Source organism: Heloderma suspectum, chromosome 1 (assembly GCF_057233095.1).
Source record: "Heloderma suspectum isolate Gila_16-S chromosome 1, 16-S_ref, whole genome shotgun sequence".
Taxonomy (NCBI): domain Eukaryota; kingdom Metazoa; phylum Chordata; class Lepidosauria; order Squamata; family Helodermatidae; genus Heloderma; species Heloderma suspectum.
The window spans coordinates 182761730-182866126 of record NC_139458.1 but is presented as its reverse complement, the minus strand read 5'-3'; the positions used below and the strand labels follow the sequence as shown (position 1 = coordinate 182866126).

At 42.0% G+C, this 104397-nt stretch overlaps 1 protein-coding gene across 3 annotated transcripts; it reads left to right on the top strand.

Moving 5' to 3' along the window:
- Positions 1–3934: 3934 nt before the first annotated feature.
- On the top strand, positions 3935–96282 carry LOC146358470 (sodium channel protein type 2 subunit alpha-like). Of its 3 annotated transcripts, XM_084811901.1 has the most exons (27): positions 3935–4201; positions 7882–8000; positions 12074–12163; positions 16495–16623; positions 17301–17392; positions 18333–18581; positions 23054–23117; positions 28666–28807; positions 29055–29261; positions 30993–31265; positions 34629–34919; positions 43945–43953; positions 44010–44142; positions 46767–47005; positions 50739–50912; positions 52935–53291; positions 54446–54931; positions 68425–68545; positions 69858–70012; positions 70398–70571; positions 81086–81208; positions 83965–84246; positions 86695–86748; positions 87693–87830; positions 92159–92263; positions 92705–92975; positions 95090–96282. In XM_084811901.1, exons 1-27 carry the CDS (start codon positions 3935–3937, stop codon positions 96280–96282), a joined length of 5937 nt encoding a protein of 1978 aa, XP_084668027.1. The 3 variants fall into 3 exon arrangements, with proteins under 3 accessions (XP_084668027.1, XP_084668025.1, XP_084668020.1); XM_084811899.1 differs by lacking the exon at positions 43945–43953 and having other exon boundaries at positions 34629–34970; XM_084811894.1 differs by lacking the exons at positions 17301–17392; positions 43945–43953 and adding an exon at positions 17107–17198 and having other exon boundaries at positions 7882–8030; positions 12083–12163; positions 34629–34970.
- Positions 96283–104397: the final 8115 nt, after the last annotated feature.

Here is a 104397-nt window from a genome sequence, read left to right as displayed (position 1 = left end):
CCGGGGTATATCCCTCCCCCTCTTTATGGGGTCTATTTAAACAACCACAACAACAACCAGGAAGAATGAAAGCAAGTGAATTTCCAAAATTTAAGCCAAAGTTTTGTGTTCAAGCTTAGCATTGTTATATTAAATTAATATTAATATTAATTTATTATTTATTATGTATTAACATTAAATAGATCCCAGCATGCCATGTTGTCCGTCTCCCAGTAGGCAGTAGGAGGGAGTAGTTCCAGGGATAACTGTTCCAAAAACCCTTCTGCCCTGAACTCCTTTAAGAGATTTGTGGGAAAGGAGCACTGTCTGGTATGTTTCAGGAGAATGGGAAAAGAGGATAGCCTACTTTTCATAATTATCTTGTCACTGAGGGCACATTGTATTATTCTTTTAACAGGTACTTATTATAGCCCTGTGTTTATATGCTGTTTAAATCACGAGAATTTGAAGCACATGCAACCTTTTTTTCCCTCAGGGAGCTACACTACCACCCATTTGGTCTTACCTATTTTAGGTTGCTCTGCCCTGTTAGAACATGGTATGTCAACAGTTTTAATAGCTTCACAACTCTGCTTTTCATATGTTAAATAAAACTGGAGTTTTCCAGAAAACAGAATAGTCTGCCACCTGAGTTTATATCCTTCTTGTTCAGGAACAGGAAATAAAATAATAAAGACAAGGTTGAGAGAAGAAAGAAAACAACGGGAAATAAATATCACACCGAGTGAGATTAACTACTGTAGGAACAGTTCAGTGCAAGCAGCAGCACCCGATTAATCTCATGGAGTAAGTAGACAGTTTTATGATTTAAATTATATTTATTGGAGAGTTTTCTTGGCTGTAGAGATAAGGGATCTCTGATCACAGACCAACATTATTGACAAGAATGCCTACCGTATGAAGTGTTTAATATATATAATTAAATCAATATTTCTGGAACACATAAAGCACATTGGGAGCTGAATATTGACGTAAGAAGGTCTTTGCCTACCATATGAAGTGTTTAATGTATATAATTAAATCAATATTTCTGGAACACATAAAGCACATTGGGAGTTGAATATTGATGTAAGAACGTCTTCAGATTCTGTGTAGGCTTTATGCAAGCCAAACATTGTGAACTTTCAGATGTCATCAAAATAGCCCATCGTCTATATTGCGAGACAAGGAATTTGACGGAAGTGATGGTGAATCTTCTGACAGTGATTGACTGACCAGGTCTAATGTCTCAGAAGGGGAGGTAGATGAGGGCATCCAGCTGCCATTGGCTGAGTTGCTCAAATCCTAGAGAAGGGCAGGCAGGCAGAAGGATCAATGTAGGGAACAAAGCAGGAGCGTGAGAAGTCACCAGGTTTATGGAAGCTGTAGTATCTCAGAAAGAAGTGTAGAAACAGGGAGTGTTCCTGAGGAATGGGGGTAGGAGGAGAAGGCCTGTATGGGAAGGCAAACTGGGAAAGAGAATGGATAAAAGGAGACGTGCACATGAACAGGAGCTGCAAAAGTGAGGGAGGCTTAAAGTTCACATGTTGATTTGAAGTAGCTCTTTGAGTGCAGGCCACTATTAATACCACAATTTTTATTTTCTTTTGCATTGAGGTGTCTCATTAAGGTGTGTTACAACTCATGTTTGCTGAGGGATTCAAGATTTATTTATTTTAATCCCACTTTTCCATCTATAGAAGGACACCCCCCAATAAAACTTGGCAGCTAACATCATAAAAATATCTCCCACCCCCAAAAAATTAAAGCCCCCCCCAAGCAGCAAAACAGTAAAGCTGTGACAACTAGAAGAGAGATAAAACATCAGCAGTAGTAATAATTTTTTTAAAAGTACAGAACAATGAACAGCAGGTGCAATTCCATTGCCCTCCAGATGCTTACCGAAATAGCATCTTCAGCAAATGTCTAAGAACAAGCAGAATGGAGGCTAAATGTGACTCCTGAGGAAGAGAGTTCTAAAGCATTACCCCAGAAACCACACCACCAATGATCCCAGGGCACTCCTATATTGGGTTGTGATTCTGAAAGTGTCTTTAGAGCATATAAAGCCTTCAGTAAACTGGTTATCTCAAACTTAATGAGATCTTCCAGCAATTTGTGTCAGTGTGGCATTTGATGCCATACGTCGTAATCAGTCTGGAAGCCAGAAACCCATTTTGTTGTTGCTGTTTACCTTGTCTGTGTGTGCCACCATGACCAGAAACTTCTGACAGGAGAAGCATTCGGTTTCCACCAGTGTTAAAGATGGGACGTCTTGCATTCATTTTATCTCTTGAGAAAAAGAAGATTTTGTAGTCCACAGCCTTGGCATATTCCACCCAAAGAAATATATATGCAACTCCACTGGCTCAGTTTCAAGATCTGACATTACCCAGAAATAAAAAGGTAGGATACATTTTTTACTCTCAGCTATTCAGTTGCATTCATTTTTGTCTTGGGGAGTTTCCTCCACTTCCCCCATCCCCACATCTACACAAGCCATTTGGTACTTGTTGGATTTCTTGGTTCCCCACCCATCTCGGTACACCAGACAGTTCATATCTTGAGGCCACTTAAAGCTGATATCTGGTCTGAATTCCTCACACACCTCCTGCTTCCTCTTGGATCTCTTTCCTATTAACTGGCTTTTCCTTCTCTCTCTTACAGTTTCCAGTTCATTGTCTTCCCTACCCTCAGTAGAGGTTAATGCCTTCTGTCTTTCCTTCTTACTGTGGCCTTCCTGAGCAGCAAAACCACTTGCACCAAAGTGGTCTGTGAAAGGAAGACCCTCCTTCTGTTTCCCTATCAAGGGCCAGGCACCTAGTGGTAATGCCAGGACTGTCCATGCTGAAACACAATAACCCATAGTTTGTTGCCCTACCCAGGGTTTGTCTGGCAGGCGATCAAACAAACCATGGCTTGTTTTCTCAATCCTTTGGTTGGTTGTTTCCCTCCTCCTTCACCCGCTCCCTCCCTGTATCTCAAATGCCTTTGTGGCTCTGTAATACTGGAGCAGCCAGGTTTTTTTTTTTTTACCACTCTTGCCTGCCACCTCTGTAGCCTAGCTACAACCCATGGTTCTGGGTTCGCACGTAATCACAACCCATGGTTTAAACAACCCAGAGTTTTCAAGGCAACAACAAACCATGGGTTCTCTTTATGGGTTGTTCATGGTTAACAAACCATGGTTTGTTAGCCTGGCCAGGTTTGCACATCACAATAACCCTGAATTCAACAACCCATGACATGGGTTAGTGTTATGTGCAAACCAGGCCAGTAAGACTCCAGATGTGGCCAGGTGGAACAGAAACATGGTCATGGTAGAATATTCCCTTACATTTTGTCACATTTTGGAATCTATCCAGGGCTAGCAAGGCCATAACTGGCACATGGCACACCCTCAGAGACTTATGGATTGTCTTGGTTTTCAGAATCTCTTTGTGGGACTTATTAATTGATGTCAGTGGCTGCTCTGCAGATGACCTGCTGCTGAACCTCTGAAATAGGAGACTGGCCATTTTAGCTCCTAGGCATCATCTTCCCTTCCCCCGTTTCTTAATCAGATCTCTACTTTGTATGAATTAAACTCTAGGAAAAGCTGATCACCTTAAGAAAAACAAAGCACATTCCACAGTACAGGGCTGGGGAATGTGTGGCCCTCCAGACGTTGTTGGACTGCAAGTCCCATCAGCCCTAGCCAGCATAGCCAATGGTGAGAGATGATGAGAGTTGCAGTCCAAGAACATCTGGAGGGCCACATATTCCCCATACCTGCCGCAGTTACTGCCTGATTTTGGTATATTTTTAAACAGGCTATCTTTTAGGCTTGTAGAAGTTGATGACGGAGGCATTAATACTGAATGCTTTCCTAACTTTTTCTTACTCTTCTTTTTTTTTTTGGCAGGTCATTCTTATGCAATAGGCTAAAAGTAATTTAAATGTGCAGGATGAAAAAATGGCACAGGCACGGCTGGTACCACCAGGACCTGACAGCTTCCGCTATTTTACTAGAGAATCTCTTGCAGCTATTGAAAAACGTTGTGCAGAGGAGAAAGTTAAAAAGCCCAAACAAGATCATTCAGATGCTGATGATGAAAACAGGCCAAAGCCAAATAGTGACTTGGAAGCAGGAAAAACACTTCCATTTATATATGGAGACATTCCTTCAGGAATGGCATCTGAACCTTTGGAGGACCTCGACCCGTATTATAGCAATAAAAAAGTGAGTTTAAGACTGGCTGGATTTTAGCTGCCTCTCTTAGTTTTTTGCAATTGTCTGCTATTGCATTAATCTCTGATGTTTTCTCACTGTTTGCTGACTTCCGCATTCCTCTCTCTGTTCACACTTGAAAACCACCTTGAAAACATTTGGAGTTTCACAAAGATTAGCACAAAGACATTTCACTGTTGGCACCATCCCTTTACTGACAACACTCCTGAGCTTCCTGTTGTCTATTCATGCTGGTATGGCTTCAGGGATTAGATCAGGAATGCAGAACCTCAGGCCGGGGGCCCAAACCTGGCCCTCCTGGGGTTCGAATCCAGGCCCTTGGGATCCCCCAGATGGCCATGCCTCTTTCCCCTGGCTCCACCCTGACCACTGATCATTTGATGGTTTCCTGGCTTTTGTGCAGTTTCCCCCCTCTTTCTGAAAGGTTGAAATGCTTTTCCTAAGGCTTAGTTACTCACAGTAAAAGCTATAAGCTACAATATGCTGGCAGCTTTGGCCCCACCTGTTTGGTCTTTGGCTCTGCCTCCTTTGCATTAGGCTCCGCCCTCTGCTAGAATGCAGCCCCCAAGAGCTTCTCCGGAATGGAATTCGGCCTTAGGGATGAAAGAGGTTCGACACCCCTGCATAAGAAAAAAGCTGGACACCTGCCAGTCCCCTGCAGGGTCCCACCACTAAGAGCTCCCTATTCGCTGCTGCTTGCCACTGCTGCTTGTCTGCTCAGTTGCTCTTTCCCACATGAGTGGTCAATAGTGGTGAGAAGGAGGAGGGACTGCCTGTCCAGTCCCCTGCCAAGGTTTCTTCTTGGCAAGCAGACTGGCAACATTGGTGAGGAGAAGCAACAACAATAGCCAGCAGCTATGGCGGTGAGGTGGAGGTAGGACCACTGAGGGAAGAGGATCCTAGGACTGTCTTGCTGAGAGCCTGCAGCCAGCACTGTATTCATAGCTGAGCACCTAGCTATCTATATTGTAACACAGTAGGGGGTTCTGTGGTGACGATTGCCTCAGCAGCCTGTGTTTGACATACAGGCTGGGCAGCCAGGACACTTCTGGCTGCCATTGGGTGAGCTGCTCTATCCCTGAGGGTTGCTACTTGCTATTGGATGAGCTGCCCTCATTTAAGAATATCTGCTTGCCATTGGCTGAGGGTAGAGCAGGGCAGAAAGACTGAGGAAAGAGGTGTAGATTTGAGAGTTGCCTGAGCAGACCAATGGGGTGGGAAAGTAGGATTCCAGCAGGAAGTGGTGCAAAACAATGAAAGAAAGAGGAGGAAGCTAGACAGCTAGAGAGTGGAAAAGGGGAGGAAACCTGAGGCAGAGAACAGGCAGAGTCTACAGAGGGAAGGCTGAAATCCATACATACATTTGAAACAACCAATTCAGTCTTTTGGTTCCTTCTAGTATTTCTACACTGATCTCTGCTGCATGTAGGAATCTGAGGGATGTCTAGTGATGCCACATTCCAGTACTGGAGTTAAATGCTTGGATTCAGCATCTGCAGGTGAGGCAGGGTTGTATCCAGCTGGACAAAAGAGCAGGTTCGATGATAAAGCTGCTTCAACTGCAGGGGAGCTGGCCAGCCAGGTAGCTACAGCTTGAGGTCAGAAATAAACTGCTGATCAGAGTGGATGTTGCACCAGCAAGATCCAGGCAGCAACTCAAGGGCTTTAAAGCTGGCCCTGCGTTTCTTTCTCCTCCTGGTGCACTCATGGGGCCAATCCTGGTCCAGCTGAGATCAAGGGTCTTTCCTTGGAAATAGTGCTTGCAATAGAAAGACCCCACGCTGCTCAGTGCGGAAGACATGCTGCCTTCTAACACTGCTTTTACTTGGGCTTGTTAGTGTCACTGTTTCTGGGGCCCAAAGAAGTGGTCCTGTATTGGGGTACAAACTGAAGCACAATGTAGCAAGCACACACAGCTGGTTCCCAGGATTCAGCAGGGCCCAAGAACGTCTTCTAGGGTTGGGATCCCAAATTCTGCATCAGGGCAGTGCCAACTCTGCCTGGCTCCTGCATGTATTGGGGCCTGCAGTGGAATCCTTCTCCTCAGCTGAGACTACAGAATCTATGCTAGGATGCTTCAAGGTTCCCAGTTGCTCAGCCTCCTCCTGCAAGGATAGCTATTCTGAGTAATAGGTCTGGGTGTTGGTGGTGTAAAGGGAAAACTAGAGGCTAAAATTTCAGGGTCCCTGGTATTGGATACCTAGGCACACTTACTTTAAACAGCCTCAGCTTTGCCCTGATGTTGTAGGCGAAGTTTCTTCCAGGACTGAGAGTGTTCACATTCGCTTAGATTTACTTACATTCTACAAATGAGGACTAAAACAATGGCATAAGCTAAATGTATTTATTAAAGAAAAATAAGGAAAGATAAAGTTTAACAAGCACACAAACCTTCCACTCAGCAACAAAGCAAAGATAAGGCATACTCACACATCCTGCAGCTTTATGCCTATCACTCATACCTCTCCTTTACCAGCAAGGGTAAAGGGACACTCTCCTTCTCCAAGCATGAGCAAAGAGTCACTGAGGCCTAAGTGATTGGCTTAGAGCAATGTCTCAGGTTCAGGGTGAAAGAAGAAAGACAGACCCAGATCTCTTCCATGTATCAACTTAAATACCCTCCCAAATTGGTAACCGCCTTCTTATTACATATTCTAAAATCTTTACCACCTATTGGTCCATGTCACGTTATAGGTCATTCTATTCCCAGAAAATCCAACCTTTTGTCCCCAAAATCACCTCTCTCCTTGATGTAAAGTGTTGACTCCAAACAGGCCTAAGTTCTTCTTTTATGTGGTCAACAGCTCCTTTTTTCTTCCCTTTATTTCTAGACAGAGGAATCCCAAACCAGAACGTGTTCTTTTCTATGACCCCTTACCTTTTACCTAGTTTCCTTATAAAGAAGAGACAGGTGGTAACCTTCCAACTGACGAGACATCTCTTATCAATTTAGATATGGCATCTAGCAAGCTTCTAGTACAATAAATTTTGCTCCCCCATGTGGCCCGTTACCTGTTAGCTTTAACCCCTACTTATAAACACCTCTCTTACCCCTTTAAACTCCCCATACCCATATTGTACCCAAATGTAAATTGCAAGGCCCAAGAAAAATCCTTACAGTGGGACATGACATTTGAACTTACACTATTGAATTGCCATGGCCTATGTCCTTTGTAGGGTTGTCACTATGTGTCAGTTCACAAGTCTATAGCGGTGGGTCAGAAACGGAATTTCTGTGTTTGTTTAGAGCTTCACCATGCTCAAGATCATGGGTCCTCGTATCTTCATTGAGTTCACTTTAGGAAAATGTGTGAGAACAAAATTATCTATATGAGAGTAGTTATATATGCATATATCCCACTAACCTTCCTAGCTGTCTTCAAATATTTTAGGGTGAGATGCTCTTACAATTCAAGTCCCATTGACAAAAACACTAACTTCAAGTGCTATTACCATTAATGATACAGTGGCAATTACATTAACAACAACTAATAGTATTACGTTAATTTGAATGGGCCATATTTGAATCCAGTTTCTAAAGCTACAGTACCACAGGTCAGCAAGAGCCTACATCTTCCTCTGAAGTCAGTAAAACAACAAAATGTATTAAGTAATTATTTGTGTGTAAATAGGTAGCACTTTTTCATTGTACATTCTTTATTGTTTTCCAGACCTTCATAGTATTGAATAGAGGGAAGGCAATTTTCCGATTCAGTGCCACATCTGCCTTGTACATTTTAACTCCTTTCAATCCCCTCAGAAAAGTTGCTATTAAAATTTTGGTACATTCATATCCTTTTCAAGAAATTGTTTTTTATATGTTGGAAATAGAATGTGAAGTATTTTTCCAATGTTGTTTTGAAAAATTACTGCCATGTTTACAAATACATTTATAAATAAAAACTGTGAAGAGTCTTGTGGCACCTTAAAAACTGACACATTTATTTTGGCAAAAGCTTATGTGGACTATAGTACACTTACTCAGATGTCCATTAAGTGGACTCTAGTGCATGGAAGCTTATTCCAGAATAAATCTGTTAGTCTTTAAGATGCCACAAGATTCCTTGTTTGTGTTGTAATATACTAACCCACCGAGGTATCAAAGGTCTTGATCAAAGAATTTTTACTGAATCTCTCAATATTGTCAAATTGTCATTCTGTTGTTGTTCAACCGTTAAGTCATGCCTGGCTCTTCGTGACCCCATTGGCCATAGCACGCCAGGCCTTCCTGTCCTCCGCTCTTACCTGGAGTGTGCTCAAGTTCATATTCATTGCATCGGTGACGCTATCTAGCCATCTCATCAGTGATGCTATCTAGCCATCTGCCATCCCCTTCTCCTTTTGCCTTCAATCTTTCCCAGCATCAGGGTCTTTTCCAGTGAGTTTTCTCTTCGCATTAGGTGGCCAAAATATTTGAGCTTCAGCTTCAGTATCTGTCCTTCCAATGAGCAGTCAGGGTTGATTTCCTTTAGGATGGACTGATTTGAACTCCCTGCAGTCCAGGGGACCCGTAAGAGTCCCAAGGAGCAAGCTTCTTTTAATTTCATGGCTACAGTCACCGTCTGTGGTGATCTTGGAGCCCAAGAAAATAAAATCTGTCACTGCTTCCATTTCTTCCCCTTCTATATGCCGGGAAGTGATGGGGCCAGATGCCATGATCTTAGTTTTTTTAATGTTGAGTTTCAAACCAGCTTTTGCACTCTCCACTTTCACCCTCAACAAGAGGCTCTTTAGATCCTCTTCGCTTTCTGCCATTAGGGTGGTATCGTCTGCGTATCTGAGGTTGTTGATAATTCTCCCAGCAATCTTAATTCCGACCTGTGATTCATCCAACCTGGCGTTTCTCATGATGTTCTCTGCATATAAATTAAATAAACAGGGCGACAATATGCAGCCTTGTCGTACTCCTTTCCCAATTTGGAACCAATCGGTTGTTCCATGTCCGGTTCTTACTGTTGCTTCTTGACCCTCGTAAAGGTTTCTCAGGAGACAGGTAAGGTGGTCTGGTACCCCCATCTCTTTAAGAATTTGCCACAGTTTGTTGTGATTCACACAATCAAAGGCTTTAGCGTAGTCAATGAAGCAGAAATAGACGTTTTTTCTGGAATTCTCTTACTTTCTCCATGATGCAGCAAATGTTGGCGATTTGATCTCTAGTTCCTCTGCCTCTTCGAAACCCAGCTTGTGCTTCTGGTAGTTCTCGGTTCACATACTGCTGAAGCCTGGCTTGTAGGATTTTGAGCATAACCTTGCTGGCATGTGAAATGAGCGCAATTGTACGGTAGTTTGAACACTCTTTGGCGTTGCCCTTCTTTGGAATTGGAATGTAAACTGACATTTTCCAGTCTTGTGGCCACTGTTGAGTGTTCCAAATTTTTTGGCATATTGAGTGCAGCATTTTAACAGCATCATCGTTTAGGATCTTAAATAGCTCAGCTGGAATACTGTCATCTCCGCTAGCTTTGTTGTTAGTAATGCTTCCTAAGGCCCACTTGACTTCACTCTCTAGGATGTCCAGCTCAAGTTCAGTGACTACACTATCATGGCTATCAGGGACATTAAGATCTTTCTGTATAGTTCTTCCGTGTATTCTTTCCACCTCTTCTTAATCTCATCTGCTTCTGTTAGGTCCCTGCCTTCTTTGTCCTTTATCATGCCCGTCTTTGCACAAAATGTTCCCTTGATATCTCCGATTTTCTTGAAGAGATCTCTAGTCTTTCCCATTCTATTGTTTTCCTTGATGTCTTTGCATTGTTCATTTAAGAAGGCCTTCTTGTCTCTCCTTGCTATTCTCTGGAACTCTGCATTCAGTTGGATATATCTTCCCCTTTCTCCCTTCCTTTTCACTTCCCTTCTTTCTTCAGCTACTTGTAAAGCCTCATCAGATAGCCACTTATCTTTCTTGCATTTCTTTTTCTTTAGGATGGATTGAGTTGCTGCCTCCTGAACAATGTTACGGACCTCCGTCCATAGTTCCTAAGGCACTCTGTCTATCAGGTCTAATCCCTTAAATCTATTCCTCACCTCCACTGTATATTCATAAGGGATATGATTTAGGTCATACCTGAACGGTTTAGTGTTTTTCCCTACGTTCTTCAATTTAAGCCGAAATTTTGCCAGAAGCAGCTCATGATCTGAGCCACAGTCAGCTCCAGGTCTTGTTTTCACTGACTGTATAGAGCTTCTCCATCTTTGGCTGCAAAGGACATAATCAATCTGATTTCGATATTGACCATCTGGTAATGTCCATGTGTAGAGTCACCTCTTGTGCTGTTGGAAAAGAGTGTTTGCTATGATCAGCGTGTTCTCTTGGCAAAACCCGATTAGCCTTTGTCCTGCTTCATTTTGTACACCAAGGCCATGCTTACCTGTTATCCCAGTGATTTCTTGACTTCCTACTTTAGTATTCCAATCCTCTATGATGAAGAGGACATCTTTTTTTGGTGTTAGTTCTAGAAGGTGTTGTAGGTCTTCATAGAACCAATCAACCTCAGCTTCTTCGGCCTCAGTGGTTGGGGCATAGACTTGAATTACTGTGATGTTGAATGGTTTGCCTTGGATTCATACTGAGATCATTCTATCGTTTTTGAGATTGTACCCCAGTACTGCTTTTCCCACCTTTTGTTGACTATGAGTGCTACTCCATTTCTTCTAAGGGATTCTTGCCCACAGTAGTAGATATAATGGTCACCTGAATTAAATTCGCCCATGCTTGTCCATTTTAGTTCTCTGATTCCCAAGATGTCGATGTTCAGTCTTGCCATCTCATGTTTGACTACCTCCAGCTTACCTTGATTCATTGATCTTACATTCCAGGTTCCTAAACAATATTGTTCTTTACAGCATCAGATTTTCTTTTCGCCACCAGACACATCCACAGCTGAGTGTCCTTTCGGCTTTGGCCCAGCAGCGTCACTCTTTCTGGCGCTATTTGGAAATTCCCTCTGCTCTTCCCCAGTAGTATATTGGACACCTTCCGACCTGAGGGGCTCATCTTCCGGCATCATCTCTTTTAGCCTTGTGATATGTTCCATGGGGTTTTCTTGGCAAGAATACTGGAGTGGGTTGCCATTTCCTTCTCCAGTGGACCACATTTTGTCAGAACTCTCCGCCATGACCTGTCCATCTTGGGTGGCCCTGCATGGCATAGCTTATGGCTTCACTGAGTTACACAAGCCCCTTCACCACAACAAGGCAGTGATCCATGAAGGGGAATTGTCATTCTAGAATGTAGTTATTACTTGGATCTTTTAGAAGAGAAGAATCAACCTGATGTCCATTAATAAAAATAGGTGGGTTTCTTTTTTCTGATTAGTAGTACTATTAAGTTCTGAACTTGATTGTTCATGCCTTTAAAGCAGAAATTGGGAATGTGTGGCCTCTAGATGTGTTGGAATGCATCTCTCATCAGCATGGCCAATGCTCAGGGATGATGGGAGTTGTAGTCCACACATTCCCCACCCCTGCTTGAAAGTAGAGGTTACTGGAATGAGTAAAGAGTTACCTAATAAGTACCTGGATGGCAATAAGACAGCTAGTATACTCTGCAAGGGGTGGCAGCAGCGGGCAGGGAAATTACACGTGAGAGGGGAATGGAGACTTGAAAAAGGGAAAGTGCTCGGGGGTGTTGGAACTCTAACTCATATGGATTCACTGCTTCCACTGAAAGTGATGTTTTAAGTGGGTGCTGTCATTAAGGGTGCACTACTGTGCAAGTTTAGACAGAAAGAAGTCATACAACTCCCAGTATGGGCATGCTGGGAACTGTAGGACTTCTTTCTGTCTGAATGTGCATAGGATTGCACCCTAAGTTTATTTTCTAATATCTGATTTAATGGCTGACATTCCTTAACGGTACTTTACATTATTCAGCATGCTTATTATGTGCACTATTTTGACCAACTGTGTATTTATGACCATGAGTAACCCCCCGGAATGGACAAAGAATGTGGAGTAAGTCAAAACCTTTTTGGAAACCTGTAATCCGTTTTGGTTTGATGTTATTTCAGTTGTGAATGTCTCTTTTCTCCAAAGCTTTGAAGATGATCATAAATGAAAGCGTAAATGTATGTATTTATTTGTGTGTTTTCATTTTATGTCCTTACTTTCTTCTATGGAACTCAAAACCACCTGTGTAGGTTTACCCAGCAGTTTCCTATCCAGGTACTGACTAGAGTCAGAGCCAACCTAGATGAGATGACATTCGTGCATTTATCAATTGTGCAAATGGCTTTGTAAAACTAAATTGCAGAGGGGATGAACTGATCTGGATTGGGACCCTGGCATGGGAGGGCTGGGGGGTCTTTAACAACTTACTCCCTGCTGCAGTCCCAGTCCCGTCCCCCCACCCCGCGCCTGCTATTTGCATTGTGGATAAAAGCTCCCATTGGAGTGAATGAGAGCTTTTCTCCAAATACAAATAGCAAGTACAGGCAGCCTGATCAGGACCACAGCAGGGAACAAAGAGTTAAAGACCACCCCCCAACCCTGCTGCCAGGATCCCAGTCTGGATCACCCTCATGCCTGCAGTTTACTTCTAAAAAAACATTCACATAAATGCTAATTGTACGAATAGTGTCATATCTAGTTTGACCTCAGACTTGCTTAGCTCCAACAAGGTTGCTATATCACAGCCATCCCCAATCTGGTGCCCTCCAGATGTTTTGGACTACAACTCCCAAGATTCTTGACCATTGGCTATGCTGGCTAGGAATGATGGGAGTTGAAGTCCAAAACATCTGGAGGGCACCAGGTTGGGAAAGGCATCTGTCACAACCTCTCACTGAATGGGATCCTGGGGCCTCAGTGCTCATATGGATGACTAAACAAGAGCACAGAATGAAAGACACAGCTAAAGCAAGAGAACAGATGTGGCTTAAAGGAATTTTCTCAGAGGCCTCCAAGCAACACTGCCCATTTCACCCAGTCCCAGATGGTGACGATCTCGCCATCTTTTTTTTTTTTTAAATCTTGATGTGTAGGAGGTGGTATGGTACATGGCACAGTTATATAGTCTTCCTCTTTGCGTTTCTACTGCTATGTGCCACTGTTGCATACCTAGATATACTGTTGATATGTACATGAGTTAATAAATGCTTTAGTCCATCCAAGGAGTTGGTCCCAGTAATATATCATTAGTATAAGGTTATGGAGATTGAAAGGAAAGAGTAATCGTCTTAATATTCTGTTTCTTTATCTTATGTTATTGTCTATGTCTTATAAGAAACAACCTTGTTCCTTATTAAAGTCCATATTCCCAGCTGCACAAAAACTTGATTTCAGCTGCAGAATCCCCCCCCCCCAGCTGGACTAAATGTGTCCAGCTGCACATTAGAATAAACCCTGGGAAGGCTGCTATGTCATGCGCCTTCAGATCATAACCTGGGATTATTTATCATCAAGTGGCAGAGTTTAATGGTTTCGTTATTTAAATCTTCACCACTAGTGTAAAGCCCATGTTGCCATGGATGCTAGTAGTCTGAGGACTAAACATACTGTTCCTTGACTCCTGCTATGTCAGTCCTCCAGAAGCTGTATGGAGGTTACTTTCCTTCAATGCAACTGAGGACTTTTGGCCCTTGCTTCCTCACACCCATTGCTGCTGAACGACATTTGCTTCTTCGCCTCAGGCCTCAAGCCCACCTCTTTCCCTCTTCCCCCACATTTTAAAACCTGGCTTTTCCTAGGGTCACTTCTTTTCCTCCACACCACCACCTCAGAGCGTTCACCACCGCCTGCACCACCATCCTTGTTGCTAATATGGCCACTCCAAGAGCGGGCTCAACTCGCAAAGCCCGAGGCCCTCCCTCCAACCCTGCCTTTGTGTTTTTCTCCCTGCATGCCTGCACGGTGCAGAGCTATGTGGGAGCTGTACTTCCCTGACTGCCTCAGGCTCCTGGCCAGGGCACAGAAAATACTGTTTGGCAATTAAAGCTTGAGCTTTGAATTTTTTCAAACTTTCAAAATTTTCTGCATGTCTACACTGCTCAAGATTCATTTTTTTAAAAATGAGCAAAATTGGCCTGGAGGTTCTCTAGTAATAAGCATTACACTAACGTTAATGTATTCTTATACAGATACTTTGGTCAGGAGGAGGAGGTATCTTTCAGGATTAGATTCACTTATGTCATAGGGATTTATCAGTTTCCTCCTTCCTGATACGGTGTACAGCAGTGGTCTTCAACTTGTCCAGACCTGAGACCCACCTCTGAGACCCAACTTGCAACATGGGACCCACTTTCACATTTTCACTTTTTGTTTATACAGGGAGTGGGGTGGGGAATCCATACAGCCACAGAAAAGTACTTCTTTGGACCCACATTCTCCAGTGTGTGTGTGGGAAAATATGCACAGCCACACAAATGATGATGACAAAGGTATCCTCAAAGCCACACAGAAAAGCAGTCTTTGGAACCCAGCACCAAGTTGTAAGAGCATCAAAAATCCACCCCTGTGCATCTTGAATAATAATTATGTTAATAATAATAGTAATAATAATATCCTCAGAGGAACTACACAGAAAAGCAATCTTTGGGACCCAGTAGCAACGATTGTAAAAGGACACATTGAGAGATGATAATAATAACATATTATTTTTTACATAACGCTACTAGATGCAGCAGAAGGTACTAATGCATCAACCTGGTTGAAGCTAAACAGGTCTTGGTATGATGGGAGACTGCTTAGGAACATCCCAGATTCACCACTTTGAATTATATGGATGAAAGGCAAGGGATATAAATGTAGCCATTTAAAAAAAAAAATACTAAGCACTACAAATGTGAACGGGGCTCACAGACCCTCAGAAGTACAGAACAGATTGTGCAAGTTATTTGTTCCCTTATGAGAGGAGTCTTATGTTCTACATGAGATGGATAAGGCAGACGGTGAAATGAGCTGATAAATCAATAGAGGAAAAGGGTAATGGAGAGTCTGGTAGTAATGGGGGTATAGTGAAGCTGAGACTACTATGTCTTGTGTAAGGATTCTCTTTTTGAAGGAGAAGAAATGGGTGATAAGGAAGTACTCAGTGCAGGGTAGGGAAGCAGTTTGAGAAGCAGACAACAGGCATGCTGGATGGCAGAGAAGACATGAACGTGGGAGTGAGAGAAAAAGGGAACAAGTATGAAGATCGTGAGAACAAATGGAACCTTGCAGTCTGGATTGTTCCTGTTCAGGATTCAAGCCAGCCAGCTATGCCCTTTTTAGGATACTCCATTACATTCCCCCTCCCCACTGGTTTCCCACCCCCCTCCCCACCAGCAACAGTCACCGTTCCATGCCCTCTGAGCATACTCAGTCCTCGTTGGGCTGTTTCAGATGGGGTTTTCTAAAAATAATTTTTGTACTTCTTCAAACATTGCGGTTTCCCCAAGCCTGCTGATACAGCTTCTGGTGCATGGATGGTGCTGTTGTGGCTACACAAAGACCAGCACTTAGACTCTAAGTCTTAGAGAATGAATTTGCTGTTCGTATATGGGATGGGGAGCAAGAAGATTGATTTTATGATATGTGAAAAGTACCCTATTTGATTACTTATGACTGCTTTGCATGTATCATTTTCCTACAAAATTAAATTGATAAATTGATTGTAGGAATGGGGCCGGCGTGTTCAGGACTGAAGAACTTGTGTGTTTTGCTGCCAGTATGCTTGCTGAGAGGCTGATTTTACACAATCCCAATTTTGTTATGGCAATGCAGAAAATTGGTGATAAAGTACATTATGTCACACAACTTCGGCTGCTGTCTTGATGATTTCTGTGACTAATAAATGGCTCATATATTTTTTGAATATGAGGCAAATGAAGCACCTTTGGGCTAAAGGTATCCATTTAAGGTACAGGAATTCAAAATTAAGTGTTCTGTATAAGCAGAGCTGCTAATAAAATGTTGGTTAATTTAGGGCACAATCCTATGCATGTTTAGACAGAAGAAAGTCCTACATCTTACAGTATTCCCCAGCCAGCTATGCTGGGCATGCTGGGAGTTGTAGGACTTATTTTCTGTCTAAACACACATAGGATTGCGCTCTTAATACTTTATCTTATGCTTATTTGAAGAACACTTATATCTATTTGAACAACATATACACTTCACTGTATATGGCATTTAGTGCAATGTGAGATCAGTTACCCTTTCAAAAGATGCATTTGTTGTTATATATTGGGGGAGAACTATATATGTTATATATTGGGGGAGAACTATATATGTTATATATGTGGGGGAGAACTATATACTAAGCGTCTAAAAAGTAGGTGTGCTTAACTCTATTTGCATGATTTTAGGTACACATTCACTGGAATTTATACCTTTGAATCACTTATAAAAATTCTTGCAAGGGGCTTTTGTTTAGAAGGTTTCACTTTTCTTCGAGACCCATGGAACTGGCTCGACTTCAATGTCATTTTGATGGCGTAAGTGCTTCAACTATTTCAATTTGTTTTACAAGGGCATGAAATTAGTGTCAGTGTGTACCATATTAGGAAGCATGCATTAATTAAAATTGGCAAAAGAATTGCAAGCAGTGAAGTTGCTTTGTTAACACACTTTCCAGTTCTCTATATACAAAAATGCAGAAGTGTATATAATATATTATTTACTTGTTTGTTTACATTTTAGGGATGCTAATTCCATGTCCTGCATTCTTTATATGTACTAGAATGGAAACCATTAGATTTCATGCTACAGTATCCAATTATTGTAGCTCAGCTTTTCAGATCAAAAGTGTGAGTTTCACTTCAATGAAACTTTAACTGCAGGTGGCAATTAGTAAATGTGAATCTATGTTGGTATATTATTGTGAAAGGTGAAATCAGCAAAGTGGTCTTGATGAAAGACCCCAAGTAATTACCTTCAGCTCTGCCTCAATTCTGAATAACTGTGATTTAATTCTACAGGTATGTAACAGAATTTGTAAACCTAGGCAATGTTTCAGCTCTTCGAACTTTCAGAGTATTGAGAGCTTTGAAAACTATTTCTGTAATCCCAGGTAAGAAGCGGAGCGGTTTGACAAAGTGCCAGGCCCCTTGTGTATCTCCAACGGTTTTTTGTGTGTTGTCATTGTGTTTGTGTGTGAACTCCCCTATTACAGATATGTGACAGAGTTTGTGGACCTGGGCAATGTCTCAGCGTTGAGAACATTCAGAGTTCTCCGGGCATTGAAAACAATATCAGTCATTCCAGGTGAGAGCTAGGTTAAACACGGAGGCTGACTTCTTAGTTCCACTGAAGTCAAATTCACATTTTTCTAGCATAAGTCTCACTAATCACTGCTCATGTTACTAAAAGGCAGGAATCAGAAGATCCCTTGTCTTTTCAAATGTAACATTTCTTTTAATTTGCAAAATCAGCCTTTGAGTTTAATGAACAATTGCATGAGACATCTATAGAATACATAGCCTATGCGTTACATTTTGTTTTGAGGTTTGCTTTTTATTGTTGCTCCATTTAAAAATGACAAGTTTTTCCCCCTTTCCACACTGAATAGCTTTAATACTATGGCTTTTGTATTGCCATATATTTTAGCATTTATTGTGTCAAGCTGTAATCTTAAACATACTTACTAGAGAGTAAGCTCCATTGAACATAGTGAGACTTACTAGCAGGTAAACATGCATAGGATTTCACTGCATGGTCAGATCTGAATTAAGTTTTGAAAGCTATTTTTTAAATTAATTGTTTAAATAGACAAAGCAGGGCATCACTTGGGAGCATATTAGTAAATGTCAAACATAGCCTGGGATTTTATTAGCTACCTATTTTTCTTTGGGTTTTTTTAATATGTTTTAAAATGGATTGCGATAGATGAAAATGCAGTTTTTAAGGGGAGAAAAAATAGCGTAAGGGCATTTTTTTCTAAATGCTGTTGTTACATGCAAGCAGTCCATGACTGATAAAACTTCCTGTTTTGCAATAAAATGTGTACATTTAATGAAATGTACACAGTGCATTCATGAACAGACAGTTTTTGCTCTTCATACATTTTCACAAGTGCTGGTGCTGTTCATGAAGCTTTACTGTTTTGCAAACAAGACATTGTTTGCTTTTCTGCATGGCATCTTAGATATTATGGAAGAATGCGTGATACGTCTTAATATGTCCTTCAATCCCTTTCTCCTTGCAGGCCTGAAGACGATTGTGGGAGCCCTCATTCAATCAGTGAAGAAGCTCTCGGATGTCATGATCCTGACTGTGTTTTGTCTGAGTGTATTTGCCCTAATAGGGCTCCAGCTTTTCATGGGGAACTTGAGGCATAAATGCCTCATATGGCCACCAGACAATGTTACTTCTGAGATAAACATAATTTCCTACTTCAACAGCACACTGGGAGCAAATGGTACCTTTGACTGGGAGGAGTACATTGATAATGAAAGTAAGAATGATTGGTACAGCTTGTGTCTGGGTGTGGGTGTGTGTATAATATATTATGAGTTGTATCCAGTTAGTGTCCCTCTACTGATGAAAGGGTCTTTGATGCAGTGGAGGCTTCCATCAGAGGGGGGGGGGGTCTGCAGCTCCCCTACCCCTTGCTGCCCTTGCCTCTACCAATCTGCTCCATAGCATTGGGGAACCCTTTGGAACAGTATGGGAGGTAGTGTGGGGCTATAGAAAGGAGGAATCACCCCAAATTGCCTTCCTCCCCTTTCCTCTGACATCGGCAGAAGTACACCAATTGCATAAGTACACCTTATGCAATTACCAATAAAGCTAAATGGTTTTGTCCAGTGTTAGTCTAACTTAAATCCCATTCATTTCAATGGGTCAACTGTAAATAGGACTAACATTGGATACAACCCAAAATATATAAAGTGCCCTAGTAGTATGCCTGTAAGGGAAATGAAAAAAAATTATAATTCTGTGGGATTAAAGAAAATATTTAATAAAAACAAATAAAGCTAAAATGTTAAATTAGGGATGCACTGTTTAGTGGAGTATGTGGTTACAGTGCAGTCCTATGAATGTCTTCTCAGAAGTAAGTCCCATTTAGTTCAATGGTGCTTATCACAGGTATTTGGTTATAGGTTTGCAGCTGTAGTTTACCTGATTAAAAGCCTTTTGATCAATTTAAAAAAAGCTTATTTCCCATTAATCAGGCTGCAAGTTTCTTTTTACAAAATTTAATTATTATTTTTAAATACAAGTCCTTATAAAAGCTCCTTCTCTCAAGCACAGGAGGGAATGCATCTTCTAAGATGATGCCTGCTGTAATCTAGATGTATCGTCTAAACACAAAAAGTATTTTTCATCTTCAGAACTCTTGTTTTTATTCACAAGCAAACCTAATCAGAGTAATCAATTAACAGCGCAATGCTATTCATGTCTTGTTGTTGTTGTTGTTCAGTCGTTCAGTCGTGTCCGACTCTTCGTGACCCCATGGACCATAGCACGCCAGGCCTTCCTGTCCTGCGCTCTCTCCCGGAGCGTGCTCAAGTTCATATTCATTGCATCTGTGATGCTATCTAGCCATCTCATCCTCTGCCGTCCCCTTCTCCTTTTGCCTTCAGTCTTTCCCAGCGTCAGGGTCTTTTCCAGGGAGTTTTCTCTTCGCATTAGGTGGCCAAAATATTGGAGCTTCAGCTTCATTATCTGTCCTTCCAAAGAGCAGTCAGGGTTGATTTCCTTTAGGATGGACTGATTTGACCTCCTTGCAGTCCAGGGGACTCGTAAGAGTCTTCTCCAGCACCACAGTTCGAAAGCATCAATTCTTCGGCGCTCAGCCTCCCTTATAGTCCAGCTCTCACAGCCATACATTACTACTGGGAAAACCATAGCTTTGATTAGACGGACCTTTGTCGGCAAGGTGATGTCTCTGCTTCTTACTATGCTGTCTAGGTTGGCCATAGCTTTCCTCCCAAGGAGCAAGCGTCTTTTAATTTCATGGCTACAGTCACCGTCTGCGGTGATCTTGGAGCCCAAGAAAGTAAAATCTGTCACTGCTTCCATTTCTTCCCCTTCTATATGCCAGGAAGTGATAGGGGCAGATGCCATGATCTTAGTTTTTTTAATGTTGAGTTTCAAACCAGCTTTTGCACTCTCCTCTTTCACCCTCAACAAGAGGCTCTTGAGATCCTCTTCGCTTTCTGCCATTAGGGTGGTATCGTCTGCATATTGGAGGTTGTTGATAATTCTCCCGGCAATCTTAATTCCGATCTCTGATTCATCCAACCCGGCATTTCTCATTATGTACTCTGCATATAAGTTAAATAAGCAGGGTGACAATATGCAGCCTTGTCGTACTCCTTTCCCAATTTTGAACCAATCGGTTGTTCCATCTCTGGTTCTGACTGTTGCTTCTTGACCCTCGTACAGGTTTCTCAGGAGACAGGTAAGGTGGTCTGGGACTCCCATCACTTTAAGAATTTGCCACAGTTTGTTGTGATCCACACAATCAAAGGCTTTAGCGTAGTCAATGAAGCAGAAATAGACGTTTTTCTGGAATTCTCTTGCTTTCTCCATGATGCAGCGAATGTTGGCGATTTGATCTCTAGTTCCTCTGCCTCTTCTAAACCCAGCTTGTACTTCCGGTAGTTCTCGGTTCGCATACTGCTGAAGCCTAGCTTGTAGGATTTTGAGCATAACCTTGCTGGCATGTGAAATGAGCGCAATTGTGCGGTAGTTTGAACACTCTTTGGCATTGCCCTTCTTTGGAATTGGAATGTAAACTGACCTTTTCCAGTCTTGTGGCCACTGTTGAGTGTTCCAGATTTGTTGGCATATTGAATGCAGCACTTTAACAGCATCATCTTTTAGGATTTTAAATAGCTCGGCTGGAATACTGTCATCTCCGCTAGCTTTGTTGTTACTAATGCTTCCTAAGGCCCACTTGACTTCACTCTCTAGGATGTCCGGCTCAAGTTCAGTGACCGCACTATTATGGCTATCAGGGACATTCAAATCTTTCCTGTATAGTTCTTCTGTGTATTCTTGCCACCTCTTCTTAATCTCATCTGCTTCTGTTAGGTCCCTGCCTTCTTTGTCCTTTATCATGCCCGTCTTTGCACAAAACGTTCCCTTGAGATCTCCAATTTTCTTGAAGAGATCTCTAGTCTTTCCCATTCTGTTGTTTTCCTCGATTTCTTTGCATTGTTCATTGAAGAAGGCCTTCTTGTCTCTCCTTGCTATTCTCTGGAACTCTGCATTCAGTTGGGTATATCTTCCCCTTTCTCCCTTGCTTTTCGCTTCCCTTCTTTCGTGAGCTACTTGTAAAGCCTCATCAGACAGCCACTTGGCTTTCTTGCATTTCTTTTTCTTTGGGACGGATTTCGTTGCTGCCTCCTGAACAATGTTACGGACCTCCGTCCATAGTTCCTCAGGCACTCTGTCTATCAGGTCTAATCCCTGAAATCTATTCCTCACCTCCACTGTATATTCATCAGGGATATGATTTAGGTCATACCTGAAAGGTTTAGTGGTTTTCCCTATGTTCTTCAATTTAAGCCGAAATTTTGCAAGAAGCAGCTCATGATCTGAGCCACAGTCAGCTCCAGGTCTTGTTTTTACTGACTGTATGGAGCTTCTCCATCTTTGGCTGCAAAGGACATAATCAATCTGATTTCGATATTGACCATCTGGTGACGTCCATGTGTACAGTCGCCTCTTGTGCAGTTGGAAAAGAGTGTTTGCTATGATCAGCATGTTCTCTTGGCAAAACTCGATTAGCTTTTGTCCTGCTTCATTTTGTACACCAAGGCCATGCCTGCCTGTTATCCCGGTGATTTCTTGACTTCCTACTTTAGCATTCCAATCCCCTATGATGAAGAGGACATCTTTTTTTGGTGTTAGTTCTAGAAGGTGTTGTAGGTCTTCATAGAACCGATCAACCTCAGCTTCTTCAGCCTCAGTGGTTGGGGCATAGACTTGAATTACTGTGATGTTGAATGGTTTGCCTTGGATTCGTACTGAGATCATTCTGTCATTTTTAAGATTGTACCCCAGTACTGCTTTTCCCACCCTTTTGTTGACTATGAGTGCTACTCCATTTCTTCTAAGGGATTCTTGCCCACAATAGTAGATATGATGGTCACCTGAATTAAATTCGCCCATGCCTGTCCATTTGAGTTCGCTGACTCCCAAGATGTCGATGTTCAATCTTGCCATCTCATGTTTGACCACCTCCAGCTTACCTTGATTCATTGATCTTACATTCCAGGTTCCTAAACAATATTGTTCTTTACAGCATCGGATTTTCTTTTTACCGCCAGACACATCCACAGCTGAGTGTCCTTTCGGGTTTGGCCCAGCCGCTTCACTCTTTCTGGCGCTACTTGGAAATACCCTCTGCTCTTCCCCAGTAGCATATTGGACACCTTCCGACCTGAGGGGCTCATCTTCCGGCGTCATCTCTTTTAGCCTTGTGATACGTTCCATGGGGTTTTCTTGGCAAGAATACTGGAGTGGGTTGCCATTTCCTTCTCCAGTGGACCACATTTTGTCAGAACTCTCTGCTATGACCTGTCCGTCTTGGGTGGCCCTGCACGGCATAGCTTATGGCTTCACTGAGTTACGCAAGCCCCTTCCCCCATTGAGTTCAGTGGGGTTTACTCCCAGAAAACTGGGCATAGGATTGCATCCTAAGATTGAATTGTGTGGCAGTCCTAATGAATATATTACTCTCAATTAATGGAGTACTTCTAACCACTGAGAGCCCAGGTAAATGTGATTTGGATAAACAAGAGATCCGTAGCCATGTGCTTTTTAAAAATAAAATGTTGGATATGTCCGTGTGATTTTTTAAAATGTAATCCTTTGCCTTAATATTCCTTGTTTATAGTTGTATATGGATCTATGTTTAATACCAGCAATGATAGAAAAATAACTTATTTATTCTCTCCCCCCCCCAATCAGATAACTTTTATACTTTGGAAGGACAAAGAGATCCCCTTCTTTGTGGTAACAGCTCAGATGCTGGGTAAGAACTTTAAATAATCCATTGAATTCTCTACAGATGCAGTGAAACTAGAGAACACCAAACCTTTGATCCAGAGCTCCATAAACTCTCCAGCATTCACAACAAGCTTCACACACACATCACTTTGCATGAGTTTTATGAAGTCCTGGCAGTCATGGACGTTCAGTGTGCACATTGGAATGAATGTCCATGCTCTCAAAGTACTGCTAGGCTAGCTAATATCCTCCCAAAATAAATAAGGCATATGCCACTATTTATTACCCTATATTTAAGACAGTGGGTTGGATTCTGACAACTCTGGGCAGTATCCAACGGGGCACTAATGCCCCCACCAATTCCCTTCCGCCCCGCCAATTCCCTTCTGCGAGCAGTGGGTCCCTCCGATTCCGGTGTGCAAGTGGGACCCATTACTCATACAGTGGAGATTTAGCACTTCCTAGAGGAAGCCCCGAAACGAGCGGAAATGGATTGGAACAGGTCGGCGGAGTCCCTTATGTAAGCTCTGCCGACCTGCCCCGTTCCAGAAACGAGTGTTGCCACTTGTTTAAGGTTGCCCCTGGAAGCGCTAAATTGCTGTTGCGCAAGCAGTGGCGTCACTTGCACAATGGAATTGACTGGGGCATAAGCGCACCATTGGATACTGCCCTCTGCTCACCAAATGGAGTAGAACTAGAATCCGGGTCCCCGAAATCCCAGTCCAATTATGACACCACACTGATTCTCACATTTTGCATATTTGTTGTCCTTGCATGTTGCCACTTTCAGCATGGGATGTGGCATGGAGAGCTTCATCTCGAAGAGGAGGAAATGCACCAGGGTCCTTTTGGATTCAACCCATTTAGAATATTATTTCTAGGTTTTATGTATTAGATTAGTGCTGTGCCGAAACCCCATCTGCCCTTTTGCAACCTCTTTGTTTCCCTGCAAAAGAGGTAGTTGTTTTTCTGCCACTTTTGTTGGGATGTTGAGAATTTCGGAGAAATTTCTCAAGGTGCAGGGCTTGAGTGCTTACCTTCCTGGAAGGAGGTGGCAGAGGGCTTTGCATGTGCTCTTTCTTTTACTATCCCCAGCCCCCATTCTGTCCTTGCAGAGCTGAGAGAGGAGTTGTTGTTATTCTTGTTGTTGTTGTTATTGTTATTAAAAGGACTTTAAAGCAAATATTTTAAAGCAAAATAAAAAATGCCCCTCTTGGCTTTCAGGCCCTCAGCAGGCAGCAGCACTGGAAAGCCCTATGGGAGGAAGTCCTGGCTAAGTCCTCCAGGGGGCTTTCCAAGAAGCTCAAGCAGCCAGAGAGGCTGCAAGGCCCGGCGGGGGTGGAGGGAGGTGTGGATAGTAAAAGAAGGCACACACACACCCCTTGGCCACCTCCTGACGATAAGGTAAGCACTCAAGTCCTGCACCCTGAGAAATTTCTCTGAAATTCTCACCCCTTCCCACAATTTTGGGGGGGATTTCTTTTCGCCACTCCTCTCTCCCCAAGGAATGGTCGAAAATAAATAGGTAAAAAAAAAATGGTCACAGTGCTATATCAGATGTTTGATTTTGTATTTAACTTCCTTGATTAATTCACTGAAGGTTGTTGATAGTAGCTGGTGCAAAACTCTGACAAAAGACTCTCACAAAACAAAAAGGCTATTTATGTATATCTCATTTTGGAGGTATATATTGTACAGACAAGTAACTTGGAATTAAGAATATGGACAGACAAGACTAAAAAGGAACAACAATTACCAAGCAATTCCATTGGGGAAGCATGTCTCTACTGCATTTTGATCCTATTAAATTCCCCTTTCATTTTGTGCCAAGTCATCGCTTGAGCAAAATGTTTGCTCAAGAGTCAATTAGAAATAATAAAATAATTGTGCTACAGTAAGTAGGGCTTGCCCTCCAACAGATATTTGCATAGTATTTAATTATTGCGTGAGTATTTTGCCTTGGAAATAATCATGAATGTCCATTATTAATCCAGACGTGTAGCTGTGGCAGTCTGTTGCATAAAAAATGACCAAGACTCGTATAGTAACTTAAAGTCTAACAAATATTATCAGCTGCCTCTGGGGACATAAGGCTTACAACAGAAATAGTCTTACAAAACAAATTTTGCTCTTATTTGTAGGTGCACAACCTCCTTTTAGAGTTAGTCATACTTAGGTCTCATTGAAATCAATGGGACTTAACCTTCTGTCAGCAGGTGGGGTCAAATGCTAAAACAAAATCATGAAAGTTTGGTGCCAGGCCTGCACAATTACTTGTTCCAGGTAGCCCTCAACCATAATGAGGTATGAATAGCCATGTGGTGTTACAGCCCCTCCCCCTAATTTAGTGAAAATTCAATGTCCTTACTTTTATGGTTTGGGGGGTCAATTCTACTGTTGAATTTTATTGTGTAAACTGTTTTTATTGTTGTACATCGCCCAGAGTGGCTGGGTGACCGGCCAGATGGGCGATTAATAAATTTAATAAATAAATAAATAATAAATAAAATACCCCTACTGGAATTACTGGGGCAACTGAAAAACTGTAACATAAGGTGTTAGGGGTCACAGTGACCCCAGCAGATGCTGCTTAGAGTTATTAGTTACGCATTATGTCTACAAATGCTCATCACAGAACCTGTTCTATTCATTTTGTATGAGAAAGGAGTGTAGAGGGTAAGAAACCAGTATTTTGTCTATCCTCATAATAGATAAATTACTCACTTTCCTTAATATTGCCACAAATGGTATCGGGGTCCATAGTGCCGCACACATTTACAGAACCCTTTTACAAATTTGAATTTTTCAAACATTCCCTCACCCCATTGGATTATTCCTTGTGATCCAAGAAAACATTTTTTTAAACTCACACCTGTTATTTTGTGCAAAAAGCAAAATCAGGCTTTGGGGGTCATTTTGGCCCCAACTGCAGGACCTTCCCAGAATACTTCTTACTATATAAAAGTGGTATAATTGAAGAACAATTTCTACCATTCATTGAACGGTGTCCATTAAGGCAGGATATGTCATCCAAACCCACAAAGTATGACATAAAATTTTGGCTGTGTTCCATCTCCAAAACTTCACATACTTATCATGCTAACTTATATAAGGGTGCCCTAATATATACAAGGGTGCCCCAGCACGGTGGCTGATAACCTAAATATATGTATAGCTTAACTATAACAACTGATAACTTTTTCACTGATATGCCACTAGCCAGGGCATCCAAGAAAAACCTTGCTCGGGTTGACACATAATAAAGAGCTTTTCTAGACAAGGCTTTTATTGTGCACTTGTCATTCCTCACTCACAGTTGTTTATGGGTGCTTTAAATGATGTCACTGTCCCATTTCAAGGGGAGCAAGGAAAATCCAGTATTTTTTGCCAAAGCGAAACAAAGCACAAATCCCCATTAGTGTAATTGCACTGTTACGCTATACCACAGCACAACCTAGAGGTTATGTAGCGGAAAGTACGGAAAAGCAGGAAAGAAAAATAACTTCATGTAGAGCTCCGATCTTAATTCTGCAACAAAACTAGAAGTAGAAACAGAGGGTTAAACAGCCTCATCGAGAAAAGTTCAAAAGGATTTGACACTTGTTACATACCAAAGAAATGACAATTATTCTCCTTTCTTCTGTGCCTAAAGATGTAGCAGGCTGAATCTACACATAGAAGTTATACTGTTATCATACCGTTATCATAACTATTGGTACGCATAACACCAATGGGCACCAGTAGTTATGATAACGGTATGATAACAGTATAACTGCTATGTGGAGATTCAGCCGCAATCTCAGATAACAAATCCAATCCTAAGATCATTATTTTAATAGGACTAAAATAGGGTGCAGACATCTGTGACAAGATGGTCTCTGCATACACTTTCAAATGCATTTATTTATTTACAACACTGTTCTGGTATGTCACCTGAACAGAAAGTTCTTTGAGTAAACATAAAAAAAACAAACAGTGGCCAATTTTTTAAATATACCAGGCATTACCTTTTTAAGTGCCTACAATGTATGGAAGCTGAACAACGCACCATGGTCTGAACTTTCCAAAAGATGTCTCTTCCTAGTAGATTTGTGTCTAGTGTTATTCACACCCTGGATGGGGTCTAGGGACCTAGGCAGCTTGCAAGGGACATCGAGAGAGGCAAAATCAGAATGGGTAGGGTCTTCCAGGAGAGGCACCAAGAGAAGGAACAGGTGTCATCTCTGCAGTCAACACCATGACATAAAATTGCAGCGATTATGAGCTTTGTGTAACTGTTTTGTCTGCCTGCTCATGCAGTTGTGAAATGTGGTGACTACGCATACGTCCCCTCAAGTAGGGTATGCTATGGTTGCAAGGGTATTGTAGAGTGTGAAAAAGTACAGAAAAGGGCAATTAAAATGATCAAGGGTGTTGGAGCAACTCCCCTGTGAGGAAAGGTTGCAACGTCTGGGACTGTTTAGCTAGAAAAAAGGCAAGTAAAGGGAAATATGGTAAAGGTGTACAAAATTATGCATAGTGTGGAAGGGGTGGGGAGAGATATATTTTTCTCCCTCTCATAATACTAGAACCTGGGGTCATCCCATGAAGCTGCTTTGTGGGAGATTCAGGACAGATAAAATGAAATACTCCTTCACAGAGTGTGTAGCTGAACTATCTAATTAAAAGATGTAGTGATGGCCACCAATTTGGATGGCTTTAAAAGGGGATTAGGCAGGTTCATGGAGGATAAGGTTATTAATGGCTACTAGTCATAATGGATGTATATTACTGGGGAACATGAGCGGGACGGTGCTGTGGCGCTCATGCCCTGCTTGTGGGTTTCCCACAGGCAGCTGGTGAGCCACTGTGTGAACAGAATGCTGGACAAGATGGACCTTTGGTCTGATCCAGCAGGGCTCTTCTTATGTTCTTATTGGTGGTTGTTGCTACCAGTAATTCATAACTCATGACTGTCGCACTGTTACACTTGTGCAACTGCCATTTTTGGTGGGAAGGCATGATATACGTATATTAAATAAATAAATAAACAAACAAACAAACGAGCTGTTATAATTATGTGACATGTATGTTAGAGGCACAATGTGTTGTTTTTAGTTTTAAAAACTCTGGGGCCAGACTCCACGTACCATTTGTGTAAGCTTTTGTACTTTACATTGTGGGGTATTATTGACCCAATGACTAACGTGAAACTATGTTGTTCTATTGGAAAAGGGAAGGTCTCAATAAAAGCGTGATTTTTTAAACTTGCAAATGGTATCATACTTAATAACACCCATGAGGTATTTTGTGTGTATGGTTTTTTGGGGATACGTTTGACCCCAATCCCAGATTTTTTTTTCTATTGATGGAGGTTTAAGTTAGTAATGACTCACATTTTTCATTGATTTCAGTGGGACCTAAGTCCGACTAACTTGGTAGGGACCCAGCTCTGTAACTTTATTGCACAATGAGAATAATTGCTTAGAAAATCAAACAGTTTGGATTAGAATAAAAATGTAACTTTGGAAATATCACAAAATGCAAGTGGAAGAAATGTTACATCATGTCTAATATGATTTACTTTTTCATAGCCAATGTCCGGAAGGATATATGTGTGTCAAAGCTGGTAGAAATCCCAACTATGGCTACACAAGCTTTGATACCTTCAGCTGGGCCTTCTTGTCACTCTTTCGGCTGATGACTCAGGACTACTGGGAAAATCTTTACCAACTGGTGAGAATTGTCATGAAACAAGCTTAGTATGTGTGATAATAAAACAGAGATGTGATTTTTGCTGGCCATCTGATTACTATGATTTTTTAATCCAGCCAGCAACTTTAAACTATTATTCATGCATCTTTGGTATGTCACTACATTTTTAAGATGATGAATAGGCAAGGCAATATTGTTAGTAAATGCTAAGAAAATCAAATGGATGAGACTTTTTTTTCCCCTTCCCCCTGCCCCCCCAACCCCCTAGACATTACGAGCGGCTGGCAAAACGTACATGATCTTTTTTGTTCTGGTGATTTTCCTGGGCTCTTTCTACCTGATCAACCTGATCCTGGCTGTTGTCGCCATGGCCTACGAAGAGCAGAATCAAGCCACCATGGAAGAGGCGGAGCAGAAAGAGGCGGAGTTTCAGCAGATGCTGGAACAGCTGAAAAAACAACAAGAAGAAGCTCAGGTAGCTTTCTTTTGGAAAATGTACTTCTAAGTCTGCTGAAATGCACTGCCATAAATCATATCGATGTTCCAGTATGTGATGCACAAAATACAGCACCAAGGTCAGGTTGGCACTGTTGGGCCAAAAAGGGGGGCTCACTGCTGACTCCCAGAGCTCTTTGGCCTCCTGCTTTTCTTGCCTTTGCCACCCACTGGCCTGCTCTCTCTCTTTTTCTGTCTCATTGAGGGGGATAGCAAGAGCAACTGACGGCAGCAGGGAGGAAAAGCAGAAAGTGCCGCTGCCAACTCACAAGCCTGCCCTTTCCCTCTGGGTCGCAGAGGGAAAGCAAGTAGGTGATGGTTACAGGGGAGAAGGAGGGGGCCCACAGGGGACATCTTGCCCCCAAATATGGAGCTGCCACTGATAACAACCTCTGTAAAGGTCACAGAGTAACAGTTCTACTACTACTACCTGCTGCTGCTGTTAAAATATTTATTTAGCATCACGTGTATACCTAGCATTGAGGCTTTATTCCAAAACGCATCTTTTCTCTATGACTCCTCTCCTAAAATCTGACTGCCTCATGCCCCTCACCAAGGCAACCTTTTAAGAGGATTCCACTGGTCCGGACAGTCCTCCCAAGAGTAGTGGAGCCTGCATAGTCTGGCTGGAGTACATCCACCTGCCTTCCCAACTTTCAAAGCTAAGCCCTATTCTCATTGCGCATGCGCGCGCGCGCACACACACACATATTTCTGTGTATGTGTGTTCTCATTGTATATCACATGTGGAAGAGGAGTGGGATTGTACCCACTGAGCCTGCTCTCGGCTTCTGTATATCTGCTACGCTGATCCCCGGCGTTTCCGTACTTGGTGGAAGGTGAGAATGGGCTCCATATGGATCCAAGTGTACGTATGATGGGTAACGCTGATGTGATTAGGGTTCCTGAGGTCGCGCACAGAGCCTGGTCTCACCTTCCACCAGGTGTGTGGAGGGCAGCCTGGCACTAGCGTACATGCAGCAGTTGAAGGCAGGGCAAGCAGGTGTGATCCCGCTTCTTCTCCTTGCATTCAGAGAATGCGTGGAAATGCAGGTGAGAATAGTCTGCCGAAGGGTCCTGGGAGCCTGCAGTGGCACTCCTGAAGCCCTAAAATTATCCCATGTTCTCCCTCCTACCTCACTGAACATCACCCCACAATATGAAAGGAGGCCTACAAGAGGAGAACGCTTATGATTAGGATCCATTGGCCCTCAGAATGTTGCACTAGTGATTTTTAAAATTGTTCTTCTTAAGGTGCCATCTCCTATCGGAGTTAGCTATCGTTACAGCTATTTTTGTTTTTGATGGCGCTGCTCTGAATAATTGTATAGAAGATTTTTTTAAATAGTAGGATGGAATTGGCTGGTGAATTGCAGAAACCTTCTGCATGGGCTGATGGCTAATGCCTCACAAGGTGAACGGGGGTTAGCGGCCTCTAGGTCAGAATATAGGAAGTGCAGCAGGCAGGCAAAATTCCATTGAATGCAACCGTATTAAAAACTTTACAGACAGCTGAGGTCTACCACATTTTCCGAGAACTGCACTCCCTTCTTTTTTAATTTAATTTCAGATGAGGGGGCACTAATGATTGGCATTAGTACTTAATTGCTTTGTGACTGTGTACCCTTGGACAAAATAATGAATTTCTCTACGATTATGATTAATGTGGTAATCCAACTAATGTTAATTACCTGACACTGTAACACAACAGACAACAGCAGCTGTGGCAGCAGCATCAGTTGCATCAAGAGATTTCAGCGGCGTGGGTGGACTGGGGGAGCTCTTGGAAAGTTCTTCAGAGGCATCTAAATTAAGCTCAAAGAGTGCTAAAGAAAGAAGAAACAAACGTAAAAAAAGAAGACAGAAGGAGCTTTCAGAAGCAGAAGACAGGGGGGAAGAGGAACAATTTCCTAAATCTGAATCAGAAGACAGCATCAGGAGAGGAGGTCACTTGTCCTATGAAAAGAGGACTTTGACTCACCAGGTACTCTGCAACTTGAATGTAAACTTTGTGATTCCAGTTTCAAGGTAGATTTTTCATGTATATTCCAAGAAACTAAGAACAGAGAATGATTGTTATATGGAATGGAGCAGAGTCTTTTTCATGGCGGCACCACCACATCTGTGGAATCTCTTTTATCAGGGTATGCAAATAGGGATTGTTTTTTTCACAGTGGCTCCCATTGAATTCTATGTGACAAAATAAAAAAGACTGCAAGCTGGGAAACAGTTGAGGGGCATAAAGCCTTAAGATACTGGAATCACCAAAGGCAGGGTGAGGGGGAAGGTTTGGCCCTTACCTCAGTGATGTCCCAGAGTACATATTTTTACTCTGTCCCAGAATGGTGCCACTTGGGGGCATATGTGTGCTGGAGTCGAAGCCTTTTCCAAAAGTGAAAATGACCCCATTGGGGGAGTGCTGCCTCTCCTCTCACTCCTAAATGCAGCGGCAGGGTTACAGGGAGGGGGCAATATGCTTCTGATAATCCCCCAGCCAGAATTCAAAAAGCCTCTTTAATGAAAATAGAAACATACATCTCTGCAGGTGTGTTTGAAGTATAGGGGGGAGAGAGTTTAGGAGACAGGCATCTGGTGTATATGGATTTATTTTATTTGTTATTTACATAAATGGATAAAATGGAGAGGAGGGAATGATGTAAGCCTCCTTGGGTTCCTTGCAAGAGGAAGAAAAGGTGGGATAGAAACGTAACAGTAAATAATATTTTTACCCTGCCTTTTGGGGATAACTCATATTTGAAATATCTTGTTCTCAATAAAACATACTTTTCTGTACCGGCAGGTGTCCTTCCGTACCTGCAATTGGCTTCTTCCCACTTTTTCTTCCTCACCTTTCAGTCCAGACACCCCCCAAGGCAGTTTACTATGATTAAAAACCACCACTGCATCCAAGAGCCAGTCCTGGTCAAGCACGGTGATGCCTGACTCAGATGTAACAGAGAAATAGAGCTAGGTGCAGTCCCATGCATACTGATGACACCTTGGCCAGCATCTTCATAGAGATGTTTAAAAGTGCTGGTGACAGGAGTGTGCCCTGTGGCACTCTACACCACAATTGCCAGGGGGACAAGACACAATCCCTCAATGCCACTCTCTGGGACCAACCCTGCAGGTAGCCTTCCAGGAGAATACTATAGTCAATGGAATCAAAAGTCACTGAGAGATCAAGGAGAAGAGGGTCACAGTCCCCCTGTCCCTCTCCCAAGTAAGGTCATCCATCAGGCCGATTCCATCCCCAAACCAGGTCTGAACCCAGATTGAAATATATTCTCTTTAGTGATATAAAACCATAGAGATGTAAACAGTATTTTTCATACAAATGTGGGAATAGCATAAATGGACATGTTCAACTGCAGTTAGCAGCACCAGGCCCAGCCTATCTCAAGGAGTGCCTCCAGCAACACCAGACAGGCCGCTTAACAAGATCAGCCTTGGATGGCCTTCTCTCTATCCCATCAGCCAGGACAGCTAGACTGGTGGGGATGAGGGAGAGGGCCTTTTCTGTGGTGGCCCCCACTCTGTGGAACTCCCTCCCTAAGGAACTCCATCATGCCCCCTCTTTAATGAGCTTCTGCCGTGCATTAAAAACGTGGTTGTTCAGGCAGGCATTTGGGGTGGGTTAGGGTATTTTAGAAAATGTTTTTATTGTAGAATTGTATTGTTTTACACTGTTTTATTATATGTTGTACATCGCCCAGAGTGGCTGGGTGACCAGCCAGATGGGTGATTAATACATTTAATAAATAAATAAAGTGAAATTCTTTAAAGCCAAAGCTTAAATATTTACATGAAACAAACACGGTATGTTATGGGTAGATGCAATGAAAGTAGGTAAAGTCTAGGAGATAGTTGTCCATCATAATTTGTCAGTATTTATTAGAATGACAGAAAAAAACTGCCTCTCCTTTATGAACCATTATTTACTTATTTGAGAAATTTATGTCCCACCTTTCTTATAAACAAGCACTCAAAGTTGAGGGCATGTGCTATTATTGACCTACATGTCAAAATGACATTGTTAAGCAATGATCTTTAAAGCATATATTTCAGGGTACCCTTTGAACCAACAGGAAAGCCCATCCAACTAGTCCAGAGTTTAAAGTTACCAGATCTGAAAGCAGGAGTAATAAATCTTTACATAGGGATTGGGTTTGTTTTTTCGGCACTGGTGATGGCTTTATTCATTCATGAGTGCTGCTAATGAAATATGCAGTGAGGGAGCAAAAGATTCCATTAAGGAGTTTCTTTAATGCAATTAAATAAAAGGACGGCCAGCAAAAATTGATTTTTCCTGTCCTCAGTGGCAAAGTCACCATCATCAGGACTCCTGTGACTGCTGAACATCACTGAAAGCATTAATTGATGAGGCAGCATGATTAATAAATGGTGGATTAATTGCAGAGCTCTGGTTAAATGGATCTAGTTATTGGGCTTCCACCATGACTGTAGGCTCCGGCTCATGCTTGGAATGCCCCTCTTGAGAATATTGCTGGGTGGGTCATGACTATGGATCAGAAAGTGGTTGAGGGAATTTTGCAACAGCATGGTTTGTTGCCGACTAATGTCGTATTGTATGATGGGTCAGAGAAGAGCTGAGTCATCCTGGGTTGTGAGAAATTGTGTCAAAAGTGTAATAAGGAGCTCGTAGCATAATAATATGCAGACTATATATACCCTGCCTTCCTTTCCCAGTGGAAACTGTTGGAGAAACAATGATGTTAGGAAGCATTGTAGGAACACAGGATATACCAGAGCAAACTATTTTCCCATCGAGCCTAGTATCATCTTCTCTGACTGACAGTGGCACTTCAGTGTCTCGGGCAGAGAAGGGTCTTTCACATTGCTTGCTACCTGCTCCATTTAGCTGGGAACACTGGGGATTGAACCTGGGACATGCAAAGCAAGTGCTCTACTGCTGAGCTGCAGTCTCTCCCCAGGCCAGAGGAAGTCTGGGTCTGTGGGACAAACTGAAAAGATGTACTGCTACTAAATCTAATACACTCCTGATACTGCATGCTTGTGAACAATCCTACAGAAGATCTGTTAGTAAATGGTTTACAGCTCACACTTCTAATTCATGAAGGGTGCAATCCTATGCATCTTTAGATAGAAAAAGGCCTGCAGCTCCCAGCATTCCCCGCCCAGCCATGCTGGGAACTGTGGGATTTTTTTTTCTATTTAAACATGCATAAAATTGCACCCTAAACTGTTGTGGTTGGACAAAAGCACCCTTAAATATTAAATAGGGCGATAAGTCAATGCCCCTGCCCTTTAAAGGCATGAATAGGTTCAAATGCTAACTGTGTTCTTGTATTTTATCCCCCTACAGTCTTTGTTGAGCCTTCGTGGCTCCTTGTTTTCTCCAAGGCGCAATAGCAGAACGAGTATTTTCAGCTTCAGAGGTCGAGCAAAAGATATAGGATCGGAAAACGACTTTGCTGATGATGAGCACAGCACTCTTGAAGACAATGAGAGCAGAAGAGATTCCCTTTTTGTTCCAAACAGACACAACAGCGAACGCCGCAACAGTAACACCAGTCAAGCAAGTCTGTCATCAAAGATGGTGCCCCCACTTCCAGCAAATGGGAAGATGCATAGCACAGTGGATTGCAATGGTGTCGTTTCCTTAATGGGAGGACTCCCTTCACCCACTGGACAGCTTCTGCCAGAGGTGAGAAATAATCATTTTGAGTTCTAGCCTCGCTTATTCCAAGTTAAAATGTTTAACATAATGAGTCACCTTTTCTATTACAGCACAGTTCCAACACCCATGACATTGTTTAGGTTACCTTCAGGTATTTTAAAAATACACCTTTTATTTAAAAAAAAAAATAAAGTGTGAATATGGCAAAATCTCTGACATACTTGCCAGAGAGCCATTATTGGCTACAGCTTCCTGTGTAGTGCACACTGTATTGGAAGCATCATGTTTGAAATGGCCCTACGTCTTCTTTTGGGGGGATTCTCTTGTTATCAAGAGAATAACTAGCATCTGACTAGCTAGTAATTTTTTTCCCAGTAGACACTGCCCGGGTCCCAAAGCATCTCGCAACTAACTTTGTGTGCCTAAGGGGACTTTGGGCTTTTTGTATGTCAAACAGCATCCACCCACTCTACACAGCAAGCTACTTCTGAAACTGCAGGGACTTTCAAAAGCATTGACTCATCAGCTTTAAAATTAACAAATGCTTAGCAAATCCTCCCAAACCAAACAGTAAAGTAAAATGTGCTAATGGCAAACTCATTGTCTGAGTGCTGAACCTTATGTAGCTGAAAAGGCACCATCCACGCACAAGAAGTAAGTATCAGCATGTTTGGGGGAATCATAGAATCATAGAATAGTAGGGTTGGAAGGGGCCTACAAGGCCATCAAGTCCAACCCCCTGCTCAGTGCAGGAATCCAAGTCAGAGCATCCCTGACAGATGGCTGTCCAGCCTCGTCTTGAAGGCCTCCAGTGTGGGAGAGCCCACCACCTCCCCAGGTAATTGGTTCCATTGTCGTATTGCTCTTACAGTCAGGAAGTTTTTCCTGATGTTCAGCCGGAACCTGGCTTCCTGTAACTTGAGCCCATTATTCTGTGTCCTGCATTCTGGGATGATCAAGAAGAGATCCTGGCCTTCTTCTCTGTGACAACCTTTCAAGTACTTGAAGAGTGCTATCATAACTCCCCTCAGTCTTCTCTTCTCAAGGCTAAACATGCCCAGTTCTTTCAGTCTCTCTTCATAGGGCTTTGTTTCCAGTCCCCTGATCATCTTTGTTGCCCTCCTCTGAACCCTCTCCAGCTTGTCTGCATCCTTTTTAAAGTGTGGTGCCCAGAACTGGACACAGTCCTCCAGATGAGGCCTAACCAGTGTTGAGTAGAGGGGAACTAGTACTTCCCGGGATTTGGAAGCTATGCTTCTATGAATGCAGCCCAAAATAGCATTTGCCTTTTTTGCAGCCACATCACATGGTTGGCTCATATTCAGCTTGTGATCGACAACAATTCCAAGATCCTTCTCGCTTGTAGTGTGGTTGAGCCACGTATCCCCCATCTTGTAACTGTGCATTTGGTTTCTTTTTCCTAGGTGCAGAACTTGGCATTTATCCCTAGTAAATGTCATTCTGTTGTTTTCTGCCCAGCGCTCCAATCTATCCAGATCACTTTGAATTTTGTTTCTGTCTTCCAAAGTATTAGCTATCCCGCCCAATTTTGTGTCATCTGCAAATTTGATCAGCATTCCCTGCACCTCCTCCTCCAAGTCATTAATAAAAATGTTGACGAGCACTAGGCCCAGGACTGAGCCCTGCGGTACTCTACTCGTTACCTCTCCCCAGTTTGAGAAGGTCCCATTGATAAGCACTCTTTGAGTCCGATTCTGTAGCCAACTGTGGATCTACTGGATCATTGTTTCATCTAGCCCACTTTGAGCTAGTTCGCTGATCAGGATACCATGGGGCACTTTGTTGAAAGCTTTGTTGAAGTCGAGGTATATGATGTCTACAGCATTCCTACTGTTGCAGAACCCAGAGTCAGAGAGACCACGGAGTGAAGGAAAAAGAGATTCTTTATTTAACGCGCGGGCTTAAGGCTGGAATCGTTTCCAAAGAGCCAGAAGCCCCGATTTACATTAGCACATTGGTTTTATAGACATTGTGACACATATGAAACGGCTCCTCCTCCCCCTCCCGCATGGGGTTGCAATCCTCAACATTTTTTCTCTTAGCACTATTGTTTATAATACAAGAACTGGGTTATAGGGTAGCCATGATAAGGAGAGAACAGCAGAGAACAAGATACACAATTGTATGACCTTTGACAAGATAAGGAATTCCTGTGTCTCGTCAGCTTACAACAATATATTCAAGGGAGAAAGAGCTCAGCAAGAACATGAAGCATGAGACTGCATGAGGCTACTTAGTCTGACCCCCGATATGGCTGCTACATTCCCCCCTTAAATGCATAATTTCATTACAATTATAGCATTTCTGATAACTATACAAAGCTTTTTGTGACATACATATTACTTAGCCTCTTGTTGGGCTATTAGAGCATAGAGGGCAGCAGTTTTACTAGCTGAGACATAAAACAGATTGGTTAAACAGCGCATAAGACAAGGAACGCAGAGACATAACAGAACTTTTATGAACAATACTGGTAGAATTAGGATGAACAATGCTTTTAAGCCAGCTAAGATCTGGAAGCCAAGGGGTTAACTAATTGAGCTAATTGTTTTGTCTTATTGTTTTGTTAGCTACTATATTGTGCAGCTTGTTGATCTGTTCATCTACAGCATTGCCATTATTAGTTAAGTTAAAACAACAGAGCTTTTGGTGTGTCTCACAACTTAAATGATGAAGAAGGAAGAGGTAATCTATACCAGCTCTATTTTCTAGAACTGCACCTCTTAGATCACGCAACTCTTTATTTAACAATGACAATGCTCGTGAGGTGGCATTTATGCTTTTGGCTAAGCTGCAAGCTAACCAGTTGTTCTTTAGACCATTAGCCAAGGCTAAACCTGGAACCCCAACTAGTGACATTGCTAAGGCCAATTTTTCTGAGTCAGAATATAACTGCACATGACTATTACAATTTTTAGTTAGTTGGAGTGCTCGAGGCTGCCGTTGACGGATTTTCTCGGGCTACAGGGGAAGAATTGGCACCAGTTCAATTGGCGGCTGAGGCAACATGGGTGGTTATCAGACAAGTTGGCAGGAATGAATGACCAAGTGCGGGAATTACATGTCTAAAACTATCCATGAGGCAAAAGTATGTGGGCATCATTAAAAGATATGTTTTGAATTTTATTTCAGTGGAAGGGGGCCAGGGATAGCTTTATATTTTCTGGAAAATTTTTGACAATTAAGCATTCGTGCACACGTAGCATTTGTTTCAGCAATGATGGGGGTGCGTAGAGTGAACTCTGTAGGGGGTAGGATCTTTGCAACTACGCCCCAATTAGCATTTTGGGAATAAGTTAAACTTACACCATAAACTCTTAACATGGTATCTTTTTGAATGTTCCCAGGATGTCTACAGACAGGTATTAGGCAAGAGCTAATAAGCCTGTTTGCAGGTATACCTCTTGGCAAACAAAAATGTTTTACTCTCGTGATGTTAGCCAGGTGAAGCCAGTAATTATCAGCAAATCACTGGGACAAACTTCTTTTTCCAGGGGCAGACCCCCCTTTTTGCACCTTATTAAGGAAACACAATGCAACACTACTAACACTACAACACGCATGTTTGATCTTCTTTGGGATCTGACCGTACGCTGGGCAGCTATTCACCTGGCAAGCTGCAGTAGGGTCTAGTCCCCTTCTTCAATTCTCCAGTTGCAGGTCTGACCGTACGCAGGGGGACAGTTTCCCGGTGTGTCCACAGTAAGGTCTAGCCTGAGTCTTCTTACTGCTTTTTCAGAATGATTTTTAAAGGATTTTCAGGATTTCTGTTTACAGTCTACTCTCCCCCTCTCGCTCTCTTGACTCGTGTCCAATGTATCTAGGGTTTAACTCTAGCTGCTTTCATAGCTGCGGGGGTGGAAAGTATGACAGTTCTGAGTTCTTTCCATCTGGGAGTCAAAGGGTTATTTTTCCCTCTTTAACTCATACTTTAACTCTTGGTTGGAAAGGATGAACTTCTGTGATGGGAATGGCTTATTTTTTTAAGACAAAGCGACGCTGGGCTTGAAGAACTTTGCTCAGTGTTTGAACTTCTTGTTTAAGGCTAACGTTTGCTTGCTTTTGATGCCACTCCAGTGTCAATCATGAAGTCAATGTCACTGCCTCTCACAGTCAATGTCACGGCCCCTCTCAAGCTGTCTCCCTCTTCGCCCATTCTGGCCCCTTTGGTTTTCTCCTTTGTGTATTTGATTTATTTTATTTGGGCATTCATGCCACTAATGTCCATCTTGTCCACACTGGGCACACTGGTTCTTTTTTTAAGAATCTTCTGCCTCTGCTGGGTCTTCTTTTCTTCTTTCATCCATGTCTTCTTGGGCCTCTGGGTTGAGGGAGGTATACTGGCGATAGGCATTTGAAAGACGCTCCAAGTACGCTCTGGGGCCTCGGTGGCACCTTGCAGCACTTTAGACACTTTGGTCATATTAACTGACTTCTTCATACCTGCTTTCATGGCTTCTAACAGCAGGGTTTGATACTGGGTGAGGCGCTCTAGCCCCACTTGTGTTTTGGGATTCCAGCGGGGGGGGGGGTACTTACAAGGAGAATTTATTGGGTAACTTACAGCACACAGGCGTACTTAATGGTTGGATCAGACAGCTTCTCTGAACCACGAGCTATTGGGCTAAATGGGTTTTATACCATACATGTTACCCATGAGGCAGCACAACACTAGCAAGCATTTTCAGCATAGGCTAGAAGTGTTTGGTTCTCAGGCACAGCTTCCTGTAAACAATTTCGCTTCTCAGAGTGCTTGATAACACTTTTATTTATTAGTATGGGAAGACAAATTTTTTCTCTTTTTTTTGCTTTCTTTTTCTTTGCTGATCTGCCTGTATTGCAGATCATGTTTCAAACTTTTTACACAAAACTTTCTGCTCCATGCACCAGCCTTGTCTCTTTATTTGTCTTTTTCAAGTTAAACTTACTTAAACCTTTCTGCCTTACACTAGTCCCAATGACACACATTTGGGATAGGCTCTTCTTCTCCTTCTAGTTACATTTTCTTTATCTTAAAGAACTATTACATTATTGTGGCTACTTTATTCCAGGTAATAAGCTCCAGGCACAATCAGCTGCTTTTAATTTACCCTGGGGGCAACTATGGCCACGCTTCTTTTTTACAAATGTTTTTTCTTTGCCTTTTGCCTTTTCTTTTTCTCTCTTCTCTATCTGTCTTCTACTTTCTCTATTTTTTCTTTTCTACTTGCTTTTGTCTTTTCTCTTCGTCATCCATTGGGAACTACACTTAGTATCATTTGGAGTTGCAACTAACACTAATTTGCAAATATCACATATATTTCATGATATTTAAGAAATCATAAAATATACACAACAAACTTTTTCTGCAATTTAACACAATGAATGGAAAACACTTTTTGCATGGTAAGGCATGATGGAGCAGATCCAGCAATTATACTGCTCTTCTGGCTGAAAGCTCAGGGCTCATCAAAATCAAGGGAAAGGCATACCCACACACACAAAGAGTTCTAGGTCACCATTTTTGCATCAGCAACTCTATGCTGCATAAGTTTTAGCAGAAGGAAATTTAAAAGTTATAAATCAAACTTAGCCTGCTGTACACTGAGCTGACTACAAACATAGACACATGGTCCACAGCGATGAGAGTTCAAGTTTATCAAAAGCTTCACAGCACTGTCCATGGCAAGTCTTTGACAATTTAAAATTTTAGTTCATGTGCAGAGTGTCTCTAAAAAGCCCAGATGATGATGGAGGCAAACAGTGAAGGCTCTGGGCAATGAAGATGCGATGTTTCCAGCAAAGGCTCTCTACTTTTGCATGAGTTTAAAAAGGGAAAGTGTGGCCCTACACCCCTTTTGACAGACAAGGGCCTTTAACTTTTTAGCAAGGCCTCTGTCTAAACAGAGCGGCACAGCTCAGCTCTCTAGCCGTGACACTTTAACCTGGGCAACTCCTCTGTAAATTTTATTTTACTTCTGTCAGGTTCTCTCACAGACATTTTAAAAACTTACTCTTTTTTTTTTTTCTTCTAACCTGGTACACGAAAGCACTGAAACACTGAGTGCCGAAACTCAGGACGCTGGGGGGTGATGGGCATCGCTTTATACTTGCATTTTTCAGGCAGCCATTAATCTTCGGGAAGGCGGTGGGGTGATTTGCAGGACTTCAAAGGCAAGCTTCTCAGTTTGTTTGTATTTGTAAATCCCAAGCTCAAAACAGGACACGAGGTACAGGGCCACCAAATTCTTGCTTTGGCACGGGCAACAAATAACTCGGGTTAGCTTTCTTCGCTGGGGTCTCAAACAGGAAAACAGTCTTAAAGTTGTAACATCACTGACAGCGTCAGCCAGCCAGCTACACAGATCTCATTGTTTTTCAAGACAGTTGCTCCAATATCTTCTTTTCTTCTCAATCAGGTTGGGTCTCCCAGCTTACACAGTTTATTGCAGCTTCCAGGAGCATGGCAGTAGCGTGATTTTGGCTTGGCCAGGAACATGCTGTCTGGTTTCTCGGTCTCTTTAGCACACACACTTAGGCAGTGTAACACTGGACACTCAAATCAGTGAGATTTCTTCATTGCAGGGAATCCCACGGCAAAAGCTTAATGGTTACGCTCTTCAGAAATCATATAGCTGATGGTCAGTAGCTACAGGCTCTATGCAATTCTAACACAGTTCAAAGCTAAACACGGTTACCTTGACAGAGATCTTCAACATGGTCTTTCCGCTTCATTCTGCTTTGGGACAGTCTTATGGCACACTTTTCACTCGAAGAGGGGTCTAGCCTGTGCTCTGGGGGCTGATTCTTCACCTTTATTTTCTATTTTGCCTTCATCTTCTGGGTCTTCATTTTCAGTTTCCATTTCTTAGGGATTTTATCTCAATTAGGCGAGGTGATGATGTTGCACAACTCAGAACGTTGTGGGCAATTTTCCTGCCCCCCCTCTCTCGGCGCGCTAGGCTAACAGCTACTTCTTTGGCCTTACACTCTCACGCTCCCACGCTTTGTTAAAAGCCAGACTGTCCTGCAACATTTTTCTAATTAACAGCCTCAGATCTTGTTTTTTTTCCTCTCAGCTCGACCTTGAGCTTTTTGCTGTTTTCTCTCTTTATTCTGAATCTTTTTAAAAAAACCTTTTTCCTTCTTTGTTTGACATACATCTCAAGGGGGTGCAAGGTTTGCTTCCCCCACCACCCATAGCCTCCCTCCTAAATTGAAGACAGACACAATTAGGGAATGGGAATTGGTCAGTGAGTAAGGGGTCTCACTGGCCGACACAAGAGGATTTTTCACACCACGCACTTTGCTACTGGCCTGGGCACCCGGACGGTCAACGGTATGCGTCAGAAACCGCAGTAGCCACTCACACAATCATCAATCTCTCCACTACATCCATATGTCCCTGCCACCCACTTTTCCCACTTTTTACCAGAGCGGAAAACGGCTTCCCCAGCTTCCTCAGCTTCCTACTGAGTACTGGCGTGCTAGGTACTGGCGCCCACTCGGGGGTGTGATCAGGCCCCCCTTCTACCCGCAAGGAGTAGGTTCTTTTGTATACGTATACCACCAACACTGACCTTCTTCATAAGGCGGGGCCCTCTTTTTTTCTGCCCAGTGGCCTTTCTCCCTAAAGGCGGGGCCCTCTTTTTCCCATATACTTGCCTTTCTCCTGAAGGCTTCCAATGTGGGTTTCAACTCAATTGCAGCTGCGATACAGGCAGGGCTCAAGTTCCTTCCTCCGCTTCCCAAGGTTCTCTTGCTGCTCGCTGCCGTTTGGGCGATCCCGGTGCAGGCTTTCTCCCATTCACTCGACAAAAAGGTCGGTGGCGCCAAGAAAGGGAGGCATGCGCCGAGCTCGTCCTCCTGGTGCGGCGATCAAGAGCAGGCAACTGCCACCTGTCTGGCTCAGAGCCTGCCACATCCGAGTCACGGCACCATTTATGTTGCAGAACCCAGAGTCAGAGAGACCACGGAGTGAAGGAAAAAGAGATTCTTTATTTAACGCGCGGGCTTAAGGCTGGAATCGTTTCCAAAGAGCCAGAAGCCCCGATTTACATTAGCACATTGGTTTTATAGACATTGTGACACATATGAAACGGCTCCTCCTCCCCCTCCCGCATGGGGTTGCAATCCTCAACATTTTTTCTCTTAGCACTATTGTTTATAATACAAGAACTGGGTTATAGGGTAGCCATGATAAGGAGAGAACAGCAGAGAACAGCAGAGAACAAGATACACAATTGTATGACCTTTGACAAGATAAGGAATTCCTGTGTCTCGTCAGCTTACAACAATATATTCAAGGGAGAAAGAGCTCAGCAAGAACATGAAGCATGAGACTGCATGAGGCTACTTAGTCTGACCCCCGATATGGCTGCTACACTACGGTCTACAAGGGAGGTTACTTGATCAAAAAATGAGATCAGATTTGTCTGGCAGGACTTGTTTTTGACAAATCCATGTTGGCTTCGAGTAATCACAGCATTGTTGTCAAGGTGCTTCCAGATGGATTCCTTTATCATCTGCTCCAGAATTTTCCCAGGCATTGATGTCAGACTGTTCTGTAGTTCCCAGGTTCCTCCTTTTTACCCTTTTTGAAGATAGGGACAACATTAGCCCTCCTCCAGTCATCTGGCACTTCCCCTGTCCTCCATGATTTCTCAGAGAGAATAGACAACGGTTCTGAGAGTTCTTCTGCCAGTTCCTTTATTACTCTAGGATGCAGTTCATCTGGCCCTGGAGATTTGAACTCATTCAAAGTAATTAGGTGTTCCTTGTAATTAGGAACCCCAAGGTTTGTAGAAGTTCAGAAAACTTTAGAGAAATACCCTAAGGGGGACCCATTCCCCAAAACAGGCATGTGAGGACTTAGCATGCTCAGTGGCCATTGAATACTAACTAGCCTTTGAAGGGACAACATGGAAAACTGGGGTGGGAATGGAATGGAATGGCTAGAAACCAGAAAAGAAGCACTCTTCACTGCAACATTTTGTTGCAGGTCTCACTTGTAGAGTTTATTGCTTGAGCTCCAGGAATTAACTGTTGATAATGTTGTATTTTCAGGGTACCACTACTGAAACAGAAATAAGAAAAAGAAGATTAAGCTCTTATCAGATTTCTATGGAACTGATGGAAGAATCTGCAGCAAGACAAAGAGCCATGAGTATAGCCAGCATACTCACAAATACCATGGAAGGTATGGTAGGACATGTTTCATCATATACTGTACTGAGAATACACTCTAATTCTTAGAGTCAAAGACAAAACATGGTTGAAATGAACCATGGTCCATTGAAATTGAAGTTTCAATGGAAAATAAGCATTCTTAGTGCTGAAGTCTTAGGCGCTCATTAAAGGTTTCCATTATTCTGAGTGGGGTTTTCCCCCTCATGAAATCTCCAAATACAGCTGATCCAAATCTTGTCAAATTCCCACATTTTATTGCTGCTTTACTTGTTCAGCAATTTTCAGGTGGATCATTATTTTAATTTCTGTACTGTCCCATAGCCAAAGCTGTCTGGGTAGTTTATAAAAATGCACCAGCTTTACAAAAACATATAATAAAAGCAGTCTAAAATTTTTAACACAGAAAAATTAAAACAATGTAAACAATGAAAAACAATTTAAGTAAACAATATTTTCCTAATAGACCTGTTCAGAAATAGCAGATATATGTGGATCTTTATGTCATCGCTAATGATGGCATTCCTAGCTCTCCTGAGTAGTGGATGTTTCTGATGCACTGGAGGAAGAGGTTTCTTCCCAATCTTAGCTACGTGGGAAGCAAAAATCTGAAGCAAACACTAGGGCTGTGCACCGCTTCGGCCCAAGGCCTGAACACCGAGTCGAAGCAGGCTGCTTTGGGTCACTTTGAGCCCCTTCTGAAGTGAAGCGGAGGGGGCACGAGGCAGCCTGGAGCGGGTCGAGCGCTCTCCAAAGCACTCAGTGTGTTTCGGAGCTTCAGCACCCCCGGCCCAGCCGTGCCAGGTCCTCAGCTTACCTCAGCTGCCACCTCCACCTCTGTCACTGCCGCCGCCATCGCTGTCCTTGCTGCCGCCGCTGTCTTCACCACCAGAGTCCTCCGTGCTGCTTCTGTCCTTGCTGCCTTTGCTGCCGCCGCCATCATTGCCACTTGGAAGTTGCCATTTTAAAAACGGCGACTCCTTAAAATAAGGGTCGGCGTACATGTCCAGGCCTCAGGAGTTGGTGGCAGCAAGGACAGTGGTGGAGAAGGTGGCAAGGACAGTGGCAGTGATGGCGGCGGTGGCGGAGACGAGGACAGCGGCAGTGATGGCAGCGAGGACAGCTGTGGAAGTGGTGGTGAAGACGGCAGTGGCAGCAGCAAGGACGGCGGTGGTGGCAGCAAGGTAAGGGGGTTTGCGCGGGGGTGTCAGGGGGGACCCGAAGTGGGGTTCAACATCCGAATCCCACTTCAGGTTCAAGGCTGAGTTGGGTTGGGCCCCCCCGGAATCTGCCCAAGCCGAATCGGGCCCGCATCCGAAGCCACGAAGCGGCTTCTGAGTCAGATTGGGGGGTCCCTGCACAGTCCTAGCAAGTACCTAAATCATCAAAGTGCTAATTACTCAAAATGTCAGGTCCTGGTGGCTTGGGAAGGACAATACAAGCCTCCTTTTAATAATAAAAGAAGAAATGTGTCTGTCTGTCCATCCGACTGTCAGTACTATGGCGCCAAGACCATGAAACCTAGACACCTGAAACATGGCATGCATACTAAGGGATCCTAGACGTGTGCACCTTCGGGTTATTTTGTTTTTAAAATGCATTCATTTAAATTAATTTTAATGTAGGTTAATTTTAATGTATACATGTGATTGAAGCCTGCAGTAACATCTTCAGCCACTAGGGATAGACTTTCCTAACCAGCACATGGCTTTTGCAGTTTGAAGCCGGAGGAGATTAGTGGGCCGAGGGACAGAGTTATACTCCTGCCTGCTCCCTTCTGTTGTGGGGCAGCTCCCACCTCAAGGGATTGGAGTAGATAGACTCCTTTCCTCGGGGGAGCAGTAGAGGGGTGCTTCATGGCAGGGACCATCCCTAGGGGTGCCAGAGGGCGTGGCTTCACTTAGACAGGGCGGGCCCAATGTGTCCAGCTCTGACAGGTGTGCAAGTTTGCTTGAAAACTTCACTGTATCAAACTAAGGGCTGTTCCATCCCATGTGAATAATGCAAATGTCAGGAAGGCTGCCTGTCAAAAGAGGTAGAACATGATGGCTATTGTTTACGCTCCCAGAACTGAAGTAGCTACATAGAATCAAACTGCTACTTAAAGATAACAGACACAAAGATAAAATGTTTCAAAAAGAGTAGGGCTGTCTTAAGCAACGAGAAGCAGTGCATGGGATCAGTGTGCTGTTTCTCCTGCCTTCCATTCTAGAGTGGGATTCCCCCCCCCCACTGTGCCTAACCATTGTTAACTGTTATGACAGAAGGAATGTAAACTGTAATTAGGACCGAAGGGGGTGGAGTTGGCAATTGGCAGTGTTAAGTCCCTCACTGGCCCAACTGTTTTGACTAAAATTTATCCTGTCAAAATAAATGCCGCAGTATGTCATTTTGCATGAACAGTATATTTGGTAATGACAGCAAACATGTTTCTGTTAGCAATGTTAATAAATTAATAATAATAAGCATACCCAACAGTGAAGAGAATTATCATGCTTATGCATAAATTGCTGATTTTTAAAATATTGTGTGTACATATACCTGTGTAGCATATTTCTCCAGATCACCGCAGAATACTTAATATGTTTTTTTTCACAAAGATAATGCATATAAAACCATGCTTTCATTTCCCCCCAGAACTTGAAGAATCCAGACAGAAATGCCCCCCATGCTGGTATAGATTTGCAAATGTTTTCTTAATCTGGGATTGCTGGAGTCCTTGGTTAAAAGTAAAACACATTGTGAACTTGATAGTGATGGATCCCTTTGTTGATCTTGCTATTACTATCTGCATTGTTTTGAATACACTGTTTATGGCCATGGAGCATTACCCGATGACTCCCTATTTCAACCACGTGCTTTTGGTGGGAAACCTGGTATGTATATGGATAAGTAAGAATTTACTTTTCAAATACATTATCTTTTTATAGGAATCCTTGTTGTTGTTGTTCAGTCGTTCAGTCGTGTCCAACTCTTCGTGACCCCATGGACCATAGGGCAATGTATAATACAATGTGCAGTGATTTGAAAATGTAAAACAATAAAAATAGAAGCCAACACAACAAGCAGCAATGCAATATACAAAAATCCAGATACCACAGTGCCATTTTAAATATTTACAAATGCTTGAGTAAACAGGAAGGATTTCACTGCCATCTAAAAGTAATTAATCAGTGATGAGACTCATTGGGCTTCTCTGGCATGTATCACAATTAGGCTACCTGGCCCCTCAGGCAATTCAACATGAGAGCCCTTTTTTGCATTCAGGCTTTTATTTCTATAGATCAGGCTACACAGATACCCATTCCAAAGACTTGTGAAACAGCTTGCAGCACTTAAACTCTACATGACAAAATTCTTCTTCACAGTAGGGGCTCTCATCTTGGCTCCTGGAAGACAATCTTAAGTTAAAATCCTTTCAGTATACCAGCAAAAGTTTGACATACTGTCAGGGTGGAAACTGAGCCAATAGAACCCCAGAGCAGTTCTGATTCTGAGGAGGAACAGCAATCCATGGGAGAGGAGCACGCTCATCTCTCACAGGCACAGCAGCTGGCAGAGATTCCTCCTGCCAGCATTCCTGAGATAGATAGTGACCCTGGCAGTGAGAGAGTGCTGGAGGGGGGCTTGCTGGACGCTCGACGCCGACGCTGGGAGCGACGACAGTTGGAGGGCGCAGAAAGGAGGCTTAGCGCTCGTTTGGCACGCAAGCAACGGTCGTGTCCCGAGGACCCAAGGGAAAGAGGGAGGATCTCTTCCTAGCCCATAAGTTCAGGGTCTTCCCGTGATTCTCCTTCAAATGGGGACCAACTGCCTAACATGGAGCATAGGCTACTCCGCTATCTTCTCCCCAGTGCTGTTCCTTGCTTAGTCGCTGGTGATTAGCATCTAAAAGAGTCATTAAGTTGTAAAAGTATTAAAGCCTTGAAAAGAATCCTTTTGTCTGTGTCTTGAGTTAGCTATTGGAGTAGACTGAAAGAGGCCTCTAGAGCGCTCCTGACACATACATAAACTCAATACCAAATTATCATAAACAGGAATACAGCCGGTATGGTCTAGTGGCTAGAGTGCTGGACTGGGAGTCGGGAGATCGAGGTTCTAGTCCCCACTCAGCCATGGAAGCTCACTGGGTCACTTTGGGCCAGTCACAGACTCAGCCCAACCTGCCTCACAGGGTTGTTGTTGTGAGGATAAAATGGAGAGGAGGATAATGTATGCTGCCTTGAGTTCCTTGGAGGAAAAAAGGCGGGATATAAATGTAATAAATAAATAAATAAAATACATAGCGTTACTAAGATAATTCAGACCTGGTAGATATCCAAGCATTAAAGAGGTTGATCTCCATGAGATATCATAGTTTAGGGCTTACTTTAAATACCAGGATAGGCCTAACTAATGCCCTTCTTCTGACCACCATTCCTGACCTGAATCTTTACCCCATAAACACAGAGAATGCCACAGGGGGCGTAGTTGCTCCTCCCTCTTGATTTGACATCTCACCCTGGGTGACATACCCAATTCCCCCTCCTCCTCAGAATCCTCTTCTTCTCCAGTTCCCACCCTCTCAGGCAATACATCAGGTGTGTGACATGAGGTGGGCCTGATCTGAAGTTACACTCCCATTGTCATCTAATCAGTTGCAGAGTCAGGCTGTGCCAGGTTCCCAGACCTTGAGGTTTCCACTACAATACTAGAGTCTAACTCATCCCTCCAATTTGGAATCAGACTCAGACTCTTCAGTGTGTTAAAGCCCTCTGTGATGCTTGGGCCAGTCCACACAGCAAGAGTGGTTTACAGCTGCAGCACCACAACTAAAAAGGCCCTGCTCCAAGCTTACCAGGTTTAAATTAAATTTCTCAAAAAGAAGGGCTCAATTGCTTAGACCACTCTTGATGACTTCAAGGACTAGGGACCATCATCTGGGAGATATGATAACCAGCTCCTTACATTGTTTCTGGAAAACATACTATCCGACAATATATTTTTCAATATTTATCTTGGGGTTAGACTCTGCCTTATGAAAGTATATGGTTGTATCCAGTGGCTGCATGAGCAGAAGGCAGCCTATGTAACTAATCTTTTCTCATTCCCTCCTCCCCCTCTGTAGCCTCTACACCCTCCCCTCAAGGCTCTGCTTGTACAGGGTTCCTTGGCTTGCTTTCATGTAATTCTCACTCCCTCCTCAAGCCCCATACAAAACACAGCTCACACTGTTAAAGGGTGGGGGCACTCACTGGAGAGCCTTTGGGGTGGGGAGGATGCAGGGGATGCAGAGGATGCAGAGGGAGAAGAGAGGAAGTGAAAGATTTATTGTACAAGCGACTTCTACTCACACAACCACTGGATGCAACTTAGAATTTCCAACAATTTGCTCAAGTTTTGACAAGTGTGTTTGAGAATAGTTTAATGCGACTACCAAATAGCGGGTTGGGACACTATTGAGGAGATGTAATAATGGATTATTGGCAGCGTGACAGTTGATGCTAAGGAGAATGTAGAAGTATAGTCTAGAGCTAAGGAGTGGCTTTCTCTGTAAGAGGTGAGGTCACTATTTGGATCCTGAAAGATTACATTCCATTGGTGGGTGTCCTTAGTAATGCTGTCAGGAGGACCAGTGGGAAATGACTGTACAAAATTCTTAAAGAGATGATTCTCCTTGGATTAGGGTCACTATTACCTTCACCTCTTTAGGCTCTCATTAGTGGAAATGCGATTACAAATGTTATTTGGCAATATTATAGAATCTTAAATGTAGCTAAACTACTTAATAGAGATCAGTTGGAGCAACACTTATGCTTAGCCTATATAAATTTATAGAAGCTGATTAAGTAGTGCGATCTTTGTTCCAATGCAGAATTGTCTCTACTGCTAGAAAGTTTCTTAGGCTGCAATCCTGTACTCACTTTCCTGGAAGTAAGCCCCACTGAACACAAAAGGATTTATTTCTGAGTAGACATACATGGAATTGCGCTATAAATCACTTTGTCATCTCAACACCTCATTGAATGAACTTGGCTTAAATTTACTTGAGAATATAAGTGCTTTAAAAAACAAACAAACACAAAATTGGTCATCAACAGAACATGGTAAAACTTAATATTTGTGATACCAATCACTTGTTTTAAAACATGTGTAAAAAACAGGTACGTGCTGCAGGGTATTTTCAAGGGGTTGTAGCTCCCTTCCCTGTGTACTTGCATAGGACAGCACATTGTTTTTTACCCAGGATAATGTGTGAAGTAGTTGTCATACTATATTAACTTTAATTAGGGGTGAGTGCTGGCTTATAATGTCCTCCCTTTAATTTAAAATTTCTAATTTAAAATTTTAGGTCTTTTACCCTCTTAATATGTTAACCTCATTTTATTGGTTTCCATCCAAAGAAAATTAATTTACTATTTTTGTGACCTGTTTTGTACCTTGGCAATTTATTATAATCTGCCAAGGAATGCCTTATTTAATCAAAGAAAATTATGATAAAAAGTCATGATTAAGTCTACATAGTTTACAATCAGAGATATGGGATACCTTGGGTAAAACATTACTCAGATGCTTTAATATAAAATAACCCAAATAAAATTTAAACTAAATCATTATATGTGCATTTAGGTGTTCACTGGCATCTTCACTGCAGAAATGGTCCTTAAGATAATAGCCATGGATCCTTATTATTATTTCCAAGAAGGCTGGAATATTTTTGATGGCATCATTGTCAGCCTGAGTTTGATGGAGCTGGGTCTTGCCAATGTGGAAGGACTGTCAGTCCTAAGATCCTTCAGATTGGTAAATATGTTAATAAATAGAACACCCGTTTTCACAGAATTTTCAGTGTTTATAGGCAGAATTTTATTTTTTTATTAAGTTGAATGCAGCATCAGCACAACATGATGAGCTAAAGGAGAATGGTTGAATAGCATAATTAATATTAATTTTGTACAACTGTTGTTTTTTAAAAATTTTATGACTCTCTAGATGTGTGAGTGAATTCTGAATGAACAGTTCCTTTATTATCTGGGCCATGTAAGCAACATCTCACACATGTGCATAGAAATCATTGTGGGATGTTCTTGTGACTGAAAAAAACATAGTGCTCCTGAGTCAAATGTGCATCTGTTCAGAACCCAAAACAACAAGCTTCTAGCCCTTAATGATACAGAACACGGGTCCCTAATATGGTGTGTGTGTGTGTGTGTGTGTGTGTGTATGCATGTGTGCCCACATTTTTTAAATATATGTACATGGATTTGTATGAAATGAATACAGCTTTCTGGCAATTGTACATATACTTCAGCAAAAGTGGACCAAATATCCAAATAAGTATCCATTTGAAGGTGGCGTCTATATGACACCTGCTCAAATATTGAAAGCCTTGTAAGGTCCTCAGTCCATTGTATTATAGGAGGTGAATATTTACCCTTCCAATGTTGTAATATTAGTCTTTTGGCTGTCAAAAGGGCACAGAGAACCCATTGGCACTGACCATTTGTTAATTTCCATGAAGCAGGTAACTAATTTAAAAGAACATGTATATCAGTGAATATTAAAGACTGTTCCAGTACAAAAGTTATCAGTGTAATAACCTCTCTCCAAAAGAAGCAACTATTGGACATTGCCAAAATGTATGTTTAAAAGAGGCATTAGCTGTATTGTACCTCCAGCAATTAGTTGAATTAGATAATTCCTTATTAAAGAGACATTACAGTGTCCAATAGACATAAAACAAACATTTTTACTGAGCAAGATGCAGCGTAAGATCCACAGACATGACAGATAGATGCCAAAGCAGTGATCCACTGATTAGGCACTTTGTAGTGGTGCCCACAGCACGGTCTCAAATTCCCAAATGTGCTCATGGGTTCAAAAAGGTTGCGGACCCATGATATAGAGGGCAACCTGGCAAAACAATTATTAAAATACATGCAATAGTAGTAATAATTGCATTGTTGAGCTATAAGGCATAACAAAAACAGAAGGCACATATTAAAATCAATGAGGTTTTAAATATTCAGAATCAGTTCATTTGTATGCCACTTTCCCACATAAGACTGTGCTCAAAGCAGCTCAAAGCAATGTCAGAATAGCATAACAATGGTTTCGGTACAACATACTTTAAATTGGCATCTGTATATGACAGACTGTGTGAAACTGAGAGGAAACTTTTCCACTGCTTTAACTTTAATAAGTATTACTTGAGAAATTGATTAACTGATTAGTAACTCCACAGTGTTCTGAGAATTTATGTTTCCATCTAGGCACATATCAGAAATGTCATTAAAAAAGAAGTTTGACACAGATATGATGTGGTGGCCACCATACAAATGTTAATTGTACTAAAAATAACGTGAATTATGCTTACTGTATGATTTGCATGTAAATGAAAATGTGGCTCTTAAACCTCATTAAGTTCCTTGTTGCTGGTCTACATTGTATATTCCACTGAAGGTATGGAAGTACCTCGTTCCTTCCTCCTTTAAAATGTGAACTCATTGTATTGGGCAGTATCTGAACCGCTGCTGTGCTTTCACTCATTCTGTTGTGCCAGAGGGACCCACCTCTAGCACAATGGGGAGGTAGTGCTCCCTTCTGCGAGTTCTGCTGACCTGTCCCATTCTGGAAATGACTGTTTCCGCTAGTTTCCTGTTGCTTTAAGAACCGCTAGCTCCATATTGTGCTAGCAGTGCTTCCTGCTGGCACCTGGGCAGCACAGAATACTGCCCATTACATATGCATTTTCTAAACTAAAACACAAAACACACCAAAAATAATTTTGAATAGTAATAATGTCTCCTTGCTCTTGTTTTCCAGCTCCGGGTTTTCAAATTGGCGAAATCCTGGCCGACGCTCAATATGCTGATCAAAATTATTGGCAACTCCGTGGGTGCTTTGGGAAATCTGACCTTGGTCCTGGCCATCATTGTCTTCATTTTTGCTGTGGTTGGTATGCAGCTGTTTGGTAAAAGCTACAAGGAATGTGTGTGCAAGATTGCAGAAGACTGTGACCTTCCACGCTGGCACATGAATGACTTTTTCCACTCTTTCCTGATCGTGTTCAGAGTACTTTGTGGAGAATGGATAGAAACCATGTGGGACTGTATGGAGGTTGCAGGCCAAACCATGTGCCTTATTGTTTTCATGTTGGTCATGGTGATTGGAAACTTAGTGGTATGTAATCAGTCTTTTGAAAAATAAATGACAGTATTATAGTGTCCAATAAATGTGTTTAAATTATTACTTGGTAGAAAAAGTGCTTTGGCTGAAGTTTGACTTAGAAGCCTTATGAGACTTTGCACAATCTTATGTGGATGGCTTTTATGTGCTTGGTCCTTGGAAAAAGAAGTTAGCCACTGAGAAGGGATGATGTTTTATTTGCCATGAGAAAAATAACCTGACTCAGAAGTGCTTCTTTGGTCTCTCTTTATATGAGCATTCCTTTATTGAGTATCAGAGGGTCAGGGGCACAGCCACCCTTTGCTGCTCTCAGCTCTCCATGCTGCTGTTCCTGGACAGAAAGGAACAACTGATTCAGTGCAATGCTGGCTTCATCTCTATCCAGTGTCTTCCTGAACCTGCTATCTCTACCAGATTAAAAGGGTCCAGATTCCTGGTTAAGAGAGATCGTTCATGGTGATGAACTCTGAATTGTGCCAGTTCATGTTACATTCTGTCCAGGGAGAGAAAGAGTAGAAGATTTGGCTCCAAAGCTCAGTCCCCTCTGACAAGGAATAAAGAAATGCTTATACTTGACAGTATTTCGTGGGGTCACTTGTGAAGTTACTCGTGCAACCTATGGTGCAACCTCCATTACTCACAGTTGCACCTCAAGGAACAGCCCTGGGAAAGATTCCACTCATATGTTTGATTCTGGTTTGGAAAATATAATTGTCTGACGCATTGGACACAGCAATCCTACGGTCTCTGGAAGAGTGTCCCAGAGATTATGGGATATGGCAGATTGCCTCTTTCAAGGCCGTAGACACTGCTGCAAGCTCAGGAGGGTGAATCCAAGATCAGACCGTTCCCTCCACCCCACCCCCTTGCAGCTGCCATGGAAAACAGTGAGGTGGCTGCCCTTCTGAGGTCACAACATTGGAAGAGCTCAGGGAGAGGGAAAAGGGGGCAGGATGGTGGACAGTTTACAATGGTGGAATTGTAGTCCAACAACAGCTGGGGACCCTAGGTTGGGAAAGCCAATCACTGGTTAGTTGGGGCTGATATGGCAAGGTTATTTTATGTGTCCAATTGTTATTTTTGTTACTCTTTCTTCTCCATATAAAGGAAACCTGCATTATTTTGTTCTTGTGTTTCCCATCTTTTAGGTACTGAACCTGTTTCTAGCCTTGCTGCTGAGCTCCTTCAGTTCAGATAACCTTGCTGCTACAGATGACGATAATGAAATGAACAATCTCCAAATCGCTGTGGCAAGGATTCAGAAGGGAATAGATTATGTTAAGAAAAAATTACGAGAAGTTGTCCAAAAAAGCTTTGTTAGAAAGCAGGAAGCTGTAGAGGATATCAAAGTACTTGAAGAACTAAACAACAAGAAAGATGTCTACATTTCCAATCATACCATGGTTGAAATAAGTAGAGACGTTAATTATCTGAGAGATGGGAATGGAACCACAAGTGGTGTAGGCACAGGCAGCAGTGTGGAAAAATACATTATTGATGAAAATGATTACATGTCATTTATAAATAATCCGGGCCTTACTGTGACAGTACCAATCGCAGTTGGAGAATCAGATTTTGAAAACATCAACACAGAGGAGTTTAGCAGTGAATCTGATCTTGAAGAAAGCAAAGAGGTAAGACTTTATGTGTATATCACATATATAAAAGCCGAACACTAAAGAAAACTATGATTTTGAATGTATTACATGGAAATTGTCGTATTTATGGATCTGCATGTGTAACGGTACTGGGGAGATTACATAGGTATTTTTATAGCAAGCTTCTTAGTGCTGATTAGTTCCTTTTGCTATTGTAAATGTGGTTTTTTAAATTTATAATGGTGACATTTCCTTCTCTGATAAATTTTGGAAGGGTGAGTGATAAAAATCTTCCATTCATAGCTCAGTAGTGAACCACCTGCTTTGCACACAGAAGGTCCCAGGTTCAGTCTTTGGCATCTCCAGGTAACTCTGGGAAAGACCTCTGCCTGAAACCCTGGAGAGCCGCTGCCAGTCACGGTAGACAATGCTGAGCTAGATGGACACATGGTCTGACTTGATATATGGCAGTTTTTTGTATTCCCATGTTCCCTTGCATATGTAAGTCTTCCAACCAACCCTGCATTTGGCTGTGCCATAGCAGCAGGAGTTAGGACTGGATTGTCAACTTTCCCCAGTGGTACAAGGGCTGACTTCATCTGGTGCAGTCATTCAGGAAAGGACTCTGCAGTAGTGGGGAAGGGTTGGGGCCAGTGATGGCCCCCAAAGCTCTCTCACAACATTTGCCTAGAAGCTGGTAAAAAAAAAATGCTGAACTAAAGGGTGTGTGTGTGTGTGTGAGCTCAGGTGCAAGAACAGCTCTGCCCGGCTTTCTTCAAATAAACACTGTAGGTAAGAGAAAAGGATTGGGCTGAATATCGTTGAAGTATAAACAAAATTCTTAAGTGTTTTGAAGGAAATTAGCATTACTCAGTGACCTACTGAAACATTGGCCACAAGCCAAATCTTCCTATATGTGAACGAAAGTAAGTCTGACCCACCACATGCATGGGTGTGTATATACACATGTATGATATTTTCTTCTGGTAGAAGCCGCATGTACCTTATGTGGAGCCACTCTAGAGGGTCCTCAAACTTGGGGGCTTTTCAGAAAGATCAGGAGGGAGCTGCCACTGGAAGTGGGTGGGTGGGGAGTAAAAAAGGCCCCTTAAGAAATAGAAACTGCATAAGGCATGTTGCATCCCAGCCATTATGAATATTCCTTAACAAATTTTAATTAATAGAACATTACCTAAACATAAAGGGTAAAATCCAACATAAGCCCTACTTTGACGAGGACCATTGAAAAGAATGGGACTTAAATTGGATTACATTGGATTCAAGTTAATCAGTATTGTTTAGTCATGTCTGTGAATACTTGAGAAAGATGTATTCCCAAATACATTTTTTATGCTTTGTGGAAGAAAAAGGTGGTGGTGGGGAGACATACATTCAGGAAAACTCAAGTCTGGAGAATATATCTATTTAGGATCTGAGGATATAGGAAATGTATGATTTTCATAAGGTTTACTAGGAAAGTGCTAAACGGTATACTTCAAAGTTTTGCTTTTTGTATTTTGGATGAAGTCTTTATGTCATTGCAGTTTATTGTCAATCTGATTCTTCCTGTGCACAAGATCTGTGGTGTTTGGTTTTTTGTGTTTTTGTTTAACTACTGAGTGATTAAATACTTGGTTGTTCAATGACTCACACAGTTACTGACAGATATTTATTTGAATGGCATAAGAATTACTGTATTCAGCGGGTCATCTTGACATCAAACACTTTCTTTAAGATTCTGCCATGATTCAGAAGGGCCAAAGAAATGACTGACTTAAAATTATCAGAAACTCAGTGAGTGATATTACTGAATAGAGAACATGAATGAAACCTAGCCAAACCTTACTACTTTTTGCTAGATGTTCCTGAACCTTTCAATGTTCTGGAAGCATTTTACATCTTTTTAAAGGGAGTTGTTTTTGAAAGAATCAAAGTTAAAATGTTTCTCTGCATTTGTATGCTGCATAATTTAGTCTCTCAGCACTCATTTTTTCTTATCTAGGAAGGTTGTAGTATTTTCATCGGTTATATGGCATTTATAAGAAGTGCATCTCTAGTTCCTTCCTCTGGAATCTATGGAATATTCTCACCTTCATTCCTGTTCTGATTGTTATGCACATTAAGACTTCTGGTATTGGAGTCATAATCTTTATTAGAAGTTGTTGATGACCTCACTGATGGGTAGGGTGGCCATGTATGCATCGCCAAAAAAAGAGGCAATTCATCGCCATAAAAGAGGATATAGATTTGGAAAACTTTGCATATACTATTGTAAAACTGTAGATGCAAATTTAGAAATAATGACTGTAAGTTTAATAGAAATACAGTACATCTTGCCATAATGGAGAAGACTGTGACCAGGTGACCTGTGTGCCTCTTCAGTATGCTCTCCAGGTGCTAATAATTGATGGGCAACTTCAAGGTCCCTGCTTTCCCTTCTGATGGTTCTCTGTGTTTAAACTGGAATGGGATTGGACAGTCCTTCAAATAGAGGACTGTCCTCTTGATGGCCCCATAAGTAGAGGACTGTCTTCTGTAAAGCACAAAACATGGCAATCCTAATAATTAGTTGAGTGTTGGTTTCATTTACTTAGCCAGTGACACATCAAGCCAGTTCAAACTTATCATATCCCAGCTTAATAAGGTGAGAAATGAACAGTCCTTTTGCCCATACAAAGAGCCCCTTTGTTCCTCCCTTCACAGCACAAGCAGTCAAAAAGGAAACTTGTAATTAACCATAGTTTCCCCATTTTGTCCAAACTGGGAAACTTTGGTTACCAGCTTTGGAGCAAGCCAGGATATTACTCTCAGCTTCAAACTGTGGTTTAATATCCTGTCTTGTTCTGATGCTAGTAACCATAGCTTCCTGGTTTGGACAAAATGGGAAACTATGGTTAATTAAAGGCTTCCTGGCTTGTTTGAACGTGACCATTATCTATTGTTATGCTTTAGTGATACCGATGTTTTAAAAATCTGTCTCCTAGTATCTGCCTGAGAACATATTCTGTACTGTTTATCATATTTATCTGCAAACTGATGTTTAATTTACAAATAGACTTATTCTAAATCTGAATATAACTGTGTCCAAAGCTAACAACAACGTTTCTCTTTTACAGAAGTAACTGTTGCTTCCTTTTGTTTGTGTCTTTAAGAGCCAAACTGTGATGCTAAATGTGTCTTTTTAACTTGCATGAATTTTTTTAGAGATGAATATAGCAGCCACGGGGGGAGGAGGCGTGACGCTTGGGACTTAGGGGAGGAGTTTAACTTCAAAGATTCACATAACATAACGAGATGCATTTAGCTTCATGTATCGTTTGGCTCTCTGACAGCAGATTGTTTTCTCTAAATCACTGCTGTGTTAATTATGTTTTTAACCATTTTTAACCAGAAGAGATACATCTCTCTAAGCAAAGATATTTTATCTAGAATGCTGTTTGGAAACTAAAACTAGCACCGGTTTGCCATTAAATTATAAAACTGTTCATGGGCAAATAAAGTTGCCTCTGGGCAAGCAGGGACACTTCATGTTGTGCTTTTAGGCTGCAATCCTATACACACTTCTCTGAGTTCAATGAGACTTTCTTCTTAGTATAGGATTGCGCTGTTGAACATTTCTATCCCTGTAGATCCAGATACTCATCTGCCGTACCTTCTATCTGTGTGTGTCACATTCTCCCCTCGAGTTGTGATAGTTAAGATTTTTATAAAGCCTATCTGGAACCCCAATTTCTCCAGCATATCTGTACAGAAAAACCCAGACAATTGAACAAGGTATATACCTTGCAGGAGTGAGGGAATAGCACAAAAATAGTGTACATCAGAAACAACACAGCCTTGTGGTACCTTAAAGACCAATACATTTATGATGGCATATGTTTTCATGGACTAAAGTCCATTTCAGCAAATCCATGATGTGCTATCTTGATCATCGCAATACTGTGCATGTTTGCTGTCAAGCAGGTCGCACAGTGTTCAGTGGGACTTAGCTCTGAGATAAGTGTGCAGAAGATTGTACCCTTCATGTTTTTATGTAATGGATAGCTTAATAAGGGCGCAAAGTTAGATTTTTCACTGAGTTGAAAAAAAGAGCACATGGATTTGCTTGACTCTTGTTTCATTTGTATATAATCAGAAAGATGTGACAGTGAGGAAAATCATCTTGCAGAGCTGTTTAATTTTGCCTGAAGTTCTGTTGTTCTGCAGATAATGGGAAGCCTTTTATTCCAAACTGGATTTTGCACAGGTTTTTGCATTGTTTTGTACATTAAAGTTTTGTCTTCTAAAAGAAATAGTAGCCCCTTTCCTCCAAAAAGCCATAATAAAGGTTTCGGTTATAAACTCCTTTCTATTTCCCGCTTTCTGTCTTCAGTTCATCAGATGCTTTTGCACATCGCTGAGTGCGGTGCAAAATGCAGTTTAGTAAAAGGCCTCTCAACAGAATCAGGGTGAGGGGAGGAACAGGGTGAGGGGAGGAATCATCAAATTTTTGGAGTCTTTTCTCTTACTTATTTTAAATAATAAATTAATTTAGTCTGCAGTCAAAGTGACTACTGGTAGTAAATACATTATTTACCAAGGGACATGAAGGCATTTTTTCATTTAAAAAGAAATCCTAAGAAAGGCGACATGTTGAAGGCTGAGAATCCCATTGCAAGGAAAGGAGCTTTGCCAGATTAGAACAAACAAACAAAAACACTTAAATAGGGGACATTCTAGAGACGTGGCTCTTGCTGTAACAGAGCAATAGAGATCTAGGGATTCCCCCTCTGCCCTGAAATTCAAGTTGCCTCTCACATAAAGAAATAGCTGCAATCCTCTGCATGTTTCCTTGGGAGTAAATCCCATTTAACTCAGTAGAACCTAATTCTGAACAAACATACATGGGGAGATCTTTAGTGGACCCCCTTTTCTCCAGCCACTGCTTCCCCTCCTTGCCTGAGTCTCCTCTCCCTTCCTGGCAGCACCAACATTGGTGTTGCCACCACTGGGGGAAAGGACAGAATAAACCCCAGTTAACGAACCCCGGCCTCAGGGTGGAGAAGTAGACCTGGCACCCACAGTTGGTTCAGGGAGTCCAATCAGAATGCGTCACCTGCCATTTCTGGGGCAGGCTGCAGCAGTGCCAGCTGTGGATGTGCAAGTTCATGCTTTGGAAGGAAAGAGGGGGGAAGTTTCCAGGGTCCCCTCCTGATTGCTTAACCATGGTTAAAGCATTGGCAGCATTACATCAACAGTATGTAAAAAAAAGGAAGTTGTTGCGTGTCACGGACCCAAAGATAATTAACCCTGGTTCATGATGGTTCCTGTTATTTTGATTATGCAGACATAGACCATGTAGAAGCTAGTTAGGGATGTGAGTTGAATTCTGTAATCAACCAGCATGTCCCTTTTTGCTAGTTGGTAATTATATCTTCTTCTTTTTCCTGAAAAATGTTCTGAAACCGTGTTTGGATGTCAGTCTCCAAAGAGCAAAAGACTGGGGGTACCATGTCATGAACTTCATTGCCTGCCATTCTTACTTCTCACAGGGGTAAACTCAAGCTGGAGCAATCAAGAATGCAGCTCTGGTGCTTTTTAACCAGGTAGATTCAACGTATCACCATTCTTACACAGGTTACCTAAGCAAGTTATACATATATAATCACTTTCTGGTGAATATTGACTGGCCTGCATGTTATTTAGCTATGTTTCCTTCCCTGTCCATTGCAAGATAGTCCAGACATGCACAGCTGCTCTCTGCTGAGTCGTGTGACTCACATGGTCACAGCATGGTCAGGCAAGATTGGCAATCCCAACGTAAGAGTTTGATCCTGCTAATGACTTTTTTAGATACATTTTTATTATCAACTCCTTTGAATAGCTACTGCATGACCTATAGGTTTTGTAAGATGGATCATGTACTGACGGGAATGTTGAACTCTCCAAAAGTCAAGGGGGAAAAAAGGGAGCATGCATCGTTTTTAAAAACAATAAAAACAACCCCTTTTTGATTCAGCCCTTATAAATGAGGCATTCAGTTATTTATATAATTAATATAATTATAAATGTGGCATTCAGTTATTTATATAATATAATTAACACTGGGTGGGGTTTTTTTTGAGGGAATTTTAAAGAAAGACTATTTCAAATTTAAATAATTTCCTATGTTTATCTGTTGATCTACATATATATTTTTATATTGTTCAGTATTCTTTCAAGGTGTTGTCATGCAGCAAGGTTCTCTACACCCAATGCCATTCTTTCAATATTTGTTTGAGGACTAGGTATTTTGGATTTTAATATATGTTATAAATTGATAGATATTTTAGGCCAAAAGAGAGAAAGAGACTTCCTTCTTTTATTAGTGCAATTGAAATACTTTATCAAATAATGTGCTCAAAACAAAGAGAAAGTGAAAAGAAGAAATTGTTTTTGATAAATAAGTGGATTTTGGCATTGATACACATGTTACTGATTGTAAATTGCAATAAATGCCAAATTCCAAACAATAATTTATATTTCTAATAAATGCACTGTAGTCGACTTTATTGTAAACATTTCCAATATATTTATTTTCATTTAACCAAAGGAGCAATACTTGTACAACCTGAGTAATGTTTGCTGTTCCGTCTCAGACATTTCACTGCTGAAGAGAGACGTCAGTGTGCTGTTCAGTTTTACAACTGATGGCACTTTTCTCTCTGGAAGTGGCAACTGCTAGGCATACAACAAGTGAAGAAATAGCTCTGTGCCTGTTTCTCTAAAAGCTGTGGGGCAGTATCCAGTGCTGCCCTCATGCTAGCAAGACCCACTGGTAGCTCAACAGGAAGCTAGCTGTAAGCGGCTGTAAACACATAGAAATGCTTCTTTCAAGAATGGGGCAGATGAGCAGAGCTTGCAGAAGGGAGCTCTGCTGACCCATTCCAAACATGAGCATTTCCTCTCATTTCTAGTGTTGCTCCAGGAACTGCTAGCTTCCCTTTGCGCCAGCCATGGGTCTTGTGGGCACAGCAGAACATGCAACCATGTAGCAGCAGTATCGGATAATGCCCATGGTAAAGAAATGACAAGATGTCATAACATTTGGAAATGTGTACTATTCAACTCTTGTTTACAGCTATTCACGATTGCGTTACAAGTCTAAACGCAAAACTTGGGTTGTTCAGTTTTTATTCCTGTCTAATCTGAAAATTGAAGTGGGTAATACCCACTTTAAAATACTCAATTGAAGTCCAAATAAAATGACTAAATCCAGTACTGGCTTAATGCTGTTCACCAACAAGCCAGCTCAAATAACCCTCAAACAACCTCTGCCACCTGGGTTCACACAACACAACAAGCTACGGGAAGTCTAGAGCCCATGGGCGCCATGCAAAAATGGTGCCTGCAGGCGCCCAGCACAACATGACATTGCCCCTTGGGTAAATTTAGTTACAGTGGGATGTCATGTCATGTGAACCAGTGTGCTCCACTGATGTTTCATCTGCCACAGGAATCTGCATCCCCATGGTAACGTTCCCATCCTCTGGCCATATCCTCTACGGTGTGGCTATTGTTTAGCAAGTTTCCCCTGGTCCACCATTAATGTAGATCATGGGTAGAGAAACTAATTACAGAATGGTTTTGATTCATGGAAGTTCTATAGATGATACAGCAGAGGGTGGGGGAATTTCATCATGGAGATAGCCTATGGTGAATGCAATGTCTAGACCAGCTCTTAGTGCACAATTGGTAAACTCAAGAAAGTCACTCAGGCAAGTATTACATTGTTAATAGCTATTTTGTTTTAAAGCATTAGCTTAAACTGTATGGATTTAAGCAAATTCAGTGATTGAGAGCTGCTATCTTTTCAGACTTGGAGTATAAATATACATATAAACATAAATGTCATCAGGCTAAAAATTGAGAAATGTTCTAGCTAGTCCAAAAGATCAGAAAAAGGCTATAACAGGGAGAGTAAGAAACATTTTTGTTTTGCTCTGTATGCAGTTAAAACCTTTTAAAAAAAATCAGCAATGTGGCTGAAATGTGAAGGTAATTGGTAATTGCTTATCTCAGATTTGTCAAGTCATGAAGCAATTTAGAATGCTCAAACAGTATCTCAAGCTGACCTAATCCCAATAATTTATAATGGCTGAATCCCTTTGTTTATTTTAACGTCACCTGAATCATGAAGCGGTTTGTAAAGCTTTAACATGTGAATAAGTGGCCTGCTCCTGCTCCCATTGAAACAACATGAAGCAAAATCAAATGAGGGCAAGACTGGGCCTCAAGTGAATGCTGTAACAATGGAAATGGGCCCCATTAACATGTTATTGGGCAAAGCTTGTGTTGATTATTATTGTGTGGGGCAAAAATCAAGAGATTCATTAAAATCCAAAAGAGACTACTCAGGTGGTTGCCCTATTGCCATCTACGCCCATTCAGATGAAACAATGTACTATCCAATGTTTGTAATTTAAATTATTTTTACAGATAATCTTTTCTAAAAAGAAAAAAAAAAGACGTTGGGTTTCTTTTTCTTTTTCTTTCTTGGTGCAGTTTCACTAGTATTGCACAGGCTTCTGCTCTAGTCAAGCATGTTGTTTTGCCGATTCAGGCCTTGGGAATGCTGCATCATCAACAAATGCTTTCTAGTGTGTTCCTTGTAGATGATAAGATGTTCCCTCCCCATGAGTGCACAGTGGTCTCTAAGAGAAAATCGTCTCATCACCTTTGTCAAACTGTTCATTTTTATGTAAAAATTATTGTGTACATCATATAATAATAGACTGTCATTATTTTCTGTGGCTTAGAACTACAGTTTTCTAATTTTAAGAAAAATTATGATATTGAGGTGTGTTTTTTTTAAAGGTACAGCTGTATACTTGGTTAGAATCAGCAGAGATATTAAAAAATTGGGTCTGATTCTGCAACTGTTTAAGGATGCACTTTTATTGCATCCCACTGGAGCCAATAAAAATGCTCACATTGGCCTGGTTCAGACATAACAGGGAATCGTGGGTTTTTTTACTACATGAACAAGTTGCAGCAAACCTCAGGCTTGTGCATATTTCACTCCCTAAAAGAAGAAATCAAAAGCATTCGCTTCCAGTTTTAAACAAACCACCATTTCCTATGACATCCAATCTCAGGGAAATATGTTTTGTTTCAACTATGGTTTCAGAACAAATCAGGATCTGAAAGCATTGTTTGACCTTGGCTTGTTCTCACTAACTACAATTTAAACAAACCACAGTTCCCTGAGTTTGGATGTCATTGGGAACTGTGGTTTGTTTAAAACTGAAAGTAAAAGCTTCTGATCTCACTGGTGCAAAAGAGCAGGAGAAAGGGAGGAGGAATGAATGAATGAGACGGAGGGTCACCTCAACTCAATCATGTAGCAGGAAATCCTAATTTCCTGTTACATCTGTATAAAGATGTTGCATTTTAGTGGTTGTAGATTTTGCCCTAAGCCCATGGTTTAAATGTTGATTGATTTTAATGGTGTAAGCTTGCCCAGCGCAATGAAACACGTAACATCTTCCTCACTGTGTGCTGGAGAAATCTCTTCACTATGTTCAGCTGCAAATTGTTCTTTGGACTAGCAGCTCAACATTGCAGTGGCAGGAAGGAAGGAATCTTTAAAAATGTTAATTGGTTAAGAAATACAGTAAAATAAGAAATGATCTCTCAAGACTTACTTCCTTGTGTAAACTAGGCTCAGTATGCTTGCAGTCAAGGTATGTTTTCTTTTATCTGTTAGGAAATAATATTACCTCTAATATTACCTATTACCTATTCAAACACTTGAAAGGTTGTCACAGAGAGGAAGGCCAGGATCTCTTCTTGATCATCCCAGAGTGCAGGACACAGAATAATGGGCTCAAGTTACAGGAAGCCAGATTCCGGCTGAACATCAGGAGAAACTTCCTGACTGTTAGAGCAGTATGACAATGGAACCAATTACGTAGGGAGGTGGTGGGCTCTCCCACACTGGAGACATTCAAGATGAAGCTGGACAGCCATCTGTCAGGGATGCTCCAACTTGGATTCCTGCATTGAGCGGGGGGTTGGACTCGATGGCCTTGTAGGCCCCTTCCAACCCTACTATGCTATGATTTTACCTTGTGCTGCTGCTGCTGCATTTCACTGTTGAAAAGATGTGAATTTCATTAAGCACCATCCAGCTAGGGATGGAGAGGAGGAAAGAGGGCTCCACTGAGTCATAAGCCAATCCCCCTTACATACATAGCTGTGCCTGCAGAAGCCAGACTAGAGAGGATGGTCTGGGCCCATAATATTAAGAAAAGTTAATACAACTGAAACTACCTGGAACCTCTCCGGTAGCAAAATTTAAAGTAATGCTTATGCATATGTATATATTACACAAATTATATACTCTGGGTTGGATCTAGAATTAGGCATACTTAAGAGTAGACTCATTTAAATCAATGGGATTTAAGGTAGTCATGACTTACTTGCTGCACTGATTACAGTGGGTGTACTCTAAGTATGCAGTCTGGATTCAACACATTATAAAGATTATACTGCTGTAATTCTAATTCAGAGCTCAGTTTATATGATATAAGTATGTGTCAAGGGCTCCTTGGAGGCCTTTCTCAGTCTAATCCAGTAGCCAAGTCCAGACACAGACAAAGGGATTCTTTTCAAAGCTTTATTCTTCTTTTACAACTTAACAACTCTACTGTTAGCAACTAGATATGAGCAGCAGAGTACCTGTGCCCTAAGTTGGAACAGTTGGTCCCCGTTTGAAGGAGAATCACTGGCAGACCCTGAACTTATGGGCTAGGGAGAGTCCCTCCCCTTTTCCCTTGGATCCTCTGGGCGCAACCGTTGTTTGCGCACCAACCGGGCACTACGCCTCCTTTCCACGCCCTCCATTTGGCGCCGCTCCCTGCGTCGGCGTCGCGTGTCCAGCAAATCTGCTTCCTGTGCTCTCTCACTCCCAGGACTGCTATCTATGCCAGGAATGCCGGTGGGAGGAATCCCTGCCAGCTGTTGGCCCTGGGAAGGATGAGCGTGCTCCTCTCCCAGGAGCAGCTGCTCTTCCTCAGAATCAGAACTACTCTGGGATTCTATGGGCTTAGTGTCCACCCTGACAATATGTATAGGCATAAATGTTCTTGTACGTTTAAACAAGTGGTGGTGTTTCTGTCATGATTGCAGATATCAGATTGATTCTAGAATGGAAAAATATGGATCTTAGTGCCCATTTCCCCAACCTTTGGTTAAAGTAAGCAGTTGGGTTTGGTCAATAATACCAAAATGATTGTCCAAAAATTACAAAAACAGTATAAAACCTACCTGTATTAAACTTTCTCTATTGGTTTCTCAAAAATGACTTCAGTAAGGTGACTGGAGCAGTGTCCCCAGTCCATATAACTTGATCAACTTGAGTTCAAGTTTAATTCTGTTCAGTGAAATGTTTAATAAAAGACTTATAGCTATGATCCAGATGTCTACAGTGCAGGTGCTCAAAATATAAGACAACCTGACAAACATTTTATTACTTGCGTTATTCAGACCTAAAACCAAATGCATGGAGATTGGACACATCTGATCCTGCTTCCCTGACTCATTTCCCACAGTCATATAATATCTGAAACAGGACGCGGTCCATAATGTTCAAACCCAGTGCCTGAATTTAAGCTGTATGATACTGAAATAACTGTGAGATATGAATATGCACACAGATTTTGACTAATTTAGGTGTTCATTTTAATACATAATCCATCATGTTGCTTCCCATGTTATTCATTCTAATATTTTATATTTATTTGTTTCAACAAGCTAACTACTGGAGATATTATTTATTTTATTAGCCTAACAGCAAATGTATGAAGGTTAATAAAAATGTTAAGTTCAAATTCTCAGATGATGTAATTCAGCAAAAGCTCAGGTTTTAGTCAGTTTCTCCATATCACAAAATCTCTCTTAACTCTCTTAATTATCACCCAAGGAAATGAGCTACCTGTCTCTAAGCACCTTTGAGAAGAACATGAATAATTATTTCATATAGTCACATAGATTTCCATTTCAAATAATGCCTTTGTCTATATGTTAATATGACTGAGAAAAATATTATTTATTTATTTTTATTTGTGACACTTATATACTGCCAAATATAATAAAATCCCTCAGCAGTGAATATGAATAATTCTCCTCTGTCGTGTCAGCCATCAGTGCTATCGCCCTAAATAATGCATTGCTTTCACAGACTTATATCAACTTCTATTTAATTGGTAAATATTAAATAATTATAATATATGTCAAGGTTTCTAGCACTAATGCTAACTGTATGGCAAATAACATTAACAGTTTGCAATTGTGGTCATTAATTTTATTTTTTGCATGATCTTTCGTAACATTTTTAAGGATGGTAAATTGAATTTAACATCTATTTAAAGCTGAAGAGTAAATCCGTAATGAAAGTGTTTCAGAACATAAGTAAAATGTTTAACATTTAAAAAGCTATCACAAATACAATACATGAGGACTTTTCATGCCCAATGTTTTAAAAAATAAATGTTATTTAAATGCCGAACGTGTCAGAATAAATCTCCTGTTGGACCAATTCACAAGTTCTCCATCAAGTATTGATCTAGTAGTGAAAGATCTGCCTTTGTAAGGTTAGTTTAACCACATCTGAAGTTACAGTTGCCAATATTTTATTAAGTTGTGGCTCTTTGGACTGAATGAGCATGTGTAGAGTCCTCCCCCTCCCTCCCCCAAGAAGAACAGATTGCTTTGTTGCAGCATGGTGTATGTGCATCTGCATTAAATGCATCCTCAGGTGGTTCCAGACCACAAATGCCAGACCTCCACTCCCACATACATATAATGCCCATGCACTCCGACAGCTCACCCGGGCACCATAACTTGGCAAGATCTTTTGTGTGAATTGAGCTCTTCAATGCTGGCAACTAGGCTTGAGGATCAAATTCAGGTTGGGTTTGCACACTTGTTCTGGCACAACTGCAGCCGGCATTATTTGAGAATATCTGGGTTCATATGGTACATTATAGGGCTGTTTTAAAATTAATTTGCTAAGTTATTCCTTATGAAATTGACAAGGAACATTTGGACAACAGGCCATTTCTCTCTCCAGATTCCCATATAACCTTTAGCAGTCATGAAGATAGCCATGAAGTCTGCATTTTTCATTTGGAAAGGAATAACAGTTACTGTTACCTTTAATATAAGACAGCTTTGGCTATTTGGCAGTATGGAAATGTAATAAATAAATAAATAATACAATGAAAGACCTTACAGATACTGAATCCAATCTCTATCTCTTTCCCCCCATCCCCAAACACACATACTATATTTCAGGATTTGAGTTTCTACAGTATTTGTTACAAGAAAATATTCAGGTCTCTTGTGAGTGAACAAAAATACAGTGGCAGTTTTAATGCTATGCTTTTATTCGTGTTAAACAACTTACTGCTCTATACTACCAATGTGCTGACGTACATCCATACCTCCTTTTGAGTGTGGCATAGACTTACGGGGGGGAAAACTTTTCTGTGGGATTTTATTTTCAGAAGCTAAATGCTACCAGCTCATCTGAAGGCAGCACAGTTGACATTGCCCCACCCGGAGAGGGCGAACAGGCAGAGATTGAACCTGAAGAGGCTCTTGAACCTGAAGCCTGTTTTACAGAAGGTAACAGGGACAGAAAAGATCTGCATTTGACAAATGATCTGTATTTGACTCCCTGACTCAGCTTCCCAGGACATTGCCATTCCACTGGTTTTGTTAATTGCAATGCCCATACAAGCTGTGCCATGTCCAAAAGCACTAGCAGTGAAATATCATCTTTATGATTAGATAGATAGACAGACAGACAGACAGACAGACAGACAGAGTGTTTTCAGATGTCAAGAAAAAATTAGCCCAGTTTAGGGCAAAATTGCATGCTACATGCAATTGGCACGGGCAGGTTCCCTGACTTTCTGAAAAACTGAAATGCAGCCTTAGAAGCTGCCATTGGAAGTGAAAGAATTGGCAGAATTAAGGCCGGCTGCTTAATGCTTTCCCTTCCTGCCCTTTGTCTGCTCACAAGCTGTTCCCACCCATCCAGCTGTTTTCTCACCTATAGAGAAAGCCCTTTTTCCATGGTTGAGAGAAAGTAGCTTGAGAGAGGAGCTGAGTGGGTAAATGCCAGAAAGGGAAAGAGTTAAGCAGCCTCCTTCCTATCCCCCCCAGTGTTCTTCCACTCTCAATAGCATCTTCCAATATTGCTTTTCAGGAAGAAAAAAACACACCCAACTCTATCAGGAGAAAGAAACACACAACAGTAACTTATAGTTTCACCCTTAGGGTGGATTCACACAAGACAAGGATGTGGCTCCAAAGACACACCCAAAGATTTGAACACACCCACAAAAACACTTTTTTCCCCTTCGCAGACTTTCCTGTCATATCACCATCTGCTTCTGAAAGTCACCTCAGTTTCAGAAGCAGTATGCTATGTGCATTTGAGGCCACTCTTTGAGAAACATAATCCCAAAGTCCCCTTGGCTATGTGGAACTAATTGTCTGGTTCTTTGGATCCTGACTGAAATGTGCTACATGGGAATTACTTCTAGGAAGGAAATTACATGTATCCTGTCACATAAGTTTTACCCCACGTGACAAATGCACAAATGACAGACAGCTGCCACCAGTTATTTTCCTTCCATAGGAAAATGGAAATACAAATGTGCTTAGAAATGTTTTATTTGCCACTGCAGCGTAATTGATAGCCTTAAAATTCCATATTTCATTCAGTACTTCATAGATTGTGGATGTGGCTATTAAAATTAAGCTGTAAGAGCAGCTATCCTCTTGCCTTACAGAGTTATTGTGAAGATAAAGTAGGAAAACCCCATCTTTATAGACCTGAAGTCCTTGGAGCAAAGTCAGGATTAAAAAATTATCAAAAATCAAATCAAATTTATTCAAATATTTAACAGTTTAATATTGTTGTAAACAGGCTGCGTCAAGAAGTTCCCATGTTGTCAAGTGAGTATAGAAGATGGGAAAGGAAAAATCTGGTGGAATTTTAGGAAAACCTGCTACAGCATAGTTGAACACAACTGGTTTGAGTCATTCATTGTATTTATGATTCTCCTCAGCAGTGGTGCTCTGGTGAGCAAAAAATAAAATCTAACGTTTTCCTCAAAATGTTTATAGTATCAAAGATTTTAAAATGGACATTATGGCATGTATATTGGCAAGCACGTAATATATTATATGAAAATGTTTGGTAAAAATAGCCACACATGGATAGTCTTGAATTTTAAAAATAATTTTAATATAATTATAACTCATAATTGAGTTATGTACTCAAAAAATAAAACAAAAGAAAAGAAAAATGAAATAAAAACTGTTTGCCCTCTTTGTAATTCTTTGATAATACCTTTGTAGAAAATGAAGCAGAAGTGAATTTTTTCCCACCTCCCTGCATTTTTAAAATATGCCTTACTTCTGTGAAAGATAAAGCAACAATTCCACCCTACTCCCCTGCCCCCAGGCCTTTGAAGACATATATATTGAGCAGCGCAAGACAATCAAGACCATGCTGGAATATGCTGACAAGGTCTTCACGTACATTTTCATTCTGGAAATGCTACTGAAGTGGGTGGCTTATGGCTTTCAGATGTATTTCACCAATGCCTGGTGCTGGCTGGATTTCCTCATTGTTGATGTAAGTACTTGAAACCCATGGCTTGCTTTGCTCCTGCGTACATTTAGCAAGGTAGAAATGTTGCTATTACTTAACATCTTTCTAAGAGGAATGGCCTTATAAAATAAAACAAATTGTAAATAGAATAGAAAACTGCTATTCCACAAATGACAGTCCTTCTTGTGTTAATACTTGTGTATTAACTATCATAATGCTAATTTGGGGGGGAATTTGGAACTGAACTTTGGAACTGGAACTGAATAAGGTTCCAGAATTACCCTGTTAACAGTCATCAGTTATATATACATGACATGATACTGTGGTCATCACACCATTGTGCCTTTCAGAGTATTGTAGTCTTTTTATCCTTAGTCTAGTCAGTAAAAGTCAAGATTAGTTAGAAAGGGAGGGGGAGACTATGTATGTATGTGGAAACCCATTGCCTCTGGGAAGCCCTCTGTGTATTTTCCAGTATTTTTACTTTCAGAGAGGACATTGGAGGTGATGCTCTAGGGGTGTGTGAGTGTATCACTGCACAGCCTTCTGCTCCGTTATCCTATGATTCCCCACCTCAGACCTGCACAGTTCATGACCTGCCAAGCAAAGTACAACCCATCAGCTGTGTACTGCATGGCGTCCCATCCAGCAAGTTGAGAAAGCTCCTGATTTTGCTGCTTGCCTGTGACTTCAGAAATATGGAGGCTGTCAAGCACCTGACAGGTCATTGCCCATGACAGGTGAAGGATACAGGAACATAGGAAGCTGCCTTATATTGAGTCAGACCATTGTCAGCACTGACCAGCAGTGGCTGTTTCAGGAAGGAGTTTTCCCTGCCCTACCTGGAGATGCCAGGGATTGAACCTGGGACCTTCTGCATGCAAAGCAGCTGCTCTACCACTGAGCCACGGCCCTTTCCTTAAGATATGGACCCTCCATGGCTGATGGGCTGTATTCCGCTGGGTGGGTCACAGGATGTGCGGACTAGCTCTTCCTCTGCTTTCAGGGTGACACAGGGCTTCCATGTGGGAATGCTTGTTTTTGCCCTGCTGTGGAGGCAATGTGTCATGTGAGATCGTAGTTGCTGGTATCTCTTTACTCATCCTTTGCAGACTTGCTGTTGTCATAGAGATGCGTTGGGCAATACGTATGTCTCTTATTTTAAAGGTCTTGTGTTTGAGCCGTACAGGCCACCTCTCACACGCCTTTTGTGACAGGTCATGAGGGTGGCCAAAGGCCACTGGCCGAAGGAGTGGAATTGCAAGGTGGGCAGAGTGGTCAGGACCACAGGAGTCTTTCACTTCCTAAAGGAAGAAGACTGAAGTATCAACTAAAATATGGTTTGCAGGTTTAACATAACTTTGCAGAGATTATTGCAGGGGAAAAACCTAAGAACTTTGTAATGGACAGCCAGTGCTGTTTCTTTTGTGGGGGATGCAGGCTGAGAGGCACCCTGCATATTATTTACACACAAATATCATCCACCGGCATGTCACCATCTCCTAAAATTGGACATGTGGAATCCAGATCTGTGGATTCTTTCAGGAGAATACCTGAGTTCACTCTCAGTCCTAATAATTTAAGCAGTGTTTAGGTAGAGCACACAGTTGTGGGGTTCAACCATCCAAGTAAAAAAAAGCTCCTTGATCAACCTCAAAGGCTGGATCCAGACTTAGACATACTTAGAGTAGACCCATTGAAATCAATAGGACTTAAGGTTGTCATGATTAACTCAAGTCCCATTGGTTTCAGTGAGTTTACTCTGGGTATGAGTACATCTGGATCCAATGCCAGCTTTCTAGTTGCAAATATTTGCTCACTTCAAAGAATAGGAGATAGCAAGAAAATTACTGTGTATGTTGTTTTCATACTATTTGCTAACACAATCTGAGGCAATTCAGCACCTACGAAGAATGAACAGTGTCCTTCATGTGCATCAGTACATGAGACTCCTCTGGATGCAGAAGCCAGCATGCAATGTTTTTCAGGACAAGTGGAGACAGCATACCTAAGAACCACTCCATTTTATGGTATTTTCCAGAACTGCTATGATTGACAGATGGAGGGTGGCATCCAGCTAATCAGAAGATGCTCAGAGATGCGAAAAGTGTTTGTTTGTAGGCTGGGTATCTCAGGGACAAAACAGACATTACTTTAAAACTGTGTTTAGCAGCTGTGTCTTTCCCACTTTTACCTTTAGAGTAGGTACAGGAGTCCCAATCCAGACCCTAGTATGGTGGGTAGGGGGCTTTTGAGATCCAGATCGGCGCACACACACCACCCCCCACTGCCTACTCTAGACATAAAATGGAAAAAAAAGGAAAAAAAAGACATAGCAGCTAGACACAGATTTAAAGTAATGTTGATTTTGGCCCTCAGGAAATGGGTGTTTATCAAGGAAGGGATGTTTGCACCTGTATCTCCCAGAGTAAAGAGAAAAGACACCAGTTCCTTGGGTTTTTAAAAAGTGACAACTAAGTTTTATTTAACTTATGTTAAGGCAAATTGCCTTAACATAAATAACTCCCTTCCTCCTGTGTGGGTACCCTATCAGATTATGTTAAAGGAGCTTTCCTTCTACCTCAGTGTTATTGGGTGAGCTTTGCAGGCTCGGAATCATTGGGTAGCCTTCCATCTACTCAAGACCCCTCACAGACCACACCTTAACTGCAGAGGGGGGCCTGTTTGCTCCACCCCCCGGGCCTTGTGGCTTTGTGTGGGTGAATCAGGCAAACCCCAAGTGGAGGACCTGTTCCCACCTTCTCTAGCCACGCAGTCTTGAGATGGGCAGATCTGAGGAATCCTCCCTTCATCTTAAAAAGCTAACTCGGAGCTCACCAAATGGTTAATTTAGATTTTTCTGCCCATAAACCCACACTGCATTTGCCAACCTGTTCTGCAGTGATGCCCACCCTGCAAGCAGCATCACTGACAGGTCAGTGTGGCCTTGGTGAAAAGAAACCCTGCCAGCCACTCTGCCAGTCCGGGCTGGGAAGGTAAAAAATTCTTAAGTGCCTCCAAAAAGCCAGAAACTGGTGTAAACTCACCTTGCGCACTGGGGTGGGCGGGCAAGTGGCGAGATGCAAGGGGGAAAGAGGAGGCAACAGAGGAGGGGCTGCACTTTGAACACTGAAATGAATGGGACTTAAGAAATGAATGGGACTTAAGTTAGTCATGACTAACTTAAGTTGGATTCTACCCAGAAGTGAACAAACCCATTTCTGTCACAAAGTGGTTCATTCACAGTTTTCACAATGTAATTAAAACATAAACTAACACACACATTCTAGGTGTTTACTTACTTCTCTGTGGCTCCTTCTGTGGTTACACTTTGTGTACCCCTATCTATGCATCTGCACAAAGAAAATCGTTAATATTTACAGTTTGAGCATGGTTAGGAGAAGTCTGTAAAGCTCATATAGGAATTCACAGTGTTTATTCAGCATGACCACAGACCCTTCTAAAACCACAGTGAAGCAAGCCATTTTGCAACATGTGGGAGTGTGGATTCTTATGCCAACAGGGCTGTATCACACTCTGGGCATGTTTCTCACATGACATTTGAGGCATGGTTGCTGCTGCGAGTTGTGTGGAGTCTAAATGGCAATTAGGAGCTGGGTGTGCGAAGTAGCTTCAGCATGGAGGAAAATTTGAACGATGTCAATGAAGCCAATGAATTTTGTCAGGCAGTATAGCAGTTACTGCTGCCATGTGGAGGCCTCTTCAAGTTCCTTCATGCTCTGGCAATTATCATATACTAAGACATTTGTGTACATTAGTTCACCATGCAGTTGGTATGATGTTCTTCCCATCAGTACAAACTGTTCAAAAAGAAAGATTTGTGCTGATATGGAGAAAAAATTCTTCAACCACCTAGCACTCCGAGCATTGAAATGTTTTACCACATAGTAACAGCCATCATAGCACAAGAGGCGACTCTACACATGGACATCACCAGATGGTCAATATTGAAATCAGACTGATTATGTACTTTGCAACCAAAGATGGAGAAGCTCTATACAGTCAGTAAAAACAAGACCTGGAGCTGACTGTGGCTCAGATCATGAGTTTCTTGTTGCAAAATTTCGGCTTAAATTGAAGAACATAGGGAAAACCACTAAACCATTCAGGTATGACCTAAATCATGTCCCTTATGAATATACAGTGGAGGTGAGGAATTTCAGGGACTAGACCTGATAGACAGAGTGCCTGAGGAACTATGGATGGGGGTCCGTAACATTGTTCAGGAGGCAGCAACTCAATCCATCCCAAAGAAAAAGAAATGCAAGAAAGCCAAGTGGCTGTCTGATGAGGCTTTACAAGTAGCTGAGGAAAGAAGGGAAGCGAAAAGCAAGGGAGAAAGGGGAAGATATATCCAACTGAACGCAGAGTTCCAGAGAATAGCAAGGAGAGACAAGAAGGCCTTCTTAAATGAACAATGCAAAGAAATCGAGGAAAACAACAGAATGGGAAAGACTAGAGATCTTTTCAAGAAAATCGGAGATCTCAAGGGAACATTTTGTGCAAAGAAGGGCATGATAAAGGACAAAGAAGGCAGGGACCTAACAGAAGCAGATGAGATTAAGAAGAGGTGGCAAGAATACACAGAAGAACTATACAGGAAAGATCTTAATGTCCCTGATAACCATGATAGTGTGGTCTCTGAACTTGAGCTGAAGCTGAAGAGAGTGAAGTCAAGTGGGCCTTAGGAAGCATTACTAACAACAAAGCTAGCGGAGATGACAGTATTCCAGCTGAGCTATTTAAAATCCTAAAAGATTATGCTGTTAAAGTGCTGCACTCAATATGCCAACAAATTTGGAACACTCAACAGTGGCCACAAGACTGGAAAAGGTCAGTTTACATTCCAATTCCAAAGAAGGGCAATGCCAAAGAGTGTTCAAACTACCGTACAATTGCGCTCATCTCACATGCCAGCAAAGTTATGCTCAAAATCCTACAAGCCAGGCTTCAGCAGTATGTGAACCGAGAACTACCGGAAGTACAAGCTGGGTTTCGAAGAAGCAGAGAACTAGAGACGAAGAGTCAGACACGACTTAACGACTGAACAACAACAACAGCCATCATGTAACAATGTAATATTTCTATAAAGTACTGTTCAAAGGTTAGAAAAGGAGACAGGTCATGGCTGCAGGCTCAAAACTGAACCTAGGCAATAAGGAAAAGGGAAATGTGGTAAAGAATATGTGAATAGCACTGTTGGTAAGCTGAGAATTATGGTTGCATCCAATATGAGTGCTTCTTAGAGTAGACCCATTGAAATGAATGGGACTTAAGTTGGCCTAACGTTGGATACAACCCATTATATTTGAAGGTGAGGCCATCTGCCTTTTAGAGCAATGTGGGAAGAAGAAGTGGTCCTGTGGGTATTGTCAAGATGACTGTTTGAGTTACTGTAATTAGAAGCTCTGGACCTTGGTAGCTGGTTTTAAATAGTTGGTTATCTTGTAAAAAAAGCTAGTTTCTGTACTTTGATGAAAGCTAGAAAACACCGCAAAAACACCTCTCTCTCTCTCTATTAAGGGAGAAAGAAACAAAAAGAATGGAAAAGCAGGAGGCCAAAAGTTCTGAATTTGGGATGGCAGTTTTACAAAGATGGATTTTCAGGTGCTGTTCAGAAACAGACATATGCAGTGATTTAAAATATGGACCTCTTTAAAGCCACCTCCATGTCATGGCTATAATTTAATGTAAAACCTAGCTAGAGTATAAGTAGGGGGAGAAGGAACAGAACAAGAGTATGTTACCTGCACAGGTGAACAGAGAACTGTCCAGAGTGTGTGCTTGAAAACTGATGAGGTTTATGAAGGGGTAAAGGAGCAGGGAATGGATGGCAGCAAGGTTGCCCCATATTCTAGGGATACTCAGCAGTCTGACCTCTTTCTGACTACTGCCAGAGGGACAAACCTCTGTCTCAAGAATATCCACTTCAGCAGGGTATCCTCGCATGCATCTGTGTACCTCCAATCTTGATAGTCACAAAAGCTTATGTCAGGTCCCAGAACACTTTTTGCCATCTCAAATGTACTGTCTGTCTTGCTAGGAGAACTTAATAAACTGCAGAAACATTGTCTGAAGTCAGATAAAAGAGCAAGTGCATGTACATAGATATATGTACTTTACAGCATTTTAGTAAGCTGCAGTCACTCTGTCTCTCTGTCTCATTTTCTGACTGTCTCTCACACATGTAGAGGCAAAATGTTCACTTCTGCTGAAAGAGTAGTAGAGAGGAAGTAAAGAACAACCAAGACTTGAAGTGATTTCCTCAGCCCCTCTTCCAATTGCCTTTGAAATTCACTTTGGTTTAGTGTTATGTGTAAAGTTGTAACTATGTGCTCCAAGGTGTTGGTGAATTTCATTCTTTTAGGGCACAATCCTATGGGTTGTGCCATTATTAGATGGAAGCCTCTGACTGCGAAGGCTTCCAAATATCCAATGCCCTGCCAGGCTGCCATTGGCAGAGCCGGAGATGCAACTGAGGTGATTCTGACCTCCTTTTTGTAAATTTTCCTCTAGATGAGCCTCTGAGCCAATCTAGAGTAGTCACGGGGCCGCAGCTGGGGCTGGAGAGGCCATAGGATTTCTTATATCCTGGTCTCTCTTCTCCCCTCCATTCTCTGCTCATGCAGTGCCTCCTTCCGGACCTGTGGCTGTTGCAACTTTGGAATGCAGGGGCCATTGTTATTTCCGTGGCAGCTGTGAAGCAGAGAGATCAGATTCCAGAGTCCCCCTTCCAAGGTTGTAGCAGTGTCTACAGCGGGGGCAGAAGGGGGGCTCCAAAGAATCCTATGGTCCCTGGGTCTCTCTCCAGGGACCACAGGATTGCCTTCTCTGAGGGCAATCATGTGCACCTCTACTCAGAAGCCCCACTGAGTTCAATGGGACTTACTCCCAGATAGCCATGTCTAGGACTGCAGTTTAGTGTTATTTTAATCTGCTTGAAGATTCTATTGTAAAAGAGCTGTTTTTCTGAGTATATATATTTACATGTTTCCGCTAGTATTTGCCAACAGAATTGTTCTGTAGATTAGCATGTTTCACAAGTTACACCTATAATCTGGTAAGAGCAATGCAGTATAAAAAATATTTTCCTCCAATATTTAAATCCATTTTACAAGCCAAGATATAATATCTCATTATGGAAAAGCTGGCAGTAGGCTTTTCTTCTTAATAGATTACAGGACATAAAATTACTATAAAGTCTTAACGTATTATCTGAAGCAGCATTATTTTGAATAAAAAACAATGGCTTTAACTATATACACGGTTCAACCACTAAGTGTGGCTGACTGAACAAACAGTAGATCACTTCAGTGGATCACTGTTTTGCAATATAAATTGCAGGCATGCGGTGCCTGATCTGAACTGAGGCTGCAGTGGTGCACTAATGTGCACTTGTGACAGACCAGGAGGGGAAATTACAAATACGGCTGTGCAATTTTCAGGGGCCAAAGCAGGTAGGTAACAGGTGACAGTCCCCTGAAAGTGCCATCTGCACATGGATCGAGGGGCTGTCACTGTGGCACTGGCAAGACGATGAAGAGCAGCAGGGGATTCTGTTGTACTTGCTGAGCAACTCGGTAGCTGATCCCTGCAACCCCCAGTGAACGTGCTCTCCCAGGTTCAGAAAACGTGACAACCCACTGGGGTCTCAGCAACCTCGAGAATAAGCCATGGGTTGCCAGGGTGGCTTACTGCTGAAAATTAAGCTACCCTAGAGAAAGCAGTCCGGGTTCAGACGACACGACAACCCGTCGTGGCTTGCTGCCCACGATGGGTTGTCACGTCATGCAAACTGTGTTAGAGTTGGAGCCATAACCATTCAAGGAACCAAACTTGATTGTGTATATTTTCCAGCAGAGAAGTAAAGGCTGTAGCTCAGTGGTAGGGCACATGCTTTGCATGCAGGGCACAGATTCAGACCCTGGCAACTCCAGGAATGACTGAGAAAGACCCCTGTCTGAAACATTTTAGAATAATTACTTTCAGAATAATGGCAAGTGGACATTTTTCATGAGAAAAACATCATATTTTCCATATTTGGCAGTATTAAAGAAAAAATAGGCACAAAGCTAATGAAAACAAAATTATTATCATTAGTAGTCATTAAACATGCAGAAATTATTCTGAAATGTTGATGCATTGGCTCTCCAACTACTTAACATGGAGTGAAAATTTAGCACACGTAATGCAGTAAGGTACTGTGAATATTGCTGCTGGTAGAAAAGCTGCAGGTGACAATTTCCTCTAACAGTCATACCCCAATAGTGTATTGTCTGAACCTTGCATAATTTTTTATAGCAGGACAAATAGTATATAATATGCACTTGAAATACCAGGAGCTAGTATTTCTTTACATAAAAACGGAAAAATAAGATTTATTCTATGCATGTTATATACATTTTGTACTGTTTATTCTGCACCTTTTCCATTATGCTTCCACACATTATTTCAGTACACTGTAGATCTCTTCCAGATATTTTGAACCCTGAGGGGCCCAAATTGGGCAAAACCTGAACACTGTAGTCCCAAACTCTTACACCAAACACATACCAAAGTCAGTTTTAGAGCTGTTCCTTTAAATGTGCCCTACCCAAAAAACAGCAGGAAATTTTGTGGAGCACATTTAACCCTGGGGATGATCTTATCATATATATATATATATATATATATATATATATATATATATATATATAAAATTCAAAGTCAGGAGTTAGTTGGTCATCCTCTTTTGACTGCCTTCCCGTTGACCGATTCTCATGAAACACACTTCATTGGAAAGCTTTTCCAATGTGGATTCCACAAATAACAACGGTTTTCACTGTATTTTAAGGTAGGAGGTTTGTTTATGTCCATAAAGCTTCTGTTTTTAAAAGAATTATGCTATCTTCTATAACAATGTACTATAACATTTTATTTTTGATATCAAAAACATGTCAAGTATAATTAAACAAACATAGTTAATTGCAAATTGGAGCAAAATGAAATATGAGCACACACAAAAGTCTCTGTGCACCTTTCTAAACAGAGGTGCAGGCCAAAGTACAATGATATCCCAGTAACATATGGGCTCTAACAAATCATGAAGGATTAAGAGACACCTACAGTTAAAAGTAACCAGAAAAAGTTTAGTTATTGCTCAGAAAGGAAGTCTCTAGCTGTTAAATTTAACAAAATAACATTTAAAAGTCTCTGTACACCTTTATAAACACAGGTACAGGCCAAAGTACAAATGATATGCCAGTAACATACGGCCTGTGAACAAATCATGAAGGGATCTTTGTTGCCCTGAGTCATGTGCACTCATGGGAAACCTCAAGATTCAAGTCATCGATGGACCAGAACAAGGATGTTACACTGGCCACCCTAGAGCTTACACCAAGAACATTGTACTTAAGGAAGTGATGCAAAGATAAAGGATGTAATACTTTGAATGTTTCAATAAGTGCAGTTAGTTAAGTTAAACCTTTTGTTAGATTTGATTTTTCTTCACGAACTGTTTGTGAGTAGCCAACAGGTTGCCTATAAACAAAATGCAGAGTGCATGGTCCCCATGGGCTTGCCACAAAATTCATTTTCTAAGCATTTTTTTCCACATCACCTCATGGCCCACTATGTTCTAATTTAAAGTTTCTGCAGCAGTGATAACTTTTGAAGTGGTAACTTTTGAAGTGCAATCAATAATAATAATAATAATAATAATAATAATAATAATAATAATAATGGGGCTATCATGATAGTCCCCATAGCTTTTAGGAGAGTCCAAAAATTTCCTTACCCATTTAAGGCCACCCCCAAAGTGCTTTGTATTACAATAGCTCACAACAATATATTGTTGCTGGGAAAATCCATTTTCCCACCGGTTCCTGTGAGAATTGCAGCTAAACTCGGAATAGGGGAGTGGCAGATGACATCATCAACCCTGCTAATTAAAAAGTCTTGGCACTTCAGTTCTGTGAGCCCTGGCTCCACTACACCACTGCTCTGCTGAGCCAGAGCTGGAGTTGGGAACTTGAGTCGGGGCTGCACTACAAGCCCAGAACAGGGACTCTGGCAAGAAGGCCAGACCCTCAGATTGCAGAACAGGAAGGCTGTCAAGCACCTCTTCAGGGGCCATAGCTCAGTGGTAGAACACATGCTTTGCATGCAGAAGGTCCCTGGCATCTCCAGCTAGGCAAAAGAACACTGAAACCCTGAGAGCCACTGCTGCCAGTCAGTGTCAACAACACTGGGCTAGATGGACCCAAGGTCTGACTCAGAATGAGGCAGCTTCCTATGTTCCTGTGCACCTACAAGACAAGTTTGGTAGGCTGTGTTTGACTTGGTGGGTCACAGCCTGGTTGTCGTTTCTTCGTCCTTAGTCCATCTGTTCCAAGCCTGAGCCTCAATTTGAGGGCAAGTTCTGAGCCTCCACTGAATCCTGACTGAACATAAGGTCTGTGTCTAGCAGTCCCTCATTCTTTATATCTGAATTCCAATGAAATGCCAGTAACGTATTTTATCCCCTTTCCTGGCAGGTTTCATTGGTCAGTTTAGTAGCCAATGCCCTGGGCTACTCCGAACTTGGCGCCATTAAATCACTTCGAACACTAAGAGCTTTGAGGCCTCTGAGAGCCCTGTCACGATTTGAAGGCATGAGGGTGAGACAGCAATGAATGAACCTGTCATAATATGTGCATGACACAGGGGCTCTTCTCACAGAATAAGGAACGATAAATCCACACTGAAATGTTGCGCTGTTTCCTACCGCATGCTGCAGGCATCACCTTTTCTAAAAAGCATATAGTTCTACAACATTCTTGGAGGTTTCCCTCTTATTAAGCCATTTATAAGCATCTTGGCCCCTTGCATGTATGTTGGTTAAATGATTTATTTAAGGATTGTGTTAGTTGTGTTAAGTCACTCCACAACAATTAGATGCACGTGTGCATAAGTCCGCAGGGCTGTGTGTACTCTGCACCCCCCCCCCATTAAAATTCTGAGGCCAAAGAGTGGCAAATTGCTGAGCTGAAGCCTCAGTGGAAATCTTATTTAGGGCACAATCCTATTGAGATAGGCGGCCGTCTCCGAACTTGGAGGCGACCACCTATCCAAAGCAGGGCAGGCTTGTGGCTGTCTGGCCGCGGGAGCATGGAGCGGGGAAGGAGGCTGCTGTACGACACATAGGATGTGTCACACAGGCAGTTCTGCCCTCCCTGCCCCAGAACGCCCCCAGCCACGCCCCTTTCTGGCTACTCCGCACTTCGCTTGTGAGTGCAGAGGATGGGGCTGTTCTGTGCTGCCTCCGAGGCAGCGCAGAAGTGGGGGGAGGTCAGTTCCTGGAAAACAACACATCCTACGGCCGTCTAGCTGCTGTCTGGTGGCAATAGGATTGCTCCCTTAGCCACTCTGTGTAGTTGCTGGGCTTTTGACAGGCACTGCCTTACGTATGTTCAAGGATATCTTCGTAGGCAGCAGAATGAGAAATTCTGCACCAAGCATCTCATTGTACACTCCCACAAAATTGCAACCGTACACACAGCCCTGTATGTACCTTTCTGACAAGGCTGCAAGCAGTGAATGAAAGATGCATGCTTTCTATATGAGCATCACTTGAAAATAGTAGAGGTCACAATGAAGATGGCTTACTACTACATCCACTTCAACAGTGGATGAAGGTGAGCATGTGTGATGGTGGTCCATATTGTGTTACAACAGTGTGGCCCACTGAAGCTATGCATGTCAGAGTTTTTGTATGGGTTCATGATCAAGAAAACAAAAGATTCCTTAAACTAATACAATGGCCTGATTCACACAGAATGACAACCCAAGGATTTTTAAAACTCTGGGTTGTCGCCTGAGGCGGGGGGCGGGGAGGGATGAGGAAGGGTTTGTTCAGTGCCTATAGGTCTCAAGACAATGGAAGGGTTCAGATGGCTTGCAAAAGCCCCAGCAAGCAGCACGGCCAACTGCCACCTCAGAACTGCCATGCTGCAACCTGTAAACCCCCTGTGTGCTCCAGACAGGAACATTATATGTCCAATGAATGGGAGGGACTGTACCTTGCCAGGGTGGGCAAGGCCATAAGACACTCCATGCATGCATTGTACTGATGCTGCATCAAAGCGTTTCCTGTTTGCTTTGCAATGTGCTCTTGGAAATTACTGCTCACACTTCTTTGGATTGTATGTTGGGAGATAGGGGAGGCCCATTGAAATGAATGGGACATAAATTAGATCAGAGTAAGCAATGTTTATGGGGCCGGTGGCACATTTGGCAATTTAAGAAACTGTCCTGGGCACCACCACAAAATGAGCATGCTGCCGGGGAAAGCATCAGCCTGCAACCACCTGCCATCTTCATTTCCTAAGCCTGTCTCTGGCCCCACACGGGGCCCAAAGGCATTCGTGGGGAAAGAAGGGAGCAGCTAGAAGCCTTCACTTTACTTTGAAGCAATCTCAGCTGCCAGTAAGAAACGTTGTTGTTATTATTTTTTAAATAAGTACAGGGGGTATGGCACCTCAGTGGGCACCAAGAAAGGTGTTGGCGGGCACCACATTGTCTACACCTTAGTTAAACTAACATTGGATACAATCCATTGTCTAAACATTAACATCCATAAAACCTTGGCTAGAACCACAAAAAAATGGGCCTTTGCACATAAAATCTTGGGTTGGCTCAGAAGGTATATCTTCATTTTAGAGCAAACTCAAATCATGGCACGTAGTAATAAAACTGTTTCCCTAAAGAAGAGGTGAACTATTTAATGCATTAATCAATTATATCTTGGCTATATTTAACAGATGTGCATTTCTCCCTCTAAACACTCTGTAAGTTTAAAAGGCTGCTTAAGGGGTGGTTTAAAGTTACATATTGTTGTTTTGCTATTGTTGTGAAGATTTGTTGGCATTACTGCAACTGAAGAAGCATATTTCCTTCTCACTTTACTGACCTTTTGAGGCCCAGGCAGGAGTTTCATATCTTTTGCTTATTTATTGTTCTCATCTCCGCCATTCTTTATTTGAAGTCCTAGCTTGTTTTATTGTTCTTTGATTTTATATTCTTGGTATTTAACTTTCTCTCTCTCTCTTTTCTTTCCCTGTAGTACACACCAGTTTTATGATTCCATCTTACCGTTGACCAGGTTTTCTTTTCTTTTTTGCATCTACTTGCTTTCCCTGTAGAGTTAAGTTTCTTCTTCTTTGTCGTCTTTTTTAAAACACTATACCATTAACAATAGGATTTTCTGTTTAATCTGCATTGTTTTTCCACTGTGTATGTGTATATGTATATATAAAATAGCTTAAGTGTTGGGTTATAAAGATGTGAATAGAAGTTAAGGTGCTGTATTCTTCAGCTATGAAAGATCAATTGGGATTTCTTTTTTCTTTCTTTTTTTCCTCAATGTGTACCCTAGGTGGTTGTTAATGCCCTCATAGGCGCTATCCCCTCCATCATGAATGTACTCCTAGTTTGTCTAATATTCTGGCTGATCTTCAGCATCATGGGTGTAAACCTGTTTGCTGGCAAGTTCTACCACTGTGTTAACACCACCACGGGTGAAATGTTTAATATCAGCGAGGTTGACAATAAAACCCAGTGTGATGAGCTCATCAACAACAATCAGCCTGCCCGATGGAAAAATGTGAAAGTAAACTTTGACAATGTTGGAGCTGGTTATCTCGCTCTGCTTCAAGTTGTAAGTAATTTTTCACTCTGCATCCTTGCATAAAAGAGTACTCATGCAGCGCTTTCAGCTGCCTTGGCTCCAGTCCAAAGCTCCACACGTATTCCAGTGGTGTTTGCCTGAATCTGGTCCCAATATTAAAGGCAGAGGGGGAAGCCCTTGCAGGCATTGGAGCTCCATGTGTACACTGGAACTCCTGCAAGTGGAGGAGCCCCTGGATCAAGTATATTTACATCATTGGCTGATGCCCTTCAGAGCATGCTTCCATCTGAGGTGAGATTTGTAGCAACAAGGGAGAGGACATTTTGATAGTGGCACCCCAGCTATGGCAGTACGCCTGGCACGAACTTAGCTGTCTTTTAGGTACCAGGCAAAAACTTTATTTGCCCAGGCATTTTAGATAGATAGATAGATAGATAGATAGATAGATAGATAGATAGACAGACAGACAGACAGACAGACAGACAGACAGACAGAGAATCTTAAGCATTTTAAACTATCTGACTTGTAATTTTGTTTTTATCTGCTGGTTGTTTTGTATATATTTATTGGGTTGGGTTTTTTACTTGTTTTAATTTTTGTGAACCACTTTGAAAGCACTGATAAAAGTGTATAAAGTTTAAATTAATACTTATTACATGAGAAGCAAGCACTATTAGCAAAATTGGGTAAAAGTAAATTGCTTCTTGACTCACCATTCTGCCCTCTTATTATACAAATATGAGATGTGCTCTAATTTTATTTTATTTTTTATTTTATTTACAGGATTTATATATTGCTCTATATTTAATAAGATTCCTCATCAGTGAATAATAAGGAATAAAAGGAAGAATCAAAATACAGAATCAAAATATTTAAAATCAAATTGTGCCAAGAAAACCATGGCTGGTCAGTCAGGGAAGGCGTGTTTACATAAAAATGTCTTCAGCAGGTTCTGAAAACTAAACAGTGTCAGTTCCTGCCTGACATCAACAAGCATGGCATTCCACAGAGGACCTAATTCTGAATTCCCTATCATTTCTATCACAATAATTTAAGCCACATGTTTGAAAGTCAGTGCTATCTAGGCAATTCCTATATTTAACAAATGTTAATCTTTCAAACTGAAATTTGATTTCCAAGTCCTTTCTAGTATTCAGCTGATAAATACAATTCTTCCCAGCCCTTTTCTGACATGGCCGTAGCTAAGCCAATGGCCCAGTTTGCACATAATGAGAAATCACTGTGGGTGAATTTCCACGCAGGGCTTTTTGTGCAGCCACCGCCACCATTTTGAATATTTGAGCCACAGCAGGGGCATGCTGTAGATTGTTGTTACATGCGAACCAGTTCAGGGTGGGTTGTTGGGGTGGTTAGCAAGCCAGCAACCCTAAAACAGCCCGTGGGTTCTGGGTGGCTTGTCAGCCATTCCAACAACCCATCCTCACTGGGTTCACATGTAACAACAAGCTGTGGCATGCCCTCACTGCAGGTCAAATATTCAAAATGGCAGCCACTGTCACAATGAGAAGCTCCATGGGGAAATTTACCCACGGTGGCTTCTCGTTACATGTGAACCAGGTCAGTGACAGACAACTGTGACACTGTTGCATCAGAACAGAATAGCCATTGTGTTAACAGAAACGGGATAGGCTGGAAAATCAAAGACTGAGGAAGGGATTGCATGTGGGGGGAAGTTGCAGGATCAAGTGGAAGCAGAGAGCTGCAACATGGAAGCATTTTTGTTGACCTCCACATGGGGGCCCAACATTGAATCAGACCTGATGGATTGTGGTAATGGAATGCATATGGCTTGTCTACTGGAAAAGCCAGTTGTGAAGGCAATACCAGGCTAACCCTGGGAAGCTGCTTTAGCTCGTATGGCTTATGTTACCCAGGCAAACACCGAAATAGGCATTTAACCTCTCACAAGTGGGTGACAACTGTCTAGTTATCCCTCTTGCTGGGACAAGGTTGGTCCAGCACTAGGACAGTGCCTACCCCGTCTGCCCTTTGTTTCTGTGCCTACCCTGTCTGTCCTTCATGTCTCCAAAACAATTATACCATGCAATCAGAATAAATATATCAGTACAGGAACAGCAATGGCTGCTGCGTGCTGAGCACAGGGAGTGCATCTGAGCCACATCATGGAGCAAAGGGACATTACTGTGTCCTTTTCCACTGGCACTGGGATCTTTGTATCAGACCATAGCCTATCAAAGATGATGCTGTAAGTTACCTCTGCCAAACGTTGGCATCAAAATTTCCTGTATACATGCAGCAAAGGTAAGGGTATTTAATGCTGTGGCTGTTATCTAAACCCTGAGTTTGATCCAGACTTAGAATACACTCATTAAAATCTATTGGACCTAAATTAGTCTTGACTCACTGAAGTCCCATTGATTTCACTGGATCTACTCTTACTGGATCCAACCCCCTGTTTCTTTATAACTGCGCTTAATATTTGCATTTTACTTATAGGCTACTTTTAAAGGGTGGATGGATATTATGTATGCAGCTGTTGATTCACGGGATGTAAGTATTTCTTGTGTATATTATTGTACATTCCATCCTGTAGCTCATGGGATTCCATTTGGTAATACCTTCAATCAAAGTATTGTTATTTTTAAAAACATATGGGTAAACATCACTAAGGTTGATTAAGCTAATGAACTAAAAACCCAAAGCCTTGGCTCAGTGAGTTTGGATCCAGAATCTGCCTCCTGTGGACAGAAGGGCTACTTCCAGCCATTGAAAGCTTCTGATCCGGTGAAGCATTCTCCTGGACGAACAGGGGAGATGCAGTGTTTGCCAGTTCCCCCCTCCCCTTGCAGTCCCCTAATCTACCTGAAAATACACTCCAGAGGATTGGGGGACACTCAAGAACAGCTTGGGAGGTGGCACTGGGGTCTGCAAGGGAAGGGGGAATCAGCAAAGATTGACTCCAGCCACCTTTCCTCCAGCCAAAACATCCTGGCATGAACTCCACTCAGGAAGTGCTCCCATTGCTAGGAAGAAATGTTGGTTCCAAGCCAATGTTTACAACACAGTGGGCCAGATCGCGTGACACAACAGCCCATCATGGGTTAATTTACTTGTGAAGAGCTGCAGCACCTGCTAGCCACCATTAGAAATATGCAAGCCCCAGGTGGGGGTTATGTGCAGGTTGTTTAACCCTCAAATGACCCACGCCACCCAGGTTCAGATGACATGACAAGCCATGGCAACCCTGGCTGGAGCTTGCATATTCATAATGGTGGATGACAATGCGGTGGTGCCTCAAGGTTTAATTAACCCACAGTGGACTGTTGTGTCATCTGAACCATGTCAGTGCTTCCATAGAGAGAGCTACACATACTAGGTTGTGGGTTTTTTTTTTTTCTACTTTACATTGAATTGCTCTGTTAGGGAGGAAATGGACTGTTGTCTGTCTAGTGTGTCTATACTCAGATAATGTAATTTTTTTTAATGACTTGTAGGTAGAAGATCAGCCCTATTATGAGGACAATCTGTACATGTATCTTTATTTTGTTATCTTCATCATCTTTGGATCATTTTTTACCTTAAATCTTTTCATTGGTGTCATCATAGATAACTTCAATCAGCAAAAAAAGAAGATAAGTATTTAAAGTTTTTTCTCGATGGTCTGGAAGTAAAGTTATGAATGTGTTCTTTCAATGGCCAAACCTAAGTCCTGCCTAGTGTGAAGAAATCATGCTAAGACGTTAGAATAATGAACATTTTTCATTTATTTAAAATGCCTGCACAAGAAGCCATCATTTGCTTTATCCTAAGTTTGAATTTCCAACAGGTTCACCTTTTCTCGTGGTACAGTTAATGTCATTTATTTATCATGGGCAGTATCCAACATTGCACATGCATCTCAGCTGATTATGTTGCACCTGTAGGACCTATTGCCAGCACAACACCTACAGCAACCCTGGAAATGACCCAAAGCACTCCTGGGATCAGTTGCATTCCAGAAATGAGTGTGTTGGCTCATTTCCGGTTGTTTTAGGGAGTGCTGGCTCCTGCTAGTGTATGGCCAGTGTTGCATAATGCCTCATGTCTTTCTTTTTTACATTATTACCCTCCTTCTCGGCATGCAAGGAGCTCCCAAAGCAGCACTGTGACATTCAGGATTTTTACTGCAGTGCAGGAACAGGTTTCAAAGTAAAGAAGAACACAAATAACCTTTTCATGTGCAGGCTGATGTTGCAGAAATGAAGGCAATGAAGTAAGTCTGGACATGATCTAGCAAAAGCTATTCAACATCACACTTGTAGCCTACCCTTCCTCCAGGTAGCTTGAGGTGACTTACATGGGGTTGCCCCATTTTATCCTCTACCCAGTGGGGTAGGTTAACCTGAGACAGGGCGAATTATCCAAGGCCATGCAGTAAGTCTCATGGCTTGGGGAATCTGGTTCAAGTCCAATATCCCATCCACTCTCGGTTGTTCTTATCAAGTAGCTCTTTTCACACTCTTCTGTATAAAGTTGGTCCCATTTGAGAGAAGAAAGTGCTCTACCCAAGAATAGCCACCATTCTTGTTCGATAGGAGAGGAGCAAATAGGGAAGACGTGTGAACAAGGTATTTTCTTGCAGGTTTGCATCAAACTCCTTTCACAAGCCTCTTGTTCGTCATCCCAAGAAATCACTAGGATATATTTGAGCAGAATGGCTCTTTCTTTCTTTCTTTCTTTCTTTACAACTTTTGTTTACCGCTTCACATCTACCAGATTCCGGAGTGGCGAACAGCAAGAGATAAAATGAACAAAAGATTTAAAAAAGAAGAAACATGATATTAAGATTATTCTTTAAAAAACAAAGCACCAACATTACAAGAGATCTGTACTCAGCCATTTGGAAACAGGAGGCTGGGATTTCCCTCCCCCACCGCCCACTGTCCTCTCCCCTGGTACACATAATATAATAAAAGTGAATATGTGTTGCCACTTGATGGTACTCTGTGTTTCCTCTGCCAGTGTTTTCTGTAACTTGTAATCCCATCTGAATATATTTATTCTGTCATATATATAAATTTTGTTGTTGTTGTTGTTGTTGTTCAGTCGTTCAGTCATGTCCGACTCTTCGTGACCCCATGGACCATAGCACGCCAGGCCTTCCTGTCCTGCGCTCTCTCCCGGAGCGTGCTCAAGTTCATATTCATTGCATCCGTGATGCTATCTAGCCATCTCATCCTCTGCCATCCCCTTCTCCTTTTGCCCTCCGTCTTTCCCAGCATCAGGGTCTTTTCCAGGGAGTTTTCTCTTCGCATTAGGTGGCCAAAATATTGGAGCTTCAGCTTCATTATCTGTCCTTCCAATGAGCACTCAGGGTTGATTTCCTTTAGGATGGACTGATTTGACCTCCTTGCAGTCCAGGGGACTCGTAAGAGTCTTCTCCAGCACCACAGTTCGAAAGCATCGATTCTTCGGCGCTCAGCCTTCCTTATAGTCCAGCTCTCACAGCCATACATTACTACTGGGAAAACCATAGCCTTGACTAGACGGACCTTTGTCGGCAAGGTGATGTCTCTGCTTCTCACTATGCTGTCTAGGTTTGCCATAGCTTTCCTCCCAAGGAGCAAGCGTCTTTTAATTTCATGGCTACAGTCACCGTCTGCGGTGATCTTGGAGCCCAAGAAAGTAAAATCTGTCACTGCTTCCATTTCTTCCCCTTCTATATGCCAGGAAGTGATGGGGCCAGATGACATGATCTTAGTTTTTTTAATGTTGAGTTTCAAACCAGCTTTTGCACTCTCCTCTTTCACCCTCAACAACAGGCTCTTGAGATCCTCTTCGCTTTCTGCCATTAGGGTGGTATCGTCTGCATATCGGAGGTTGTTGATAATTCTCCCGGCAATCTTAATTCCGACCTCTGATTCATCCAACCCGGCATTTCTCATGATGTACTCTGCATATAAGTTAAATAAGCAGGGTGACAATATGCAGCCTTGTCGTACTCCTTTCCCAATTTTGAACCACTCGGTTGTTCCATGTCTGGTTCTTACTGTTGCTTCTTGACCCTCGTACAGGTTTCTCAGGAGACAGGTAAGGTGGTCTGGTACTCCCATCACTTTAAGAATTTGCCACAGTTTGTTGTGATCCACACCATCAAAGGCTTTAGCGTAGTCAATGAAGCAGAAATAGACGTTTTTCTGGAATTCTCTTGCTTTCTCCATGATGCAGCGAATGTTGGCGATTTGATCTCTAGTTCCTCTGCCTCTTCGAAACCCAGCTTGTACTTCCGGTAGTTCTCGGTTCGCATACTGCTGAAGCCTAGCTTGTAGGATTTTGAGCATCACCTTGCTGGCATGTGAAATGAGCGCAATTGTGCGGTAGTTTGAACACTCTTTGGCGTTGCCCTTCTTTGGAATTGGAATGTAAACTGACCTTTTCCAGTCTTGTGGCCACTGCTGAGTGTTCCAGATTTGTTGGCATATTGAATGCAGCACTTTAACAGCATCATCTTTTAGGATTTTAAATAGCTCGGCTGGAATACTGTCATCTCCGCTAGCTTTGTTGTTAGTCATGCTTCCTAAGGCCCACTTGACTTCACTCTCTAGGATGTCCGGCTCAAGTTCAGTGACCGCACTATCATGGCTATCAGGGACATTAAGATCTTTCCTGTATAGTTCTTCTGTGTATTCTTGCCACCTCTTCTTAATCTCATCTGCTTCTGTTAGGTCCCTGCCTTCTTTGTCCTTTATCATGGCCGTCTTTGCACAAAACGTTCCCTTGAGATCTCCAATTTTCTTGAAGAGATCTCTAGTCTTTCCCATTCTGTTGTTTTCCTCGATTTCTTTGCATTGTTCATTGAAGAAGGCCTTCTTGTCTCTCCTTGCTATTCTCTGGAACTCTGCATTCAGTTGGGTATATCTTCCCCTTTCTCCCTTGCTTTTCGCTTCCCTTCTTTCGTGAGCTACTTGTAAAGCCTCATCAGACAGCCACTTGGCTTTCTTGCATTTCTTTTTCTTTGGGACGGATTTCGTTGCTGCCTCCTGAACAATGTTACGGACCTCCGTCCATAGTTCCTCAGGCACTCTGTCTATCAGGTCTAATCCCTGAAATCTATTCCTCACCTCCACTGTATATTCATCAGGGATATGATTTAGGTCATACCTGAAAGGTTTAGTGGTTTTCCCTATGTTCTTCAATTTAAGCCGAAATTTTGCAAGAAGCAGCTCATGATCTGAGCCACAGTCAGCTCCAGGTCTTGTTTTTACTGACTGTATGGAGCTTCTCCATCTTTGGCTGCAAAGGACATAATCAATCTGATTTCGATATTGACCATCTGGTGACGTCCATGTGTAGAGTCGCCTCTTGTGCTGTTGGAAAAGACATATATATAAATAGTCTGCCTCATATTCTGCCCCTGCTTTTATTCATAATAAAAATCTAGACAGCTAACAAGTCTGTACAAAACATTAACATTTTACAACCAATCAAATACAATCAAACTTATCAAACAACAAAACCAGAAAAGAGGCAGTCAGATACACAGTTAATTTTTCTGCAAGTTGCTGCCCCCCATCCCCATCCTGTGCTCTGGAAAAGCCACAGCTTTACAATGCACTGAAACCCAGAAACAATGGGGTCAAATCAGCCTCTCTTGGGAGAGCATTGCGCAACTCTGGTTCTGTGACTAAAATGAACCCAGCATTTCTGAGATGGCAAGGGGAATTGGAGAAGGTCTTCTGGTGTGGGAATATATAGGCAGAGAACTGGAGATGGATTCTTAAGGTATCCCAGCTCCAGACCATTTAGGGCCATAAAGGACAAGGCCAGCACTTGAATTGGGCCTGGGAACAAATGAATAGCCAATTGAAACAATTGAAACTCTGTGGTGCTTTTACCAGAGTGTGATCATAAGTGTTCATTAATCAAAGCGTAAATTAATCTGTAGACATGGTTGTAACTAGTTTTTATTTCATTTCTTTACTTTGGAGGCCAGGATATCTTTATGACAGAGGAACAGAAGAAGTATTACAATGCAATGAAAAAATTAGGGTCTAAAAAGCCACAAAAACCCATACCTAGACCAGGGGTAAGAATTTATTTCTGTTTTGTACTTTTTAAGATACGGTTTTCTCTGTTTGCTGCCTGCTGTCTGTTTTTGTTCTTAAACATGCCAGAATCATGTTTTTCACCCATAACATTTTGACTTAAATAATATAGGGTGAAATTACTGTAGTTTATATCTGGACAATTAAATATACTATAGGTTGTGGTGTCAAGTTTAATATTTTGGTTCTTGACTTGCCTGACTGTAGATTTGTTTTCCAGTTGCCTCCTAAATTTTTAGAAGAAGCAAAAGCGGCAGTATTGTTCCGCAAAAACCAAGAGAGTGGGAAGCAGACTCAATTGTCTCTTCCTGCAGAGAAAGAGGACATGGAGATAAAGAATGAAAGCAAAAGAAAGAAACTTCAGCACCTTTGTAAAGAGACCCATTTTCCCGTGATTAATATTTTTGTTTTTGTTTTTGCAGAACAAATTCCAGGGCGTGGTCTTCGACTTTGTAACAAAACAAGCCTTTGACATCAGCATCATGATTCTTATTTGCCTTAACATGGTCACCATGATGGTGGAAACGGATGACCAAACTGACGCAATGGAAACAAACCTATACCGGATTAACCTGGTCTTCATCGTCCTTTTCACTGGAGAATGTGTCTTGAAACTGATTTCACTCCGCCATTATTACTTCACCATCGGCTGGAACATTTTTGACTTTGTAGTCGTCATTCTCTCCATTGTAGGTAAGAACTATTTGTTTCCAAGAATGAATGGCGATTAGAGTGTGATTATATATAAATGAAGGAAATAAATAAATTACATAGGTTTTTTGTGCATTTTGGATATTCAACATAACCTTTCTGATGCAGGAATAGGATTGGTTCATGTGTAATAGCAAACTATGATTTGGTGTTACCTGAGCGAGACTAAGGGCTTTTCTAAATGAGGCTTTTAACTCGCCACTTTACTGAGGCTTCTGCTTCCAAATTCTTTGTGGGATTAAGATTGGGTCCTTTACATGTGTTTTTTCCCTAGGGTTTTCTTTCTCTGCCTCCCTATGTGTTCCATTACACAACCACAAGGTGATGCTGTGGTACTGTATAAATACAGCAGCATTTCATGCCACCATTCACAAAAATACTAGACTTTCCTTGCTAGACACCCCACCCCACCCGTCCCCACTATAACGGCTGCAAAGCATGGGAGAGGCCCGAGAGGATGCCAACGTTGTGTAAAGCACCCACAAACTATTGTGAGTGGGGAATCCTGAGCGTACAATAAATGGCTGGTGTAGAAAGGCTCCAAGGTTTGGGTGTTCTCTTTTTCTCCCTCCCTCCTCCCCCCATACACTCTGATCCTCTTACTTATTTTCTGCTTAGTACAAACCATATTTTGCTATTACATCTGATCAGCAAGCTATGGTTTGCACTTTTCAGCCAACCCAGAATTGCAAACCTCAGTTGAATGTCCTGGTTTGGATGTAATGGCAAGTTATGGTGTAAGACAGGAGGTAAGTGAATCAGAGCATGTGAGGAAGAGGGAGAGGAGAGAGGATACGTAGTTTGATATTATATGTGAATCAGCTCATACATGTAGTTCATGTCCAGTGGTTGGGGGTGCCTGTTCCCGTCTGCATTTCAGTGTAGATAGAAATTTGTGCCCCAGATAACCCTGTCTTTTACAGATGGGAAGCTCATGAAATGCCACACATCCAGAAGTATGTTTGCATTTGGGCTGCACACACATTTTGCAATCTAATTATGGATCTCACTGGAATGGCACACTAATTTACATTGACTTGCCCTAATCCAGTAAGAAAAAAATGATCTTACCCTTTTTGCATATGGTCATACAGGAAAGCAAAGACTCTGTAGAATGTGAGGTACCTGTGGTTTGAAGATATTGGCTGTTGTTAATAGTGCAGCCAGCAACTTTCACATGATGCAAAGCTCCTGTTGACAGCTAATGAAGACACTGAAATGATCTCTAGACAACAGACTATCTGATTTGAAACATCATTCTAAAATGCACTTAAAACACCATAGCTCACCATCATTATAGTACATGGAGCTATGCAAATGGTATGTTCCAAGGTGCTCCTACAGTCTTCTGCTTCTGCAGCACAGATTAGTCGGGGAAGGGCAGGGCTGAACACATCGCCTATGTGGACTGCATGTCTGGTTTCTATCAAATCTCCATGGAGACAGCCTCTTCACACAGCTATTTTCCAACTGAAACAGGAATAATGTTTATACCACACATATATAATTGTGCAAAATGAATGTGCACCTGTCTCTTTCACAGTGTAAATGCAATGTGAGGACACAATTGGCTGTGACATCTGGTTGTGTTTACAAGCTACAAAATATATGCATACATGTTAGCTATATGCGTGACACTTTTTTTCCTATACATGTAAGTAATATTCATGGAGGGCAATTGTCATGAAGCCTAGAGAAGAAGCCTTAGAGAAACCACAAATCTGCATCCTCACATATCATAACCACAATCTGACTTACACTCTTACACCACCCAAACTAATTTATCTGAATGTGTTAAAAAAAAAAAAAAGACAATTCAGAGCCAGAGAGTTTTACTAAGTTTGTTGGGCTTTCAGATCAATTACTTTAAAACAGTGGTGGGCAGCATCCACACACCAACATCCATGCAATGTTTGTTTTCCCTCTGACTAATACAGTAGTGTACAAGACAGCGTAAGAAAAATCATTTTGCTTTAAGGTTTTTTTTATACACATAGCTTGCATTTGGGGTTTAATGGCCAAATCATCTTCCCTAAATAATAATAAATATCTGGGCTATAAAACAAGTGTTGCCCTTAAATATTTCTCTTTTGTAGGTATGTTCTTAGCAGAGATTATTGAAAAATACTTTGTGTCACCCACCTTGTTCCGAGTGATCCGACTTGCCAGGATAGGTCGAATCCTGCGTCTAATCAAGGGTGCCAAAGGGATCCGCACGCTGCTTTTTGCCTTGATGATGTCTCTCCCTGCCTTGTTTAACATTGGTCTCCTCCTCTTCCTCGTCATGTTCATCTATGCTATATTTGGGATGTCCAACTTTGCCTACGTGAAGAGAGAAGTTGGAATTGATGACTTGTTCAACTTCGAAACTTTTGGCAACAGCATGCTCTGCCTCTTTCAAATTACCACCTCTGCTGGCTGGGATGGCTTGCTGGCGCCCATTCTCAACAGCGGGCCGCCAGACTGTGACCCTGAGATAGACCACCCAGGAAGCTCAGTCAAAGGAGACTGTGGCAATCCTTCTGTCGGGATCTTCTTCTTTGTCAGCTACATTATCATATCGTTCTTAGTTGTCGTAAACATGTATATTGCTGTCATTTTGGAGAACTTCAGCGTTGCTACTGAAGAAAGTGCTGAACCCTTGAGTGAGGATGACTTTGAGATGTTTTATGAGGTCTGGGAAAAGTTTGACCCAGATGCATCCCAGTTCATAGAATATAGTAAACTCTCTGATTTTGCTGCTTCACTGGATCCTCCTCTTCTAATACCAAAACCAAACAAAGTTCAGCTTATTGCAATGGATCTGCCCATGGTAAGTGGTGACAGAATTCACTGCCTGGACATCTTGTTTGCCTTTACCAAGCGTGTTTTGGGAGAAAGTGAGGAAATGGATTTACTCAGAGTCCAAATGGAAGATCGGTTCATGCAAGCCAATCCTTCCAAAGTTTCATATGAACCAATTACAACCACACTGAAACGAAAGCAAGAGGAGGTATCTGCTACTGTAATTCAGCGGGCTTTCAGGCGTTTCCTCTTAAAACAAAAAGTTAAAAAAGTGACCTCTATGTATAATAAAGATAAATGCAAAGGTGGGGACATCCTGCCAATCAAAGACATGATTACTGATAAGTTTAATGGGAACTCCACTCCAGAGAAAACAGACGAGAGTTCTTCCACCACCTCTCCACCTTCCTACGATAGTGTTACAAAGCCAGACAAAGAGAAATATGAAAAAGGCAAAACAGACAGAGACTACAAAAGTAAAGATGTCAGAGTAAGCAAAAAATGAAACAGGCTGGATTCTGTTTGTGTGCAAAATTGTTTACAGCCTTTGAAAGGGATGTATTTGTCAGCAAGACTCCGTTGAGAGATTTATGCCAAACTATCCATTTTTACCTTATAAATATATTACATATATAAATATATACATATATTTTAAAAATCTCTCCAAGGTCAGTGCCTAAAACAAGACAGTGACCCATCGTCAGTTCTGTAAAACAGGGTGACAGGCAACTGTTCTCACTACAACTGACATGGTGGAAGAGAGATGATACGGCTGCTCAGAGTAAGGCGTGCAAAGCTGTAACCTGTGTATTTAATATACTGCAAGACACTTAGTTCAGTAAGTGTTTTCACTGTGTGTAAGTGTTTTGACTGCCACATTTGCCATATTTTTACACACACACACGCACACACACACACAGAGTGTAAGTGAATTTATCATTTTTTAAAAATTCGCAGGGTGTTTGCTATTATATGTGACTATTTTTGTAAATGGGTTTTCTGTTGTGGTGGGAGGGAAAGGGTGGGGTTACCTGGGCCAGGTGTTCGACTGCCTGATATCTCTATAGCATATGGACAGAGAAGCAATTTGCATGAAGGCCTGCTGCACTTCTAGTACATGCAGAAGAAACCAATGGGACATCATCAGGCAGAGTTTTAACCACTTCTCTATTTCTGGTTGGCATGGATAGTTTTTTAAAGCAATTCTACACCGACTGTTGACAAGAGGCAAACCCTCTTGTGCCTGAAATTTATAAAAAAGAAACCCAAATGCATTATTTTTTATGCCTACCACAAAGTCCAAGCACACACACACAAATCTTCGCCCTGGGGATTTGTCTAAATCCAATCTGTTATTCAAGGTGGCGGGATGATCTCTGCACTGAACAATCACTTGTGTCACAGGTTAATTCCCAATATGGAGTATCATAATTATAGCATGCCATGAAGCAGGAAAAAGGAATAAACAAGGTGATTCAAGACATAGGTCAAATCGTCAGGGGAGAAAAATAGTATATAAATATGACCTGAAGATGAAGAAGAAAAAGAGAAGGGGCAAAAGGAAGGAGCTTATAAGTATAACTTTGTCTTATAGTTATACTTATACTTTATACTTTAGTACTGCATCGTCATCTGCTGTCAGTACAGTTCATGCCTAAGTCTAAAGAAACAACAACCCAGTTCTAATATGGGATGTAAATACTCATTTTACTCAGTTGTACATATCTGAGCGAAGAAACAAAATACTGGCCACAGTATATTTCTGCAACCATGTGCCACAGCAGGCCTAGCTTGCAAGCTCTCGACAGGTAATATCTTGTGTTTTGTACCATTATAATTTGGAGGGTGCTGATGCATGTGTATATTGCCTTTGCTACTATTGTACCTTGCACCTTCCACCTGCCACATTTATTTTCTATAGGAAGTGGTGAAGTGAATGAAAATTGCCTCATTTCTTCATATCACTGAACAATAGGTTGCAGTTATTTAGGAGCTTCTTTCTTTTGGCCTTTAAAATTTCAAGTGGCTACTATATGGTATAGACCAGGACTGTATAGGAAATATTGCAAAGTGTTTAAACTGTTGGCACTGCGGTTTAGCATATATAAATAATGTAAAAATAATAAAGAAGGCAGAGTTTATGTAGATAAAATTATGTTCAGATTCATGTAATTTTCTTTTCCGCAGTCACTTTGTTTACCTTACATTCATTGTATCCTTCAACTGAGACCTCCACAATACAAAAAAATAAAAATAAATACATGAATGAGCATTTGTTGACTGTTTTGTTTAACAAATCATTCCACTTAGGGATTTTGCTTTTTAAAAGGTATGTATATAAAAGTGCAGGCTGGGATTCAAGACATCACATATGGGGCTTTTCAGCTTTTCCTTCTCATCAGCCTCCTGCCCCATATATAAATAGGTTGTGGGTGCTCTGGACACCACAAAGCACAAGGAGCTGCTACCAAAAATAAAAATTGATCACAACCATTATTTTACACATAGGCCTGGGCCTCCTTGAATCTTGGCACGAGTTTAGGTTTGCTGCAAAACCATAAAAACTGACAGAGGTGCAGTTGGCAGGATTGTGACAATATTGTTTGGTTACAGTTATCAAATATATCTACTGAATTCCTAACACAATCCAATGAATGTCTACTGAGTTCAATGAGCTTTAATCCCAGGTAAATGAGTACAGGATTGCAGCTACTCAATGGATCGCAGCCAGCACCTAAAACATGAGATTAAGGTAAGGACTTCTTAGTGGTTTGGATCCACAATTCCACGAGAGAAATGGACCTACCATGAGAAGGGTCACTCAAAGAAGGTCCCTTCATCTAATGAAGCTGAATGGATGGAGGTCCCTCCATCTAATGAAGCTTCAATTGATCCAGCTTAAATCTGAATCCAACTGAATCCAACCCAGTATCTGTAAGATTTCCCCACCCCGAGTGTTTCTTCCCATCACCTGTTCTTATTGTTTGATACATATGGAGTAAACTTTTGAAAATACAGTATGAAATCCACCATGTTTTCCCAACAACAAAATGGCAAAGGGCTGTAATCATAAGAACATAATACCTTAAGAAGAGCCATGATGGATAAGGTCAAAGGCTTATCTAGTCCAACATTCTGTTCCCAAGTGGCCAGTCAGATGCCTATGGGAGTCCAATAGATGAGGTAATACATAGCTATGACGACTGGCAGGCACTGATAGCCTTATTCTCTATGAATTTGACTAATCTTTTAAAGGCATCCAAGTTGGTGGCCATCACTACACCTTGTAGCAAATTCTGTAGTTTAACTAGGTGCTGTGTGAAGACGTACTTTTGTTTGTCCTGAATCTCCCACCATTCAGCTTCATTAGCTGACCCCAGGTTCAAGTATTACTCAATACCACGCATAATTTTATACATCTCTATCATGTCCCCCCCTTGCTTGCTAAGCTAAAAAGCCCCAAATGTTGTAACCGTTCCTCACTGGGGAGTTGCTCCAACTCCTTGATAATTTTGGCTGTCCTTTTCTGTGACTTTTCCAGCTCTTCAATATCCTTTTTGAGGTGCAGTGACCAGAACTGTACACAGTATTCCAAGCGTGATTGCAATGTAGATGTGTATAAAGCCATGATGATATTGGAAGTGTTATTTTCAATTTCTCTCCTAATCATCCCCAACATGGAATATGCTTTTTGCACAGCAGCAGCACACTGGGTCGACATTTTCATATATTTCATATACAAGCTAATATTAAATGTAGCCTGTTTCTTTTTAGGAAAATGTTCACTTTGCAAAGTCTTAGTCAACTGTATGACAGACGTTGTGGCCGCCTAACAAATATAACAAGAAGCGTTTAAAATTGGAGCCTACAGCAAACATTGCGGTGTGTAGTGCTCGAGTTCAATCAGCCATGCCCAGGGCCTGCACAAACTCTCCTGCTGCCTGAGTCAGGAAAGCACATGTATGCTTCTGCCACATCTCATACTCCTCACTACCCAACCTTAGCCAGCTATATCTTGTGCTGGGCCAAAAATGCCCCCCCCTTCTCAGGGACATTTACCTCTTGCAAATGTGTGTCTGTGGGTGGGGGGATGCTTTCAGAGACTTTTGGAGGAAAGCCACTGAATCCTATCTATTTTTTTTATGGGAGCTGGGGCTTGCCATTAGGAAAAGGCAGCAGAGAGCTGCAAAGTTCTTTCTCTGCATGTTTTTTGTAAAAGCTTTCCTGCTGCTTCAAGTGGTGGCGGAGCTTCAAGGTACAGCCTGTCAGTTTTTGTCAATCCTATAAGATGGCCCAATGGGAATGATGCCACATCATGACAATATCCTCCTTGGGGCATTTTATAGGACTGAAGCAGCCAGCAAAGCTGTGTGTGTGTGTGTGTGTGTGCACGCGCGCGTGTGTGCGAGAGAGAGAGAGAGAGAGAGAGAGAGAGAGATTTTTTTTTAAAAAACCCTCTCCAGTCTCATCCACACCAAACGTTAGTAGGATTTCACCATCACCCTGAGAGAGAGGCAAAGTTTTGGTGGCCTTTTAAAGTCCCAACTCCTCAAAAATGCCAAAAGGGTGAATAATTTGGCCCAACTCTAGTTATATCATCTTGGCAGATGTGCCCTAAGACAGCATTCATGTATTATGCTAGGGGTGGAGAGGGGGAGGGACTATATCTGCTCCAAACACCACTACACTTTCATCATCAGAACTTGCTATGTTGGTCCAATTGCTTGTTGGCTCAGGCAGTAAGCTTGTTATATATATTAGCTGAGCTTCAACCACTACTCCTCATTATCTTCGTTTTTTTCTGGATCCTATTGAAAATCATTATTTCAGTGCTTGCCAGTTGACGTCACTTTGAGTGAGGGATGGAATACATGCTGATGTATTGATCTATCACTGCAAAACACCTCAGCACACACACACACACACACACACACACACACAGCCACTCCAAGACAGAGTGTTGTCCTGGCTCACATAAAAGTAAATCATTCTTCCTGATAAGAAATACTCTACAATCTGAATCATAGGCAGAGTAAACAGATAAATTATATTACAGCAACCCTAAGCAGCGTGAACTGAAGTGCATTCCATTTCTTTGGAGAGAAAGCAATCACATGCATTTTGGCCACAGGAAGTAGGTTTGATGCATATTCAGGAAGACCTATCATGAACAATTTATAGCAGGAGGGCAGGTATGCCAAATACTCTACACTTTAGTAATTTCTTAGTTTAAACAATGCAGTTTTAAAGTTTTTCACACACAGGGCTCCTTCGCACTGGGGTTTTATCCTGCGATTGAGATTGCTCCTTCACGGAAGTTTGCGGGCTCTTTACATGACGCCGTGATCATCCAAGGCGTCTCCTGCACTAAATGCCCTTTGTTCCATTTTTAAATAGATCGCAGATAATGAGCTATCAAATTACACCCCCCCCCCCGTTGTGTTGCGCTTCAGTTTCCTCCGTGAAAAGAGGAAAAGTGGCAAGAAGAGGCGCGAGATCAATGAAAGATAATGGAAGACTCAGATACTGGGAGAAAGATGGGGAAGGGGGTGGGGGGAAAGGAAGCAGGTGAAAAAGGGAGTCGTCATGATCCTGCATTTAAAACGGAAACAGAAAGCCTGGTTTTAAAAGCAGTGTAGAGATGTACGCGCGCACACACACACACACGCACGCTCAGGTGAAGAACTAAAACACTTGAGTCATCCCAAAATGGTCATTTCTGGGTCTACTATGAACAAAAATACATGGGCTGGTAGAAGGGGGTTGGTGGAAGGCGCCTTTCCCATCCACTCCTCTCTCTGCCCTGCTTCCACCCTAAAAGCATTTCCTAAGGGCTGGGAGAACCTTCTGACTGAGGTGGGCTGTGACATGTGGTCTGAAGGGGAAGTGGGTGGCTGCTCAAAATCAGGTGTAGCCCCCTTCCTGGAGTGAGAGTTCCCACATATGGAAGATGCTTCCACCCGATTTTCAGCAGTGCCCCACTTCCCTCTCAGTCCCCCATCCTACAGCCCAATCCATTCAGGATGACCCTCAGGAGAGGATTGCCAAAGGGAGGAGGGGATGCAAACCTGAGTTCACTTGATACATTCCCATCCAGCTGAATCAAGCATCACCATCATGCTTTTTTCTTTTTCGTTTCCTCCTCCCACCCAACCCCATTCCTTTTGTCTCGTGTCCTTTCTGATTGTGAGCCTGAGGGCAGGGACTGTCTGATAGCTGATTCTTGTAAGTTGCTCTGGGAGTCTTTTGACTGAAGAGCAGGACAGAAATGCTTTGAACTATAAGAATAAGAACAAGAATCATTTCAAAATCAGTTCAGACCTCTGGCAAGAGTGAATTGTCCCTTCCCTGGTAGCCTCCTGGGAAGGAAGATGGAGAGAAAAGGGGTGAGTCAGCCACTTTTGACCCTGGCTCTGGCCCACTGCTGGCCTTGCTCCCCACTGGAGGGCACCCAACCTGGTGTCCTCCAGATTAGCTGGACTATAACTCCCACCATATCCAGCCACAGCATTACATAGAGAAAAGTGGGCCAATATTTAGGAATAAATAGAAAAATATGACCAGTTTATTATGCGGTTCATTCTAGAGCTAGGACCAGAAACATAGTGGTAAATTTTTGAAGTGCAGGCACTCATCATGACAGTCCCCTTAGCCACGCCCTTAAGGACTGGCCCAAATTGCAGGCAGCTGCCCTGTCAACAAAGCAGTTCTCTGGAGTTTACACCAGCTGGGAGCAGGTCTTGTAAAGCTAATGCCTACATCCCTGCTAATAAAGTGTAGGCACTGCGTTCCTATAAGCCCTGGCTCCATTATACCACTAGCCAAGACTAGTTGGCCATTAGGACTAGTAAGTAGCCTGCTCTAGCCAATGTATGATTTAATCTCAAGCAAATGTGTGCATGACCTGTTCTCTGCATGCGACAGAGCACATCTTCCTCGGTGTTTCAGTCATACATGCTTTTATAATAATTTGAAGTTAAGCTGTTTTCCAAGCCAGATCGTCTATAGGAGCTATTCTGACAGCTAGTGCTGTTTCTCTTCTCTCTGTGTGTAAAGATGCTACAAGGAAACAGAGTGAGGGATTAGTCTAACCTTTACCGCAGGCCACAGTCTCCCAGGTTACTATATACAAATGCTCTCCCCCCTGCCCCCCGCCTGCTGCCACCACCAACAGACTCTGGATCTCTGTATCATCCTAGGAGAGCCCTCCCTGGGGAGCGTATGTCATCCTGGTGATGGGGCATCACCACCTGCATATCCCTGCAACGGAGGCAGTGAGCTGGAATAGAACGCTTTGTTTTGCTGCTTCTCAGAGCATGCATCTGATTCTGAAACATTGAATCAGCATGTGACCTGAGGCAGCGGTGGCGGGGGGGAGGGGGTGGACGTGTGGAATCAAAGACAGACCAAAATGGAAAAGGATAAACAATGCACGGGTGGAAGAAGGGGGAGGAATTACAGCCAAGCAAATTTGAAGGGCCAATAAACAGAGGAGCAGTGTACATTTGCATGAATTGCCTCTGTGGCACGTGCATTAAAAACACTGAAAGGGATGATGGGTGCTGTAATCAGCCCCACAGCACACCAGAAAAAGTTCTCAAGGGCAAATGGATGGCATGCTGACTTCTTAGATCATAACAGGAACTGATTTAGAGGAATTTGTGTGTTTTAGAAAAAAAAATCAAATTGTTTCAGAGTATGAGAGTAGGACATTACAAGAGACAACTGTGCAAAATATGAAAACTCTTCTTGTAAATTCAGTACAGAAGAAAGACCTGAGATCATTTTTGCAGTACAGATTTTCTTGTTTCTGTGTGGCATCTGTTTGGCTCTCATTGTGTGCATGTGTGTATCCACTTGTCAGATCCTTCCAGTACGCCTGTAAAAAGCGCATCTGAGTTTCTTCAACAATTACATGGTCCATGGTGGTGCCTGGGGGTGTGGTTTGGTTTCTATGACCCTTGTTGGTCGACTCCCAGGCATAGCACTTAACCTTTCTGTAAACTCCTTGCTGGAGTTTTACATTCCCATCCCAAATGGCCACGGCTGGTACTAAGTTAGTATCTGCCGCATCTCAGATATGATTTCCCATCATGGAAGATTAGAACCACAACACTAATTTAGAATCACAAAACTTCGCTCATTGACAATCAGCATTGGACAATAATAATGGAAGCAGAGGTACCAAACCCACGGCATGCTCTGCAGCAGTAACATTCAAGAATAAAGTGGTAGAGTCCTGAGATGATATAGTGGACTATGCCACTTCAGGCTTCAAGGATGTGTGTATCATTTTTGAATGCATGAAAATACTCCCTGCAGATAAAACAAAACACTACCTAGCACATCTGTGAGAAAGTTTGTAACCCAGGTTTCTTCTTCTTGTGTTAGTTTTCTACTTGGAGAGAGATGTTTCCATCACACTCAAAAATATGATTCCCCATTTGTAGTTCCAAATGATACAGACCACTCTACTTCCTCAATTCATGGTCACTTCATTCTGCGGCAAGTGCAGATGAGACCTAACTCTCATGGCTTTCCCTGAAGTATCTAGGAATTTGTAGTTTCACAGTGGTTCTGAGAATTCTGTTGGAGATTCCTAGGGCCTTCACAGAACTTT

What these genes read in the sequence shown, in the direction of transcription:
- LOC146358470 (XM_084811894.1), top strand. Translation starts at nt 3,935, where the DNA reads ATGGCACAGGCACGGCTGGTACCACCAGGACCTGACAGCTTCCGCTAT. An exon ending in GAATGGACAAAGAATGTGGA is followed by an intron (nt 12,164 to 16,494) that starts GTAAGTCAAAAC and finishes GCATGATTTTAG; the next exon opens with GTACACATTCACTGGAATTT. An exon ending in ACTCACAAATACCATGGAAG is followed by an intron (nt 44,143 to 46,766) that starts GTATGGTAGGAC and finishes ATTTCCCCCCAG; the next exon opens with AACTTGAAGAATCCAGACAG.